The following is a 144,179-nucleotide window of genomic DNA, read 5'->3' on the forward strand; positions in this document are numbered from 1 at the left end:
CATTGCCATGCGCAGCCACGCCGCCGGCAATTCTCCAGCCGTTTATATTGGCAAGGCCGTACGTTTTACGTGGCGCACTGGTCGGAAGATCAGTGCTGCGGCTGCGCCGATTTTTCTCACGTAAAATGCCTCAGATTCTCTGGACATAGCCTGGAAATCAGAGATTCCAGCCCATGGTCTCAGTGCGGGTGGCCATTTTAAGCGGCCGACAGGAGCCGCTGCCGCCATCTTGTGCCAAAAATTTGGGAGGCTGCACAATCGACTGGAGGGAGGGCACAAACGTACGAACAATTTGAACAAAACCATAGTACAGGGGTCAAAGCAATCCAAGAACAGCGACAAGAACTACATCCAAGGAATTGCTCTTCAACTTCTGTCCCACTGAAGTTCCACAGGGTGGAATTTTGAGCCAAGCTTTGGCGGCCAAACAAAAGGCTGATTTACTACTTGGTGCGCTATTCCGAAAACAAATAACCCTGTGTGCCAAGTATATTTTCCCAGCGAAAAGAGGGACGACGATGCTGAATCTGAGGCCGACTAGTCTGAAAGTATTTTGAGGTTACTGACGATGATGAAGGTGAGATGGATGATGAACACTATGAGCTGCTGGTACATCTCTTCTCCAGCTTCACAGCTGAGGTTCCAGAGACAAGGCTCCGGTGGTCTGCAAGTGATGACGAGGTGGTCACGGGGGACGCCTGGACCACACTGGACTCTGTCGAGAGCGGGGGTTTGGAGATGGCGCATGCAGAATTCAAGGCTGCCGATACGACTAATGATCGGCTATTAAGCAACCAAAGATGCAAGAAATCGTACCGACCTTGAAAAAACTGACCTCAGAGATATTTTTAAAAAAAAATTTAGAGTACCCAATTATTTTTTATTTTCCAATTAAGGGGCAATTTAGCATGGCCAATCCACCTAACCTGCACACATTTTGGGTTGTGGGGATGAAACCCACTCAGGCATGGGGAGAATGTGCAAACTCCACACGGACAGTGACCCAGGGCCAGGATTCGAACCCGGGTCCTCAGCGCCGCAGTCCCAGTGCTATCCACTGCGCCACATGCCGCCCTTCCTCGGAAATATGGGTTATCCCGCCGCAGGTTCTGGAAACAGTTCCAATGACGTACTCCAAAGCAGTGAGTGACACCAATGACGAGTGGAAGTACATCGAGGAAGATGCTGAGTGCGATGATGTGGAGGTTGATTTATTAGGCAACTCTGACACTGACTTAGAAGACGACCTAATGTCCATATTATGCAGCTCCATGGGCCATGAGTTTGATCTAGAAAACCCAGGGCTTGGATCAGCTAAGCCAGAAACTATAGTCATCTCCAGCGATGATGAGCAAGTTACTGATGCTCCAGCAAGCCGAGATGAGGTGAGACGGCCAAACATGGTTCCATCCTCTATGCCTGGCACTAGAAACTGAAGTGATCTAGCATGCTGGTGAGACGTCAGAAATGGGTGTGCTCACACCGATCAGAGAGGAGGAGGCACCCAAACCTCTTCAAACACCTCACCACATAACGACAGCCAGCGCCACGCTGCAAACAAAACAACAAAGAGATACACAGGAATACTTCACCTTGTCCAAAAGAAGAAAAGAGTGGGAGAACTATCACATCCTGCCAGCCAACCAGTATCGAAAGCACTTGCAGGTAACAAGAAAGTGAAAGCGACTGGTAACGCAGATATGGAAGGCAGACACAGGGCAAAACATAAGAAAAGCAAGAAACCGGTAAGCAAGCCAGATTCTGCGGAACGGGGCACCGACTTGAAACAGTGATGTCTGCACAGAATACAAATGGACACTTTTTTGTAAAACGTGTTCACTGTACCAGCTACATGCCATGCCTGTGTTAAATGTAATGTGTAATGTTGCCTGTAAAAATAATTTTATATTGATGTTTTGTGAGGAAGGGGGATGTGGTGATATGCCTATGGGCCATATCATAGTTGGATGATGTGAGACATCCCACCAACAGGTGGCGGTACAGACACACCATGCGGTCTCCAGACCAAGTTCATGTGATCTGGGAGCCGGATATAAAGGGAGGCTCATAGTGTTTGGTGAGTTACCTCATAAAGTACATGGGACTAAACACAACAGACACAAAACTCAACAGACACAAAACTCCACTTGAGGCCGAACTGGTGCTCTATACAGTTTTAATATTAATGTCCTTACATTTGTACTCTGCCTCTATTAATAAACCTATGTACTATACACTCTACATGATCACAACCTGCCCTGTCATCTGAAATGATTTTTGCACATTTACACCCAGGTTCCACTCCTCCTGGACTGCTTTTGAATTGTACCCTTCGCTCTTGGTCATTAATATATATATCAGAAAGACCAGGCTTTAACAATTTTAGCATTTTTAATTTTCCAGCTGCTTCAACTCAGTCCCTAACTTTGGAGAAGATTAAACACAGTAGCAATGCTCACGAAGCAATTAACTCACAGCTTTCCTGTGCTGTCACTCTTTGATGTTTTTACCTTTTTCAAACTAGTTCTGTTCCAAATGCTGAGTCTGTCTTCAGGATTGACCAGAGAGAGAGGAAATGCTGTAACAGCTAAATAAGAACTGGAAATACTGGCTACAGAGGAATTCGGGTAGAGACAGACTGGCGTCAGCTCTTGAAATAGCATTTGGGATGGAGGCTTTTGCTAGGAATGCTAGTGTTCCGTGCCATATAGCCCAGCAGGACCAGAATGAATAGTGTTAAACTTCAAAACTGCAGTTTCAAGCGATGGGATTCTCTGTTCCTGAGGCTAAGTGTTGACGCCAGGGCAGGATTCGTGGACTTCCACGATAGCAAAACTGGCGCCGCACCTGGATCAATTCAGCGTATGGAAGGAGGGGCGCCACGTCGAACACAATCGATTCCAATGAGAAATGGTTTAGGATTCACCAGGTCCGTGATTGACACTCGGGAGGCTGACAAGCCACAGCCACATTTACACATTACACTCCCCACACACACCATCCCAGCCAACACGATGGCACTGGTTGTACTGGAGCGCGCCCATCCAGCTGATGGGTCGGCTGGGGCCTGAAGGCACTGAGGGGATGCCCTGGAAGGACACCCATATGACTTATGGCCCTAAGTTTACAGTGGGCAGTCAGCGGCGTGTGCAGCTGCATAGCTGCCTTGCTAAGTAATGGGTTAAGTGTTAAGTAATGGGTTAAGAGACATTCCAATTAGTTGCCTCATTTATGTTAAGTATGTAATAATTGACACTGATATGTAAAGGGCTTCAGGAGGCCTTTGTGTCAGGTGATGTGATGTTTTGTGCAGAGTCTGTTGATGTCAATTAAAGGTGTTTGTGGGAAAGGAGCAGAACCTTTGACTCTTTATACAACAGCAGCTAAACGTATAACACGCGGTAATGGTGCTCCATTTCCATCCACCTGACTCCACAACCCAACTCCACTAGTCCCCCCAGCCCTGGCAGAACCCTCCCGGCCACAGCACAACTCAGCAAACTATGGCGATGTTGGACACTTTCTGTACCACCCCCCCCCCCCCCCCCCCCCCCCCCGCCCGCCCCCCTCTCTCCCTCAACAGCCACGGTGCCTGTTTCACGATTTTTTAAAGCAAAAGTGAACTGTGCCGTCGGGAATTCGTCCCAGTGCAGGTGGCGCATCACGGATACCCCGGGGAATACTGGAACAGGTCCGCTAATGATATGCCAATGACATTTACTATACTTGCGTTCTGGAGAATTGTGATTTGGCGTGAAACTGGTGCCGTGATTTCGGCATCAAAACCAATTCTCCGCTCAATTGCGTTTCCCGATTCTGGCGTCGGCCGATGGAGAATCCCACCCAAGATATTTGGTTAAGTTGCGGGAGCTAGTAGATGTTGAGGGTGGGACAAAGCAGACAAAATTCCACTGTTCTTTATATTGACTTTGTTGAAGAATCCCGGGGAGTAACTATACCACAAGATAAGATGGATGATAATGAGATGTTTCCATGTACATTCCATAAGAGTAAAGAGACAATGCAAAATTATAGTCCCTTTATGAATACAGCTATTCAAAGGTATTTTGAATTGGGCACTGATGGTTGCGATAACTGCCAAGGATTATGAACAGCATCAATAATTGACATTTATATGACTTCTTTAACGTACAATATTAAGATGCTTTACAGGAGAATTATCAAACAAAATTTGACACAGTTACATAAGAAGATATATGAACAGCTGATCAAAAGCTTGGTCAAAGAGTGAGTTTTTATGGATTGTTTAAAAGATGGGAGGTACAGAGGTTTAGGGTGGGAACTGCAGAATATAGGGCCCCGGAAGCTGAAAGCAAGGCCACCAATAGTGGTGCGATTAAAATCTAGTATGCATAAGAGCAGGAGGAGGAAAAAAACACGGAGATCTAAGGTTTGCAGGATTGTCGGAAGCTGCAAAGATCATGAGAGGTGCGCCCTTTGAGAGATTTGAAAACAAAGAATTGGGGCAGCACGGTAGCATGGTGGTTAGCATAAATGCTTCACAGCTCCAGGGTCCCAGGTTCGATTCCCGGCTGGGTCACTGTCTGTGTGGAGTCTGCACGTCCTCCCCGTGTGTGCGTGGGTTTCCTCCGGGTGCTCCGGTTTCTTCCCACAGTCCAAAGATGTGCGGGTTAGGTGGATTGGCCATGCTAAATTGCCCGTAGTGTAAGGTTAATGGGGGGATTGTTGGGTTACGGGTATAGGGTGGATACGTGGGTTTGAGTAGGGTGATCATTGCTCGGCACAACATCGAGGGCCGAAGGGCCTGTTCTGTGCTGTACTGTTCTATGTTCTATAATTTAAAAGTTGACATGCTGCCAGATTGGGAGCTAATGTTGGTTTGCGAACCAAGTGGCGATGGATGAATGGGACTTGATGTGTTCGAATACAGACAACAAAGTTCAATGCCGGCTCTGGGTCACTGTCCGTGTGGATTTAGCACATTCTCCCCGTGTTTGCATGGGTCTCACCCCCACAACCCAAAGATGTGCAGGGTAGGTGGATTGGTCACGCTAAATTGCCCCTTAATTGGAAAACAATAATTGGGTATTCTCAAATTATTTTTATGCCTTCATGTCCAAAAGGTTAGGTGGGGCTATGGGGACAGAGTAGGATGCTCTTTCTACGGGGTGGTGCAGATTCGATAGGCTGAATGGCCTCCTGCACAGTAAATTCAATGGTTCTATGATAATATTAGGTTTTTAATTTTTTAAAACAAATAACGCTTCAGAAAACATTTTCAATGCACTACAGGTACAGGACAGACTAAGAATTATTGCAAATAAAGGAACGAGCATGACAGGATGACTTCAGAACAACAGACCTATCACCCTCAACTACCAGGCACTTTAGACACATCAGGGATATAGCAGGATCAAACCTATGTCCCAGACTAGGCGTGATATGCAAATGGTGCAGTATCTTGAACTGAATCTCCTTCATTCTATTGCAAACCCAAAATGTTATTGGCATCATCCCATATCATGTCTCCTCATCAATATTAATTACCAAGTCGTTTCCCAAATACTGTAAGATACCCAATCTACTAACATAGGATCTAGAACACAAGGCAGCGCAGAACTTGCTAATCACTTGTCTCGGCTCTTCATGAATCAGTATTTCTTTCCACTGGGGAAATAGAGGAGTTAACAGGCAGGGTTATCTTATTCAGGGTAAAGTCTCTGAGTTGCAGATACTTAACAAAGGAGTGTCTTGGAATGTCACATTTCTGGCATAGCTACTGAAAAGATGACAAGGAGACACCACTGGATACATCTCCCAGCCTACAAAGCCTCTATCTCTCCCAACTATTGAATTAGTGGCCCAAAAGACCTGATGGGAAGTCTGGACTGCCTGGATGGGAGAAAGAGCGACGTCAGTTTAGATCTCCCTTCTAGTTGGCAGAGCATCCTCCACGGTCCAAGTGTATTCACAGTAATAGGATTTTTGCATCGAGCAGAACCTGTCCTATTGCTCCCACAAAATAACAAAGGATAAACCAACTGGTCTGCTGCAATATCAAGCGAAATGGAGGCAGGGTCCTTTCTATAATAATCTTTATTAGTGTCACAAGTAGGCTTACATTAACACTGCAATGAAGTTACTGCGAAAGTTACCACACTACCGCACCTGTTCGGGTACACTGAGGGAGAATTCAGAATGTCCAATTCACCTAACAAGCACACCTTTCAGGACTTGTGGGAGGAAACCAGAGCACCCGGAGGTAACCCACACAGACATGGGAAGAATGCGCAGACTCCGCATAGACAGTGACCGGGAATTGAACCCGGGTTACTAGCGTTGTGACGCACCAGTGCTAACCACTGTGCTACCATGCCACCTACCCAATCCTTCATAAATCTAAGGGGAGAGGCCAGTTGATACAGCTTGATATTCAGGACTTACCAAACCCCCCCTTGGAACCTGGGAGCTGTAGTTTGGCAAATTTTAGATAAGATTTTATTCAAAATAAACAAATTAATAATTCCTTTAATCTCCTTTGACTCCAGCTGACAACAAGATTGGCAGCATCTGCAAAGGAAACAGCAATCTAGACAACACATTCATTTTAATCAAGGAAATCCTGCCCAGGCATGAGACTGGTAGGGATGACCAACAGGTCAAATCTGACCGAATACAAGCAATTGTACTTAATTATACAAGCAATTGTACCAGGTACTTAAACTCTAATGGGGATCACCTAAAATTAAAATTTGAATTGAGGACAGACAAGTCCCCATGGTCTGATGCTCTACATCCCAGGGTATTAAAGGATATTGCAGTGGAGATAGTGGATCTATTGGTTATAATATTCCAAAATTCCCTGGACATGGGAAAGATTCCAGTGGATTGGGAAAATGCTATTGTAACGCCCTTATTCAAAAAGGGAGTGAGGCAGAATGTGTGAAATTACCGACCAGTTAGTTTAACATCTGTCGTTGGGAAATTGTTACAATCAATTATTAAGGAAGTAATATCAGGACATTTGGGTAAATCATGTTTGACTAATTTGCTAGAGTTCTTTGAAGATGTAACAACAAAATGGTAGTGGCATTGGAGGCAGTTCAGAGGAGATTCACGTGGTTGATTTCAGAGATGAGGGGTTTGTTGTATGAAGAGAGATAGAACAGTTCAGGCCTATACTCCCGAGAGTTTAGAACAATGAGGGGAGATCAAATTGAGGTATATAAGATGATAAAAGGTATAAATAAAGTAGAAGTGGAGCGGATGTATCCTCTAGTGGGGCATTCTAGAACAAGAGGTCATAGTCTCAGGATAAGTAGATGAGGAGAAACTACTTCTCCCAAAGGGTTGTGAATCTGTGGAATTCGCTATCCCAGAGTACGATGGATGCTGGGACAGTGAGTAAATTTAAGGACTGGAGTTAGACAGATTTTAAATTGGTAATGGGTGGAAGGGTTACGGAGAACAGGCAGGATGGTGGAGTTGAGATCATGATGAGATCAGCCATGATCGTATTGAATGGTGGAGCAGGCTCAAGAGGCTAAATTGCCTACTCCTGCTCCTAGTTCAGATGTTCCGATAAACAACTATTGTGTCTGATTTCACCATCCAGTTCCTGGTCTGTAGCCCTGGAGGTAGCAGCACCTCAAGCACAAATCTGGTGTTCTTTTAAAAATTTTATTTTATATATTTAGAGTATCCAATTCTCTTTTTCCATTTAAGGGGCAATTTAGCGTGGCCAATTCACCTACCCTGCACATCTTTTTGGGTTGTGGGGGTGGGACCCATGCAGACATGGGGAGAATGTGCAAACTCCACATGGACAGTAACCTGGGGCGGGGATTGAACCTGGGTCCTCAGCGCCATGAGGCAGCAGTGCTAACCACTGCGCCACCGTGCCGCCCCAAATCTGGTGTTCTTGATTAATAGGGAATTTCTTGATTAATATGGAGATCCGGAGTTATGGGGAGAAGGCAGGAGAATGGGAATGAGGAACATATCAGCCATGATTGAATGGCAGAGCAGACTCGATGGGCCAAAAGCCTGCTCCTATATATATAATCTAAAATTGGCAAGGGGGGGGGAGGTTTCCCACACAACTCTCCCACCTGCATAGACTCCGATTTTGTAACTTTCATTTTATTTCTGCCAAGGTCCTATGATACAGCACCTGAACCCACCTAATATATTCTTCGCCCAACCCAAATGTCTGCAGCAAGTGCACCCGGTGCACCCAGTGACCCCCCCAGACAACCATCGGTAAAACTCCCTCGCCAATACTTTAGGCGACAATTCCACATCAAAATTCAGAAGTGAAATTGACCTGGAGGTGGCACATTCCTCCAGGTCCTTGCCTGTCTTCAAGATCAGGGAGATATTTGCCTCCCAAAGAGTCGGTGGTAGCAGACTGCCTCAAATGAGTGACAGTACATACTAACCAAAGGCTCGATTAACAGATCCCAACCAAAGGCTCTATTAACAGATTCTTAAACTCCTTGCAAAAGCCATACCAAAAAACGTCTGGCCAGGTGCCTTCCCCAGCTGGAGCTCCATAATGACCATAGCCATTTCATTTTTGGAGATAGGTGCCAAGGACCAAACACTGATCCTCAAAAACCACAGGAAGCATGAGGGAAGAGAAGAAGCACTCCGTGCACGCCACCATATCACCAGATTTACCTGATTTATATCTTCAGCATAGGAATCCCTAAATACCCCGTCAATCTCTCCAGTTTTTATTATCCTCCTACCCCCTGAATTCTGCACAGAGGGGATGGTCCTAAAGTCTGCCTTCTTCTTAATCAAAAATGCCAAGTACTTATTTGGCTTATTCCAAAACTCATGCTATATAGCTGGTTTTCCCAAGGATGAAGCGTGGGCTTCAGTTGAGGAAACAACATTTTCGACGTTCAGAATTCTTTCGTTTCATTGGGCCTCTTATTGGTATTCTGCAGCATGAGCCATGGTGGCACAGTGGTTAGCACTGCTGCCTCACAACACCAGGGACTGAGTTCGATTCCAACCTCAGGTGGCTATCTCTGTGGAAATTGCTCATTCTTCCTTTGCCTGCGTGGATTTCTTCCGGGTGCTCCAGTTTCCTCCCACGATGTCCAAAGACGTGCACGTTAGGTGGATTGGCCATGCTAAATTGCTGCTAAGCGTTGGGTTGCAGGAATAGGGAGGGTATTGGGTCTAGGCAGGGTGGTCTTTTGAAGGGTTTGTGCAGACTCGATGGGCTGAATGGCCTCTTTCTGCACTGGAGGGATTCTATGATGAGCACTCAAGATTTCCGTCAGTAAGCTGAGTCTCTGATCTATTATTCAGGTAATGTTTGCAGTCATTATTTTCAGTACCTCAGTGAGTGCCAGGGTGAGAGTCTGCTCGTGGATCAAATCGCCATATTGAAAAGACGCCTCCACCCCCACCAAATCTGACTGCATCCTTTTATCATCAGATTTCTTCACATTTTTTGCATTTTCTCTTATCCAAAAGTCTTTCAGGGACATACCTCCAAATATTAGCTTTCAGATTAGGCTAGCATGTTCTGGGCAAACAGGATAAAATACAGATTATAAAGTGAGTGATGCCACAGCCTGCGGAAAAGCTGCTATTCCTGCACCCCACAACACGTAATCCCCTGAGGTCAGAATTTTAACATAGTGAGAAATCAAATCTGTGTCCCAGCTCTTCGTGATACTTTGTGCAATTGAATATGCTCTATATACTACCAACACTGCTTGCACTCCTGAAGAGTATATAAGAAGAAGTTTGGTTACCTGATGTATGAACCGTCCCTGACCTGTAGACACCAGCACCACTCTTGGATTCTATTTGTGCTACTATGGTTAATTTTTGTGACTTCTTTTAAGGCACGTTTTTCAGGACGTGGGCTGTTCTGGCAAGTCTGACATTCATTACTTATCCCTGAGTTTCCCTGGGATAGTGGTTATGGCCCTTTTCCTTCAACCACTCCTTTCGATGTTGTGAAAGTGCTCCCACAATGTTATTCTTTAAAGCAGTTTGATTCAATTGAACGTCTTACTCGCATCAGAAGGTGTGACAAAGCCAAGTATATTGATGTGAGACTAGAGTCAGAAATATGCCAGTCTAAGTGAGGATGACAGGTTTCCTTCCCTGAACGGTATGATGAGTGGGTTTTTAAAATCACAATCTAAGACTTTCATGGTTAACTGTACTGATATTAGCATTTTAATTTAGATTTTGCAACCCAAATTGGTGGGATTTGAACTCACATTCACTGAATTATTATCGAGGGATAACTGCTGTGTAATTTGATAATTCCGAGATTTGGCCCAATATTGTTTTAGAATCACGACAAGAAACAGGTCACTCAACCCAGGGCAGCAGGGTAGCATGGTGGTTAGCATAAATGCTTCACAGCTCCAGGGTCCCAGGTTCGATTCCCGGCTGGGTCACTGTCTGTGTGGAGTCTGCACGTCCTCCCCCTGTGTGCGTGGGTTTCCTCCGGGTGCTCCGGTTTCCTCCCACAGTCCAAAGATGTGCGGGTTAGGTGGATTGGCCATGCTAAATTGCCCGTAGTGTCCTAATAAAAGTAAGGTTAAGGGGGGGTTGTTGGGTTACGGGTATAGGGTGGATACGTGAGTTTGAGTAGGGTGATCATGGCTCGGCACAACATTGAGGGCCGAAGGGCCTGTTCTGTGCTGTACTGTTCTATGTTCTAACCCAACTAGAATGTGTTCTGATTGAGCAGTAGTCCTAATATAATGTGCCCACCCTCTTCCCATATTTTATTTCCTGTTCCTTGGACCACAATTCACACATATTGCTTTGCTTTAACAACAACAGTTCACAAGCTTGCAGTCTTCATTTGTATTTGCAATACACTACACCAGGTGGCACCCTCGTGCATCTGCACTGTGTCCCCCTCCCTCTACAACATGGAATCAAAAGCTGCAGAATGTCCTGCTAGTGAGTTTACGAGGTTTTACATGGATTCTCCTTTACATCTTGGCTTTTATGCTCAAAACACCTGAACATAACACCTAGTATTGCGATAGCGTTGTAAAAAAAAACATGATCGCAATACTGGATGTTGTAAAAAAACAGTTATGGCCTTAACTCTGCTCATTATGTTTTGAAGCATCAAGGACACACTCTTACCTATACCGTCACTGATGTGGAAATGTCGGCATTGGACTGGGGTGAGCACAGTAAGAAGTCTTACAACACCAGGTTAAAGTCCAACATAGATCTCATAGAATTTACAGTGCAGAAGGAGGCCATTCGGCCCATCGAGTCTGCACCGGCTCTTGGAAAGAGCACCCTACCCAAGGTCCACACTTCCACCCTATCCCCATAACTCAGTAACCCCACCCAACACTAAGGGCAATTTTGGACACTAAGGGCAATTTAACATGACCAATCCACCTAACCTGCACATCTTTGGACTGTGGGAGGAAACCGGAGCACCCGGAGGAAACCCACACACACACGGGGAGGATGTGCAGACTCCGCACAGACAGTGACCCAAGCTGGAATCGAACCTGGGACCCTAGAGCTGTGAAGCAATTGTGCTATCCACAATGCTACCGTGCTGCAAACCGTGTTTCAAACACTAGCTTTCGGAGCACTGCTCCTTCCTCAGGCGAAACCTCAGGTGATACGTTCACTGGACTGGCACCAGGACTCACACTGCCGTCTCTGCTCTCAAACCTCCCCTGGAAACTTATGCATTTCAGTTTTACCTGCCCATTTTCAAAACGAGTTTTTTGTACTTAATCACGATTTGGGGATTGAACCTGTTCTTTTTTATTTTATTATTATTTATTATTTTAAACCATGCTGATGAAAAACGATCTTAAACGTATTCCTGAAAAATTACAGCAGGCACAATCAAACAGAAGAGAAAAAGAGATAATAATAAACTTTTATTGTCACAAGTATGAAGTTGCTGTGAAAAACCCCGAGTCGCCACATTCCTGCGCCTGTTCAGGTAAGCTGGAATGGGAATTGAACCCGCGACGCTGGCTTTGTTCTGCATTACAAACCAGCTATCTAGCCCACTGAGCTAAACCAGCTCCAGCAAAGGGGTTGACCGGTGAAAGCTCAGGATTAAAGCTGACACCATAAACCAGATGATGGTCCTGGAGATGTGGTTGGTGCAACATTCAAACATTTCATCCTCAGCAGGGGGGGGGGGGGGGGGGGAGACAAGGGGCTGGTTTAGCTCACTGGGCTAAATCGCTGGCTTTTAAAGCAGACCAAGCAGGCCAGCAGCACGGTTTGATTCCCGTACCAGCCTCCCCGGACAGGCGCCGGAATGTGGCGACTAGGGGCTTTTCACAGGAACTTCATTGAAGCCTACTCGTGACAATAAGCGATTTTCATTTCATTTTCATATAATCTGTTCCTGCTCCGGAGCAGAGAGACGCCCAGGGGGAGGGTGGCTGACCCTGGGGGATGGAAGCAGCAGATCGGAGCCGGAGAGATCTCAAGGAGAGAGGAGGCGTCCCATTGACCCAGAGCAATGTGGTTCATGGGAAGGGAAACCCGAGGTCAGGAAAACAGAGAGAGAGAGAGAAAAAAAAGACTGGGACTCTCCGGAGTGACATTGCAGGAAAAAGGAGGAATAGCTCATTACCGAGCCTGTCGTTGTTAGGGTTGATGTGAAGGCTCCTGAGGCTGGATGTACAGAGCGAGAGCAGACGGTCCAGAATGATCACCTTCACCCCCCACCCCCAGCTTTAACTCGGACCGAGATCAATAAAGTCCAAGTATGAGCCGGTTTTGGAACCAGTTGCAGGCTGGCAGTTCCGAAGTGGATTGGTGTGAGGGGAATTACGTGATCCTCTCAAACATTGCCGAATTTTACAACACGGTTTGTATCCATTTTTAGTTTTTAAACTGAAAAAGAAAAACAATAAGGTTGTTATTGTTTTGCCACTGAGGTGAAATAAGGTGCCGATTGTATTCTTAGAAATGTGGCGGATCGATCAGATGTCGCTGTGAACCTTTTACAGCAGAGGCATTGGCTGGAGCAGGAAACTATCTTGCTGGAGTTTCTTGTTTTGTTTTGCTCCAGGCGGATGTTTGTGCCGCACTTTCTGCTGCTTTCTTCAATCCATGTTTGTCTGCCCCAGGCATATTTATGTAACAGGACGGAGTTATAAACTCTTTTACACCTGGGCACCTTAACGACGCCGTTTTGGTGCAAGTCCTTTAAAAGTAAACTTTCATGTTACATTTTTTTGTAGCATGGCCCTCGGCGTGCCCCGACAACCCAAAATAAGGATGGTACTGTTTGCAGGTAGTGTGAGCTGGATGTGGCTATTTGATCGCACAGCTCTCACTAACAACTCTGGTTTTCTCCAACAAAAACTTTCATACTTTTCAATGTCTTCATCTTTTCACAGTTTGCCGCCTTGCGACACGTTTTTTTAAACTTCTCTCTTTTCCAAAGCTTGACTTTAATGAAATTCAAAGTGTTAAGTCAGGCCCTGTGTGTATGTTCAGTCAGTTCCAGCACGTTGGACATGGAAATGATATGTACCCGTGCAGTTTGACCACTGGCAGTATTTCCAGCCTCTGTATTCACAGGGGCTCCTTCTGCTTATGTCCTAAACTACTGTGCGGGGCTGGCTTATGATGCCTGGCTCTACCTTGGTTGGGTATCTGATTTGGTCTTGAGCACAGAGAGACAAGATCTTAAAGTTTGCTGGCGACTCAAAAAGACAAATACCCAGCTGAACCTTTGAAGGTTACTGCAAGGTATCGCAGAAGGGACAGGCAGGTGCAATGTGGATAAGTGTGAGGTAATTACTTTGGGAAGAAGAAAAATTTGGGAGCAAACACTTAATGGGAAGATCCTGAAGAGTGTGGATAAAGGGTGACGTGGGGTTCAGTTTTATAGTTTCATGAAAATGCGGGTGCACTGATAGCAGAAAAAGGCCAAAAGGATTTGAAATTTTATGAAGAGGGGCACTATGGACAAGAGTAAAGAAGTAACAATGAATTTATAGAAATCATTGGTTTTGTGACAGAGTGTGGGTAATTTTTTAAAAAGATGTTTAATATGGAGTCTGGAGAAGGTGGGCTACTATTGGTGACCACTTGGTCCCTAACCCATGACAGGTTTCCACAGCTTGCTGCTGTTATAATAGAGGTTCAGCTTTGTGTTTACCTGCACCACTTTGTGCGTAGATTTTTGGTTTGCAAATGGCCAGTATTATTACATGTTGAGGTTCTATTGGTCCCCAGTGTTGCAAAGAATGGATCTGACCACATTGCTGCAGAATGCTCTGTTCAGTTGGACTGTGTTGTACCATCTGTGCCTTGTGGAAATTTTTGTGCACACAAATACTTTCAACCACAAGTTCATCAGGCAATGTTCCACACTAATGACCTCAAGGCCTTGCAGGTTAAGGATATAGTGGATATGTTGGATGGTTCCCTGTGCAAACTGTCAACATCATTTGGCAGAGTACCTCTACTCCAAAACTGTCAAACAAGCACCATGTCATAGCTGGGGGGTGGTGAAAAGCACCCTCCCTGTCAGATCCTTCATGCACACCTAGAATCTAGGTGCCACTGCATGCTGTCCTCGGGGCAGTTACTATGGGGGACGAGATTGTCGCCCATCTCCTTCTGGAATGTTCCTTTGCAAAGAAGGTCTAGGAAGAGACGCAGTGGTTTTTGTTGGGTTTTATCCTGGCCAATTCCATAACACAGGACTCTGTGCGCTACGGTCAGTCCCCAGCGACGCACACCAAGGTAAACACAGGACCATAACTGAGTGAAAGATGCTTTTTGGTCTGCCTGAAACCTGCTATCTTTCAGTACAAAGAGCTGGCAATGACTGAGTGTAGTAGACTGGCACATTCCAAAGTTTAGGACTACGTGCAAGGGATGCACTAAAAATTAGGGTAGTCACTGCAAAGTTGGAGAAAGGCCTCTAGCCACAGTACACCAAGGGGCTGAAAACTGTGTAAAACCTCTTGGGCTGCATGTACTAGAGAATGCTTGACATTAAATATAAATTGAAAATATAACCCTGTAATTGTAGGTGTATTGAGGCACCTTCGAGTGCCATGCAGTGAACACTTAGACTATTGTGCTTTATGTAATGTCACATTTGAACTCTTACATAATCTACTTCCACAAATTAAAAAAAAATTAAGTATATTTGAATGAAAAATTTAAATTACATTTTTGGACAATTTTTGGACAAAATAAAATTGAGGTTGGCGGACCAATTTTCCAAGGCCTTGCAGTCAGCTGCATTAGGTTTTTTCAGTGATGTTGCACCAGGATTATGCACTGGTTCAGGAATTTGCAATGCCCATGAGTGATGAAAGACAAATTTAGAACTAATGCATGGACATTCTTCATGCAACGTTTGTTTTGCACAAGGAATGGTGTGGCAGTTTGTGAAATTGTGGAAAAACCTTGAGCTACTGTGTTAAGACCAATTGTTTTGTTGTGATGTCAATAATAGCATGTTCATTGTGTTTGTAATATTTACATACCATACCGTTTGTTTAACTTTTATTTTGCAGATCAGCAATGTTTTATTTTTTGTGTTGCCACCTATATGCATGTACTTATTTCGACAATATGCAACATGTTTCAACAGTGGGATATATCTCATTTGGACTCTGCTCGTTGTTGTAGGTAAGTTGTATTTCTCAAATGTGTTTTCAAAGGCATGTAGCTGGATACTTCATGGACCAATTAATGTGTGGAATTGTAGTTTCAGTTTCTGTATTGTTAATTGAAAGATTTTAAGTGGAAGGTGAATTGCTGTGATCAGGCAAAGCTATCTACGAAATAGATATGAACTACATGATTATGTATTTTGCACCTTTCTACTTCAACTTTCTTATTAAAATCACACTGATTTATTTATTGGATGTGGGGATCGTTGGTTGGGCCAGCATTTACTGCCCATCCCTAATTGCCCTAGAACAGAGTGACTTGTGAGGCCATCTCAGAGGGCATTTAACAGTTATATTGTTATGGATCTAGAAACACATGTCAGCCAGACCAGGTAAGGATGGTGAATGAGATGGGTTTTTATGACAAGCGACAATGGTTTCATAGTCATCATTAGGCTTTTAATTCCAGATTTTTAAAAATATGAATTTAGAGTCCCCAATCTCTTTTTTTTCCAATTAAGGGACATTTAGCTTGCCAATTCACCTGCCCTGCACATCTTTGGGTTGTAGGGATGAATGTACAAACTCCACGCGGACAATGACCCGGGGCTGGGACCGAACCCAGGTCCTTGGTGGCATGAGGCAGCAGTGCTAACCACTGCATTACCGTGCCGCCAGCTAATTCCAGATTGTTATTGAATTTACCATCTACCAGGGTGGGATTCAAAGCCGGGTCCCCAGAGCATTAACCTGGGTCTCTGGATTACTAGTCCACTGACAATACCACCATGCCATCATCTTCCCACTTGCATTTTTATGTTAAGGTTTTATCAACAGTTTCATCAAGGATATGATTTTTTTCTATGCATTTTTTTTCTTGATTCCCAGTAGATTTGTTTATGAATACTAAGTTACACCAGTTTGCTGTAAATTGTTCCATCCTTCTCTCGATCAATATTATGGGGCAGGACGGGGAGGCACAGTGTTGCTGCCTCACAACACCGAGGACCCGGGTTCGATCCCGGCACCGGGTCACTGTCCATGTGGAGTTAGCACATTCTCTCCATGTTTGGTGGCTTTCAACCCCACAACCCAAAGATGTGCAGGGTAGGTGAATTGGCCCCTTAATTGGGAAAAAAATATCACGGGGAAGGGAGGAGAGAGACTATTTGGACTTCTCTGAAATTATTACCACCTCTGCATTGGCTCTGTAAATCTATTTAATGAGCATCTGAACCATACAGGAAGATGCCAGGTTTGTACTTGTGTACATTTTGTTTTCAGTTAAGAAAGTGGTACGTGTGTCCCAATTATACACACTGCCTATGGACTCAAGAAAATAAAAATTGGCAAGGGCTCCTGCTCCTAATCTCTATCCAATCACTCTTCAGGGACAGCAACAGTAATGTATACTTATTTTTCCGTATAATAAATATCCTAAGGCATTTTACAAGAATAAAGGGAACACTGCACAGGTGGTGGGGGAAAATTATGTCAGCTACAAAAAGGTGTGCTGGAAGAGTTAGGTTCTGAGAAACATACCCCCGAAATCCTTTGTACAGTTTCTGTCATCAGTCATTCTCTTTGGTACTGACTGCTGAAGTATAGAAAGCACAATGTACCAGATCAGAAGTAAGATTTGCATCAAAATAAAGAAATACAAATACCCATTTATTTTATTCAATGACTAGAGCTGTGTATGCATCTAATATGTAACATGTATGCACAGCCATCCATACGGAATGGATGCGGGTGCACCGTGACAACCAATTTTTGGTAGGGCAGCAATAGGAATTTTGGTGGAGGAGCATTTGTAAAATTGATGTAATTTTTTAATGATCTTTGAAATTTAAAAACATTTTGTAGCACTTCAAGCAAACAAAGACATCTCACTTGCTGACTCATTATTGGTTTGTTTGTCTGTATCATTTAGTTGAACACATAGTTTTGTGAAAGTTGAACTAGCACTTCAAATCCTGTTTACTTTGCAATAATATTGTCTAATAAAAAGAAAATATATCTGTAATTATAATTGTTGCAGAAAAAAATTTGATTTGTGGTATATTAATATAGTGTGATCGTTGATTTGCAGCAGAGTCAATAACACACAGCCTGAGTAACATCTGCTTCCCATTGCATCAGTGCAACTATTAATTGTCTGACATGGTAATGTTGCATTTATGTTTCAGGGCTGGCTCTAAAGACAGCTATGAATTCTGGTAGTGGTTAATAGCATAAACAGAGCACTTCTGGTTCTTGCAACAAACTAGAGATTCACCTAAAAAAAGTGTCTTTTCTTCAAGCAGAGAACTACAGACTGCAAATATAAATAGTCAATTTTAGTGAAACAAACAGTTGCCAGTTGCTATTTTTCTTGGGTGCAAGAAGGTTCAATTGTCACCTTGTCCTGAAAGGCAGATAACATCGCCTTCACATTATGAGGTTGTATGAAATACCCCTCATCAGGCAATTTAATTAGACAGAACACTGTCAGGTTTCAGACAGGTCACCATAAACAACAGCTCATCCATAATCTACTGCCCGCAATGTAACTGGCACCAATCCCTGTTCACCCATCACTCCCGGGTTCACTGACCTCCATTGCCTCCCATGTGCCATGATTTTAATATTCTCTCCTTGTTTTCAAATTCTGCCCCATGGCCTCACCCCTCCCTTTCTCTTTAACCTTCTCTAGCCTTAAAACCCCCTTCAGATCTCTGCACTCAATTAATTCTCGCCTCTTGAGCTTCCCCGATTTGAATCACTCCATCACTGGGGGCTGTGCCATAGAACTGCCGAGAGCTCACGCTCTGGAATTACGTCCCTAAAACTTTCTGCCTCACTTTCCTCCTTTAAAGCACTCTTTAAAACTTACCGCTGACCAAGCATTTGGTCACCTGCCCTAACATCTTATGTGGCTTGGTCTCAAGTGTTCTTTGAAAATGCTGTTGTGGGGCAGTATGGTGGCACAGCGCTGAGGACCTGGGTTCGATTCCCGGCCCTGGGTCACTGTCCAGGTGGAGTTTGCACATTCTACCCGTGTCTGTGTGGGTTTCAGCCCCACAACACAAAGATGTGCAGGTTAGGTGGATTGGCCACACTAAATTGTCCCTTAATTGGAAAAAAAATAATTGGGTACTCTAAATTTATTTAAATTTATTTAAAAAAAAAAGAAAATGCTGTTATGGAGTGCCTTGGGAATCTTACTGCATTAAAGTTGCTATATATGTAATATGTATACAAGTTGGTCTTGTTGGAGTCATGCAATCTTCACTATCTATCCATTCGGGTTTGGTTTGCTTTCATCCAGTAATTAGCTATTAACCACAGATTGTTTTTTTTTATAAATTTAGATTACCCAATTATTTTTTCTATTAAGGGGCAATTTAGAGTGGCCAATCCACCTACTCTGCACATTTTTGGGTTGTGGGGGCGAAACCCACGCAAACACGGGGAGAATGTGCAAACTCCACACGGACAGTGACCCAGAGCCGGGATCGAACCTGGGACCTCAGCGCCGTGAGGCGGTTGTGCTAACCACTAGGCCACCGTGCTGCCCCAACCACAGATTGTTTGATCTACATTTTTGGAATCCTCCCTCCAAACATCTCCTTTTCATTGTGTATTTTGATCCTCATCAAGGTGAACAATGTTAGCTAAGGAATGCTTTGCATTTCTTTTTTTTAAAAGTATTTTTATTCAAAATGCTTTGCATTTCAACCGTCAATTATCAACATCAAACATATAGGATGGGTGAGACACAGATTAAACTTCTTAAACCTCGATAATGACTTCAGAATGACGGTCGCCGAAGGAGTTTGTTAATCATTTATCATTGTGGCCCACTGGTTATGTATAGCACGGGCCTTGCTGGTTACATATAATATGTAAATTAATATTCCCATTGTTTCCACGTACCTCCAGCATTGAAGTCTAACATCTTGGAATTATGATTTAGAGTATATGAGGTACTAGTGGTAAGCCCTCTCCAAAAATCCAGGCTATTCAAAAAAGGACAAATCAGTGAGTAATAAATCTGACTGCAAGAAGAACTAAGCTGCCTGGATTTTGATGGTCTCATTGCTAGTCCACAGGCAGGATTTTTAGGCCCTGTTGGGGTCAGGTAAAAAGGTGGATTGGGTCTCGAAATAGCAGAACCGGTTCCACATGTGAGTTTCCCAATCCCCTTCATTTTGGATGAGGTGGATTTTGGGATGGCAGGACTGCCTGCCTCCATAAACTGGGCAGCTAATTAAGCGCATTAAGCGACTTGTTAAATGAAAGTTAAGAAGGCTGGGTGGGTGGGATTTTCCAGTTGGCTTCCAGTTTCCCGATGCGATGTGGGGGGCAAATCAACTGTCTGAAGACAGGCATCCAGTGCAGGCTGGGGTGCCACTTCTGCAGGCAGGCCCATGGGCTGCCCCTGCCTGCCTGGGTGGGGGTGCTGCCGAAGGTCGCCCTGTAAAGAAATTCCACACCCCTCTCCTCTTCCTCCTCCTCTGTCTGTGGACTGTTTCCCTGCCCCCCCCCCCCCCACCCCTCCCTGAGGAGAGTTGAGGGCGTGGAACAGTCTCAGCACCTGTTGTTTCCCCCGAAAGCGATAATATAGTTCCATATTGTCTGTGTGTGTTCATGGGCTATAGTTTGGACACTTCTGTTCTACTGCACCATTATAGAACATAGAACATACAGTGCAGAAGGAGGCCATTTGGCCCATCGAGTCGGCACCAACCCACTTACGCCTATCCACCCTATCCCGGTAACCTAATAACCCTTCCTAATCATTTTTGGACACTAAGGGCAATTTAACATGATTTATAACATGATTCTTTGAATGTGATTGCCAATTTAGTGCTACTTTGTGTTAAATTTGGTTGCAGTTTTGCAATGTAGACCATGCCCACAAGGAACTCATTGAAACTAACGAAACCGAGGCCAGCTAACTTGGCAGAGCAGTGACATGGGGTTTGATGTGCTATATACTCCAGCAATATATCTGGCCAGCTAACTTGGCCGAGCAGTGACATGGGGTTTGATGTGCTATATACTCCAGCAATATATCTCACAGTGCATTTATCCACAGAGCTATCTTTGGTTTTAGCAGGACGTAAAGGATTAAAATACTATAGTTAAAACTCTATAACTTAAAGGTGGAAGGCAAAAAAAGCATTTAAGCACATACTCTGTAATGCTTTATGACATAAGTGAGCACACAATGATGATGGATTCTCCCAACGCTCCCATTGCAGGAAGACCAGTTGTTCACTCTCTGGTGTTGTCGCCTATGTGATGTTAAACTGAATCTTGATTTTCAGAAGTCATTGCAAATATTGTATATGAAGCAACTGTTGGAGAGGTGGATGAAGACACTGGCTTAGCGATGTGCTTGCTTATCCTAAAGAGAACTGACTCGGTTCTTCTCTAATGTTGAGATTGCTTGATGACAGAGACATCTTCATTTGGAACGCCCCCATGTTGTTTTTTCCCATGCAGTGGGATTCTCAACTCACAGGGTCTGAGATTGGCTTTAGGATATCATAGAATATAGAACATACAGTGCAGAAGGAGGCCATTCGGCCCATCAAGTCTTCACTGACCCATTTAAGCCCTTACTTTCATCCTATCCCCGTAATCCAATAATCCCTCCTAACCTTTTCGGTCACTAAGGGCAATTTATCATGGCCAAGCCACCTAACCTGCACATCTTTGGACTGTGGGAGGAAACCGGAGCACCCGGAGGAAACCCACGCAGACACGCGGAGAACGTGCAGACTCCGCACAGACAGTGATCCAGTGGGGAATCGAACCTGGCGCTCTGAAGCCACAGTGCTATCCACTTGTGCTTCCCTAAAGGATATCTTTGTATCCAAGGTTGGGATGCCCTATGCATCCGAGGGTTGCCATGCTCATGTGATTGTAGAATGCCATCTTTGCTGTGCAAGAATCCTCCATATGATCCACATGGTTGACCCAACGAAGCTGAGTTTTGAGTATGTTCTAGGTACCAGTGTGTGGCATCTTGCAAGAATTTTGGTGTGAGAGATTTTGTTCACCCACATGATGTTGCAGATAGAACTTTAAAACAGAGGAGGTAGAAGTAAATGTATGTGATGCCAGTAGGTTGTCCATGCATCATAGCCATAGAGAAGTGATGTGAAAACCATTGCCTGGTAAATTTTGATTTTTGTTTTGCTTGCTTCATAGCCTGTAGTTGAGCCTGGTAAATGTTGAGCTTGCTTTTTGTCAGACGATGTCTAATTTCTTCCTGCGACATGGTATTGTTGGAGACAGAGGGCATGATTAAATGGCCACACTGTACCCGAATAGCAGCGCACCATGGTGCAACGTGGCTGATAGGAGCCGGGGACCCCCTTCCTGGGATCTAGCCGGCTCGCAAGACCTTTTTAAATAAAATTTAATTCGATTTTTAACATTTTTGCCTCGCAGGTTCTATCGCCATCTCGCGAGACATTGTAATCTCATCGTGGAGGGATCACTCTTTGGCAACTCTGAGACAGCTAGTCTCACTCTAATATGCAGTTTAACAAAGCACCCGAGGTGTTGGGATCTATCACCTTCGCCTTGGAAACATCAGACAAGCGCCGTATAATACTGGTCTCCACAAATGGGGATCAGGTGGAATGGTACTCGTGGGAGTCTCCTAGGGAACAGGGGGTGCTCAAGTGCATGCGCTTTGAGAAATGTGGTACCCTGGCATTGCTGGTGCCACCCAGGCACCCTGACACTGCTAGCCTGGCACCCTGGCAGTGCCACTGGGTGCCAGCCTGGCACTGCTAACTGGCAGGGGCACTGCCAGGTTACTGAGTTGGCACTGCCAAGGTGCCAATCTGGCATTTTTAATCGGGCTGGTGCGCCCTGCTTGGATGTTGAAGGAGGCCCTCATTGTAAGTTGGGGCTGGGGGTGTCAGGGGTCACGCCAGGGGCTCCAGAGATTGGGACGCCATTTATCTCTCACTACACTGAGCAGCTGTGGCGAGCAGAGCTCCTCAGTGCTGAAAACGGTGCTATGTGTGGCCTCGGCCCTGCGTTCCCAAAGGCCCCACATCTAACCAGAGTGATGTTTGATAATGTTGTGTTTCTTGGCACTACGAGCGCCGGGAAACACACAGCTAAATGCGATCGTTATAGGACATTGTTCCCATTTAATTAAATCACGCCCAATGCTCCCAAGATAGCAGAATGTCTGAACTGAGTTGAGGGATTTAATGTTGATTGTGACTTAGAGGTCTTGAACTTTGTGACCAAGGGCAGGTTGGAACAAGATCTCTCCCTTTTTTAGACATTTAAGAACACACACGGCAGAAAATACAATATCTGCACTGAATAGAGGTACATACATTGGAGTGAATATGTGAAAAGTGTCAAATTTTGCACATGGCTCGAGTTTGGTGAATAATAACAGCTGGTTAAGGGCTCAAAGTTTTGCCATAATTTTCCTGTATATTGAATCTCTGCGTTGCTTGAATATGGATTTATTTCTTATCTTTGTTGTGTCTGCTTGTAGAGTTCTGTTTATTTATTTTTTAAATTGCGTAGTTTGGAACCCCGTTTCTATGCTTCATTGAAATCATTATGGATTCTGAGAATATCTAACTATGGATGTAGAGCCATTTAATACAGCTGCAGCTTTTATTGTGCATAGTATTCGATAAGTATTCAATCAGAAGAATAGGGACCAATAAATGTTATTGCTGTGGCAGCAGCCATCTGCTCCCACAGTATGAAGAGACTTAAAAGTAAATGGGTTTTAAATTGCTGTGATTTATTCATCTCAATGGTTCCATATAAGGAGGTTTCTGAAATCTCATGATGAAATTGATTGAATTGAACATTTTATTGGAATAACACGCATGTGCTTTTGCTAAAGTTATCTGTAGGAGGAATTATACCTCACTTATGGTAGCTCATGTCTGCTTCAAGGCTTAATACTTGAGGGATTTTGAACAGAAGATAGGATGATGGCAAGTTTGAGACACTTGCTAAACAATATATTGATGCTCCTTATTCTTTTGAATATTTTTCTGGCTTTTAAATGTTAAAAAAAATGTAATTCATCTGAAAAGTCCTTGAATAAAGTTGATAAGCAAGTATCACTGCCATCACATGGACCAAAAATAGAAAGTGAAAGTGTGCGAAGACCTTGCATTAAAGTGAATATTGTCTCAAGGTGTTTAGTTCTCAGTCCTGAAGCCTATCCCAATGAGGTATCAGCCTCCCCGGACAGGCGCCGAAATGTGGCGACTAGGGGCTTTTCACAGTAACTTAATTGAAGCCTACTCGTGACAATAAGCGATTTTCATTTCATGAGGTTCTGTTTCATCTGGGGCAGAACTTACACGAGGTGAAGACGCACAAGATAGCTTTCTACTGAAGTGGCAGTGAGGCTAGCTGCTGCTGCAGTAACTATTCTCTTTATGAAGTTGTCTTGGATTGATTTATCTGCTTGCGACATACATGTCTCACAAACAGAGACAAATTCATTTTGGATTTGTCACAGTGCGCTTTACTTATCTGATCGGGTGCATGAATGCCTTTGGGTACACTAACCTGATTAGGGTTCCCAGTCCAAGGAACATTTTAGTGTATGATCGCAGTCACCATAGCAGTGTGAAATTTCAAATTCTTTTGCAAATACAACCATCAAAGAACAAATGATCAAATGAATAATTGAAGTGAAAATAAAAGAGAAACAAGAGAAAATATAAGACAGAAATCACGTACAGAGATAAGTAAGTGGCATAAAATGGAAAATCCAGGATAAAAAAGGAGGCTGATTGCAAGAAACAGTAAAGTAAAAGATCATGTGGAGACTGGGGTTGAATTGGATTTTGTTTAAAGGATATAGAAACAGCTGGGGAAATTAGGACATGCTTCATTGTTTTTCTTTTTTTATTAATTTACGGGATGTGGGTGTCGCTGGTTAGGCCAGCATGTATTACCCATCCCTAGTTGTCCTTCAGAAGGTGGTAGTGAGTTGCTTTCTTGAACCGCTGCAGTCCTTGAGGTGTAGGTGCACCCACTGTGCTGTTAGGGAGGGAGTTCCAGGATGTTGCTCCAGCGACATTGAAGGAGCGGCGATATATTTCAAGCCAGGGTGGTGAGTGACTTGGAGGGGAACCTCCGGTGGTGGGGTTCCCAGGTATTTGCTGCTCATGTCCTTCTAGATGGTGGTGGTCATTGGTTTGGAAGGTGCTGTCTAAGGAACCTTGGTGAGTTACTGCAGTGCATCTTGTAGATGGTACACATGGCTGCCACTATTCGCGGTGGTGGTGGGTTTGAATATTTGTGGAAGGGGGAGCAATTAAGTGGGCTGCTTTGTCCCAGAGGGTGTTGAGCTTCTTGGGTGTTGTTGGAGCTGCACTCATCCAGGCAAGTGGAGAGTATTCCATTACACTCCTGACTTGTGCCTTGTAGATGGTAGACAGGCTTTGAGGGGTCAGGAGGTGAGTTATTCGCTATAATATTCCTAGCCTTTGACCTGCCCTGGTAGCCACAGTATTAATATCATAGAATCATAGAACCTACAGTGCAGAAGGAGGTCATTTGCCCACCAAGTCCGCACTGGCCCCCAGAAAGAGCACCCCACCCAAGCCCACACCTTCACCCCATCCCGCAACCCAGCAACACCACCCAACCCCTTGGACACTAAAGGCAATTTAGCATGGCTAATCCACCTACCCTGCACATCTTTGGACCAGTTCAGTTTCAGTTCAGTTTCTGATCAATGGTAACCCTCAGGATGTTGATTGTGGGGGATTCAGTGATGGTAATGCCATTGAATGTCAAAGGACGACAGTTAGATCCTCTCAGGTAGGATGTGATCATTGCCTGGCACTTGTGTGGTGCAAATGTAACTTGTCACTTGTCAGCCCAAGCTTAGATATTGTCCATGTCTTGCTGCATTTGGACATGGACTGCTTCATTTGTGGCAGCATGGTAGCACAAGTGATTAGCACTGTGGCTTCACAGCGCCAGGCAAAAAAGGTTTGATTCCCCGCTGGGTCACTGTCTGTGCGGAGTTTGCACATTCTCCCCGTGTGTGCGTGGGTTTCCTCCGGGTGCTCCGGTTTCCTCCCACAGTCCAAAAATGTGCAGGTTAGGTGGATTGGCCATGATAAATTGCCCTTAGAGTCCAAAAAAAAAGGTTAGGAGGGGTTATTGGGTTACGGGGATAGGGTGGAAGTGAGGGCTTAAGTGGGTCGGTGCAGACTCGATGGGCCGAATGGCCTCCTTCTGCACTGTATGTTCTATGTTGTTCATTATCTGAGGAGTCACGAATGGTGCTGAACATTGCGCAGTCCTCTGCATACATCCCCACTTCTGACCTTGTCATGTTGTATTTAATAAATTGTTAGCTCAAACTCTGATGATGTTGGCAAGTGCAGTATGTGCTTTTAGATTTTCTTTCCTCTCCTCATCCCCTTGTTAAAGGATGGTTCCTCATGTAACAGGTAAGGATGGTTCCTCAGGTAACAGGTAAGGATGGTTCCTCAGGTAACAGGTAAGGATGGTTCCTCAGGTAACTGGTAAAGATGGTTCCTCAGGTAACAGGTAAGGATGGTTCCTCAGGTAACAGTTAAGGATGGTTCCTCAGGTAACAGGTAAGGATGGTTCCTCATGTAACAGGTAAGGATGGTTCCTCAGGTAACAGGTAAGGATGGTTCCTCAGGTAACTGGTAAAGATGGTTCCTCAGGTAACAGTTAAGGATGGTTCCTCATGTAACAGGTAAGGATGGTTCCTCAGGTAACAGGTAAGGATGGTTCTGAAGTTAAAACTCACCACTATTCTTAGAATTCCCCCTATACCAAAAAAAAGGTTGATATTCTAAATGGTGAACAGGGATTCTCACTCCCTGACTCCAGTGCAGGCTTCTGTGAGTGCTATTCAGGTCAAACTATCTTTTCAAGTTATCCCCCGGTATAACCCATACCTTCACCGAAGAATTTTACCTACTTACCCCTTAATAGCATCGATGTCCTGGGTCCTGCGTTATTAAGGAAGTGAAGTAAGCTAATAACCACTTTTTCAGGTTAAGTTATTTTTATTATTATATTTTTTCTTTTAAAAGCTGCAAACACTTTCTTTACAGAAAGGAAAAAAGATCTTGCTTCTGGCTGCTTCAGGCCCACCTTGGCAATCGATCTTCTTAAAATCTGGTCTTCTTGAGTTGTATTCGCTGGTGAACTCGGTTGCTGTGTCCTGTTCTTCCCATGCACCGAGCTGTGAGAGCTGGCTCTGCTAGCTATCTCTAAGCTGACTCTGACTCCTGTTTAAATTCTAGTCTTCCTTAGATGTATAACTGTTTAAACTCGGCTGCTTGCCTTGTCTTTCCCATGACCGAGCTCTCTCTCTCTCTCTCTGAGTTCTCCTCCCCTCCTCTCCTGTTGCTGGTGCTGTCCTTGTCCTCTGTCCTCTGTTTCTGCTCCCTGGGTTTATATTCTCTTTCTGAGAGTTATTAAGTTTTAACGACTTTTGTAAATGGGCTTGTTTCACTTTGATAGTTTAAAAGTATCTTTGATGTAAACATCTTACTACAACTAATTATTCATTTTGGGCATATCGTCTCCTCTCAGATCTGATTAAACAATGCTTTGGTTTCAATAGGTGTTACTTTTAATTCTGTGATTTCAAATCGTTTAATTTTCCAATTGTCCCCAGCTCATAACTTTGCCTTTGATTTTGACTTACATGATGTTTCTCGTAGACAGGTTGTCTCCAATTTTCTTTTAATTGTTTGATGTTCATAGAATTTTACACTTTAAATTTGACACCAAATTTGACTGAGTATCTTCCATCCTTTCCAGCTGTTTACTAAGAGAGTTTATTTCAATTAAGGTGTGAAACTTTGCTTTTAGCGGTATGCTAAAATTTAACTTGGTTATGACTTGAAAGACTTGCCTGTTTTAAACATTCGTCACTTAATGCAATTGAAACTCTCATCCATGCTTTTTCAGATGCTTCCTGAGATAGTTACATTCCATGAAGGTGTGAGCCATTGTTTTAGCTTACCACATGAGACTGGTGTGTTTGATTAGCCTGCTTGTGAGCAAGAATCTGCATTTTACAACCCTGCTCTTTGAAGCTGCTATGAAACTTTTGTGGGATCTTTCCCTGTACCCTCTCAAACCAGATATTGCCAGACTTCCATGTTTCAAATGACACATTTTTCTGTATTTTCAAGAACACCCCGTCTTGACATTTGAAACATAACTATATAATTTGGTTAATTGTCCCCCCATCCAATTGTACTAACATATATCCCCGATCTTTGTCATTTGTATGCATGTGTTGGAATTTCAAATTGTGCACCAAAATCAACACGTAAATGCATCCATATCTCAGACCAGTGTCGATAAGAGTCTTTTCTTTTCCTCAAGTCCAATTACCGTGAACCATAGCCGTTGTTGCTCAGGAAGGTAACAATCGCTTTCCGTGTGTTCCACTACCTCCAAAGCATTTTACTTCCTTGGGATAGCAGCACCGTAGAAGCTTCCTCATGTCCCTTAGAAACAGCACACAACTCAGTCCATCAGTAACCACAAAGGTCTTTTGTCCATCACTGGCTGTTACGTGTCTCATTTTTCCGTCATCCAAAATGCTTTTCCATTGCTGATTGGAATGGTAAATTATGATATCATGTACCACCCACTGATTCCCTTGTTTCATTAATTTAAAAGGTTCAATTGATCCTGCTTGTATTCCTAACTTCCCCATTAATGTCTAACATTGTCGTGAACCATGTATGTCTGCCAACCCCTGGTTTACATGAGAGAATATCTTTCTGACAAATTTCCTTCCAATCCCTTTTTCTGTCATCGTTTCCCTTACAACATGAAAGTGTATATTTTCCATTACAGCATTTGCAAAACCACATCGAACTGTCACTTTTCCAAATAAATTCTCCCTATTGTTAAATACATAGTAAAAAAAAAATTAAGTCTTATCTTAACATATTACTCATTACCTAACCACACAAATAGACTGTGTGCTACAACTTTACATATTTGCAACTGTTATCACAATTTAAATACTAGTAATAAATTACAATATCGAAACATTCCTTCTTGGCTTTGGGACCAATAATTATTACATACTAAATATGGCATATTAACAACATCAATATTATTTGTAATGTTCTATGTAGTTAAATCAAGAAAACACACTAAACTACCCCTCTATTAAAACATTCACACAGTTTAGAAATGCGGATCAAGTTCTTTAATGGCACACCTACCCCCCTTGTCATATATAGCAGTCCCTATCAATTTACATGAATTTTTTTTTTTTTAATAACAATTACAGCTCTTCAATGCAATATTGTTTTGCCGCATTGATAACAATTTTCCCGCCGTGGTATCAAGCTACAAAAATTCTTAAATGATTGTCATTTATCATATTGGGGTTCCTCGTCAGTCGCTACTGTCTGCCGAGACCCTTAATAACTCCACCGTGTAGTACATACCCCATGGAGACCACAGATCATCCATCAGCTAATGTCCAGTTAGAGATGTCTGACCGGAGGTTTCACTGTCCAGTTATAATTTGATATTTTGATTTGTTTCTAACTCGTAACGTTTTCCTCCGGGTTCTGTCATTTAATTCCCTCAAATATGTAGCCAATTGTATCATTAGTTTCCCCCCAATCCTGTCTAAAAGATTCTTCTCTGGAGCGTAGTTCTCTTCCTTCTTGTGAACTGGTTTGTTATTTATTTTTTCCATCTGAAAAATCAAATGAACAGATCAAGGGTGGAGAGGGCCCTATTCTTTAATTTGTACTTTCTATTTTCATTTGGATTATCCCAGAAGTGCCCTCTCCAGGACGTCCGGATTTCTTTTGCCACCATTTCTTTTTGAACTGGTTTATTTTCCTTGTCATTGATGTACATCATACCATTAAGGCCTGTTAAGCCTCCTTCTGTCATTGTCAATTGGTTTTAATATTTTAATTTTTCTGCATCAATTTGTATTAAATCTTTTCCGGCAATCAGATACTAATTTCCTGGTACTGCAATTAATTCTCCAAACTAACTTCTGGTCCAATATCTTTATTCTCTAAAGCTCCTTCTTCAATGTATTTAACATTCTAAACATCATTATCTCTGCTAGTGACTGTTTGTGATCAGCGGGCACTAGGACCCTGCGGAGCCATGCAGTGTCAATTTCAATGCAGCAATTTCAAAGTCTGCAGCAGCACAAACTCTTATCTGTTTATTCTGAGACCAATTTAGTTCTGAACATACTGATTTACTTATCCCATAATACTGATCACATTTCTACCTGCCATTTATAACTTCCAATTTATGTGAAAATCGGCTTTGTAAAACACAACATTTTTTAAAAGTACAAACATTAAAAGAAATTCACAATTCCTTATTAGACATACACACACTCATTCATCCACTCAGATCTTGGATCTTTACTCTGCAGGATTTCACAAATCCTTATTAAACACACACTCACATTTATCCACTGAGATCTTGGACCTCTATTCTGCAGGGTTTTAGTTACTCTTAACAAAAATTGAGACCCCTCCATGCTGATAAGTTTCACTTCTGCAGGAGTTTTTTTGCCTCTGTTAAGCTTTTCTACTCTTGTTTCATTGTTTCAACTCTCTTGACTGTATTCCAGGGCAAGAGAATTACCCTAATTGCCATTTTTTGGATTTTTTTTCTGTTCCTGGTTGTCCCTTTCAGGTGCACTCTGAAATTAAGGATAAGTACCCTTTCTGGGCCCTATCCAAGGCTGACTAAGGCACTATCTTCCTGTTTTAGTTAAGGGTCGATTGGTTATTGGTTTCTGAAGATTCTAAGCGTCCCTATTTTCCAGAAAATGTCCGCACAATCTGCCTTACTCTGAGGATGATTTATTCTTTGGCCTCTTTTACCAGTAACGGATGCAAGATTTTAGTGCTATCACCAAAATGTCTTGCAGACTTTTTCTCAGGGTCAGTATCTTCTAGTCTACTGATTTTCACACCCAACCTGAGCTTCAGTCCCCTCGATCCACAGAATATCCTTACAAAAGCCAATCACACATGACTTTCCAGACTAAACTCGGCAGGTAAAGTCTGACTCACACATAGACTAGAAACTTCTAATATTCTAGCCTTTGTGCCGGTTAGAAACTTCTAATATTCCAACCGTTTCTTGGGAACTAGAAACTTCTAATATTCTAGCCCCTACTCTGCTTAACTAGAAACTTCTAATATTCTAGGCTTACTTTACCTAGAAACTTCTAATATTCTAGCCTCGCTTTACCTAGAAACTTCTAATATTCTAGGCTTACTTTACCTAGAAACTTCTAATATTCTAGGCCTCCACGCTGGGCGCCATGAAGTTAAAACTCACCACTATTCTTAGAATTCCCCCTATACCAAAAAAAGGTTGATATTCTAAATGGTGAACAGGGATTCTCACTCCCTGACTCCAGTGCAGGCTTCTGTGAGTGCTATTCAGGTCAAACTATCTTTTCAAGTTATCCCCCGGTATAACCCATACCTTCACCGAAGAATTTTACCTACTTACCCCTTAATAGCATCGATGTCCTGGGTCCTGCGTTATTAAGGAAGTGAAGTAAGCTAATAACCACTTTTTCAGGTTAAGTTATTTTTATTATTATATTTTTTCTTTTAAAAGCTGCAAACACTTTCTTTACAGAAAGGAAAAAAGATCTTGCTTCTGGCTGCTTCAGGCCCACCTTGGCAATCGATCTTCTTAAAATCTGGTCTTCTTGAGTTGTATTCGCTGGTGAACTCGGTTGCTGTGTCCTGTTCTTCCCATGCACCGAGCTGTGAGAGCTGGCTCTGCTAGCTATCTCTAAGCTGACTCTGACTCCTGTTTAAATTCTAGTCTTCCTTAGATGTATAACTGTTTAAACTCGGCTGCTTGCCTTGTCTTTCCCATGACCGAGCTCTCTCTCTCTCTCTCTGAGTTCTCCTCCCCTCCTCTCCTGTTGCTGGTGCTGTCCTTGTCCTCTGTCCTCTGTTTCTGCTCCCTGGGTTTATATTCTCTTTCTGAGAGTTATTAAGTTTTAACGACTTTTGTAAATGGGCTTGTTTCACTTTGATAGTTTAAAAGTATCTTTGATGTAAACATCTTACTACAACTAATTATTCATTTTGGGCATATCGTCTCCTCTCAGATCTGATTAAACAATGCTTTGGTTTCAATAGGTGTTACTTTTAATTCTGTGATTTCAAATCGTTTAATTTTCCAATTGTCCCCAGCTCATAACTTTGCCTTTGATTTTGACTTACATGATGTTTCTCGTAGACAGGTCGTCTCCAATTTTCTTTTAATTGTTTGATGTTTATAGAATTTTACACTTTAAATTTGACACCAAATTTGACTGAGTATCTTCCATCCTTTCCAGCTGTTTACTAAGAGAGTTTATTTCAATTAAGGTGTGAAACTTTGCTTTTAGCGGTATGCTAAAATTTAACTTGGTTATGACTTGAAAGACTTGCCTGTTTTAAACATTCGTCACTTAATGCAATTGAAACTCTCATCCATGCTTTTTCAGATGCTTCCTGAGATAGTTACATTCCATGAAGGTGTGAGCCATTGTTTTAGCTTACCACATGAGACTGGTGTGTTTGATTAGCCTGCTTGTGAGCAAGAATCTGCATTTTACAACCCTGCTCTTTGAAGCTGCTATGAAACTTTTGTGGGATCTTTCCCTGTACCCTCTCAAACCAGATATTGCCAGACTTCCATGTTTCAAATGACACATTTTTCTGTATTTTCAAGAACACCCCGTCTTGACATTTGAAACATAACTATATAATTTGGTTAATTGTCCCCCCATCCAATTGTACTAACATATATCCCCGATCTTTGTCATTTGTATGCATGTGTTGGAATTTCAAATTGTGCACCAAAATCAACACGTAAATGCATCCATATCTCAGACCAGTGTCGATAAGAGTCTTTTCTTTTCCTCAAGTCCAATTACCGTGAACCATAGCCGTTGTTGCTCAGGAAGGTAACAATCGCTTTCCGTGTGTTCCACTACCTCCAAAGCATTTTACTTCCTTGGGATAGCAGCACCGTAGAAGCTTCCTCATGTCCCTTAGAAACAGCACACAACTCAGTCCATCAGTAACCACAAAGGTCTTTTGTCCATCACTGGCTGTTACGTGTCTCATTTTTCCGTCATCCAAAATGCTTTTCCATTGCTGATTGGAATGGTAAATTATGATATCATGTACCACCCACTGATTCCCTTGTTTCATTAATTTAAAAGGTTCAATTGATCCTGCTTGTATTCCTAACTTCCCCATTAATGTCTAACATTGTCGTGAACCATGTATGTCTGCCAACCCCTGGTTTACATGAGAGAATATCTTTCTGACAAATTTCCTTCCAATCCCTTTTTCTGTCATCGTTTCCCTTACAACATGAAAGTGTATATTTTCCATTACAGCATTTGCAAAACCACATCGAACTGTCACTTTTCCAAATAAATTCTCCCTATTGTTAAATACATAGTAAAAAAAAAAATTAAGTCTTATCTTAACATATTACTCATTACCTAACCACACAAATAGACTGTGTGCTACAACTTTACATATTTGCAACTGTTATCACAATTTAAATACTAGTAATAAATTACAATATCGAAACATTCCTTCTTGGCTTTGGGACCAATAATTATTACATACTAAATATGGCATATTAACAACATCAATATTATTTGTAATGTTCTATGTAGTTAAATCAAGAAAACACACTAAACTACCCCTCTATTAAAACATTCACACAGTTTAGAAATGCGGATCAAGTTCTTTAATGGCACACCTACCCCCCTTGTCATATATAGCAGTCCCTATCAATTTACATGAATTTTTTTTTTTTTAATAACAATTACAGCTCTTCAATGCAATATTGTTTTGCCGCATTGATAACAATTTTCCCGCCGTGGTATCAAGCTACAAAAATTCTTAAATGATTGTCATTTATCATATTGGGGTTCCTCGTCAGTCGCTACTGTCTGCCGAGACCCTTAATAACTCCACCGTGTAGTACATACCCCATGGAGACCACAGATCATCCATCAGCTAATGTCCAGTTAGAGATGTCTGACCGGAGGTTTCACTGTCCAGTTATAATTTGATATTTTGATTTGTTTCTAACTCGTAACGTTTTCCTCCGGGTTCTGTCATTTAATTCCCTCAAATATGTAGCCAATTGTATCATTAGTTTCCCCCCAATCCTGTCTAAAAGATTCTTCTCTGGAGCGTAGTTCTCTTCCTTCTTGTGAACTGGTTTGTTATTTATTTTTTCCATCTGAAAAATCAAATGAACAGATCAAGGGTGGAGAGGGCCCTATTCTTTAATTTGTACTTTCTATTTTCATTTGGATTATCCCAGAAGTGCCCTCTCCAGGACGTCCGGATTTCTTTTGCCACCATTTCTTTTTGAACTGGTTTATTTTCCTTGTCATTGATGTACATCATACCATTAAGGCCTGTTAAGCCTCCTTCTGTCATTGTCAATTGGTTTTAATATTTTAATTTTTCTGCATCAATTTGTATTAAATCTTTTCCGGCAATCAGATACTAATTTCCTGGTACTGCAATTAATTCTCCAAACTAACTTCTGGTCCAATATCTTTATTCTCTAAAGCTCCTTCTTCAATGTATTTAACATTCTAAACATCATTATCTCTGCTAGTGACTGTTTGTGATCAGCGGGCACTAGGACCCTGCGGAGCCATGCAGTGTCAATTTCAATGCAGCAATTTCAAAGTCTGCAGCAGCACAAACTCTTATCTGTTTATTCTGAGACCAATTTAGTTCTGAACATACTGATTTACTTATCCCATAATACTGATCACATTTCTACCTGCCATTTATAACTTCCAATTTATGTGAAAATCGGCTTTGTAAAACACAACATTTTTTAAAAGTACAAACATTAAAAGAAATTCACAATTCCTTATTAGACATACACACACTCATTCATCCACTCAGATCTTGGATCTTTACTCTGCAGGATTTCACAAATCCTTATTAAACACACACTCACATTTATCCACTGAGATCTTGGACCTCTATTCTGCAGGGTTTTAGTTACTCTTAACAAAAATTGAGACCCCTCCATGCTGATAAGTTTCACTTCTGCAGGAGTTTTTTTGCCTCTGTTAAGCTTTTCTACTCTTGTTTCATTGTTTCAACTCTCTTGACTGTATTCCAGGGCAAGAGAATTACCCTAATTGCCATTTTTTGGATTTTTTTTCTGTTCCTGGTTGTCCCTTTCAGGTGCACTCTGAAATTAAGGATAAGTACCCTTTCTGGGCCCTATCCAAGGCTGACTAAGGCACTATCTTCCTGTTTTAGTTAAGGGTCGATTGGTTATTGGTTTCTGAAGATTCTAAGCGTCCCTATTTTCCAGAAAATGTCCGCACAATCTGCCTTACTCTGAGGATGATTTATTCTTTGGCCTCTTTTACCAGTAACGGATGCAAGATTTTAGTGCTATCACCAAAATGTCTTGCAGACTTTTTCTCAGGGTCAGTATCTTCTAGTCTACTGATTTTCACACCCAACCTGAGCTTCAGTCCCCTCGATCCACAGAATATCCTTACAAAAGCCAATCACACATGACTTTCCAGACTAAACTCGGCAGGTAAAGTCTGACTCACACATAGACTAGAAACTTCTAATATTCTAGCCTTTGTGCCGGTTAGAAACTTCTAATATTCCAACCGTTTCTTGGGAACTAGAAACTTCTAATATTCTAGCCCCTACTCTGCTTAACTAGAAACTTCTAATATTCTAGGCTTACTTTACCTAGAAACTTCTAATATTCTAGCCTCGCTTTACCTAGAAACTTCTAATATTCTAGGCTTACTTTACCTAGAAACTTCTAATATTCTAGGCCTCCACGCTGGGCGCCATGAAGTTAAAACTCACCACTATTCTTAGAATTCCCCCTATACCAAAAAAAGGTTGATATTCTAAATGGTGAACAGGGATTCTCACTCCCTGACTCCAGTGCAGGCTTCTGTGAGTGCTATTCAGGTCAAACTATCTTTTCAAGTTATCCCCCGGTATAACCCATACCTTCACCGAAGAATTTTACCTACTTACCCCTTAATAGCATCGATGTCCTGGGTCCTGCGTTATTAAGGAAGTGAAGTAAGCTAATAACCACTTTTTCAGGTTAAGTTATTTTTATTATTATATTTTTTCTTTTAAAAGCTGCAAACACTTTCTTTACAGAAAGGAAAAAAGATCTTGCTTCTGGCTGCTTCAGGCCCACCTTGGCAATCGATCTTCTTAAAATCTGGTCTTCTTGAGTTGTATTCGCTGGTGAACTCGGTTGCTGTGTCCTGTTCTTCCCATGCACCGAGCTGTGAGAGCTGGCTCTGCTAGCTATCTCTAAGCTGACTCTGACTCCTGTTTAAATTCTAGTCTTCCTTAGATGTATAACTGTTTAAACTCGGCTGCTTGCCTTGTCTTTCCCATGACCGAGCTCTCTCTCTCTCTCTCTGAGTTCTCCTCCCCTCCTCTCCTGTTGCTGGTGCTGTCCTTGTCCTCTGTCCTCTGTTTCTGCTCCCTGGGTTTATATTCTCTTTCTGAGAGTTATTAAGTTTTAACGACTTTTGTAAATGGGCTTGTTTCACTTTGATAGTTTAAAAGTATCTTTGATGTAAACATCTTACTACAACTAATTATTCATTTTGGGCATATCGTCTCCTCTCAGATCTGATTAAACAATGCTTTGGTTTCAATAGGTGTTACTTTTAATTCTGTGATTTCAAATCGTTTAATTTTCCAATTGTCCCCAGCTCATAACTTTGCCTTTGATTTTGACTTACATGATGTTTCTCGTAGACAGGTCGTCTCCAATTTTCTTTTAATTGTTTGATGTTTATAGAATTTTACACTTTAAATTTGACACCAAATTTGACTGAGTATCTTCCATCCTTTCCAGCTGTTTACTAAGAGAGTTTATTTCAATTAAGGTGTGAAACTTTGCTTTTAGCGGTATGCTAAAATTTAACTTGGTTATGACTTGAAAGACTTGCCTGTTTTAAACATTCGTCACTTAATGCAATTGAAACTCTCATCCATGCTTTTTCAGATGCTTCCTGAGATAGTTACATTCCATGAAGGTGTGAGCCATTGTTTTAGCTTACCACATGAGACTGGTGTGTTTGATTAGCCTGCTTGTGAGCAAGAATCTGCATTTTACAACCCTGCTCTTTGAAGCTGCTATGAAACTTTTGTGGGATCTTTCCCTGTACCCTCTCAAACCAGATATTGCCAGACTTCCATGTTTCAAATGACACATTTTTCTGTATTTTCAAGAACAGTTCCTCAGGTAACAGGTAAGGATGGTTCTTCAGGTACTAGGTAAGGATGGTTCCTCAGGCACCAGATTAGGATGATTCCTCAGGTACCGATTCTTCTTCTAACGAGCATCCTGGTATCTGGGGTACATCATTGTTTTCTTATGGCGAAAATATCGCAGGTCGTTTCCTCCAGAGACATTACTCCATCATCCTTGTACATGTCCCTAACTGTCTGTGTCCCCTCGTTCTGTCTCCACCTTTTGAAGGTGGCGTCCATTATTGCGGGTGTGAACCTGTGGTTGTTGCCATTTTATCATGAATTTAAGAAGGTCCATTCATCAGATTTTGTTAGCCATTTGAATTTTCGATTAGCTGACCAGGTTTCTGAGAAAGCAACAGCCAGATGTAGCAACTAAGTGCTTTTTAGACTTCTTGCTTACTACCACTGGCTTCCTTCCTCTCTATCAGCTGAGCAGCCTCTCAATCCGGCCAGCTGTCAGATGGGCAAAGGAATAAAAATGTTTTAATTAGATTTTCTTTAAATAGGCTCTCCACCTTCACAGTTTTCCCCGACCCCCACTCAAAACACATTCCCCTGCTCCCCCGCATATATCTTTGCCTTTGTGTCTTAAATACTGACCAACGCTGCTGAACCATTGGATGTTTTTAGCTAGTCTGTTGTAGCATTTTCACTCACACAGATTTAGTTTGAAGTAACCCATTAAGAGTATACTAGATGATAAGGCTTGATTGTTGGGCCACTTGCTTGGTAGGTGCACTATAGTGAAGGACAGGAAGCAGAGGTAAATTGACCGTATTATTCATACCACAATTTATATTGAAATCTTGACATTTTAAATGTCAATTCTATCCTTAGTTCTTTACTTTATACTCTTAGGAGTTCAGTTATGCACTTTACCTGTAGAAGATGGACTCTACTTTTGCTCATTCATATTGGAGGCAAAATATTCCTTTCTCATTTTCTGATCTAAACCTAAAGTACTGCTTTCAGCATTGTCATCAATGTAATGCTATTTAAACAATTATTATATTGCTAATCATAACCTTTTATTAATTTGACATGCCAGTAATTACGGGATGATACCATTATCAATTTGGAGTGTTTCTCTCCCAGCATACTCCTAGTAAATGTCTAAGCGATCGAAAACAAGCTGTACATTCTCTCAGAGGGAGTGAGAGACTGGGGGAGTAGAACCGTGGAGTTATCCAGTTTATACTGCTAATTATTCAAACTTGATGCCCCAAGTTTCTGAACCTGTGAAGTCAATTCCACTGTTTGCAAACATTTGTTTCAATTGTTTAACAAAGTGATTAATCCCAGGCCTAGTTTGAGCTTAATCTGGGATATGCAATCTGTGTCATGTTCTGCTAGGTCTTGAGATCATGCTTCCAGGTTGCGCTAATGCTATAATGCAAATTGTGGGAATGTACAGACTATGACTAAATGGGCATGTACTTTGAAAGTGATTCGAGAGGGTGATGCACAGTGGATGCCAGTTTATATCTTTGAATGCTGCTCTTCCAGTATCATAATTGTCAAATAAAAATGTCTTTACTATTTTTTATGAAGTCATGGAGAGTCCATACCGAGTGTATCAAAGAAACGTAGGTTTATTTACAAGGCTATAATACACAGCTCCTGGTAGTTCCCAACCAAGTCCTAATGGTTGGTGTCGAACTGGCCGACTTTATATACAAATATATTTTGAGCTTCCCCTGCCCCCTTAAAAAGGGAGCTTGTACTCCGCAAAGATCATAGAGATTATAGAATTTACAGTGCAGAAGGAGGCCATTCGGCCCATCGAGTCTGCACCGGCTCTTGGAAAGAGCACCCTACCCAAGCCCACAGCTCCACCCTATCCCCATAACCCAGTAACCCCACCCAACACTAAGGGCAATTTTGGACACTAAGGGCAATTTAGCATGGCCAATCCACCTAACTTGCACATCTTTGGACTGTGGGAGGAAACCGGAGCACCCGGAGGAAACCCACGCAGACACGGGGAGTACATGCAGACTCCACACAGACAGTGACCCAAGCCGGGAATCGAACCTGGGACCCTGGAGCTGTGAAGCAATTGTGCTAACCACTATGCTACCGTGCTGCCCCACTATCATTCCCACCCTGTAAGTCTGTGCGACGGGGTATGACACTATTATTCTCTCAGCATTTTCCCTGGGTGTGTTTAAATAATTAGATGTTACCATCTACATTTTCTCATATACTCTTGGGGGAGAGGAGATGACACAGCGTGAAGCCAGATTAGAAAACAAAACTTGTATTTATATTGCACCTTCCATGACCTCAGAATGCCCTAAAGTCTTTCACAGACAATGAAGTACATCTGAAGTGTATTAACTGTTGTAAGGAAAAATAGTTTTTGTACAGCTTTGGCTCGCAAGCAGCAAGCAGATAAATGGACAATAATCTCTTTTTATACTTCAGATGTACTTCATTTTTTCAAGTCTCCTCTCCCCAGCATACTCCTAGCAAATGTCTAAGCGATCGAAAACAAGTTGTGCATTTTCTCAGAGGGAAGTGAGAGACTGCTTTGTGCTCTGTTTCACACAGACATGGCTCACTCCTGCCTCACTGGACTGCCATACAACCTGACAGCTTCTTGATTAACCGGATGGACCGCATGGTGTCCTTGGGCAAGGCGAAGGATGGAGGGGTTTGCCTCCTCATCAACTCCTCCTGGTGCTCAGATGTGGCCACCCTGGTGAACTACTGCTCCCCGGACCTGGAATACCTGACCGTGAAGTGCCACCCATAATACCTCCTGTGGGAGTTCACTTCTGCCATCATCACAGCGGTCTACTTCCCACCCGAGGCGGAAATTAAGAAGGTATTTGATGAATTGAACAACCTGGAAATGGAATACCCGGAGGCCTTGTTCATCATGACCGAGGACTTCAATCAGGCCAACCTCAAGAGTGTCCTGCCAAAATTCCACCAACACATCTCCTGTCCCACCAGGGGCCCTTGCATCCTTGATCATTGCTTCACAACCATCAAAGGTGTCTACTGATCCATCCCCTGACCGCACTTGAGAAAATCAGACCACAACACGGTTACAGAGATAGGAATAGGCCTGGGCTTAGATGAGGTGTTCTTTCCAAGGCCTGGCGCAGACTCAATCGGCTGAATGGCCTCCCTCTGTGCTCGAAACTCTATGATTCTATAAAAAGGCAGGTTAAAATATTTATGTTTCATCCATAATTTGGCACGCCAACTGAACCATAAAATCCCAACAGTGCAGAAAGAGGCCATTCAATCCATTGAGTCTGCACCGACTCTCCCAAAGAGCACCTTATCTAGGCCCATGCCCCCACCCTATCCCCATAACCCAGTAACCCAACCTCCCCTTTTGGACACAAAGGGGCAATTTATCATGGTCAATCCACCATCCCTGCACATCTTTGGACTGCGGGAGGGAACTGGAGCACCGGGAGGAAACCCACACAGACAAGGGGAGAATGTGCAAACTCTACACAGACACTGACCCAAGGATGGAATCGAACCTGGATCCCTGGCGCCATGGGGCAACAGTGCTAACCATTGTGCAGCAGTCTCGTAATATTGGACTGGAGCGTCAGCCTAGATAAGGAGCTCAACTCCCTGGAGGTTTGAATCCACTGCCTTTGACTCCGAGGCAACAGTGTCTCACTCAACCACGGCAGTCAATATAAAAAAAGTATTAACATCTAAAATAGTTTTTAAAAAAAGTTTTAAGTATCTCCTGGCCTAATTTTTTACTGTTTTTCTTTGTTTTTTTTAGATTCTTTGTTCTTTATTAGATCCTTGGAAAATAGGCGGCAGGTTTAGATAAAGGATCTGGATCGGCGCAGGCTGGGAGGGCCGAAGGGCCTGTTCCTGTGCTGTAATTTTCTTTGTTCTTTGTTCTTCTTGTAATTTTGTGCAACTACAGCAAGTAATTAAGAAAGCTAATAGAATATTATTGTTTGACCACAAAAGTAGTGTGGTTATGCTTCGGTTATGGGACGACATCTGGAGTACTGTGTACAGTTTGGGTCTCCTTATTTAAGATGTCAATGCATCAGAAGCAGGTCAGAAAACATTTACTAGACTAGTACCAGGAATGGCTGGGTTGCTACATAAAGGGAAGTTGGACAGGTTAAGCTTTTATCTGCTGGAGTTTAGAAGAGTATGAGGAAACTCAATTGAAACCTTTAAGATCCTGAGGGATTTTGACAGAATGGATATGGGTAAGATGTTTTTTTATGTGGGAGAATCTAAAACTCGGGGTCACTATTTAAAAATAAAGGGCTGCTCATTTAAGACGGAGATGAGGAAAATGTCTTTCCTGCAGAGGGTCATTAGTGTTTGGAACTCCCTTCCTCAATAATCAGTGGAAGCAAAGTTTTGAATATTTTGTCGGCAGAGGTAGATAGATCGTTGATTAACAAAGGGTGTAGGCAGGGATGTGGAATGGAGGTTACAATCAGATCAGCCATGATCTAATTGAATGGTGGAGCAGGCTCGAGGAGCTGGGTGGCCCACTCCTACTCCTAATTCGTATGTTCCTATGATGGCAGCTTAATTTTATTTCCTGAACTACTGCTGATTTTGAATTCTAGAACAATGGGGGCGATTCTCCCAAATGGAGCCCAAGTGTTCGCGCCGTTGTGAACGCCATCCCGTTTCACGACGGCGTGTAACAGGCACGGGGACAACTGATTCTCGCCCCACAGGGGGCCAGCACACCGCTCCAGCCTCCCTTCCCGGCGCCAAATGGGCGCCGCGCCAACCTGCGCATGCACAGGGGACTTCCTCAGTGCGTTGGCCCCGACTCAACATGGCGTCGGTGTTCAGGGGCCGACCGCGCTAGAAAGTAGGCCCGGGGGGGGGGGGGGGGGGGGGGGGAGAGGCCGGCCCGCTGACTGGTGGGCCCCGATCGCGGAACAGACCCCATCGGAGGCCTCCCCGGGGACAGAGCCACCCTCCCCCTCCCCACGGGCCGCCCTCTGACCATTCGCGCAGAGTTCCCGCCGGCAGCGACCAGGGACGAACGGCACCAGCGGGACTCTGTCGTATCCGCGCGGCCGCCCGGAGAATCGGCGGCCCCGTCAATTCCAGCGGCCCGCGGCCGGGGCCACACCAAATGAGCCGGCGCAAATGGCGGCGATTCTCTGCACCTCAGAGAATGACGCACCAGCGTCGGGGTGTCATGGCGCGTTGGCGCCGATTCTCCGGCCCAGATCGGGGCTCGGAGAATCGCCCCCAGAGTTCTTCCCGTGAACTAATTAATTTTCATTAAAAATAAAAGGAAAAAATTGCAATTACTGGAAATATGAAATAAGGGGTGTGATCGTCTGGCCACACTGCGTCGGAAAAGCAACTCGCCGGGGCGCAGTGTGGCCGGTGAAAGCCGGGAGACCCCACTCCTGGGATCTACCCGGCTCGCAACGCCTCGCGAGATTCAACTGGGCTGCCCGATGTGGTGTTGTGGGATTCATGGGGGGGGGGGGCCGGGCATTTTTCTTTGTGGGCGTTGGAGATCGGGGTGCCATTTAAAAATTGCGTCCAGATCTCTCGCTACAACAGGGGGTTCTGGCAGGCGGAGTTCCACTTTGTAAAAGCGGGCCATGTGCGGCCTTGACCGCGCCTTCCCCATTCAGGCCCCTTATTCAAAGCGAGTGCCGGGAAACACACAGCTAAAAGCACTCACTCGGGAACTTTGTTCTCTTTTGGGAAGATGGCGCCCAAGAGCATGTAAAGCTAATAATATGCAATACAACATTTGAGTAGAAGAAATATAGGTGGATGTTCTATATCGGAGCCTTTGCTTTCACTTCCTTATTTCTCTAGGTTTGCTGCACAGAAAGCCTCACTTGTCTCCGTTTTCCAGTTCTGACAAAGGAAAGGTCATTTTATGAAATTGCACTCCTGGTGAGAAGCCTCACCACCAGAAAATGCTTATTACAAACTTGAGCCCATAATCCCCATGCTTTACTGCTAATTTAAATTTTAAAACTTTAACCCATGTTTACTCTTTTTAGACACTAACGGGTTAAATCTATTGATGTGCTTATTGTCCTTTTAAAAAAATCAACATTGCACTGTACAAGTAGCAAACTACATTCATTTTAAAATGGACATGGATGTTCCTTCCTATCGAGCATGCAATTCTTGAGATCATTTAGTAGGTGAGGAATATTATTCAACAAAAATTTAAAGTCAATTGATGCCACACATGGAGCCTTTAAAAGGGCTGCTTTTAAAATTACGTCATTATAGGAATCCTGGTCAAATTACTTGAAAAGTGTTGCTTTCAGGTTTTGTTATACCTCTGGCCTTATTACGAAGTCACATATGCTGTAGGTGTCTAATCCATTTCCGGTTTATTGATTGCACTTCCACAATACCTCAGTGGAGATGGGGAAACCAAAAGTTTTGTTATGAAATCTGTGCTTCTCGTGCTGTAATTTGGCCATTAAATAAGCCACATTTGCACACCTTTGTTCCACAAAATTAACCAATTATTGATGTCCTAAATATGGATGTGAGATAAGGACTTGTAACCAGATAATCACAAGCCTCCCTAGATTTGCTGTTAAGGCTTGACGTCATCTGGTGCTCTTGATTAAATTGTAACTGTGTAATTCACTCCCAGCTTTTAATTCTATATACGATGATGTGCCCAACAGCATGCCAAAATCAAATAAACATCACTCTCCATTTGTTTCAAAGGACAGTGTGGATGATTTGAATCTCATGTGCTTGTTTGTCTGCAGTCTTTCAAACCATCAACACGGGCCCTTGAATCCAGAGGAGTAGTTTCGAGGAATTGGCTTGACAGTGACTGTTTTTTTTTCAAGAAAAGTAATTGAATGAGATGGAGTTGTTGCTGCAATGCCTGGAGTATACACTTTCCAAGCCAATGATGCACTCCAAGCCAACACATTATTACACCTTGTTACCAGCCAAAATCCTGTCCATTTTCTGCCTTGCAGGTATAGGATCAGTTTACTTTCATGCAACATTGAGCTTCCTTGGTCAGATGTTAGATGAACTAGCAATCCTTTGGGTTCTAATGTGCGCCCTGGCTATGTGGTTCCCAAGACGATATTTGCCACGGATGTTTCAACGAGACAGGTAAGGCTGGACTCACAAGTGTCAAATCACGTATTCCATATCGTCAGCTAAAAGTCTCAAAAATTATTTATTTTATTACGATAAGGATATATTTCTTTAGCAAAAACAAAATACTGGATGCTGGGAGCTTGAAACAAAACCAGAAAATGCTGGAAAACCTCAGTTGGCCTGTCAGCATCTGTAGGGAGAGTTAACACTTCAGGCCCGTGACCTTTCTGTAGTTTGATCACATACACTGCAAGTCAAAATATCAAATGTTGTGTGCAAAATCTATAAATTTTGTTCATAAATGAAATCTTAACTAGCATTGATGTGGAGATGCCGGCCTTGAACTGGGGTGAGCGCAGTAAGAAGTCTTACAACACCTGCAAGCATTTGCAGGCCTTTAAGTCTTCACAGATCGAGAGAGAGGGGTGATCCCAGGTTCAAGAGGTGTGAATTGTCTCAAACCAGGACAGTTGGTAGGATTTTGCAAGGCCAGGCCAGATGGTGGGGGGGGGGTGAATGTAATGTGACCTGAATCCAAGGTCCCTAATTGGCTACTTGAGGGCCTCAATAGCTGGCAGGTTGGGAAGGTCGACCATGGGCCTTCCTGTCCAGGACCTAATTCTACTGGAGGCAGGTCGGCAAATGGGTCCTCGCATTCCACCATTCCAACTAATTATATGCCCTTCCTGCCCACGAGCTCACCATCAGTGTGAGCAGAAGGCTCCACTCACGGTCTCACTCCACAGTCCTCAACCTTCCTTTGTTTCAAATATTTATCCAGTTTCACTTAAAATATGTCGTGCGGAATTCTCCGAGCCGGAGAATGGCGGGGGTTTACGCCAAAATGGCCCGCGATGTTGTTCGGACGCCATTTTCCGAACCTCCGCATCCCCAAAAATCTAGCGATTGCGGCGTGCACCGCACAGCCAGTAAAATCGCAGGAGTTGGCCCAACGAGCGATTCTCTGGACCCCCAACGATGTTGCAACCCGGATGGGCCGAAGTGACAACGGTGTGGTTCTAACCACCTGTACAAAATCGTCAGCCAGACGTGCTGGCTGCCGAGGCGTCCGGAGGAGGTAGTGGTCAACGTGGGGGGGACTTTGGGTTGGCGAAACGGGCACAGCCGTGGCTGCTGCGGGGTGGGTGGGGAGAGGCCTTCCAGCGTACGGGAGAGTGTTGGGGAAGGGAGATAGTCGCGGCAGCTGGGAACCACCCGCCATGGCAGGACGGTGTCAACACGGCCATGCTGATGGGCACCCACTCTGGGCGCTGGCTCAGTGCAGGCCTCTCGGCCGTTTGGATGGGCGGCGGACCCCTCATGGCGGCACCCCACCCAGCCGGCGACACCCAACGGCGGTTAGATCCAGGGCCGCACTCACGGCAGCCCCCAGTGAAGGCATTGCCATTAAACGGTGGCCCTGGCAGGAGGGACGGGCGAAAGGAGTAAGGGCACGAGGGGGAAGGGGTGGGGGGCATGCGTGGCTGGGGTGCGAGCTGCCAACCGAGGACACCATGTAGCCCATGGCACCTGGTTGTGGAGGGGGTATGCGCCATGATGAAACTTTGTCTCCCATCACCCCCTGCAGATCATAATGCTTGGGCATCATCCAGCAATGTTGGCTGCCTTGGAGGGGGCAGCTGCCCTCCATGCAGCCCTGTGGGAGCAGAAGCAGAGGCATCACAGAGAGGAGGTGAGGCTGCAGCAGAGGAGCAGGCCACAGTGGGGCAGGTGGCAGCCGCTCAGGCGGGAGGGCCGCCCGCCCGCCCGACAGGTGCAGAAGGAGGAGGATCAAGGCGAAGGGGAGCCACAGGACGAGGATGCCGATGAGGAGGAGGGGGGTAGGAGGAGGTGGTGCCACTGAGGCGCCTGATGAGGCCCCGTGTGTACCGACGCCGTATGTCCTTCCAGGAACTCTCGGGCCGGGAAACTTCGCCCATATCTGCCACATAATGGTACACCTGGCACCTCGTGGGACTGGGGCGGGATACCCTCTCCCGGTGGCTGTCAAGGTGACGGTCTCCCTCAACTTCTATGCAACGGGATCGTTCCAATCGGCGAGTGGGGACCTGCCCGGCATCTCCAAGCATCGGTGCACCGGTGTATCCGTGCACACCCACCCCCCTCCCCCACACCTCGCCGGCTGCGAGGCTGGTTGCTGGATGACAGGGGTTACCCGTTGTGGTCGTGGCTGATGACGCCTATATGGAGGCCACAGATCGACGTGGAGCAACGCTGCAATGAAGTGACCAGAGGTGTGGTCGAGAGGTGCCTCTGCAGATGATGAGGAGGGGGAGGGGAGAAGGGGGAGGGGTAGGGGGGCAGTGTGCGGGACTTGTCATCTGGACATGACGGGAGGCAGCGCCAGCGAGCATGGGACGGTTTAATTGCTGCACGTTTCACCAACTAATGTGGGGGGTTTGCTGAGCAGGGGCACGGCCACCACAGTACGGTGCCACCTCAGCACCCACCACCCTCACCTCCCACAACACCATTGACACTCACCTGCCCCACTACCGACCAACCTTAGCTCCCATACTACCGCATCACTGCATGCACACCACCCCTCCATTACACACCACCTGCGGCACAATGGGCTGGGCTCACATGGTTGCTAGTGAAAGCGGGTCTGGTCCATGCCATGGGGGATGATGACAGCCGCTGTACAATGAGCTCTGAGTTCCACATCATTAGACAATGTCTGACCCATGGCCATAGTAACACCCTCCACCTGGGTGGTCCCTGCATACGGGCTGGACACTGCATCACAGGGCCCTGTCATTTCACTGGGGACAGTGTGGCGTGGATGTCCGGGGGGGGGGGGGGGGGGCACATCACACCCGTGCCAAATTACTAGGTGTCTAACTTTCTGTCCTTATGGGCCCTATCACCACGTCTCGGTGGTTCCCCAGACGGTACAGCAGAAGTGGAGGTGGACTGCTGAGACTCCTGCCCTGTGACTAGGGCCCCCATTGACGCTCGTTTCCTGGGACGCCCTGTTCTGCCCGCTGCCCACCACATGCACCAGGGACGGTGGGGGGGGGGGGGGGGGGGGGGGGGGGGGGAGTCCGAGGTGTCGCGGTGTTCCAGGCCTACCCCTGCAGGAGTCACCGGTACGGGCCCCAGGACCTCCTCCTCCCTTGGGCTGCCCAATCTCCCTCGGGCTGCCCGATGGCCCCCGGGCTTCTCCATGGGACGGGGGTGCGAGCGGAGCCATCCCCGAGGCATCCCCGACGCTGCCAGGGAGGTCCGCTCTGGTATCGACCAGAATCTGTACGTTAGCAGCCATGGAGCTCAGGGAGTTTAACAGAAAGTTTAATTAGTGACAGTCTTGTAAAGGTAACATACGTTTTATGGCACCTCCAGTGACCCAACCTATTATACGGCTCTACCATGCATGTTTAGGCCTATACACGATGTATAATCGACGTCCCCTATTTTTCAGCCAATTCATGTTGAGGGCTATTACTACCATAAAGAGTTGGCCTCAATATTTCAGCTCAGAAATACATATTTTGACTTACACTCACCTTATAAATTGGCGCATGGGATGAAGCAGGCAATTGGTGCTGCTTTGCCAAGACGATGCAGAGGAGTTTAAAACATACTAAATAACAAAATGGCGACCGCCTTCACAAATTCTGGAGGTTCACATTTCATACTCGGTGTATAAGTTAACGCCTGTTTTTAGAAGAATTTTTCAAAGCTTCAAAGGTCGACACATAAACTGTGATCTATAGGAAAGCCTATGCAACTTTATAGGTTGCCTGAAGCCTGCCGTTGCACACACTGATTGTATACAGCCATGCAGCTCTTCACATTTGAGCAGGTTTACTCCTTGACAGGATTGGTTATGGTTGTGGCTTTGGTTACCAGTGGTTGGGGAGGGGTGTCTTGTTGGGTACAGAGTTGAAGTAGTCTCTGTCTATGGTGGTTGAGCTGGCGTCTAACATTTCAGAGGTTAAGCTCATGATACCTTTGCCTTGTAAATTGTTGCACAAACCAATAATAAAATAATCAAAAAGAGCAAACAATATTATCATTATTATTAAAAAAGTATTACATAGACAAAATCAAGGCAAATTTATTTTTAAAAGTTCAGCTGTTTTGCTGAAGTCATAAATTTTACTTTGACCTTGTGCTGCATGTTCAGTCAACATTCTATATTCAAATTGTTCATTTTAGAACATTCTTATTTTTAAAGAAGATTGTTTTCCATTGCCAGTTGCTTTATTTAGCTGAATGAGTAAATGGGAGCAACATGCCGACAGTAAATGAAATCTCCCATCCCACCCCTCACATGCTCCCATTTCATCAATCCTCCAGGTAACTGATCCCTGACTGCTGCAAATGAGATGGTGGGTCTTCAGTCATGTTTTTTAGCTGCTCGAGGCCGTCTTCCAAGGCCACCTGTTGTCTCCTCAATGGAAGCTGTGGTATCGTGGCCCCTTCACGTGGAAAGCCCTCAAGGTCCATGTGACCAGCTAAGTGCCTATTGCATGGAAATGTGCAAACCCCGACCAATGGAGAAAAGGCACAAGGCCCTGGGACCGGGTTGCTGGGCAGATTGGACCCTGGGGCCAGAGAGTGAAGATAGTGACTGTGCCTGTGCAAAGTTTACCTTAAATTTTAAATTTTTTTTTTAGAGTATCCAATTCATTTTTTCCAATTAAGGGGCAATTTAGCGTGCCCAATCCACCGACTCTGCACATCTTTGGGTTGTGGGGGCAAAAGCCACGCAAACACATGGAGAATGTGCAAACTCCACAGACAGTGACCCAGAGCCGGGATTGAACCTGGGATCTTGGCGCCGTGAGGCAGCAGTACTAAACACTGTGCCACCGTGCTGCCCCCCATTTTCCTTCCTGACCACTGGCAATGATCTGTTCCTGGGATCATGGCTGAACTTCCTCTGTGCCTGTCGACCTGGCTGCGTGCCTTGCAACCATACCACCCACAGCTGGTTCACCTCACCCTCTTGCATGTTTTGAAGCCTGCCCCCCCCCCCCCCCCCCCTTTCCCGTCGCACTCAGTTGCCTGTGCAGTTTTGATCACCTTGTCTCGAGTAATCTTCATTTCAGCCAGGAACTTCTTTTGCACATATGTTGTTAATGCCGTACACTAAATGATCGTGCGGCATGTCACCAATTGTTGTGCCGAACTCACAATGCTCGGCCATTTGGCAGAGTCTGGCAACAAAGGCAGAGATCATCTCTCCTAGGTCCCTGCCAGCCAAATTAAACATGTATTGTTGGTCTGGTTCAGGGTCTGGAGTTGAAATGCTCCCTGGCCAGCTTCACCAACTGGTCGAACAGGGACATCAAATTTCTTATGAGGTTATAGGTCTAGGGCCTACAAACTGTTAACAGAGTAACTTTCTGTTTATCCTCCCCGTTATCTCATTTGCTGTGATGAAGTAACGGAGCTGCTCAATATATTGGCTCCAGTTTTCAGCCCCCTGGTCAAATGGGTCAAACTTCCCAATCGTGGGCAGTTTTTCACTCGCTGTTTTATGATGCAGTTGACGCTTTTTGATTTCTCTGTTTGTTTTGGAGGTTTCTGCCCTCCCCGTCAAATTCTGAACTACTGGTGACCTGCGATCGATCCGGTTTACATTCGTCACTGATGTGGTGTCTCAGGACAATATGGAACAAGGGTTTCTTGGTAACAAGCAAAGGAGGGCAGCACAGTGGCGCAGTGGATAGCACTGCTGCCTCATGGCACCGAGGTCCCAATAAATTGGGCACTCTAAATTTATTAAAAAAAGGAAGGAAAATGGGTCGTCAGCCCAGAAGTCAAGAAGATCGTTACCAATGTGGGGGAGACCACCTTGAAGAAGCTGCAGAGAGTTTATTTGGTTTCAGTACACTGGAAAGAGCGATATCCAGACATGTTACTGGATGGCAGAATGCGCTAATTAAAAAAAAGAAAAGCCATGACTCCAATGAACAAAGTGGGGAGAAATTCAAATGAAAAACCTGAAATGTATAGATTAAACATGGTGACAGTGAGTAAAAAAGCCTCAATTGAGATAGTCCTCACAGTAAATGGAAGACCACTAAAGATGGAGGTTGATACTGGGACCCTGGGCACGGTTGTGGGTGAACAATGTTCAAATATCTTCGGGAAGGAGCTCAATCTCTGAACCTGAGTAGCACAAAGGCCAAGTTGGCAATATATATGGGGAAAACCCTGAAAGATTTGGGGACAACCACAACACCAGTGTCAAATCAGAAACAGGATGCCCAGCTACCTATGATCATTGTCAAGCGACATCGATCAAGTCTCATGGGATGTGATTGGCTGCGCCAATCAAGTTGAACTGGTTGGAAATCTTCAAAATATTGGATAGCGTTTTCCAGGAATTCTGATGTAAATATAAAGACATTTTCAGAATGAGTTGGGTTGAATAAAGGGAGTAAAGGTCAAGATTTACATCAACCCTGATTCCACACCAAAGTTTTTCAGGGAAAGACCTGCCCCTTAAATCTTACACCAAGAAGTGGAAACCGAACTTTAACACCTGGGAGAACTGCGAATTATCAGACCCATGCAGTTTTCTGAATGGGCAGCCCCCATCGTCCCTGTGCTAAAACCAGACCACACAGTTAGAATATGCGGGGACAACAAGCTCACAATAAACCAGGCAGCTCAAATAGACAAATACCAAAATCCACAAATTGAAGACCTCTATGCAAAATTAATGGGGGGCCTCGTGTATATCAAACCCAATCTCAGTCATGCCTATTTGTAGTTAGAATAGGATGAAGATTCCTGAAAGTTTGCGACAATTAACATGCAAAAAGGCCTGTTTTAATACACAAGATTACCCTTTGACATCTCCTTGGCCTGTGCGATATTCTCACGCACAATGGATAATTTGCTCCAGGGTACCCCGACAGTTATGGTCTACCTGGATGGCATTATAGTGACAGGAACATCACGTGAAGAGCACCCAGCAATGCTAGAAGGGGTGCTGAGAAGATTTAAAGATGCGGGAATCCAACTGAAACATGACAAGTGCACTTTTCAAGCTAGTGAGGTCACTTACCTCAGGTTCAAAAGGCCTGCACCCACTCGAAGACAATGTGAGTGTCTTGGTACCTAAGAAAATGACAGAATTAAAGTCCTTCCTGGTGATGGTAAACTACAATGGTCATTTTATCCCCAACCTAGCAACAACATTGGCACCAATACACTTGCACTTAAGAAAATACCAGCTTTGGCATTGGGAGGGAACATGGGAGCTGGCTTTCCAGCATGTCAAGCAGGCCTTATAGTCATCAAGTCTATTGGTTGGTTCACTTTTACCCAGGTCAGCCAATCATCTTAACATGCGATGCCATATCGAATAGGGGTGGTGCTGTCCCATAAAATGGAAGGTGGCTCAGCGAGGGCAACTGCCTTCATTTCCAGATCTCTTTCCCATGCCGAGCAGGCATTTGCACAGAATGAGAAAGAAAGCCTTGCCATAATCTACGGCGTCAAGATCGAGGTGTACAAGATTATGAGGGGCATGGACAGGGTAGGCAGCATGATGGCAGCAGCTGCTCCCCTTAATTGAAGGGTCAGTTACTAGGGGACACAAATTCAGGGTGAGGGGCAGGAGGTTTAGGAGGGATTTGAGGTAAAACCTTTTTTACCCAGAGGATGGTGACGGTCTGAAATGCACTGCCTCAGAGGGTGATAGAGGCGGGTTGCCTCACATCCTTTAACAAGTACCTGGATGAGCACCTGGGACGTCATAACATTCAAGGCTATGGGCCAAGTGCTGGCAAATGGGATTAGGTAGGCAGGTCAGGGTTTTTACATGCATCGGTGCAGATGGGCTGAAGGGCCTCTGCTGCACTGTGTTATTCTGTGATTCTGTCAAGAAATTTCTCCAGAATGTCTCTGAGCAACGCTTCACAATAATAATTAACCAGAAGCCTCTGTTAGGCTTCCTCTGTAAAGACAAACGGATACCTCCCATTGCCTCCACTAGGGTACAATGGTGGACCTTGTTGCTGGTGGCTTCCCATTACACCTTTCAGCATAGGCCAGGCACACACATTTCAAACGCTGCTGTGCTGAGTCGGCTCCCATGTCCAAAGAACCTGGCACCACACCATGCCTCAAGAAATGATCCTGGATCTAAACTTTCTGGACACTTTGGCATCATTATCAGGCCACATAAAAAACTGGACACAAAGCAACCCAGCCCTGTCCAAAGAGAACGCAGCCCAGTATTATCCAAAGTGAAGCGCATGACATGATCTTAACCAGGTGGCACCATGATAAATCTGACCAGTTAAGGCCTTACCCACTTGCAAAGACAAACTCAGTTGTGACGATGGAGTCATACTCTGGGGTTCCGAGTGGTGGTACCATCCCCAGCAAGGGAGCCACTGTTGCAGGAATTGTACAGTGCACATCTGGGCCAAATGAAAATGATAGCAAGAAGCTACATTTGGTGGCCTGGCAGAGATAAGGATATTGAACGCATGCTGCGCCAGTGCAACCCCTGTCAGAGACAGCAGCCGTTGCCACCCACAGCCAACCTCCACCCATGGGAATGGCCTGGTCGTCAATGGACGAGGATACATGTGGACTTTGAATCCTTTCTTGGGCAGAATGTTCCTCATCTTGGTTGACACCCACTCAAAGTGGTTGGAGGTCCAAGAGTGGAGACGACAACCTCGGCGGCCACAAGAGAGGCCCTGCGGCGGATTTCTACTACTCATGGCCTCCCTGAAGTAAAAGCTTCTGAAAATGGCACTGCATTCACTGGAGAAGAGTTTCAGCACTTTGTCTGAACAAATGGCATTTGCCATGTTGGAACAGCCTCACACAGGTTAGCGGAGAGAGCTGTGCCTATGTTCAAAACAGCCATGAAGAAGCAGTCTGGCAGACCTCCATGCCTTAGGTTGGCCACCTTTCTTCTATCTTATAACTGACAGGCGTCACACCGGCGGAATTACTTATGGCCGTTGCCTCCAGACAGTGCGGAAGCATGTTGACGCTGTAGGACCATAACCCCAATTTTGGAATCAGTTTGAGCCAGCAAGTAGCACCAGTGCTCTTGTGGTGCAGTCAGAACAGAGGGAATCTATGGGTTCTGAGGAAGACCGTTGATGACCCAGGAGGGAGCTGGAGAAGGGAATGCCCCTCCTGCAGTGGTCAAATCTCACAGACAATTGGTGTGATTTAACTAATTGGTAACAAGTCCCATAGCAAGCAGGTCTAGCTGCGTGTTTCATGGCGCTCATAGTGCCGAGAAACACAAGGCTATAAGAGGCGACTTGCGTTTGATAAGAGGGCTCAATGGCGAACACCCCATTTTGTGCACTGAGAAGCTCCGCTCGTTGGAATTCCTGCATTTAGTGAGAGGCTCCCAAAGTTACACTTGACCCTCCCAAGTCCCAAAGCATTATGGAAAGGTCACCAATCCCCCAAACACCCACACAGAGCACCCCCGGCCCGATCACACCCATTGACAGGGTGCCAGGGTGGCTCTGTCAGGGTGCCCGGATGGCACCAGCAGTGCCAGGGTGCCACCCTGCCCAAAGGGCATGTTCCTGGGGTCCTCCGATCCCTGGGAGACCCCCATGAGTGCCAATCCGTCTGGTCCCTGTTTGTAGAGGACAGTAATGAACAGCGTTCGCCTGAGGTCTCCAAGGCAAGGGTGATTGATCCCACGCCTTGGGTAACTCAGGAATCTGCATATTAAAACGAGACTACCTGTCTTGCTTTAATATGCAGATTTGGTAAAAAGTGAATTGTGCGGCCTCGGTCGTGTGTTCCCCGTTCAGGCCCCTTATTGAAAGCGAGTCATGTTGAATAGCCATTTGTTTCTCAGCACTGTGAGTGCTGGGAAACATGCGGCTAAAAGCGTTCGCTAGGGGACTTTGTTCCCTTTTGGGAAGATCGTCCCCACAGAATCATAGAGATTTACAGCACAGAAAGAGACCCTTTGGGCCATCGTGTCTATGCTGACCACAGCGCCTATTTATTCTAATCCCATTTTCCAGCACCTGCTCTGTAGCCTTGTATGCAATGGCACCCTCTCAGCACCTACCCCATCAAGCCCCCCTCAGAATATTATGTTTCATTAAGATCACCTCTCATTTTGCTAAACTCCAATAAGTATAGGCACAAACAGCTCAACCTTTCCTCGTAAGACAACCTCTTCATACCAGTAATCAGCCAAATGACCTTCAACTGTCTCCAGGCAAGTATATCCTTGCTTAAGCAAGGTGGTCAATCTGTACACAGTACTCTAGGTGTGGGCACCTGTACACTTATAGGAAGACCCCCTACTTTTATACAATATAAATTATACTCCATCCCCCTTGCAATAGAGGGTAACATTACATGTGCTTTCCTAATTACTTGGTGTACTTGCATGCAAACATTTTGTGATTCAGGTACAAAGACATCCAGATCCCCCTAACAGCAGCATTCTGTAGTCTCTCTCTACGAACATAGGAATTAGGAGCAGAAGTAGGCATTTCAGCCCTTCGGAACTGGGGTTGCCATGCAATTAGATCATGGCTGATCCCTTCCTGGTCTCATAGCCACCTCCCCACCTGTTCCTCATACCCCTTTAACCCATTTTTGTTATCAGAAATATATCTCTCTCCTTGAAACCATTTAATGACTCAGACTCCACTGCACCATGGGGCAGTGAGTTCCACAAATTCACCACCCTCTGCGAGAAGTAGTTCCTCCTCATCTCAGTTCTAAATCTACCACCTCCCAACCTATATCTGTGGCCTCTCATTCTAGATTTCCCTACAAGGGGGAACATTTAGTCCATGTTTACTTTACCGCTTTTAGTATTTTATATACCTCAATCAGATCCCCTCTCATGCTTCGAAACGGCAGTGAGTAAAAGCAAAAATTGTTTAATCTCTCCTCCTACATCAACCCCTTCATCCCTGGAAGCAATCTGGTGAACCTTCTCTGAACTGCCTCCAATACCACCATATCCTTCCTCAAATAAGGAGACCAAAACGGGAAACAATATTCCAGGTATAGGGTGAAATTCTCCGACCCCCAGCAGGGTCGGAGAATCGCCTTGTGCCGCCGAAAATCCCGCCCCCGCCGTGGCAGAGATTCTCCGCCACCCGGGAATTGGCGGGGGCGGGGATCTTGCCACTCCGATCGGCGAGGCCCCTGCGGCGATTCTCCGGCCCGCATGGGCCGAAGTCCCGCCGCTGGGAGGCCTCTCCCGCCGCCGAGGTTTGAACCACCTCTGGTGGCAGCGGGATCGGCGGCGCGACCAGGCCCCCGGGATCCTGGGGCGGGCGTGGGGCGATCGGACTCTGGGGGGTGCCCCCACGGTGGCCAGGCCCACGATCAGGGCCCCCCGCTCAGACTCTGGGCCAGTGCCCTGGGTGCACTCTTTCTCCACCGCTTCCGCCACGGCCTCCGCCATGACGGAAGCGGAAGAGAAACCCACATCGCGCCTGCGCCGGTGGTGACGTCAGCGGCAGCTGGCCGCTGACGTCACCGCCGGCGCAGGCGCTGACTGCAAAAGCCTTTCGGCCAGCCCCACTGCCGGGCAGCGGGCCTGAAAGGCCACTGGCGCCGGTTTTTTGCGCCAGTCTTCTGGTGCCAACCGCTCCGGCGCGGGGCTAGCCCCCAAAGGTGGGGAGAATTCCCCACCTTTGGGGAGGCCTGACCCCGGAGTGGTTGGCGCCACTCCCCTACGCTGGGACCCCCCGTCACGCCAGGTAGGGGAGAATCCCGCCCATAGTTTCACCTTTACTCCATTTAAATAATATTGTGCTTTTGTATTCTTGCTGCCAAAGTGGACAATCTCATATTTTCTCACATTATACTCCATCTGCTAAGTTTTTGTCCACTCACTTAACCTGTGTATATCTCTTTGCAGGCTCATTGTATTCTCCTCAAAACTAGTTTATCTACCTATCTTTAATTGTAGCAACATTTGCAGATGATACTTTAGATCTTTAGGTCTTCATTCAAATCATTAAGATAAATTGTAGCACGGCAGCACAATGGTTAGCACTGTTGCTTCACAGCGCCAAGGTCCCAGGTTCAACTCCCGGTTTGGGTCACTGTCTGTGCGGAGTCTGCACGTTCTCCCTGTGTCTGTGTGGGTTTCCTCCGGGTTCTCCGGTTTCCTCTCACAAGTCCCGAAAGACATGATGTTAGTTAATTTGGACATTCTGAATTCTCCCGCTGTGTACCCGAACAGGTGCCGGAATGTGGCAACTAGGGGCTTTTGACAGTAACTTCATTGCATTGTTAATGTAAGCATACTTGTGATTATTATTATTATAAAAAGAATTGAGGCCCCAGACTGATCCCTGTGGCACTCCCCTAGTTTCCCATCCTGAAAATGATCCATTTTTCCTCACTTTCTGTTTCCAGGTTGATAGTTAATTCTCTATCCATGCTAATATATCATCCCCAACATCATGAGCTCTTATCTTCTGCAGTAACCTCTTACTTCACATTTTATTGAATGCTTTTTGGAAATCTAAATACAGTATGGGCACGATTCAGTGACCCTGTTGTGCCCAGCCCTGACCTGTGCACAATGGATGAATCATGAGCAAGTCCCGAATCGGGCTTGCGCAGCAGGCACCGAGCGGATTGTGAGTCACTTGACTCACTCCGCCTGCCTATTCTTGGCGAGATCCAGATCTGAATATTTAAATGAAATACCCAGAACCGGATTCGTTTGGTGCTCTGGACTCAACCACCATTCCTGCAACACCTCGCCGGGGCCCCATTTAGTACTGGTCCACGCAAACTTGGAACTGGCATAAAGGCACTGGGGAGGGGGTCTCCCAGGCCATTGGAGACCCCTGGGTGGTTGACAACAGGGCTGTTTGGCACCCTGGCTCTCCTCCTGACACCTGGACACCTTGACACTGCCAACCTGGCTCCAATGGAGTGCTACCTGGCTCCCTGGCAGTGCCACCCAGGCACCCTGGCAGGTGGCACTGCCTCGGTGTCTGGGCAGCACTGCCAGGGTATCCTGGTGCCAGGTTAGCACTGCCAAGGTGGGCCTTGCCAAGTAGAAGGGGTGTGAGAGGTGGGGATTCCTGGGGGCCTCCCCAAACAGCACAGGGGGCATGAGAGTGGCGCGGGGGGGGGGGGGGGGGGGGGGGGGGGGGGGGGGGAGGTCGGGGCTTCACAAAATGATGGGCCGATTTCGGCAGCAGGAAACTGCTCTAAATATGGCCTCAGCTGGGGGAAACTCCCCAAGGCCAAAGAAAATGGCAAAGTGCCAAAGTTGTAGAGCGGAGTGTTTCTCAGTACTGTAGCCGCAGCCAAACAGCCTGCGAAACATGCCGTTCAGCAGACTTTAACATCAGTCCACTGAATCACATCCTATATCTACTATTACCCCTCACTCCACCCTGCTTCTTTCATATAACTATAGAATTCCTACATTGCAGAAGGAGGCCATTAGGCCCATCAAGTGTGTGCAACGACCCAGGCGGCACGGTGGTGCAGTGGTTAGCACTTCTGCCTCACGGCACGAGGACACCTGGGTTCGATCCCGGCCCTGGGCCACTGTTCATGTGGAGTTTGCCCATTCTCCCCGTGTCTGCCTGGGTCTCACCCCCTCAACCCAAAAGATACGAAGGGTAGATGGATTGGCCACGCTAAGTTGCCCCTTAATTGGAAAAAAAAGAATTGGGTACTCTAAATTTATCTTTTAAAAAGTCTGCACCGATCATCTGAAAGAGCACCCTGCCCAGATGTACACCCCAGCCCTATTCCCCTTACCTCCACCTAACCTGCACTGACCCTCTGAAAGAGCACCCTGCCCAGACGTACTCCCCAGCCCTATTCCCCTTACCTCCACCTAACCTGCACCGACCCTCTGAAAGAGCACCCTGCCCAGATGTACACCCCAGCCCTATTCCCCTTACCTCCACCTAACCTGTACTGACCCTCTGAAAGAGCACCCTGCCCGGACGTACACCCCATCCCTATTCCCCTTACCTCCACCTAACCTGTACTGACCCTCTGAAAGAGCACCCTGCCCAGACGTACACCCCAGCCCTATTCCCCTTACCTCCACCTAACCTGCACATCCTTGAACACTAAGAGGCAATTTAGCATAACTAAAGCACCTAACCTGCACAACTTTGGAGTATGGAAGTAAACTGGAGCACCTGGAGGAAACCCACGCAGACACAGAGAGAACGTACAAAACTCCACACAGTCAACGGAGGTTGAAATTGAATCCGGGTCCCTGGCACTGTGAGGCAGCAGTGCTAACTACTGTGCTGCATCTTTAAACAACTCTGTATGTTTGTCGGACAAAATTTCCCTTCACAAAACCACATTGATTCAGTGTGATTTTATTCTGATTTTCTAAATGTCCTGCTACTATCTCCTTAAAAATGGCTTCTAGCATTTTCTCAATGACATAACTGGCCCATAGTTTCCTGCTTTCAGTCTCCCTCCTTTCCCGAACAGAAATGTTAGATTGACGGTTTTCCAATCTGCAGGGACCTTTCCAGAATCTAGAGAATTCTGGAAGGTTACAACCAATCCATTCAATCTCTGCATCCACTTCTTTTAAGACCCTAGAATGCAAGCCGTCAAACCCAGGAGATTTGTCAGCTTTTAGCTTTATTGTGGTGTCCGTTGTATATTTACCCAGGAGTTAGACTAGGATGTTTCTGTCTAATATTCCCTCCGGTAAGGAAGTCAGAATCATCCAAAGTCTCTGATTCTAACTCACAGCTGGAGACTTTTTGGAAGGCAGCACGGTAGCACAAGTGGCTAGGCACTGTGGCTTCACAGCGCCAGGGTCCCAGGTTCAATCCCCGCTGGGTCACTGACTGTGCGGAGTCTGAACGTTCTCCCCTTGTCTGCGTGGGTTTCCTCCGGGTGCTCTGGTTTCCTCCCACAGTCCAAAGACGTGCAGGTTAGGTGGATTGGCCATGATAAATTGCCCTTAGTGATCAAAAAGGTTAGGAAGGGTTATTTGGTTACGGGGATAAGGTGGAAGTGAGAGCTTAAGTGGGTCGGTGCAGACTTGATGGGCAGAATGGCCTTCTTCTGCACTGTATGTTCTATGTTCTATGTAACCCATGGAGGCAGTGCATTGGGACTTCTCCAGCATGTTGGGGAGTACTTCCAGTCTCCGAAGATCCGGAGAACGGAAGATTTGGATCAATATATCGAGTAAATGCTATAGTATTCACAAATAATTTGGTAATACTTCAAACTGGTACCAATTGCTAGAATTACTGTAAGAAATAGCCATTCTGCACATGTCATAATTTAAACATATATACACAGCTAATTTCTCCACAGTAATTTGTAATGCACTAAAGTTAAACTAATGCAATGTAAGCTGAACATCCGTAGCCCTCAAGTCAGAATCGCTAACAAAATTATGTTTATTACGTTTACAGCAGTGCAGAGAAAGGATAAATACAATTGTACAAGTCAGTGCTGTTTACAAAATAATAAGAGGGAAGGGGGAAAAGTTACAGGACCAAAATTATCAGCAACAAATACTATAGTACACAACTCCCAGCTGACGAAGGGAAGTCAAGCTGACGTATTTTACTGCAAGGAATGTTCCAAAATGGTAATGACTCCGGAAAACAATTTAAAGTTATTATATTGTTGCTGTTTTAGATAAGCTAAATATCAGATATTCGCTGTTCTTCCTTTCAGATAGTTTATTTAAAAACCTCCAAAAACTTAACAAAGTGTACCTACTGAATGAATTCCAGTTTTTAAAACCAAGCGTGGCGGAATAGTTTACACCTTCTAAATACATAGATTAGTCATTTATAACTATGTACATTCCATGTTAACATCATAGATGTATAGTATTTTACAGCCACATGAGGAGGGGTAAATTTGATTCCCCTGTCGACCACTCATAGCTGACTGTAGCAGGGTGTATTGTGAATTTAGCAAGAATGTGCTTTGCCAATACTGCAAGAGTCCCACTCTGTACGCTTTCAAATTATAAAGAATTAACCAGCCAGGTTTTCTGAATTTCCTTAACATTAAACAGTATTGCTGTCATTGAATCCTGTACCACCAGCACTCTGGCAGCCACATTGTGGCTACAAGAGCAAGACAGAGGCTGGAAAATATGGAGGCGTGTCTAACCTCCTGATTTTCCAGAGGTTTCCTCCATCTACAACTGTCGTTTCCAGGGTCGTGACCCTCGGGTGGGTCGCGGGCGGGTATCGGCAGGGTTGCAGGGCCGTGCGTCACGTCATTCCCGATCGCGGAAAGAAATGCCCAACGGCACAACCAGCTTTCAGAATGCCGCCCATTACGCACGTGCATGCCCCCTCCGCAGTGCGCAGGTCCGGAGCCCAGTGGGCAGAACGCCTCCTCTTGAGATCAGAGCGCTGACCCAGGAGCAGATTTTTTTTTGAAATCACTGGAGTCTTCCTGCCTGGAGTGGGGACAGAGAGCAGGTCAGGCTGACGTCATGTGTTCTGGGTGCGAGAGAGATTCCTCCATTTTGTAGCTGCCAGCAGTGCTGGTGTGATCTCCAGGGCCTCTGGTGAACAACCCACGAAGAAGAAGCTGAAAACAGGAACAAAGCGGCATAAAGATGATTACTTGAGATATGAGTTATTAATTGTGCCACTGCAAATCAGGATTCAAAATTCATGTGTATTAAATGCAGGGAAGCGCCGGTAAACAAACATTTAAACTCGAAAAACTTCAAAGACATTTGAAGACTAAGCATGGTGAGTTTGAGGACAAATCTCTTTATTTTGTTCAACGGATGCAGTGAGATCTTAAATCATCAGCTGCTGTCATTATGAGAAATGTAACATTGAATAACAAAGCAGGTGAGGTCGTGAGGACTAAGCAGGCTCACCTGTCACATTAAAGGTAAGTAAAATGGTGGGTCGTGAAGTTTGGGATGCGTGGGTCCCGAAGGATGGGCAGTTGGTAAAAATGGGTCCCAGGCAAAAAGTTTGAAAAACACTGATCTACAAGACATGAATCAGGAGTGTAATAGAAATCTCTCCACATGCCTGGATGAGTGCGTCTCCAACAATGCTCACGAAACCTGACACCATCCGTTGAGTGATACCACAAACACCACTTTAAGCACTCACTGACTCCACCATCGATGTGCCATAGCTGCATTGTGTACTGTATACACGATGCACCGCGACAACGTGCCGATGTTTCTGTTGACAGTGAAGTTTACCACCTTGGAGGAGAAAGGCATGGGAAGACCAGAGCCATCATGTTTTCCTCCAAGTCAGACATTAAGCTGACTTGTTCCTTATTGCTGCAAGTTCAAAATCCTGAAACCTGCTTCCTAACAGCACTCTCTGCATATCTACACCACATGGACGACAGAAGTTCAAGAAGGCGACTCACTATCACCTTCTCAAGGACAATTCGGATCACACAATAAATACTGGCCTTGCCAGTGGCGTCCACATTCCATGAATGAATTTTTAAAAAGTTAAATATTTTGATGTTTGGGACCTCATCAAATTGGCCACATCACTGGCAGTAATTCATGATGAAGATTGCGTGTACCCTTTAAAACCCTTTATCTAATCTACAAGGTTTAACTGCATCAGATTTGCCCAGCTCGTTCGTCATTATGCTGATATTATCAATCAGTGAACAGATGGCTACGATTTAACATTTACTGCACATTATGATGGGGAAGAGGATTCTGAACCAGTTCCCTTTGCATTTGTACTCATCACAATCTGTTGGCTAAAGTGATAAGATAGCTTACAGAATTTGGTACTCTGCTAATGTATTTTGGAGCTTTTAAGACTTTGAATGCTTATTGTACAATTTTGGAGCATTTGTGTAGTGGGACACGAGAGTTTTGAGTAGTCAAATGGAAGTTCAAGAAGTTAAACTTGCTATTATTTCATTTTCCCCAATTTTACATTCACCCATTTGCTGTACACCTCAATAACATCTATTTTTATTCTGTGACTATCAGCACATTTTCTGTATCATTAGAGATGCTTTTCAGGGGGTTCACACGACTTCCGGTGACGGAGCTGTGCTGAGTTATCACACATCAGGTGGCTCTCCCCGGAACACAGCAAAATAGGCACTTTTTGGGCCGAATTTAACCCCAAAACTCAGACACATTCAGCTCCTCAAGTAAAAAGGCAAAGAAGAAGAGTAGTATGCCAGCTAACAGCAGCTCGGGAGGCCGCAGGGAAGCCAGAAAGGGTGGAAAAGGGGAACAACAGCGAGTGAGCGAGTTGGTGGACCCACGAGCCGAGGGGTCCCCGGCTTCCCCAAGAGAGGGATGGCGGAAAATTCTGGCCAGTGGCTGGGGCGGGATTTACGCTGGCCCCGGGTGATTCTCCGACCCTGCGGGGGGTCGGAGAATTCCGCCCCTGGCAAGGAATGGCTGGGTGGGACAAACCTGCTATGGGACAAAAGCTATGGGGGTACCTATTCTGATAAGAAAGAGGACAGTGTTCTTGGTGACAAAGATGGTTACAGACCAAGGGGGACGTTACACCATGGTCTACGGTGTCCCAGACGATGCACTAGTAGTCCTGGTAAACGTGTACGCGCCCAACTGGGACGAAACGGAGTTTGTAATGAAGACCATGGCGGAAATCCCTTCCATAGATACATACTGGCTGATCATTGGTGGGGAGGGGGTTACACAGGGTCTACATCCACATCGGCCTCTCTGTACTGGAGAAATTGGTTCTTCCAGATTCCAGAATACTCCGCGATCGTAATCTCCGACCACGTTCCGCGTTACATGGGTGTGAGGTTGGAGACGGGCCGTGCCCAACATCCATATGGCAGTTGGACATGACCCTCTTGGCCAACAAGGTCTTCTGCCAGAAAATATCACAGGCCATAGGCGAATACTTTACTAACAACCAGAACGAGGAAATCTCACCTTCCACGTTCTGAGAGGCACTGAAGGCTGTGATTAGGGGAGCGATTATAGCCTACAAGGCACGTAAGGATAGGGAAGAGAGGGCAGCCAGGAAACAACTGATCAACTCCATACTGGAGGTCGACAGACGTACTTTGAAGCCTCGACCATAGAGCTTCTGGCGGAGAGGAAAAAGCTACAAATGGACTTAAACCTGTTATCCACCAGGAAGGCAGTGCACCAACTCTGTCAGGCACGGGGGAACTTAAAAAATATATATTTAGAGTGGCCAATTCATTTTTTCCAATGAAGGGGCAACTTAGCGTGGCCAATTCACCAACCCTGCACCTCTTTGGGTTGTGGGGGCAAAACCCACGCAGACACGGGGAGAATGTGCAAACTCCACACGGACAGTGACCCAGAGCAGGGATCGAACCTGGGACCTCGGCGCCATGAGACAGCAGTGCTAACCACTGTGCACCATGCTGCCCAGGTACGGAGAGAAGGCTAGCCACCTGCTTGCTCACCAGCTGAGAAAGCAGGCAGCCACGAGGGAGATATCCCAGGTAAAGGACAGCAGAGGTGGACAGGTAGCCGAACCAAAAATGTCAATAAAGCATTCAAGGCCTTCTACGGAAACCTTGCACCTGCTTGTGTTCTCTGTAGTTGTCCAATTTTTCCTACACTCCTTATGAGTGTCCATTTTGAAATCGGGACGTGGCCACCCCAGGTGGCTACAGCGGGGACTCGGGGATGACACAGCTCCCCGATGGACTGGACCTGCCAGTCGTGGAGGATGACAGATGGGGGGAGCTGGATGCACCAATAGAACTGGGAGAGGTCATGGAGAGCATCAATTCCGTGCAGGCGGGGAAGGCGGCGGGACCTGACAGGTTCCTGGCAGACTTCTACAAAGGATTTTCACCAGATCTAGCCCGCACCTGTGAGAGATGTTCGCAGACTCGCTCACGAGGGGCACCCAGCCTCCTATGCTAAAACAGTTAACGATATCACTGATACCCAAAAAAGACAAAGACCCAACGGATTGCATTTCATACAGACCAGACCCATTTCGCTGCCCAATGTAGATGCAAAAATACTCACAGAAGTCCTGGCCAAGAGACTGGAGAACTGCGTACTAGAGATCGTCGCTGATGACCAGACAGGTTTTGTTAAGGGTAGACAGAAAACTGCGTACATCAGACGCCTACTGAATATGATATTGACCCCATTCAGGGCAATGTCAGGCTGACACCCAGGTGACACTGCCAGGGTACCCAGGTGGCACCAGTCCTGCCAGGACACCACCCTTCCCAATGGGCTTGCAGCAGGGGGCCTCTGATCCCCTTGGAGACCCCCAAGAGTGCCATTCCATCTGGTCCCCATTTGTGCAGACCAGCGCCACATGGTGCTCGCCCAAGGTCTCTGAGGCAAAGGGATTGAATCCCAAGGCATCAGGCCTCTTGGCAATCTGCACAAGGCATCAGGCCTCTTGGCAATCTGCACATTAGAGTGAGGCTTACTGCCTCGCTCTAATATGCAGTTTTGCAAAAAGGTGATCGCGCCCATCGTGGGTGGGATTCACTTTGCAACGTCTCGCGGGATGGCGTTGAATCTCGCGAGGCATTGTGAGCTGGGTAGATCCCAGGAGCAGGATCTCCCGGCTTTCACCAGCCACGCTGCGCCGCGGCAAGATGCTTTTCCGGTGCAGCGTGGCCAGAGGATCGCGCCCTAATTGTTTTCATTTACAATTAAACTTGCAATTGTTCTAAAATTGGCTCACAATCAATAACTATGGGAAAATGGCATTTTATAGATTATTCTATCTGCTATGAATCATTCTGATGTTTTTTGTTTTACCATTTTAGTTTGGGTGAAAATGATGAGAACATTTTCTTAGAAATTTCCATTTTATCCTGCCAATTTTCCTACCCCTCTGACGACGCTAGCTCGGTAGGGTTCCATAGACACTGATTATCCTCTGGTATCTCAATTAAACAAACAGAGTTTGCTGGGTAGGGACATTAGCCAATTGTCTCTCCAATCCAGCAACCCAGAGGTCAGTTGTCGAATACTAGACTGCTTGGAATTGGCTTCCCAATTTGTACGGGTTATTTGTTCATTTGATAAACTTACTGAGGACACGAGGGAGTCCAGGGGTGCGATTCTCCGCAAAGGCGGCGAGTCGTAAAGGCTGCCGTGAAACTGGCCGTGTTTCACGGCAGCCTCCGCGCCCCCTTCCAGGACCCGATTCTCCCCCCCGGGCGGGGCTAGCAGCGGGGCCCCGTGAAACACGGCATTGCGGGCTTAGCGACTGTCGCTAAGTCCGCGCGCCAAGCGTCACGCTGGCTGACGCGCACGATGACGTCAGCCGCGCATGCACGGGTTGGACGGCTCCAACCCGCGCATGCGCGGATGACGTCAACATGAAGACACATCAAACCTGCGCATGCGCGGGCCGTCATGCCCCTCAGCCGTCCCGCGGACTGATCCTGCGGGGCGGCGGAAGAACAAATATTGCGTGGGTATCGGACCCGCTGCCCACGATCGGTGCCCACCGATCGCAGGCCCATGCCACCCTTGGCACGGCCGTGGTGCGGCCGTGCCAATCGGTGCCATGGTTGTCCGGGACGGGCACTTTGCGGCCGTTTTCACGAACGGTGAGAGCAGGTGTGATTGCGTTCGTGAAACGGCCGTAAAGGCCTGGGAACTCGGCCCATCAGCCTGGGGAGAATCGCTGTTTGCCGTTAAAAAAACGGCGAGCAGCAATTCGTGTTGTGGGGTGGCCGTGGGGGGGGGGGGGGGGGGGGGGTGGAGAATAGCGGGAGGGCATGAAAATGTCGGGAAGGCCCTCCCGCTATTCTCTGACCCGTCGTGGGCAGCGGAGAATCGCGCCCCAGATTTATTTTCATAAATGATTTCACAGGCAGAAATTCTGAACATAATTTTTAAAGATATCCTGAATTGCTGTAATATCTGGTCAAGTTTATCATTTCAAAGGGCAGCACGGTGGCCTAGTGGTTAGCACAGCTGCATCACGGCGCTGAGGTCCCAGGTTAAATCCCGGCTCTGGGTCACTGTCCGTGTGGAATTTGCACATTCTCCCCGTGTCTGCGTGGGTTTCGCCCCCACAACCCAAAAATGTGCAGAGTAGGTGGATTGGCCATGCTAAATTGCCCCCTTAATTGGAAAAAATAATTGGATATTCTAAATTTAAAAAAAAAGTTTGTCATTTGAAGAAGGCCTGTAGGACTTGAATGAGGACAAATATAAACTCAGCGCTGAAAGGTCCCCGCGCCGCACACCGACCTCTCCAGCCCACGCACTGGCCCCCGCAACAGGCCCACGGTCCTCCCGACCCCCGCTCCCGGCTGCCCCGACCGGCCCGCAGACGCCACTGACACTGCCCCCAGCTGCCACGAGGTTCCCACGGGCGCTACCATCTTGGGTCCCGGACGCCACGTGTGGGTCATGGGCGCCGCCATCTTGGGGCCCCGGCTCCACGTGCGGGTCCTGGGCGCCGCCATTTTGGGACCCCGATTCCACGTGCGAGTCCTGGGCGCCGCCATTTTGGGACCCCGATTCCACGTGCGGGTCCTGGGCGCCGCCATCTTGGGCAACACGGAAGGCCCTGCCAGCGATTACTCTGCCACCGATGATGATCTGGAACTCTCGCCACGACTTGCTTCCATCACACTCGACCAGTCGTGACCACGCGCGCTCGCCAAGACTACGACAACGATCCAAGATGAAATGCCTACTGGACTCCGGGAGCACGGAAAGTTTTGTCCACCCCGACACAGTAAGACGCTGCGCGCTCCCCATCCTCCCAGTTAAGCATAAAATCGAATTGGCCTCGGGTTCGCACTCCGTCCAAATCACCGGGTGCTGCATAGCTGACCTCACGGTCCAGGGGAGGGTTTTCAAAAATTTCAAACTCCTCATTCTCCCCCGTCTATGTGCTCCTGCACTCTTGGGCCTGGATTTCCAGTGCAACCTGCAGAGCTTAACCTTCCAATTCGGCGGTCCTATCCCCCTCCTTACTGTCTGCAGCCTCACGTCCCTCAAAGAGGACCCCCCTTCCTTGTTTGCTAATCTCACTCCAGATTGTAAACCTGTCATCACTCGGAGCAGACGATACAGTGCCCAGGACCGGACCTTCATCAGGTCCGAGGTCCAGAGGCTCCTTAAGGAAAGAGTTATCGAGGCCAGCAACAGTCCCTGGCGAGCCCAAGTGCTGGTAGTACGGACTTGGGAGAAAAACCGGATGGTTATCGACTATAGCCAGACCATCAACCGGTTTACGCAGCTGGACACGTACCCTCTCCATATTTCCGACCTGGTTAACAGGATCGCGAAATACAAAGTCTTTTCCACGGTGGACCTTAAGTCCGCCTACCACCAGCTCCCCATCCACGCGAGTGACCGCAAGTACACCGCGTTTGAGGCAGATGGACGCCTCTACCACTTCCTCAGGGTTCCATTCGGTGTCACAAATGGGGTCACCGTCTTCCAACGGGAGATGGACCGAATGGTCGACAAGCACGGGTTACGGGCCACCTTCCTGTATCTCGATAACGTCACCATCTGTGACCACGATCAGCAGGTCAACAACAACATGACATCAACCTTCAAAAATTCCTCCGAACCGCAAAACTCCTTAATTTAACCTACAATAAGGATAAGTGCGTGTTTAGCACCGACCGTCTAGCCATCCTCGGCTACGTAGTGCGTAACGGAGTGATAGGCCCCGATCCCGAAGCATGCGCCCCCTGATGGAACTCCCTCTCCCCAACTCCCTCAAATCCCTCAAACGCTGCCTGGGCTTTTTCTCCTATTACGCCCAGTGGGTCCCCAACTACGCCGACAAAGCCCGCCCCCTCATCCAGTCCACCTCCTTTCCCCTGCCGATGGAGGCCCCCCAGGCCTTTAGCCGCATCAAAGCGGATATCGCTAAGGCCACGATGCGCGCTATCGACGTGTCCCTCCCATTCCAGGTCGAGAGCGACGCGTCTGACGTAGCTCTGGCTGCCACCCTGAACCAAGCGGGCAGACCTGTGGCCTTCTTCTCCCGGACCCTCCACGCTTCCGAAATCCGCCACTCCTCGGTGGAAAAGGAGGCACAGGCCATAGTTGAAGCTGTGCGATATTGGAGGCACTATCTAGCCGGCAGGAGGTTTACCCTCCTCACAGACCAACGGTCAGTAGCCTTCATGTTCGATAATGCACAGAGGGGCAAGGTCAAGAACGACAAGATCTTGCGGTGGCGGATCGAGTTGTCCACGTACAACTACGATATCTTGTATCGTCCTGGGAAGCTCAACGAGCCTTCCGATGCCCTATCCCATGGTAACTGCGCCAGCGCGCAGATTGACTGCCTCTGCTCCCTCCCGTGTGGTCACTGCCATCCAGGGGTCACCCGTTTTTACCATTTTATTAAGACCCGCAGCCTGCCCTACTCCGTTGAGGAAGTCAGGACAGTCACCAGGGACTGCCACGTCTGCGCCGAGTGAACCGCACTTCTACCGCCCCGAACGAGCACATCTGATCAAGGCGTCCCGCCCCTTTAAACGTCTTAGTATAGACTTCAAGGGTCCCCTCCCCTCCAACAACCGTAACACATATTTCTTGAGTGTTATCGACGAGTACTCCCGCTTCCCTTTCGCCATTCCCTGTCCTGACCACAACAACCATCATAAAGGCCCTCCTATCCATCTTCTCCCTGTTCGGTTACCCCGCGTACATCCACAGCGACCGGGGGTCCTCCTTTATGAGTGACGAACTGCGTCAGTTCCTGCTCAGCAGGGGCATAGCCTCTAGCAGGAAGACCAGTTATAACCCCCGGGGTAACGGTCAGGTCGAGCGGGAGAATTGCACCATGTGGAAGACCATCCTGCTGGCCCTACGGTCCAGAGATCTCCCTATCCCCCATTGGCAGGAGGTCATGCCCGACACCCTTCACTCAATCCGGTCTCTCCTCTGTACTACCACTAATCAAACACCTCATGAACGCCTTCTCGTTTTCCACAGGAAGTCGTCCTCAGGATCCCCTCTCCCGACCTGGCTGGCCACCCCTGGGCCCATCTTGCTCTGGAAGCATGTGCGGGTGCACAAGTCCGACCCGTTGATTGAGCGAGTCCAGTTACTCCACGCCAACCCGCAGTATGCGTACGTGGAGTATCCCGGCGGTCGGCAGGATACGGTCTCGCTCCGGGACCTGGCACCCGCTGGCGTGCGGCCTTCTCCCCCTACATCAACACCTCCCCCCAACCCCAATTCCCCCCCAGCTCCCCCCGCGCCCCCACAACCCAGCGCATATACCCCCCCTTCCCCGATTACAGCGTCTCCACCACCGGCCCGGGGTACGGAGACACATCTACGACCGACGCTCCCGGAGGCAAGGACGACCATCGGCCCGACGTTACCGGCTCCACTGCGACAATCCACCAGAACATGACGGGCACCCGACAGGCTGATCGTGACCATCTGATGCAACCATGGGACTTTATTGGACTCTATTGTAATTTTTTTTGCATCCTAATGTAGTATGTAGTATTGTTAATTTTGCCATGAGCCAGTGGGCAGCCCATATCTTCGATTATCTCTACTCATACCACCAGTCCTCGGACCCCCCCCCTCTCTCTCTTCCCCCCACACCCCCGCCTTCTTTCTCCACAAGGGGTGAATGTGGTGATATGAGTGGGAGCACTGCCATTGGTGCAGAGCATTGGTTTGCCATTGGCTCTGGCTGGTCGTGTGCCTCTCGTCTGATTGGCTGGGAATAGTCATGTGACTGCTCACCAATTGGTCGAGAGGCAAGTAGACCCCGCCTCTGAGGCGGGGTATAAGTACCCAGGTTTCCCGGCGGTCGGCCTTTCTCTGTAGTAGACCACTGGGCTAACAACTAGCTGATTAAAGCCACAGTTTGGATCTTCATCATGTCTCACGTCCAATTGATGGTACATCAATATGTGTGTATAATATTTGGTTAACTCATAATAAGCTGTTTACACAACTACTTCTGAGGCCTCTCTTTTATTTTTGGGGCTAATAACACCTGAATAATGGTGAGAGCTACAGGGCAATAAATATATACAGCAGCCTTATGTGACTGGCAAATATTTGTGGTCAGACAGTGAAAACCTAACACTAAAACTGGTCATTTATCAAGAATCTAATGACAAAGATTTTAGAATCATAGAATTTACAGTGCAGAAGGAGGCCATTCGGCCCATTGAGTCTGCACCAGCCCTTGGGAAGAGCACCCTACTTAATCCCATGCCTCCACCCTATCCCCGTAACCCAATAATCCAACCTAACATTTGAAAATGAAATGAAATGAAAATCGCTTATTGTCACGAGTAGGCTTCAATGAAGTTACTGTGAAAAGCCCCTGGTCGCCACATTCCGGCGCCTGTTTGGGGAGGCTGGTACGGGAATTGAACCGTGCTGCTGGCCTGCCCTGGTCTGCTTTAAAAAGCCAGCGATTTAGCCCTGTGCTAAACCAGCCCAAAACCCAGCCAGTTTTGGACACTAAGGGGTAATTTTGTATGGCCAATCCACCTAACCTGTCCGTGTTTGGGATGTGGGAGGAAACCAGAGCACCCGGAGGAAACCCACGCAGACACGGGGAGAACGTGCAGGCTCAGCACAGACAGTGACTCAAGCCGTGAATTGAACCCGTGACCCTGGAGCTGTGAGGCAGCAGTGCTAACCACTGTGCCACCCTAAACATGGTATTGGGTTATAGGGAAACTCTGTGCATCAACTGATTTGGGAGACGAACCCAGCAATAATATCTGATTCTTGTCCTAGGAGCCGATTTAAGGCTGCTGTCGGCATTCTATCAGGTGTTGCCACATGTCTTGCATTTGTGAAACCTGCAATCAATAACATCTCATTGATGACGTTGGGTGTCCCCTGTACCGCTCTGCTTATTGCTGAATTAAAAAGGTAAGCCATTTGCAAACAAACATAACTGTCCTCTAAACAGTAAGCGATACCTTTTACTGAAATTTGTTGAAATGATTGATCTGTAATTATACACTCATCGGCTCTTATGTGTAGGTTTATTCCTTTTCACTGGTAACATCTATTATGTGGTGGCACTTCAGTGTTGTCAAGACATCTCAGAACCCGTTAAGGAACATCATGTATTTATTGATAAGGAGAAATTAAGTACAGGTATTTGCAGCCATAGGCTGGCTTGTAGCAGCTGCCCCCAAGCTGCTCCAGTCTTTACACGCTTACTACCAGGTGTTTTCTACTCAAGAGAGGAATCCACCTTCTGGGTTGATCTCCCGTTCTCGTTTCCCTTTGATCCCTAAAGCCAGGTGACTCTGTTCTGCTGTGCTGTCTTAAAGAGGCAGACACCACAGTCATTACATCCACTACAGCATCACCCCCATAATCATATCTGTGGGGTTGAATGTTTGCCTTGTGGGCAGCAAACTCTTGCCAGGAGTTGAATCTGCTGCTCTGAGGTGAAACAGCCACTGCCTTGGAATTTCCATGGAGGAACATCCTTAAGTAGCATGGAGGCAGATGGAGGGTCTTCCAAACTGCAAGGAACAGCAGGCAAAGGGGAAGTAACTGAGAGGGTGCCTCAAGATGAAGATATCCTCTTACCAACATTGAAAAAAAGTTTAAAATAAAAAATATAATCAGCAGCCAGGGCATCACTGTGGGAGGGGTGGGAAGGAGACTCCCTCACCAGGGCTCTTTGGCTGCACCAGCACTCAGGCTTGGCGGGCTTGTCAGCCTGCTTGGAGTGCTGCCCTTCTACCCCCATCCCAGCCTGCCACAAGGTGCCTGCATCTCAGCAGTCAAACCCCCCCCGCTGCGCCGGCCCCCTGCACCTGGTGCTGCAAGGACCACAGAGCTGCCAGCCACCCATCTAAGCCAAGACTTCCTTCCTTAAGGGGGCAGAAGTCCTGCCCTGAGCCAATTAATGCCCCGCCGAATGTTTAATGAATGTAAGACAACATCGACTCTTTGTGGGGCACAGAATCCTACCGTCTGAAAAAGCTGCCCCTGTTTTCATGTGTCCTTTTCAACTGAAATTATGGTGGTTGTGAAAATATTTAAGGAAACTTCCAGTGGCTAAGTTTATGTTCCAAAAAGTCATCATCCCATGTTCAACTCATGTCCCATGATTGATGTAAAATGGAGTTTCGCTGCCTGTGATCAGCGCTGAGTAGTTGCCTAAAATATGGCCATTTATCGAGTTCTTTGAGAAGGTGACTGAACAGGTAGACGAGGGTAGAGCAGTTGATGTGGTGTATATGGATTTCAGTAAAGCGTTTGATAAGGTTCCCCACGGTCGGCTATTGCAGAAAATACGGAGGCTGGGGATTGAGGGTGATTTAGAGATGTGGATCAGAAATTGGCTAGTTGAAAGAAGACAGAGTGGTAGTTGATGGGAAATGTTCAGAATGGAGTTCAGTTACGAGTGGCGTACCACAAGGATCTGTTCTGGGGCCGTTGCTGTTTGTCATTTTTATAAATGACCTAGAGGAGGGCGCAGAAGGATGGGTGAGTAAATTTGCAGACGACACTAAAGTCGGTGGAGTTGTAGACAGTGCGGAAGGATGTTGCAGGTTACAGAGGGACACAGATAAGCTGCAGAGCTGGGCTGAGAGGTGGCAAATGGAGTTTAATGTGGAGAAGTGTGAGGTGATTCACTTTGGAAAGAATAACAGGAATGCGGAATATTTGGCTAATGGTAAAATTCTTGGTAATGTGGATGAGCAGAGGGATCTCGGTGTCCATGTACATAGATCCCTGAAAGTTGCCACCCAGGTTGATAGGGTTGTGAAGAAGGCCTATGGGGTGTTGGCCTTTATTGGTAGAGGGATTGAGTTCCGGAGCCATGAGGTCATGTTGCAGTTGTACAAAACTCTAGTACGGCCGCATTTGGAGTATTGCGTACAGTTCTGGTCGCCTCATTATAGGAAGGACGTGGAAGCTTTGGAACGGGTGCAGAGGAGATTTACCAGGATGTTGCCTGGTATGGAGGGAAAATCTTATGAGGAAAGGCTGATGGACTTGAGGTTGTTTTCGTTAGAGAGAAGAAGGTTAAGAGGTGACTTAATAGAGGCATACAAAATGATCAGAGGGTTAGATAGGGTGGACAGCGAGAGCCTTCTCCCGCGGATGGAGGTGGCTAGCACGAGGGGACATAGCCTTAAATTGAGGGGTAATAGATATAGGACAGAGGTCAGAGGTGGGTTTTTTACGCAAAGAGTGGTGAGGCTGTGGAATGCCCTACCTGCAACAGTAGTGAACTCGCCAACATTGAGGGCATTTAAAAATTTGTTGGATAAGCATATGGATGATAAGGGCATAGTGTAGGTTAGATGGCCTTTAGTTTTTTTTCCATGTCGGTGCAACATCAAGGGCCAAAGGGCCTGTACTGCGCTGTATCGTTCTATGTTCTATGTTCTATGTTATGTTCTTTATTCCTAATCTCATAGTTGAAAGCATTGCTGTATTAAAATATCAATAAAAAGGTAGGACCTGAGAATATAAATAAATGTAGAGCCCACAAAAGATTAACATTTTGAATAATCTGTCAAGGGATTGGGATTATGCAGAATACAATTGCTTGCCACAATAGAAAAAGTAATTAGGGCAGCACGGTGGCGCAATGGGTTAGCCCTGCTGCTTCATGGCGCTGAGGTCCCAGGTTCGATCCCGGCTCTGGGTCACTGTCCGTGTGGAGTTTGCACATTCTCCCCGTGCCTGCGTGGGTTTCGCCCCCACAGGATAGGTGGATTGGCCACGCTAAATTGCCTCTTAATTGTAAAAAATGAATTGGGTACTCTAAATTTATTAAAAGAAAAAGGAATTGAGATATAACTTGCTTTCATATGATGAGTTCATGACCACCACCACTGGACATCTTTGCAGCCAACAAGGTACTTTGTGAAGTGGAGGGCGCAATTTAACTAAAAAGGAACAAAGTCCCATGGCGAGCGCGTTTAACCAGCAGTGCCGAGAAACACAATGCTATAAAATGGCACTCGCGTTACATACAGGGCCTCAGCGAGGAACGCGCAGCTGAGGCCTCACATAACCGCACATTGTGCACTGAGGAGCTCGGCTCATCGGAACTCTTAAATCTCGATCTCTGGAGTCCCCAAAGCGATCCCCAACCGCTTCCAAGCCACAAATCACCCCCCCCCCCCCCCCCCCCCCCCCCACACACACACAGGACACCGCCAGCCCAATCACCACCGTACAGTAAATGCCAGCTTGGCACCACCACCTGGGCAATTTGGCAGTGCCAGGCTGGCATCCAGGTGGCACTTTCAGGGTGCCCAGGTGGCACCAGTAGTGCCAGGGTGCCACCCTGCCCAAAGGGCGTGCAGCTGGGGGCCTCCAATCCCCTGGGAGACCCCCATGAGTTTTTTTTTTCAAAAAATATACTTTATTCATAAAATTTATCATAAACTTTACAGAACATTTCAAATTGTCTTGACTGTGCATTTCCATCCGAGTTACATTCATTTGTCTTTCTTCAATTCAATTGGGATAACGTTACACACGTATCCTACAATGAGTTACAGTTCTTTCTTAAATATTTACATTGTTTTGCTTCTTTCATATATTGTGGTATTGAAGACCCGGGCCGAGGGGTTTTACACTGTTACCAACCCCTCGGTGTACATTTGTTGGTAAGACCTTACACTGTGGTCTTTCCCCATTGCGCCTTGGCGGCAGCTGCCCCAAGCTTGAGTGCGTCCCTCAGCACGTAGTCCTGGACCTTGGAATGTGCCAGTCTGCAACACTCGGTCGAGGACAGTTCTTTGCACTGGAAGATCAGCAAGTTTCGGGCAGACCAAAGAGCGTCTTTCACTGAGTTGATGACCTTCCAGCAGCAGTTGATATTTGTTTCGGTGCGTGTCCTTGGAAACAGTCCGTAGAGCACAGAGTCCTGTGTTACAGAGCTGCTCGGGATGAACCTTGACAGATACCAGTGCATCTCACTCCAGACCTGCTTTGCAAAGGCACATTCCACAAGGAGGTGTGTGGCTGTCTCATTTCCCCCACATCCATTCCGAGGGCAGCGTGCATTGATGCTGAGCCTTCGGGTGTACATGAAGAATCTGACAGGGAGGGCCCTTCTCACCACCAGCCAAGCTACGTCTTGGTGCTTGTTTGAAAGTTCTGGTGATGAGGCATTCTGCCAGATGGCCCTGACAGTCTGCTCAGGGAACCATCCAACGTCCTCCACAGTTTCCTTTTCTCTGAGGGTCTCGAGGACATTACGTGCTGACCACTGCTTCATTGCTTTGTGGTCAAAGGTGTTTTTCTTCAAAACATTTTCCACGAGGGACAGGTGATACGACACGGTCCAACTACTTGGAGCGTTCCGCGGCAATGAGGCCAGGCCCATCCTTCGCAACACTGGGGACAGGTAGAACCTCAGTATGTAGTGACACTTGGTGTTTGCATACCCGGGGTCTACGCACAGCTTGATGCAGTTGCACACAAAGGTGGCCATCAGGATGAGGGCGGCGTTGGGTACGTTCCTCCCTCCTTTATCTAGAGGCTTGTACATTATGTCTCTTCGGACCCGGTCCATCTTGGATCTCCAAATGAATTTGAAGATGGCCCGGGTGACTGCTGCGGCGTAGGTCCGAGTGATGGGCCAGACCTGCGCCACGTACAGTAACACGAAGAGTACCTCACACCTGATGACCAGTGTTTTGCCCGCAATGGAGAGGGAGCGTTGCTCCCGCCAGCCCAGTTTCTGTTTTGCTTTAGCAATGCGCTCCTCCCAGTTTGTGGTGCATGCCCCAGCCGCTCCGAACCATATCCCCAGCACTTTCAGGTAATCTGACCTGAAGGGGACAAAGGATCGGTCGGCCCAGTTCCCAAAGAACATGGCCTCGCTCTTGCCGCGGTTTACCTTGGCTCCTGAGGCCAGTTCAAACTGGTCGCAGGTGTCCAAGAGCCTGCGTACAGACGCGGGATCCGAGCAGAAGACGGCGACGTCGTCCATGTACAGGGAGGTCTTGACTTGCGTGCCTCCGCTGCCTGGGATCGTCACCCCTCTCATACCCAGATCCTTCCTGATGGACTCGGCAAAAGGTTCTATGCAGCACACAAACAGGGCCGAGGAGAGAGGGCAGCCCTGCCTGACTCCAGATTTGATCTGGAACTTTTCTGATTCCCACCCATTGATTGAGACTGCGCTATAGATGTTTGTGTAGAGCAGTTTGATCCAATTGCGAATTCCCTCCCCAAACCCCATTTTGGAGAGCACATCCATCATGTAGGTGTGCGATATTCTGTCAAAAGCCTTCTCCTGGTCAAGGCTGATGAGGCAGGTGTCCACCCTCCTGTCCTGCACGTAGGCGATCGTATCCCTGAGCAGTGCGAGGCTGTCAGAGATCTTCCTGCCGGGTACAGCACAGGTTTGGTCGGGGTGGATCGCCAACTCCAGAGCATGAGTGCCGTTTCATCTGGTCCCCATTTGGAGATCAGCACTGAACGCCGCTCACCCGAGGTCTCCCAACACCTCCGGGAATCTGCACATTAAAGTAAGACTAAGCTATCTCACTTCAATATGCAGATTTGCTAAAAGGTGAACCCGCCCACAATGGGTGGCATTTACATCGCAGCATCGCACTGGATCTCGCGAGGTTTGCAAGCCGTGTAGACCCCGGGAGCGGAGTCTCCTGGCTTCTATCAGCCATGCTTCACCACGCAAGCTGCTTTTCAGGCGCAGCGTGGCCGTAATATTGTGTCTGTAGTCACTGTTGTAATGTGGCAAATACAACAGTCAATTTGCGTGGAGCAAACCCCCACAAACAGCAATGTACTAATGACCAGCAACCTGTTTTTATGATGTTGATTGAGGGATAAATATTGGCCAGAACACTATGAATAACACCCCTACTCTTCTCCAGAGGGGGTACACAACAACATATTGTATATACTCGAGTAACAGCATATCGAATGTAAAGCTGGCCCTGATTTTCAGCCAAATATTCCTTGATTTTTCATATATCTGGCACATAAATTGACCCCCTGCCTTTTTGCCCCCCAATAAATCAAATCTCCTACTTTCCACCTGTTCGTTCCTGAAGTTAACCTTGTCCTGTTGTAAACCTATTCATTCAAAGGCAGTTGATGAGCACCTCATGTCTGTGCAGAATAATAAACTTTTGGCCGCCTTTGTTTATTTGTTTACAGGATGTGGTCATCGCTGTCTTGGTATAACTGGGGCTGTAGATAGGGGGGCTTTAAACTAAATAGTGTGTGTGTGTGTGTGGGGGGGGGGGGGGGGTTCAGTTGTATGGAAACTTAGAAAATCAAAGTTAAAGGAGAAGATAGGAGTGCAGGTTATTGATGAGGACTTTAAATTAGTTAAAAGAGCCAGAGACTCAGGAGAAGTTAGTAACATTTCCAGAACAAGTAATAGAACAGTGAATACAGAAAGCGGCAGGAACCTAACTTCAGGCACAACAAATAAGAGGACAACACTGGACTAAAGGTGTTGTACCTAAATGCATGCAGTTTACGAAACAAGATAAAGGAACAAGATAAATTGCCAATGTTCTTTGTTGATTATTCTCTTTGTCTACTATGTACGCACTGTGTATGTTCCCTTGGCTGCAGAAAAATACTTTTCACTGTACCTCGATACATGTGACAATAAATCAAATCAAATCAGTCTTCCCTCCTCAGTCACGGCTGGGATTTTCCGGTGCCGCTGAGAGTGAATGGAATTTTGGCTGGAGCGCCAAATTTCCCGTTCTCGCTCGCAAGGTGTCCCGCCAGAGGAGGCGGCGTCAGTAGAGGAGCTGAAAGCTAAGTGGGAGGGGGAACTGGGGGAACAGATCGAAGACGGGACATGGGCTGATGCCCTGGAGAGGGTTAATTCTTCCTCCTCGTGTGCGCGGCTTAGCCTCATCCAATTCAAGGTGCTGCATAGGGCCCACATGACTGGGACGAGGATGAGTAGGTTCTTTGGGGGTGAAGATAGATGTGTCAGGTGCTCGGGAAGTCCAGCGAACCATGCCCATATGTTCTGGGCATGCCCGGCATTGGAGGAGTTCTGGAAGGGGGTGGCGAGGACGGTGTCAAGGGTGGTGTGATCCAGGGTCAAGCCAGGATGGGGACTCGCGATCTTTGGGGTTGGGGTAGAGCCGGGAGTGCAGGAGGCGAAAGAGGCCGGTGTGCTGGCCTTTGCGTCCCTAGTAGCCCGGCGAAGGATTTTGCTACAGTGGAAGGATGCGAGGCCCCCAAGCGTGGAGACCTGGATCAATGACATTGCGGGCTTCATTAAGCTTGAGAAGGTTAAATTCGCCCTGAGAGGATCGGTGCAAGGGTTCTTTAAACGGTGGCAACCTTTCCTCGACTTTCTGGCTCAACGATAGGGTACTGGGACAGTAGCAGCAGCAACCCGGGGGGGTGGGGGGGAACATTGATTATGTTTGCTTATTTTATTTAAATTTGATTTATTTAATTTTAATTTATGGTTAAGTTCTCTTGTTGGGGGGGGGGGGGGGGGGAGTGTGATACATGTGATGTTACGGTATGGGGGGAATTGTGGGTGTTATGGGGCTGTTAGTTGCATATTACTGCTTGTTACTATACTTGTTATATTTTTATATTTTCTGTAAAAAATTCCAATAAAAATTATTTAAAAAAAAAAGAAGTTGTACAAGACATTGGTAAGACCACACATGGAATACTGTGTTCAGTTCTGGTCATCCGACTATAGGAAGGATATTATCAAACTAGAAAGAGTGCAGAAGAGATGAACAGTAACCCAGTTCACTAAATTCCCGTTACCCTAGAAATAATGCAGAGGACTGGGACTTTTTTCCCTGGAGTGTAGTTAGGGGTGATCTTATAGAGGTCTAATAATTAATGAGGAGCATAGGTAAGGTAGATAGTCAGCATCTTTGCCCAAAGGTAGAGGAGCCTAAAACTAGAGGGCATAGGTTTAAGGTGGGAGGGGAGAGATACAAAAGAGACCAGAGGGGAATTTTTTTCACACAGAGGGTGCTGAGCATCTGGAACGGGCTTCCAGAGGCAGTGGGAGAGACGGCTACGATTTTGTCTTTTAAAAAGCAGTTAGACGGTTACATGGACAGAGTGGGTATAGAGGGATATGGGCCAAATGAGGGCAAGTGGGACTAGCTCAGTGATAGAAACTGGACTGCATGGACAATCTGGGCTGAAGGGCCTGTTTCCATGTTGTAAACATCTAAGACTCTATGTGCAGTAGTTTACTTTACCTGTCCAGCTGAGGACTTGGAATTGTTTAATGTCTCCGCTCCCCTCCTGGGGACGAGGATATTGACAGTCATTATCAGTACCACTTCAGGGTAACGGAAATTTAGTGAGCTGGGTTACTCAAGATGTTGTGCTGCTTTCAATGCCCTCCAGGAGCATGAAGGTCCTCCAGGAGCATGACGGTCCTCCAGGAGCATGACGGTCCTCCAGGAGCATGACGGTCCTCCAGGAGCATGACGGTCCTCCAGGAGCATGACGGTCCTCCAGGAGCATGACGGTCCTCCAGGAGCATGACGGTCCTCCAGGAGCATGACGGTCCTCCAGGAGCATGACGGTCCTCCAGGAGCATGACGGTCCTCCAGGAGCATGAAGGTCCTCCAGGAGCATGAAGGTCCACCAGGAGCATGAAGGTCCACCAGGAGCATGACGGTTTGAATGAGAGGAGTTATACATTCTTCTTCCATGGGTTGGTTCCTCCTGAGCACAGAATGTGCAGGAGTGACCATATTTCTATATGACTGCAACAAAAGTATTGGCAAGATATACTGTGACATGAAGTGAAAGAACCAACTGTTGCTTTCTTACCCGGCATGGTAGTACAATGGTAAGATAGAGGTTCATGCCCATGATGCACTACAGACAGTTGTCAATCTCTGGCTGTAGGAGTAGGCCTGGTTAGCTCAGTTGGTTAGTAGAGCGTTGTGTTAATACTGTGTTGGTTGAGGTAGTTTTTGTACTCTTCTCCTTGTCCTAATATATCATGGCATCATTGAGCCATGATTGCAACTGAGCCAATGAAGACTATACATAAAGAGAGTAAGAGAGAGAGAGAGACTGCAGTGGAAAGTGCACAGTGAAGGCAAATAATAATCACTTATTGTCACAAATAGGCTTCAATGAAGTTACTGTGAAAAGCCCCTAGTCGCTACATTCCGGCGCCTGTTCAGGGAGGCTGGTACGGGAATTAAACCCGCGTTGCTGGCATTGTTCTGCATTACAAGCCAGCTGTTTAGCCCACTGTGCTAAACCAGCCCCTGGTTTAAAATAAATCAGTTGTACACAGTTCCCAGGTACATCCTAGCCATGGATTTCAATGAGGCAGCTTCTTTTTCAACCTCTTTAACAAGGAGATTTTAATGTCGGGATCTTACATGTGGCGTGATTACTGATAAAAATTGTTATCCTATAATGTATTTTTAGTTACACAAAAGGGTAATTTTGACTTTATGACAGTGTAAAATTGCAGACCGTTTTATATCTTTCCATATATTCATTTCCATTAACTATTGAACAATGCCAAAATTTTCCACAATATTTACCCTGCCCTTCCATAGCAAAATCTATTCATTTTTTGGAGCACCATAATATTTCAGGGTTAACAGCCAATGCATTGTTAATACAATTTATTAGCTTTTCACACATTGTACCAAAATCATGCAGAAGACATCTTACCGAAGATTGGTGAAATGGCAGAAAGTCATTCCGTGCAGTATGGAGGATAAAAAAATCTTTCCTGCACATCAATAGTGTATGGGCAGCTGATGCCAATTTAACTGGATACTGCAAAATAAGGCCCTTTGCCAGAGTTTTATGAGACATGTTTCCTCACAGACATTCAAAATACTTTTGAACGATCTTGTGATTCAAAGCATCACATCTTAAAAGCGATTTCACCACTTGTTTTTTTCTTGGCACACTGTGTACAAAACAAGTACAGTTGGAGGAAAATGGTTGAACTCGCAATGTTTGCCTCTATTCCCAGAATCTGTTTATCTGCTTCTCTTGTCAGGACTATGTGGGTGTGGTACATTATTATTTTAGAACACCCTGCCACCGAAAACATTCAGATTATGGAGAAACTCTGAAACATGTATGTCTGATTTTTTGTTAGGATTTAGAAAATGGTGTGGGGGGAGTGGGGGAAGGTGGTGTTTAGAAATTTAACTGGCAAGATCAAGTGGGTTGGGATCAAGTCGGAAGTAAAATTTGAAGAAATTTCAATCAGAACCATGTGGAATTTTACAAGTGGCGTTGGGAAACATCAGGAGTGGTTAGCACTGCTGCCTCAGAACTCCAGGGACCCGGGTTCAATTCCTGCCTCGGGTAACTGTTTGCGTGGAGTTTGCACTTTCTCCCTGTGACTGCATCGGTTTTCTCTGGGTGCTCCAGTTTCCTCCCACAGTCCAAAGATGTGCAGGTTAGGTGGATTGTCCATGCTAAATTGTCCCTTAGTGTCCATAAAGTTAGGTCGGGTTACGGGGATAGGGTGGAGGGGTGGGCTTCAGTAGGGTGCTCTTTCCAAGGGCCAGTGCAGACTCGATGGGCCGAATGGCTTCCTTCTGCACTGTAAATTCTGTGATCTGTGAGAGCCGCAACCAGGTTCTAACATGCTAATGAACAGGGGCTCATTTGGCAGCATGCAGAGGTACTTACCCACTGGAGTCGTTATAATCATTAGGACAGACTGGATGGTAATTATCACAGCTGTTAAAATCATCAACACATAGTAACGAGGGGATCTTCAATTGAATTAAACAGGTATTTGAGTTTAATGTCTCCAGGATTTCAAAACTCGGGAAACATAGTGAAAAGGGAGCAAGCTGTAGGTCACTTCGAGGGAATCTCTTAACACCAGACTGTCCAAACTTAATAAAGGCGCTTACAGCCGCTTTGTCAGTTTGCTCTGGCAAATGTTTCATAGAAACCTCTTTGTGGCGCTAACAATTATACTCAAAGCTGAGAGACTAGTACAATAGAGGCTTTATTGCTGTACGATGTTGTCCCTCCATCCGCAACTGTAGACTGAGGGTCTGAGCAGCTCTCATACATATTTATACACAAGCTCCCTGTGGGCGGAGCTAGCCGGCAGGGGCTGACCGGAGGAACCTGTATTACAGGTACAGGCATACATACCCCTACTGCAGTACACATAACTACAGTGGTTATCTCACCACATTCACCCCCTGTAAAAAATGAGTCCGGCGGGGGTGACATGTAACTCTAATACAAAGGATGCTATTTACAAGAGGGTCCAACAAGGAAAATCAAGAGTCCATCCGGTTAGCAGGTTACAGGTTGAGCCGAATCGGTGGTCGGACGTTCCGCTGTGATCGGCGTAGCTGTGGTGGTGACGTCGGCACCGGCGGTGATGGCCCCGATGGTGCAGGTGCTGGCGATGTTGATGCTGGCTGCTGGCGGGATGACTCCGAGAGCAAGCCGAAATCGTCCATGTCCTCCAGGGTGGGCAGGGGGATGAGGGATGGACCTGATGGGGACGAATAGGGGGGCGCTGGGGTTGGCGCAGGAAGGGGTGTGGGCATGGGACAGCAATAAATTGAGGCGCTAACAATTATACTCAAAGCCGAGAGACTAGTACAATAGAGGCTTTATTGCTGTACGATGTTGTCCCTCCATCCGCAACTGTAGACTGAGGGTCTGAGCAGCTCTCATACATATTTATACACAAGCTCCCTGTGGGCGGAGCTAGCCGGCAGGGGCTGACCGGAGGAACCTGTATTACAGGTACAGGCATACATCCCCCTACTGCAGTACACATAACTACAGTGGTTATCTCACCACACTCTTGTCAGTGTAGAGGTTTTTGGAGAAGATTGGAGGCTCATGGATATTTAACACAACATTGGATGAGGAAGACGGTCAGCAGCCATTGCAGCAACAACATTCTTTGGTAGATATAGCAGATGCTCAGGAGGGAAGCTGACAGAGGTCAAAACAGCGGAGAGAAGAGCCACCTATGTGAAGGGGCCTACCTACAGAAGCTCAGCTTCCTTGATCTATGTGAAGGGCAATGATTCTGCAGACTCAGATTGACATGGCAGATGCTTGCAAATACCTGTGGCCTCTTTCGAGAACAGCTGCTCCCTGCTGGCCCTGGTGGCCATGCATTGCCTGCCGCTGTCAAAGTCACTGCCTCCATCAATTTCTTTGTCTCAGGCTCCTTCCAGTGTGCTAACAGAGACATCTCAATGGTCTCTTATCAGCATATAAAGGTGTAAGGCTTTTTTTTAAATTAAGGGGCAAGTTAGCATGGCCAATCCACCTACCCTGCACATCTTTGTGTTGTGGGGGCGAAACCCACATAGACACGGGGTGAATGTACAAACTCCACACAAACAGTGATCCAGGGCCGGGATCGAACCTGGGTCCTCAGACCCTTAGGCAGCAGTGCTAACCATTGCGCCACCGTGCCGTAAAAGTATACGGCTGATGGATTGCATGTCAGAATGTCGTCTTTTATCAACTTTCCCTGACTATAGCCAGCATGAGCAGGCAATCAGATTCATGACTCTGGCTGCCTTTCCACATCTCGGGTGTGCCATTGGTTCACACACGTGTTAAGCCGGCAACCACCACAGCAATCAGGAATTTTTTATCCTTCACGAGGGATTTTATACCATTAGTGGGCAACTATTGTACAACCAGATTCTCTGAGAGTTCTCCTAATGTCTTCATACTCCGGCAGTCCAATATTCCAATACCATTTCATTCCAGGACTCAAACTGATGAGTAGGTTCATAGATCACAAAGGATATCCCCTACAACTTTGCACATGATACCTGCGAGCAATTGCATCAATAGGACTACAGCACTACAACAAGAGACACATGACAGCCAATGTGTCATTGAGCAAGCCATTGGAAAGTTGAAAATGTGCTTCAGATACCTCAACAGTTCTAGAACTTCCCTTCAGTACTCATCAGCCTCCAGAATAACAGTGGTGCATTGTGTCCGATACAACATTGCACAGCAAAGAAGAATTCAGGTTGAAGAGGCAGAATGCACTCTTAAGACGCCTTCCGATGAGGAGAAGATTGAAGAAGAGAAGCAGGTATAATATGAAGATGGATCACTCATTGCCAAACCAGCCATTTTGCTACCAGGGAAGACCTGATAAATCAAAGGCTCAGGGATGGGATCATTGTTATTGATATGGGGATTGACATTACATTTGTTACTGATTATTGTTGGGTGTAAATTTGGGAGAAAATGTGAAAAAGTAGGAGAATAAAAATATTTTTAAAAAAATCAAAGGTTCACTTAATTCTCTGAAGTGGTGAAAGCTGCTGTCACTCTCTTCCCCCCTCCACCACCAAAACTATTCACCCTCCACCGCCACTCTCTCCCCCTCCACCGCCACTCTCTCCCCCCTCCACCGCCACCTCTCTCCCCCTCCACCGCCACTCTCTCCCCCCTCCACCGCCACTCTCTCCCCCTCCACCGCCACTCTCTCCCCCCCTCCACCGCCACTCTCTCCCCCCTCCACCACCAAAACTATTCACCCTCCACCGCCACTCTCTCCCCCCTCCACCGCCACTCTCTCCCTGCTCCACCACCAAAACTATTCACCCTCCACTGCCAACATCAGTCTTTGAATAAAACACTCCTCCAACTATTCATCTACTCACTGCACATCTGCCCAAGGGGACCTTCCATGTACTGACATTTTAGGTTTAACAAGTGAATGGGCAAGTTGACATGTGGGTGGCAGTAACAGGTAAAATTTGTAAGTGGTGCCAATCAATAATGTTTTTGTGGCATTAGTTAAAAGGAAACGTGGAAATATAACGCATTGGGCGCGATTCTCCGCTCCCCACGGCGGGTGGGAGAATCGCGGGAGGGCCCCCCGACAAATTTCATGCCCCCCTGGCGCCCCCCGTGATTCTTCCCCCCCCCCCACTCGGAAGAATCGTCGTTTGCCGTTTTCCACAGCGAACGGCGATTCTCCGACCCGGATGGGCCGAGCAGCCTGCCGTTAGCGGCCGTTTCACGACGGCGGCAAACACACCTGGTCGCTGCCGTCGTGAAACGGTAGTGAGAAGCCCGTTTGGGGCTTGTAGGTGGCCTAGCAAGGAAAGAGCACCACGACTGTGCTCGGGAGGGGACAGGCCCGCGATCGGTGCCCACCGATCGTCGGGCCGGCGTCCAAATCGGACGCACTATTTCCCCTCCGCCGCCCCGCAAGATCAAGCCGCCACGTCTTGCGGGGCGGCTGAGGGGAAAGACAGCCACCGCGCATGCGCGGGTTCGTGCCGTCAGCGTCACGACGTCAGCCGCGCATGCGCGGGTTGGAGCCGGCCAACCTGCGCATGAGCGGCTGACGTCATTAGGCGCACCGGCCGCGTCGTTCTTGGCGCGACGCCCCCGCGGCCGAGAGTTATGGAGCGCCGCTCCTAGCCCCGCTGGCAGGGGAGAATAGGGGGCGAGGAGCGGCCTCCGAGGCCGTCGTGAAACTCGGCCGAGTTCACGACGGCCCTCCCGATTTTTCCCGGGAGCGGAGAATTCCGCCCTTTGTTAGAAACCCAAATGCATACACTTGGTAAAGTACAATTTCTTCAGCTCACTTTCCTAATGCTTCTACATGATACATCCATGTGTAGCTTCAGCAGAGATTAAGGCAAATCCCTGTCCTCACTGCTCAGATGCTTTTGGCACCCCCCTCTAGGTTTTGAAGCCCCTGAGGGCCCCACTACAGACAGGTTAACCTACGCCTGTGCAGAAGCCAACTTGGCCATCGGGAGACTAGGCAGCATTATGGGTACTGGCTGAGGCAGGACAATGGGTGAGCCGTGGGAACTCTCTGAGTGACATTTCCACTTCATTGTCATCTCCACCCGGGCCAGCGCCAAATCATTCCTATCACTGCTACAGATCAGCTTGGTGAGGATCAATGATCTATAGTAAAGCTGTTACGAATGGATATGTCATTTTGTTTAAGGCAGACGATATGGTGGCAACCAAAGTTTTTAAAAATTAATTCATGGGATGTCTCTGGCTGTGTCAGCATTTATTGCTCATCCCTAGCTGCCCTTGAAGTTAGTGGCTTGCGAGGTTATTTCAGAGGGTGTTTAAGAGTCAACCACATTGCTGTGGATCTGGAGTCACATTTGGGCCAGACTAGGACAGGACTGCAGATTTCCTTCCCTAAAGGACATTAGTGAACTGGATAGGATTTTACAGCAATCGACAATGGTTTCATAGTCACCATTTGATGTTTAATTCCAGATATTCTTGGATTCAAATTTCAACATCTGCCGTGTTGGGATTCAAACCTGGGTTTCTCAATCACTACCCTTGGCTCTTGGATTACTCAGAGTGACCAATATGCCCCAGCCTCCCCAAAGTCTACGTGGCTGCAGTCAGGATTCACATGAACTCATCTAAGAGCTGTGCTTGAGGTTTTTGCAATTCCCTGTGCCACCAATCTACAGGAGTTGGGTCCATCCTCTCTCTATGCTGTAGAGTGTGTGCATGGCATGTTTGTCAGTACCTCACCAAGTTGTTGATGTGCCTCTATTGTTCTGTTTTACAGTGACCCCTGTCCAACTGAGTGTAGCTTGGAGAGGATTGTGCCACCTCTCCCACTTCCCGTGGACACAGACTCCCTTCAGCTGTTCCTGCCGCATGTGCCTGCTCAAACTCTCTTGTGAATTATGAATCAGTAGATGAAAATCTAACTCGCTGTCGGTGAACCCACCAACGTGTACACATCTGCATGGCTGTGCTCTCAATGCACCCTCTGAAGGAATGAGGTGCTCTGAGGAATGGTCCTCATACATCTCCAATGACACTTGTGAAGGCCTTAAAAGGCAAGGGAGAGAAATGTGGGGTGGGATTCTCCCATCGTGCGGCTAAGTGCCGACGGCGGCGTAAAAACGTTGAGTGTTTTACCGGGACCCCATTCTCCGGCCTACAGGGGGCTAGCACGGCACTGGAACGGCCCACGCCACTCCAGCTGCCGATCCCAGCCTGATCCCGGCACCGCGGGGTCCGTGCATGTGCAGTTGGGCCAGTGCCAACTAACGCATGCACAGTGGCCTTCTTCCCCGCACCGGCCCCGACGCCAAATGGCGCAGGGATCCAGGAGCCGGTGCGGAGGAAAGGAGAGGCCGGCCCGCCGATCGATGGGCCCCGATTGCGGGCCAGGCCACTACGGAGACCCCGGTGTCAGACCCTCCTCCCTCCCCACTGGCCGCCCCCTGACCCTTCTCTGTCCCGGCAGGGGGTTGTCGGAGAATCCCGCCCAAGAATTAGTCGTAGCAAGGTCACAATCTTGACAATTACCAGAAACAGATACTCATAGTTCAGTTATTGATGAAAAATCAGCATAAGTGAATCAGACAAATTTTAATTTTGTCATCAGCTATTTCAGGCTCCCTGGGTGGGATTCTCTTACGGCTGATGCCGAAATCGGGAAATGCGATTGGGCGGAGAATAGGTTCCGACACCAAAATCGCGGAGGGCGCCGATTTGACATCAAATCGCAATTCTCCGTCACCTTGACCGCGGCATCAATGAGGTCTGGAACGCACATACAATAGGCACCCTTTGCATATCATTAGCGGTTTTGATCTGGTATTCCCCCGATGGGCCGAGTTCCCGACAGCGTGGTTCACGTGTGCTTTTAAAAATTGTGAAACTGTCGTCGTGGCTGCTGAGGGAGAGGGGGTACGGAAAGTGCCCAACATCACCATTGTTTGCTGACAAATGTGCCGCTGATCGGGTGGCTTCTGCCAGGGCTGGGGGGGAGTAGCGGGGAATGGCCATAAGGTGGTCTGTGGGGTCGGAGTGGACGGGCACAGAACACCATTACCACAGCCAGAAAGGCAGCCGCTGACAGCCGATTGTGAACTGAGGGCCATAGGTTACATCGGTGTCCCCCCAAGCCACCCCCCAGGTGCCCTCTGGCCACAGCCCACCTATCATCTGTATGGACACGCTCCATCACAACCAGTGCCATTGTGTTGGCTGGGATGAGTGTGTGTGGGGAGTGTAGTGTGTATATGTCGCTGCTGCTTGTTAACTTCCCGTGTGTCAATCACGGACCTGGCGAGCCCGGGACCGTTGTTCATTGGAATAGATTGTATTCCACGGGGCGCCAGTGCTAGCCCCTCCACAGTTGCTGAATCGGTCCAGATTCATCGGCAGTTTTGCTGTCATGAAAGTCCACGAATTCTGTGCCGGCGTCAACACTTAGTTTCAAAAATGGAGAATCCCGCCACCTGTCTTCATTCCTCTACTTCTCCTTACATTTGTGCTGTCTTGTACAAGAGGTGAAATAAGCAGATCTGTGAGTGAAGGTCAGGTATTGGATGCAATGCATTCGGTGAGTGTGACTATCGGTCGGATGCATCATATAGCATAAGGGGCGGCACGATGGCACATTGATTACAGTGCTTAGCTCTACTGCCTCACAGCGCCAGGGACTCGGGTTCAATTCCGACCGAGGGTGACTGTGTGGTGTTCGCACTTTCTCCACTTGTCTGTGTGGTTTTCCTCCAGATGCTCCGGTTTCCTCCTGCAGTCCAGAGATGTGCAGGTCAGGTGGATTGGCCATGCTAAATTTCCCAAGAGTGTACAGGGATGTATAGTTTAGGTTACAGGGGCAGGTGTGTGGTGGGGTGGGGGGGTTGTGTGGGCCTACGTAGGAGGCTCTTTCAGAGGGTCAATGCAGACTCAATGGACCAAATGACTTTCTTCAGCACTGTATGAATTGTAAGGTTCTAAGGATTGGGAGGCGTGGCAGCAGTGGCGGTGAGGAAGTCTATGGAACGTGAAGGATGGCTGGTGCTGAATCTTAAGCAGGTGTGTGGAGTGAGGTGTTGAGTGCACTCGGCAGGACAAGAGAGTGAGGTGGGGTTGTAGGCGAATCAGTTGACCTGCTCTGTCTTTCCTGACCTGGCCATTAAACTGCTTCCTGTACTACACTGCATCCGGGACTGAGACACAATGCTTCTGCTCACCTCCTCAATCACCTCCAACCTCTTGGGGCAGCAGAATTCTTCTTCTCAATTCTGGGGTGAGATTTGTCCCTCCCACCTGCCATAAAGCTTGGAGGCGTGAGAGCTGGAAGGATAATTTCATGGTTAAACCAAATCAAAATCGGAGAATTCAACCTCTGAATTTTACGTCTGGGTTCTGTAATCTTAATCCATCCCACAACACCCCCACCATTCCTCTTTGCTTTTAGAAACCATTCTATTAATATTGGAGCCTAGATTAAGGGCGGTATTCTCACCCCCCCCCCCCCCCCCCCACGCCGGGTAGGAGAATCGCTGGGGCACCACGCGAATCACGCCCCGCCCCCTGCACGCGATTCTCCCACCCCCCCTGAAACCAGCGTCGCGCAAATCGCGCCGGGCCGCTCGGAGAACCGCCGCAAGCAGCGATTCTTCGGCCCGGATGTCCCGCCGTCCACCCGTGGTCGCTGCCGGCGGGAACTCTGCGGAACGCTCGGGGGGCGGGCTCCTTCACCAGGGGGGTGCCTCCGAAGGGGTCTGGCCCACGATCGGGGCCCATCGATCGGCGGCCGGCCTCCCCCCCCCACCCTGCTCCCCCGGGCATACATTCTGCCGCGGCCGGCCCGAACACCATATTGCGTCGGGGCCGGCAGCCGTAAGAAGTTCCCCGCGCATGTGCAGGATGGCGCGGTCCAACTGCACATGTGCAGGATTGAGCTGCCCCAACTGCGCAGTGGTTAGCATTGCTGCCTCATTGCGCTGACTTCCCCGGTTCAACCCCAGTCCTGGGTCACTGTCCGTGTGGAGTTTGCACATTCTCCCCGTGTCTGTGTGGGTTTCGCCCCCACAGCCCAAAGATGTGCAGGACAGGTGGATTGACCACGCTAAATTGCCCCTTAATTGGAAAAACTGAATTGGGTACTCTAAATTTAAAAAATAATACTTAGCAGATTTCAGATTTACATTTATTGTCACGTGTACCGAGGTACAGTGAAAAGTATTGTTCTGCATAAAGCCCAGGCAGATCGCTCCATACATGAACCATATAGACATACAATAAATACACAATGTAAATGCATCGACATCGGGTGAAGCAGGGAAGAAGCTGTTTTTGAAGGACATATCAACATCGTGCAGTCATTTCCTCCATCTTTGTTAGGGAAGCAATCGCAGGCTGCTGAGGCACGATTGGGTTGAGCTATAGACAAGGTGGAAGAAGTCATAGTAATTTTCAGTTTCAGAAACAGAGACTTTGCACATTCATTGCCATACAAGTTGTGCTGCAGGATATGTGCTGTATCACATGGAGGTGGAACTTGAGGATTCCGAGTTTTTACCACACTGCCACATGAAATCCACAGGGAGAGAAGTTATCCTGAACCAGTGTTGCACAATTCCTGGAAACTAAATATCGAGAAGCATCGATGGCAGGAGTCCAAATTTCAGGAGTGGATGGTCGATCATATGGGAAAATCTTCGGCTTGATGCCGATTTTTGTCCAGCTACGTTTCCATGAGGCGCCTGCCTTATGATGTTTTCTTATTTTAAATGCAGTATATAATTGTAAGTTGTTGAAATTTACAAAAACAGTTTAGAATACCCAATTAAGGAGCAATTTAGCATGGCCAGTCCACCTACCCTACACATCTTTTTGTGTTGTGGGAGTGAGACTCACACAGACACAGGGAGAATGTGCAAATTTCACACAGACACTCCACACGGACAATGACCCAGGGCCGGGATCAAATCCGGGTCCTTGACGTCGTGAGGCCACCGTGCTAACCACTGCACCACTGTGCTGCCCCCTCAAGTTGTTGAAAATTAAAATGTTTTAGTTCAATTTTGATCCTGAACCTGAAATATTCCAATATGGTCTCCAAAAATATAACCCTAGATTACCTTTAACCTAGATTACCTTTATTTTTACTGATGACTTTAGAAGTCCAGGATTAAATGCAAGGGGGAAGCCTTGTCTATCAGTAGCACTGCAAATCTTGCTTTGCTATATGTGGTGAATGTGATTCACACTATATATAGTTGACAATATCGCTCCATGTATATATGTTAGTTATCTACCCATTGTAAGTGCAGTTGCACTATCCGACCACCAGGGGGAGTCGCTCTGGGAGTACGCGAGAGTTTGTATTGGGCTCCTCCCTTGGCTCCGCCCAGGACTCCTGCCCCTGGGACCGATGTATAAAGATCAGTGCCTTAGAGCCAGCCTGCCAGTTCGCCTGAAGTTCAATGACGAATAGGCTGGCTCTATTGTAAGTGTATTAAAGCCTCTGTTCAGATCCAACTACACGTGTTCGCTGATTTGATGGTTCCATCAGTATATATAAACACAACCAATTTATCACCCTTCGTTGATCCTGCCTTTAATAAAAATAGTTTTCGGTCAAAACGAGAAGCAAATATGTAATATGTAATCCCATCTAATACCTCTAATCTCACACACTGCTTCTCAGCGGTACAGGGCAGCAGTCTTCACAGGATTTAGTTCAGGTACTGGTGTGAATAGGAGAGGGAATTGGGATCAAATTTATTATGTTTGAATCTGCGTATCCCCAACCAGTCAGTTTATTCATATTTGTAAAGTTTTGTAGGAGTTTTAACTGGCACTGAGTTACCTCTTCAAGAGGAAACTGCAGGAATGTAAAGGTCACTTCCCTTAGCCACAATAATAGGGCTCAGGATGTCCTGCACAGAATCAGCCTAGTATCTTATCGGACTTTAGACACAGAAATTAATCCTTAATGTGTAAAAGACAACGGATAAGTCTGTGATGATTGGACTGCAATTGATGCAATTGGTATTCAGTAATTAAAATAGCTGCGTTTCTATATCCCAGTTCTGCAGGGTCAGGAATGTAATTTGTGAAGCTGAAGTGAGAAATGAGAACGGCTTGTTTTAGGATTTTTACAGGCAGCCTGTAGGACTATCCAAGCTGGAGGAGTTACTTACAGGGAATAGAGAGTTTCAAGCCATGTTTGAAACAGTATGGTGTCCAATAGAGAACAGTTGCTGTTTAAAAATATTGGAAATATGCTGCACATATGCAGTTGGTATGCACTACCTTTGCTTTTGAGTATAGTATATTGTGTTTTTAAACTCAAGCTAAATTTAGCCAGTCATCATTTATCAGTCAAAGTAGATAGGCACTAAACAAGCAAAATTTAGCCAATCATCATTTATCAGTCAAAGTAGATAGGCACTAAACAAGCAAATCATTGTGGTGAGATGGTTTTAAAGAACCATAGAATGGCCGCGGTCTGATTGGTAATGATCTTGGTTTGCTCATACCACATGCTGTTCAGGCATAGTTGAGTTGACTCCTGAGGTAAATGTGGAGGGTGATGTACTGTTTAATTCTAGACATTGGTGGTCCATTAATACGGTTGTAGTGAAGACCGGGAGATGTGGGATACATCCCGTCTAGAAGCTGAGGAGAAGCTGGGGCAAAGGACATTCCGGCCTTTGGTGACTTTGTGAATCACTGACAATGCATGTTCCAGCAGGCAGCAGGTTCTGCTGGCTTAGGAATTTACTGGCAGATTAGACACTGGATGGGACCGCCATGATTTTATATTAGTGTTGAGATCCTAATTTCATCACAGGACCAACTATGTGCATAAGTTAATAAGGGGTGCGATTCTCTGGAAAAAATGTGAAGTGTGGTAGAGAGCGGGAATTGTTACGAGCTTCCTGGCGCCCGGCTCAGCGAGGCCGACAACGCAATTCAACGTTAATGAGGCCTCACGGCTTCTCGCCGCAAATGAAAACTCGCCAGTTGATTCGCCGGGATTGTGCTTGCCAGCCCCAGGTAACAAGGTCGAGCAGCACTTAAGCTGCACTTGCTCAGCCGACCCAGCCAACTGGCAACAATGGCACCGAGGAGACCAGCCCCAAGATTCGGGGACCCTGACCTGAGGAGTCTTCGAGACGCAGTGGGGGTCAGGAGGGATGTCCTGTTCCCCCCCGAGGGATGAGGTGGTGGCAGCTGGCAGCTCAGGGCGGGCGGCACCTTCTTCAGCTTCCCAGGAGACCACCTTGGAGGAGACGGCTATAGCTGAGGGTCTCGGCAGAATGCCTGACTCATTGGAGGATGTGACTCAGTACCAAGCTGACCTTGATGAGGTTCTGCGGGACATTTCCCACTCAGGTGGGAATGGCCGAGGCGCTGCGGAGCTTGTTCCAGTCGCAGGTGGGCATTGCCGAGGTGCTACAGAGCATGTCCCAGTCGCTGAAGAGCATCGCCAAGAGCGTCCACACGATGGTGCAGCCCATGGGGAACCGCCAGGGTTGGCAGAGCCAGATGATGCAGGGGCACCCGGGGTTTGAATCAGCTGCCCCTCCGTCCCAAGGTGAACCCCAGGGCCCTATGGGCACCGAGCAGGAGGAGGGGGCCAACCCGGACCCGTCCCAGGTAGCGGCGACGGTGGCCACCAGCTCCACCGAACTCCATTCCCTTTGATGAGGCCGCCTCTCAAAGTCAGAACACGGGACGGGGCGGCACATCTGTACATGTGCCGTCCACAAGTGATCCTGGGCTCTCCGGCCAGAGAGCCCCCACGGGATGCCCGCCAGGGGCACCATAAGCAGCTGACTGCCTCCACATCTGATGTGCATCCTGGGGAGACATCTAGACGTAGTGATAGAGCTAGGAAATTAAAGCATGTGAGAACACCAGGTAGGGAGGAGTTGGTGGGGGGGGGGGGGGGGGGGGGGCGGTGCGATAGGGATGGGGTGTAGGTGAGCGTGGGAGGGGGGGTTTGGGGTTGTTGGGGGGGGGGGCGGCATCGTCGAGAGAGTGGGGACTTGTACTCCACATTAAACACCATTGTGCACAACCATTATGATGCCTGTCACTTTCTTTCACAATGCGGGCTGACCTACGATCTCTTGGCCTATCTCTCCAGGCAACCCCCCCCCATCCCTGTGGGATCCACACACCCTCCGGCCGTGGATAAGTTCCTGGAGCCTTGTCCATTCCCCTGGGTGTTTGAATATTGGCTGCTGCGTGTGTGGTGTTGCCTTCCGCAGTGTTCAGGCACAGTGTCCAGGCATCAAGGTGTGATTGAGATGCTAGGCAATGACTCCCATATGCTACACTGCCCACCCACCCACGGCAATCCACTTAGGATGTGTGAAATTTTTTAAAATTTAGAGTACCCAATTAATTTTTTCCAATTAAGGGGCAATTTAACATGGACAATCCACCTACCCTGCATATCTTTGGGATGTGGGGGCGAAACCTATGCAAACACGGGAGAATGTGCAAACTCCACACGGACAGGGATCCAGAGCCGGGATCGAATCTGGGACCTCGGCGCCGTGAAGCAGCGGTGCTAACCATTGCACCACCGTGCTGCCCTATGTGAAGTGCTCACTTAACCTTGATTGCCAATTCCCTATTAGTGATAGCCTTCAGACACATGGCCAGAGGCCTCTGCTGCTGGCAGATGTTGGGGCATACGGGCAGGGACAAGTGTTGCCTCTGGAACTTGTAAACACGATCCAGGGATTGGCATAGGTGGTGCCCGTGAGCGCATGCCCCCCCGGTTGCACCCCCCCAGTGCTTCCCCCAAACTCTCTTATGATGGCCCACTCCTGCAGAGGGTCCCCCACCCCCTGCCGAGAACTGCTGTGGAAAGTCCAGCACGCCCGGGCTCTTTGCCTGTGAGCAAAGATGGCTACTCACCTCCTCGGCTTCTCACAGAAGCCCTTCTGCCAGGTTCACGTTTTTCAAAAGGACAACTAATTGGTGCCAGCGTGACCACTTGCTGGGGAGGCCAATGAATCACGGGAGGACATTGGGTATGGGGTGGCTGTCGCTAATTGTATGGAAATAGGGCTTAAGTGGTGATAATTGGTTTCTCGCCGCGCTATGGCGAGATTCTGATTTTGCCGATGGGAGCGGGCCGGTTACATCGCAAACTGCTTGCCGCTTGGTTTGGTTCTCGTTTTTGGTCTCTCCTATTCACCAGCCTTGTTTTGCTTGAGCAAGAGCATAATGACGTCGGAAAATGGCGCCCAAGGTCTTTTCTTCTGAGCTTTGTTGACACTATCAGACACTCAAATTAATTTACAATTGAGGCTTATTTTATTGAATCTTACCCTAAAACATTAATTTATTTCCCCATATTTAAATGAAATTACAAACTATTGTCGCTGCTGTTCATGTAAATGCCACTTGTAACATTCTACAATTTTGAGCAACAGGATATATTTTCATCTCCTTCTTAAAGGATAAGGAATAGAAGAACAATTTGCAATTTTCAGAATATAATTTGAAAGAATGGGAGTATGTGTCCCATTTGATGAACCCATGAAAGCAGTCCAGGAAATGCTGTGGTATGATGGTTCTCCAAAATGAAGAAGAGTAAATTAGTCAACATTTCCCACGCCATCTAGTGGCTAATTCAAGATCAGCATTGGCAGAAGCTTTCAGGAGACCAAAGGGCTGGATTCTCCCAAAATGGAACTATGTCCCAACGGCGGCGTAAAAACGCTGGCATTGCACTCCCCAGTTTCCTGCAAAAAATAAAGAGCGATTGATTTACCTGCAGTGGGCTAGCAGGGACCCGGGGAGCTTCACGCAGCTTTGGCTGCTTATATGGGCCCCTGCACATCCGCATGGCGGCGGCTTCCAGCAGCCACACTGAGTGCCGGGGCAGACTCGGAACGCGGACCAACACCAACAAACTAGGGCCCTCCGATCGACTGCGCTCCAGAGGATCCTTCCAGCCCAATGGCTGCCCCGACCTCCCATAAGGCCCTTCCCGGGGCCCGATCCCCCCCCCCCCCCCCCCGACTCCCACCAGGGCGGCCGCGGACTGAGTCCGCAGCTGCCATGCGAGAGTCCCGACCGGCCATAGCATGTTAGTTCCACGTCGTTGGGAACTCGGCCGGTCGGGAGCGCAGAATCGCTGGGCGGGCCTCTGGCAATGGCCCCAGCCGCGCGGAGTAATTCCCGAAAACGCCGATTCTCGGGTGCCGGAGAATCGCTGGACCTGCGATTTCAGCGTGGAGCTGCGGAGAATCCAGCCCATGTTCTGGGTTAATACCTGGTACAGAGGAAATTAACACAAGGGAGAGAGAAACAGGTCAGAGGAAATGTGCAGCTATTTGCAAATGTCCAAAGTATAAATGTCACTATAATATTTTGTTAAATTATCATTCTTCGAAATCCACCCACCCAGGGGTGAGGTTATAACATGTGAGGGGAGGTGGTTTTGAGTGTGAGCAGTAAGTTCCCACAAAGTGACGTTGGGTCAGGATCCCAATATCATTCAGCTCTTTTCACGTTCCACCCAGATGGTTTGAAGCTGAGTGGAGACCCCACCGCACCCTTTGCAGCTTTTAAATAATTAATGAAAATATTCAAATAGGATTTGGATATTGTTTATTGTCACACGTACCGAGGTGCACTGAAAAGTATTTTTCTGCGACCAGCTCAACAGATCATTAAGTACATGAAAAGAAAAGGAAATAAAAGAAAATACAGGGTACACAATGTAACTACATAACACCGGCATCGGGTGAAGCATACAGGGGTGTAGTGTTGATGAGATCAGTCCATAAGAGGGTCATTTAGGAGTCTGGTAACAGCGGGGAAGAAGCTGTTTTAGAGTCTGTTTGTGCGGGTTCTCAGACTTCTGTATCTCCTGCCCGATGGGAGAAGTTGGAAGAGTGAGTAAACTGGTGGGAGGGGTCTTTGATTATGCCGCCCTCTTTCCCCAGGCAGCGGGAGGTGTAGATGGAATCAATGGATGGGAGGCAGGTTCGTGTGATGGAATGGGCTGTGTTCACAACTGTCTGAAGTTTCTTGTGGTCTTGGGCTGAGCAGTTGCCATACCAGGCTGTGATGCAGCCAGATAGGATGCTTTCTATAGTGCATCTGTAAAAGTTGGTAAGAGTTAATGTGGACATGCTGAATTTCCTTCGTTTCCTGAGGAAGTATAGGCGCTGTTGTGCTTTCTTGGTGGTAGCGTTGATGTGGGTGGGCCAGGACAGATTTTTGGAGATGTGTACCCCTAGGAATTTGAAACTGCTAACCATCTCCACCTCGGCCCCATTGATACTGACAGGGGTGTGTGCAGTACTTTGCTTCCTGAAGTCAATGACCAGCTCTTTAGTTTTGCTGGCATTGAGGGATAGATTGTTGCACCATTCCACTAGGTTCTCTATCTCCCTCCTGTATTCTGACTCATCGTTATTCGAGATCCGGCCCACTATGGTCATATCATCAGCAAACTACTAGATGGAGTTGGAACCAAATTTTGCCACACAGTCCTGTGTGTACAGGGAGTATAGTAGGGGGCTAAGTGTACAGCCTTGCGGGGCCCTGTTATTGAGGACTATTGTGGAGGAGGTGTTGTTTATTTTTACTGATTGTTTGTGTGTGTCAGAAAGTCGAGGAACCAGTTGCAGAGTGAGGAGCCAAGTCCTAGGTTTTGATCAATATGTTCTGTTTTAACCAAGAATTCTACCATCAACAGCTAGCAGATCTGTTTCCCAAGTCATCAGCAACTTACCAGGGTCACAGAGCAGCACTGTAGTGCAGTGGTTAGCATTGCTGCCTCACGGCGCTGAGGTCCCAGGTTTGATCCCAGCTCTGGGTTACTGTCTGTGTGGAGTTTGCACATTCTCCCCGTGTTTGCATGGGTTTCGCCCCCACAACCTAAAAGATGATCAAGGGAGGTGGATTGACCATGCTAAATTGCCTCTTAATTGGTAAAAATTAATTGGGTACTCTAAATTTATTTTTAAAAAACTTACCAGGGTCACTGGGATGTGTGCAGTGGGGGATGTTTTGTCAATGAAACTGACAGGCTGGGAAGCCTTTCATCACTGAAACTGAAGGGCTGCAGCCATGGCCATGTGAGAGGCTAGTTCTCACTGCACTCCTTCTCAGAGAATGGTTTTTCAGTGCCTGACAGGTGATCACCAACTTCTTGCAGGTCACTCACCTTGTCTTGCACTTCCCTCACCTCCAGCTGCACTTTGCTGCTGTCCGTCTTTAGAAAAGCATGGAAACAGCTTATGAAGCTCTTGCAGCAACACCAACAACAATAGTAGGAGCAGCACCAGCACCATCTGCCTTCTCCTCAGCCACATGCGTCTTCACAGGGCAGAGGGGTTGGATGTAGAACTCTAACTCCACAGAGGCAAGGCCCCCAACATAAGGGTCTGCAGGCATAGGATCAGCACCGGTGATCACCCATGCCTGAGGAGGCTTATTTTCACAGCAGGCCATTACTGACACCTGCAGTCGCCTGGAACTGCACCTCCTTCCTTATTGGCCAAGTAGACATGCTTTGCTGATGGCCGTCAAGGTGCCTGCCATTGAAGGGCCAACCTAATAGAGCGGCACCTCTCCATAAAGCTGTGTGCTCTCTTCTACAATGAGAGAAAGCAGAGAATTGAATGGCAGTGATGACTTGTGTGGATGGCAGGGAAGGACAACATATGGTGACTGTGAGGCTTAGGTGCGAGGAGTTAATAGGAGAGTGCGTGAGAGTGCCGGCTGCTCAGATGAGGATGGGAGGTGCCTGAAGAGCGAGGAATTAGTGGAGCTGCGGGTGTGTTGTCCTGATGAATGCTGTGCAAGGAAATGCCGTGAAGGTCAGAATGTGCGACTTGGCACCTGGAAGTGTTATATCACTCACTTTAACTCCCCTCCTCAGCTCCTGGGTCCTCTTGGTGCACGAGCTCCAGGTTGGAGGAGCCAACCTCAGCTGACTTCCTCAGCCACGTCTATCCATACCTGCTTGGTTGGAGAGGTTCCCCTCTTCCTTCTTGTCCTTGGGCAAGCCCACCTCATTACAGCCCCTCAGATCCTGCAGGAGGATCTCCAGGTAAGAGTGAATGATCCAAAGTACAGCCTTCCCAGGTCTATTCTCCATTCCTGCCTTTATTAAAACCTCAAAAATCCACGTCCTGTTGACTTATTTTAACCCATGCCATGGTCCCATCCCGCAAGTTAAAATCCTTCCCTTTGACAGATTCAGTGCCATCCCTTCAGCGCTCCTGGATTGACCAGGGAATCCGTTGCTAACACTGTGGCTATGAGAAAGGACCTCAGCAAAACCTGCTGAAAATTGTCACCAGGTTCCTGACCCACGACAGCTCCCGCTGTTATAGTCAGTTAAAAATTCTGCCTATGGTTCTGCAATAAGCACATCACCTTAAACTTTACATCAGTTATTTAATTTGTATTTCCTGCTGTTTCAGGTGTGAAAATGTTCGTGTGTACAAATTGGGTCTCTTAGCAGGGTTTTGGTGGGCACTCGCCCTATTGTGCTGGATTAGTGATAACCTTTTCTGTGAACTTTGGTCTGCATTCAACTTTCCATACCTGCATTGTGCCTGGTGAGTTACACGCTAACAAAATTATGATTTGTTGTTATGATAATTATTCTGCCTTATTAATTTGATCTTCATGTTGTAAAATTGGATAATTATCCATGAAATGCTGGACTGAACAAACAGATGCCTAACCCCTGGGTATCTGCACAACAAATCCCTGATTCTCCCTGAACTTCGAACTCCTTGACCCCCCCCCCCCCCCTCCCCCCGACTGTACCCCTAAATCCCACCCTGGTCCTCGTCCTTCCAGGCCCCCTGATCTCCCTAACCCCAACTCCCGCGACTCCCTGACTCCCTCCAAGTTCCACTGACCCCCCCCACCCCAAGTCCCCTGACTCCCTCTGATTTCCCCCCCCCCCCCCCAACCCCTATGTACCATTTCTGAAGAGGCCTGGTTCGAAAGGTCAGACCAGAAATGCGGAGCACCGCCATTGGATAAGCAAATAGGAGCAGAGTGGCAATCTGACGGGTGATTGCTGCCCCTGAGTAGATCTGACCCAGTGTTCTGTTGATGTTATCTCAACTCTGAGCAGCGTCATGCCATGCAAACTCGGTTATTGCTAATTTAACAGTCATGTGAAGCATCTGTTAATGTAACTGATAGAAACAACAAGTGGAAGTGAGATTATCTTTCAGAAAATTGGTGGCATAAATTCATATTATACTCTTATGTTTAGTCAAGCCAATAATAAAAGTGACAGTCATGTGAAAAATGCTTCACAAGTTAATAGACTGTTGGGTTGTGCGGGAATGGTAGGATATCGAGTGTCGCATGAAAAATGTTGTCCAGTCGCTATAAAAATCTGATTGCTTTCTTATTATTTTTTTTTTCTTCTGTTTTTATTTCAGGCACATCTTGATCTGCCTGGCTGCTTATCTGGGCTGTGTCTGTTTTGCTTATTTTGATGCTGTCTCAGAAATCCCTGAACAGGGCCCGGTTATTAAGTTCTGGCCTAGCGAGAAGTGGGCCTTCATTGGGGTTCCATACGTTTCTCTCCTTTTTGCAGAAAATAAGTCTCAGCTAAAAGTTACCTAAGAGGAAAGTGGCCGATCTGGCAGCACATTATTGTCAGTATAAGCTTTGGAAAACTTTATTCCATGAGGGCTAGGGTGCCTCCCAAGTTGTGTATTTTGCACCTTAGGTCAAATTTATCTTCCTGCTTATACACTCCCTCAGGGGACCATGCTTTCAACGGATTGAAACAGACCGTCGAGGAGAGGATGATAAGTTGTTTTTGCATCCAAATGGAAATTATGGCAGGATTACAGTTTTTTTTAAAGGAAAAGGGCGTTTCAGAAAATACTGTGAACAAACTACTTGTAAGTTCAGTAGATTTTTGTAATTATTCTATCAGCACAGCCGTGGAAAGTTTATTTCTTAAAAAAACATTTTGAAGGAAAATCTGTGCATGTCTTGAAAACTGGAGGGAAAATCACATCTCAAACGGGTTATTTTTGGGCTAGGTCAAGCTTGCTGTGAGAGTTTGGGCGGGATTCTCCTGCTGTGTTTGCCTGGCGACCGGAGAATCCCTCCTGAGGTAAATGGAGTATTCCATTCTACGCGGTTCGCCTGTGCCGTTCTTGCGGTGGACGGGAGAATCCAGCCCTTAATTCATGTGATGGAAGACATTTTTTAAAAGATTTAGTGTAACCAATTATCTTTTTTCCAATTAAGGGGCAGTTAACGTGGCCAATACAACTACCGTGCACATCTTTGGGTTTTGGGGGTGAAACCCACGCAGACATGGGGAGAATGTGCAAATTCCACACGGACAGTGACCCAGGGCCGGATTCGAACCTGGGACCTCAGCGCCCTAGGCAGCAGTACTAACCACTGCGCCAGCGTCTTCCCTCTGTGATGGGAAGACAGAATCACAGAATTTACAGTGCAGAAGGAGGCCATTCGGCCCATCGAGTCTCACCAGCTCTTGGAAAGAGCACCCTACCCAAGCCCACCTTATTCCCATAACTCAGTAACCCCACCCAACACTAAGGGCAATTTTTGGACACAAAGGGCAATTTAGCATGGCCAATCCACCTAACCTGCACATCTTTGGACTGTGGGAGGAAACCGGAGCACCCGGAGGAAACCCACGCACACACGGGGAGAACGTGCAGACTCCGCACAGACAGTGACCCAAGCCGCAAATCGAACCTGGAACCCTGACATATAAACCAATTTGTTGCCATATACTTTAAGAAATCATGTTTTGATGAAACCGTAAGGTTTTAAAAGAGGAAAATTATTCCAGTATCACATTATTTGACTGTACAATGAGAGTTTTTGAAGTTTCTATCAGATTTATTTACTATTAATCATTTAAAGTCGTGTCATTTTAGTGGCAGTAGTTCTGTAATATGATATTCTAAGTTGAAGCACAGGAATTTTCTGAGTTCATTCTATTCCACTGGTGTAACCTCACTGAGAATGTGGTAGAAACCACACTGACACATCCAGCCACCTAATACACTGATATTCTGAGTAGACCTTTACCTGGCTTGGGAAAACTGAGAGGGGAACGTTTGTTTGCATGGACTATGCATTAATTTCCCAGGGCTAGGCAGGAAGATATCCATGCTAGCCGCACAGGCACTAGCTGTCTGCTCCTGAGAGCGTTACACACTGTAGTCGGCATAACTGCGCCATATGAACAAAGTTCCCCACATAGTAGTTTCTCTTGTCCATTTTCTATACGTCCCTCTCCTGCTTGTGACATTTTACTACGTTAAAGACACTACATAAATGCAAGTTATTGCTGGTGATGGAAACATATCAACAATGGGTGTAGTGCCCTCCCTAGCTCATTTAGGTTGCCATTATAAACGTGTGAAGTTGTGCTGTGCATGCGTTATGACAATGGCAGGGAGAAAACCGCTGCTGAATTTGGCCCTCTAATAATATGTGTCTCTCTGGTGCTACCCTTGACAACATTGGTTTGGAAAGAAAAGATTTGCATTTATCAAGCACCTTTAATAACTTCAGGATATCCTAACGTGCAATAAAGCCAATCAAATTATTATTGGAGCTCAGGCATCAGGGTCGAGTTATGGAATGATACAATGGTTATTCTACCTATCGTGCTAGCTCTTTGAATTTGTCCCAATCCCCTCATCTTTCCCTTTGGCCCTGAAAATTTGTTTTCTTGATAAATTTCTGCAATTCTCACTACCTTTTCAGTCAGTGCATTCCAGATTCTAACTTCCACTGCATTTAACTATTTCTCCCCTTGTTTCCTGTTGAAAAGTAGGAAATGCAGCAGCCAATTTTCACACAAACGGCAGAGATAGTGACCAAATAAACTGTTCTGGACAAAGAGTCATTTAGACTCAAAATGGTAGTTCCATTATCCCTCCATAGATGCTGTCACCATCTGCTGAAATTGTCGAGCATTTTCTGTTTTAGTTTCAGATTCCAGCATCCGCAGTAGTTTGCTTCAAAACTGTTTTGGATGTTGGTTGGGGGATAAATATTTCCAGAACACAGGCGAGGATGCCCTTGCTCCTCTTTAAATAGGTTGCAAGTGCATGGGATTGTTTGCATCCATCTTGGACAAGGCTTTGATTTAACATCTTGTGCCATCACTGACAGCACAGTCTTACTTCATTACTGCATGGATGTATCAGCCAAGACAAAGTGCTCAAGTCTCTGGAACAGGTCGTGAACTCAAAATCTTCAGACTTATAGGTGAGAGTGCGACCACTGAACCTGTTGTATTCAGCTCCTCCAGTCGCAATGCTCCAAAAAATCCATGGCACCCTTTGCAATTACTTATCTGATACCTAGATATGGACCAATCTGAACTTCCTCTATTTAAAGATCAGCAAAATGTCAGCCATCCTTATCAGCTAACACTTCTGGGAGAATTTTTACCTGAAAAAATGTTAGGGTTTGGGTCAGATGGACCTGAATCCTGACCCATATCTTCCTCTAACCTGTCCATTCCGTTGGGGTGGTGGGTGTGTAACCAACCTGCTCCAAGGAGTTGAGTTTGCATTTTAGGGGGCAGCACGGTGGCCTAGTGGTTAGCACAACCGCCTCACGGCGCTGAGGTCCCAGGTTCGATCCCGGCTCTGGGTCACTGTCCGTGTGGAGTTTGCACGTTCTCCCCGTGTCTGCGTGGGTTTCACCCCCACAACCCAAAAATGTGCAGAGTAGGTGGATTGGCCACGCTAAATTGCCCCTTAATTGGAAAAAATAATTGGCTAATCTAAATTTATAAAAAAAAAAAGAGTTTGCATTTTAGATGTTATAAGCTTAATTATTATTCAAGATTTGAAATTTCATTCTAGACACCTAGCTTGGACTATTGGTTGGAGGAGGTAAGTGCCTTGTTACCTGCCTGCTGAATCCAGCATACCTTTTACAGGCACTCGCTAGATCTCTTTCAGCTGATTTGCAATAAAAGCCAATGTGATGTGAGAAAATATGTTTTCACACAATGAGTGGTTCAGGTCTGGAATGCATTTCTTAGATGTGGTGGAGGCCGGTTCAATCAAAGCATTCAAGAGGGCATTAGATGATCACTTGAATAGAAACAATGTGCAGGGGTAGAAGGAAAAGGCAGGGGAATGGCACTCTGCTGTAACGCTCGTTTGGAAAGCCAGTGCAGAGACGATGGGCCAAATGGCCTCCTTCTGCTCTGTAACAATCCTGTGACCTGCCTGAGCAGCCCCCGGTGACTGGGCACCCACCACCCACCGATCTTTCCTTGAACTTCCCCACAAGGCTTACTATTCTACATTTCAGCCGATGCCCTTCCCCATAAACCCTTTGACCTTCCCACCCCCATGAGGCCCATGAGGATTTGACTGCCTCTTCATGGAATTCTGGGATCAGCTATCCTGTCCCCTCATCCAACTTTCCTTTCACATCCAATTTGTTACCATGCCGACTTTCTTAACAGCTCCAAAACATTTAGCTTCCAGCTCTCTTCCCCTGCTGCTGAAACTCTAATCAACACCATTGCTGACTTGAGGTTTGCTTTATCCAACATTCACAAAGCCCTTTAGACGCCAGAACTAATCAAGATGCTCATCCACAGCCACAATATCATTTCCATTTTCCATTTGTTTTCCGTGTTTTTAATCGTTATCCTCACCTTCAAGTCTTTTCATACCATCAGCAATGGCCTCTAGCTTCACATTTACTCTTCTTCGCTGTTAGTGGTGCTTCTTTTAGCCGCAATGGTCCTTGCATTCTGGAACTGTCTTTCACTATAACTTTGTCTTGTCTCCCTCTTGTCAGCTTTCAGGAGATTCTTAATGATCCACATCATTAACCAGGTCTCCAGCACTCTCAAGTCTTAACCTTTCCCCTTTCGCTCGATGTGCACCACACTGTAAATCTCTCTGAGGTATCTCTCTGTGTGGGAGGACCCTGGAAAAGATGTAAGTTACTGTCTTATGGAAAGTGGGTTTGGTTTTAATATGGATACTTTCCTCCATCCAACAATTACTTGCAAAACTATTATTTTCCAGTTAACTATTACAGTGGTGATAAATGTGCAATTTTATGTTGCTACATTGAATGGCATGTTATTAATTTGTCTGTGTGGAACTTTGTGTGTGTATATTAATTAATGGTGTTTTAAAGATAAATAAATCATTTTCCATTATGCTACACAATCCATTTTTTTGAGAGGGCAGGTTCTAAATTTTGACATTAAACCAACAATACTGAAAATCAATACAAAGACACTCAGAAATGCTGTTGTCAGATACTAATGTATGAATCTCTAAACCATTTGTCTGAAGTTATTATTTTAAAAATAAATTTAAATTCCCCAATTCTGTTTTTTCCAATTAAGGGGCAATTTAGCGTGGCCAATCCATCTACCCTGCATATCTTTGGGTTGTGGTGGGTGAAAGCCATGCAAACACGGGCAGAATGTGAAAATTCCACACGGACAGTGACCTGGGGCCAGGATCGAACCTGGGACCTCGATGCCGTGAGGCAGCAGTGCTAACCACTGCACCACCGTGCCGCCATTAAAATTATTTTCTTACCGACATTAGTGGACACGTTACTCTATTTCAAAATAGGTTTTAGGAAGAAGGAAACATAATTAGGCCATTTTTTGTTCTCTCTCACTTCTCTTACACTTCTTCTGTCCTTGTCTCTTTCTCGTTCCTTTTCAAAATTTCTCCCATTCTCTTCTTGCTGCTCCTATTTATTTTTTTATTATCTCTCTTAATTTTTCTTTCTTCCTTTCCCTCGTTCCCCATCCCTAATTTTCTCTCTTTAGTTTGCTCTGATTTTTGTTTCAGTTTTTCATTCCCTCTAACTCTTTCCTTTCTCTTTTCACTGTGCTATTTCTTCTCTTCTCTCCCGTTTCTCTCATTCCGTTGCCTTTCAGCTCCTCTTGCTCACACAGTTACTGGCAGCAGTAGGGGTTAGCCTCATAATCTAGAGTTTTCAATGGGGGTTTGCAAGGCCAAGACCAGGCTCAGTGGCAACACTCCCAACTCCTCAGGTTAGATCGTCACGGTAGCATGGTGGTTAGCATCAATGCTTCACAGCTCCAGGGTCCCAGGTTCGATTCCCGGCTGGGTCACTGTCTGTGTGGAGTCTGCACGTCCTCCCCGTGTGTGCGTGGGTTTCCTCCGGGTGCTCCGGTTTCCTCCCACAGTCCAAAGATGTGCAGGTTAGGTGGATTGGCCATGATAAATTGCCCGTAGTGTAAGGTTAATGGGGGGATTGTTGGGTTACGGGTATACGGGTTACGTGGGTTTAAGTGGGGTGATCATTGCTCGGCACAACATCGAGGGCTGAAGGGCCTGTTCTGTGCTGTACTGTTCTATGTTCTATGTCACCAGTCAGCTCTCCCCCTTCAAAGGGGAAAGCAGCCTATGGTCATCTGGGACTATGGTGACTTTATTTTACAGGGAAGTACTGAACTGTACTCTTGTCAGTGGTGATCTTAAACCGAGGTGGAGGTAAAAGATCTGATGACATTCTTCAAAGAGCAGGGAATTTCTCCTCGTGTTTTGCTCAAAAAAAAATCAGCCCTCAATTAGCACAATTAAAAAAACAGAAAATGCTGGAAATGCTCAGACTTTCGACGAAGGATCAATGACCTGAAATGTTAACTCATTTTTTTTCTTTCCATAGTTGTTGCCGGAACTGCAGAGTATTTCCAGTATTTTCTGTTTCTTGTTGCAGGTTTCCAGAATCCACAATACTTTGCTCTTGTACAATTAAAAAACAGATGATCTTATTCTTGCTTGTCCCGCCTTGCTCTGCATAGACTCGCGATTTACAAGCAGTGATTGTACTTCCAGTTCCAGAATACAAAATGCTTTGGAACATCTTGAGAATGAGAAAGGTGCCATACAGATGCAAGTTTGTTCTTGCTAAAACTCAATGGAAATGGGACAACAGTGAAGAGCGGAAGGGAAAAACATTCCTGAAATGTAAAGTTTGAGGTACATTAAGGGATTAGGAAGGGCCTGACAAATAGGAGAAAGTCAGTGTGAAATGTATGCATTTCAAAGAGATTCAATTAACGTGATGAAATTTCACGGTGGACAAATGGCAGAAATATAAATGTCCTTACTAAAGGGCATTATTTACAGGTTTGAAATCATATTGCATTATGTCCTTTGGCAAGTATTGTGACAAAGAATTCTTGTGAGGCTGTCAGCATTTGCAGGGCTTCCACCCCACCCCATACTTGCCATGTCATGTGATATGTTTAAGGGAAATATATCTCACAGAACAGCACTAAAACTTTTTACTTTTTAGTCATCACAAATTGACAATGCAACGACCTAGTATTATATATGATATAAGAACTTTATTATTTCCAAAGAATTAATATTTTCCCCCAATTTGTATTCAAAATGTACAATTATTACCATGCTGTATAACGTAATAGATTGTAGAAATGGAGGGTGGGATCGAACGGCCACGTGGCGCCTGAAATGCACATGCCGCCGCGCAACAAGGCCGATAGAAGCCAGGAGAACTCGCTCCTGGGATCTATCTGCCTTGCAACGTTGCGTTGTGAATCCTGCCCATTGTGGATGGGATCACATTTTGGCAAATCTGCATATTAGAGCGAGACAGCTAATCTCACTTTAGTGTGCAGTTTCCCGAGGTACCGGAGACATTGCGATGTCTCGACGGAACGCCATTGGTGGGGGTCATTTAAATATGCAGATCTGGATCTCACCCAGAGAGGACGAGATCCAGATCACGCTGAGCATTTGTTAGTAGGCTGTTGAGCTACTATGATAACATCATTTCATAAATAAAATTCTTGTATTTAAAATGTGAATCCTCCTCCAGGTAGTTAACATTATTAGTTATGTTTTGAACATTTTTCTTTTCAGAAATCAGTATTTATGGAGTATATGTTTCAAATAATAATTTAATGATGAATTAGAAGCTGCTTTAGGGTTTATAACTACTTAGCCAATTTTGAATAGAAATAAACAATGAGACTTGTATTAATCGTAATTTTTAACCTGTATGCTGCAATCTATTTGGACTTATTTGTGTCCACATATTTTTGAATGTTTATATAAAAAATGATTGGAATAAAATGCTTAATAATGAATAAAATCCTGGTTAACTTAATAACCTGTAGCGTATTTTCCAAGACATGTTTGTGTTATTTTTAGTTCCTTAAAATTGCTATACTACCCGAAGGGATAGTGTTGTGAGCTCTGAATTTGCAAACTTGTCCCACAGTTTTCAGGTTCATCTGTTTTATTTTCCAAAGATATTTTATTGTCTCTTCCCATACTAGATTTTACCATGATCCATGACATACCTCAGTGACGTGACCCCACTTTGTTGCTACCTGCAGGGAGTTACATTTGGTGGGGGGGGGGGGGGGGTAATTCCCCACCTCTGACCAGTAGTTTGTCAGGCTTGGATTGAGATTTTCTGCTGTCAGACAGCTTCCCTCAGTGACATGTCTGAGATTAGGTAATTGCAACAAACAGCTTACTTTGTATCATAAAGTGTTGGGATGGCATTCAAACGCCAAACATACTGCACCATCGCCCCTGTTTTCATTAAAACGAAAAAAGCAGAATCGGCAGACTGGCGTCGGGGCGTCTTCACATGATTCGCGCCTGGCCCGGCAATTCTCTGGCCCAGCCTGGGCTGAGTGAATCCCGTCCAATGTATTTTCTTATAATGGCAGACCAAAAAATGATGGATTGGAGTGTGTTGTTCTTCATTGTGAACGCATAGCTGCTGCTGTATTTCATATTGGGTTATTTCAGATCTCTTTAATCTTTTTCAAGAATATAATGATAGATTAATATGGAAATTGCATTTATATAGTTAGAAAAAAATCTGAGGCCCTAATTAAGGGCTTGTACTTTGTAAATGTACTTTGTCAACTTTTTAAATGTTTCTGTTACTGACTAAAAGTTATAAATTTCTATCCAAAATAATGAATAAAAATTTTTATAATGTGAAACAGTTTCCGGTTGTTTACTAATGATTTGTTTTGCTTCTTTAGCACTCAAAGTTTATGCAACAGGTTTCAAATAGAGTAAGATTAAAAATATATAGCATTGTAATTGTCATTCTCCTAACAAAATAATTGGATGGTTGCCCCTATATTTGTGCCTCCATTTGGAAATGTCCTTTCCTGAATTTTCTTGGGTTTCCCCTCATGTCACCAGTTCATCTATTCTCTGCCACTGCTACAAGAAAGCTAAGAGCATCCTGTTGTGATAAGGCAAACATATTTCCCCACTTCCCTCTGAAAAAATGATCTTTGTTTGTTTAGTAGCTTCTCTCTTTCCCGGTCTTGGAACGGATTCGTAACCTTACCTCATAATGTTCATCGCACTGCGGTATAAGAAACAAAAAGGCGATTAGCTTCAGTCACCAGATAATGGGACTGGCAATAGCATTAATGCTGGTCATCGGTTGAAACCTAATAAGATCTGAAAAAAAATTACAATATTAATATAAAAGCAAAATACGGCAGATGCTGAAAATCTGAAATAAGAACGGAAAATGCTGGGAAAACTCGGCAGGTCTGGCAGTATCTGTGGAGAAAGAGAGTTAAGGTTTCTAGTCCGTATACTCTGCTTCGGGATATAATTATAAGCTACTCTCCCACCCAACCGCCCCTCTCCCCAAAAAATTATTTGTGCCCAGGGGAAGCTGGTAAAATGTCATGTTATTCCTGTTTCATTACAGAGCAAACAATGATTCTGGGCAGTATTTTATCAACAGGGACCATTCCCAATAGCAACACCAGAAGGGTGCTCAACTTGCGTTCTCCTGCTCTTTTTCCGTTTCCCGTGCAATTAGAATGAAAATGTATCCCAGGGAGCAGACAGAAATGGGAGAGGGCCTAACACAAGGCCACAAGAAAGAGAGCCCTCAAAGGCAGGCTGACAACAGGATAGGGAGAGGAGAGAAGAAGAGGGAAGAGGCCAAACGACGAAGAAGGGCGGGGTGAGTTGTGGGGGGGGGGGGGGGGGAGGAGGGAGACCTGACTGCCCACATGTAAACACCAGACAATTACCCATGGTAAAGTAAAGGGCCAAGGAAAGGACCCTCAAATAGTGAAAGAAGGGGAGGGGCGACACTGGAAAAGAACAGCTTGTAAATCGTAACCGTTGCATCTATCTTTAATGAGTGTACTGTGTATAACATGTAAAAATATTAAAAATATATTTTTAAATAAGAATGAAAATGTAGAGGACTTCCGGTGGCGGCTATGAAGGAGTAAGTCGCACATTTGGTGGCTCCCGTTCTGGTCAGACTTTTGGTCCTTTCCCCCATTTTTCTACCGGACTTGAATTGTAAAACGTACGTTAGTGGCAATTGTGTACTGAATTCCCACTTTGGTGCTTGGAGAGAAGGATTAGAAGTGTTCGTAAGGGCAGAAACAAAAAGATAGAGAAGGCTTGGGCTGTAGCTGCAAGGGAAGACAGCATGGCAGAGGTTTGGACCTCTGGCTTGCCGACCCAGCAGTCTATGGAGCAAGTCATTCAGGAAGGCTTTAGTATTCTTGGACCCGATAAAAGAGTCTATTGAGCGGTTGGAGCATAGATCGGACGGCCAGAAGGTGGAGAAGGCGCTGGCTGAGCAGGAGGAACAGAAGACTGCGGTGGAGTTGGAGGTGGGGATGCTGAGGGACCAGCAGAAGAAGCTCCTGGAGAAGGTGGAGGACCTAGAGAATAGGTCCCGCCGGCAGAACCTAAGAATCGTTGGGCTCCCGGTGGGGTCCGAAGGAATGGATGCTGGGGCATACATCACAGACATGTTTGTGAAGCTGCTGGGGGTTAGGGCATTCTCCCGGCCCTTGGAGGTGGATAGGGCTCGCAGAGCACTTTCGAGGAAGCTGTGAATGGGAGAACCCCCCCCCCCCCCCCCCCCCCCCGAGGGCAATGGTGGTGAGATTCCACAGGTTCTCGGATAAGGAGTGCATTCTGCAGTGGGCCAAGCAGACACGGAGCTGAAAGTGGGACAATAGCATCCGGCGGGTTTACCAGGACCTGAGTGTAGAGGTGGCCAGGAGGAGAATAGGCTTCAACCAGATCAGGTCGATCCTTTTTCAGAAAAAGGTGAAGTTTGGACTGTTATACCCAGCCCGTCTCTGGGTCACGCATGAGGATCAGCACTTCTACTTCGAGTCGCCTGAGGACGCGTTGGACTTAGCGAAAAAGAAAGGGCTGGTGATGGATTGAGAACTTTGGAACTTGGCGGCAAAGTTCATGTTTTTGTTTTTTCTTTACAATTTAAGGTTGGTCACCAGGGCTCACCTGACAGTGGCCCGGATGAGCAGATCCTTTGGGGTGGAGGACAGGTGTGCAAAATGTGCACACCATGTGCAAACCATGTCCACATGTTTTGGACATGCCCAATGCTTAGGGGATTTTGGCAGGGGTTTGTGGACGTCATGTCCACGGTGTTAAAACAAGGGTGGCGCTGAGTCCAGAGATGGCGATTTTCGGGGTGTCAGAAGATCCGGGAATCCAGGAGGAGAAAGAGGCAGACGTTATGCCTTTGCTTCCCTGGTAGCCCGGAGACGGATACTATTGGCATGGAGGGACTCAAAGCCCCTGAAGTCAGAGACCTGGCTATCGGACATGGCGAGCTTTCTCTGTTAGGAGACAATCAAGTTCGCCTTGAGAGGGTCACTGTTAGGGTTCGCCCGGAGGTGGCAACCTTTCGTTGACTTCTTTGCGGAAAATTGTCAGCAGATGGGGGGGGGGGGGGGAAGTAATTTAGATTAGAGTAGGGGGTTAATAAGGGTGGGGCCTGTACGAAAGGTAAATGGCTTTTGCTCTTTGTTGTTGGTACTGTATCAAAAATACCTCAATAAAATGCTTATTTAAAAAAAAGAATGAAAATGTAAAGGGACGGGTGATTTTGCATCAGGAAATGCTTTCCTGTGGTGAAAGCCACTGTCAGCCGACAATGCTGCAGCAATGGGTGAGCTAGAAAAGAGACTCCTGGATAACAGGGAGGCCTCCGCATCACAGCTTTCCTGTCCAACTCCATTGCCATTAACTTTAGGCTTATTGAGAGCAAAAAGGAGGCTCAGGTTTTTCTTTCCAAATTCAAATTCCACTTGTAATTATTTGACATTATATTGGTTTAATTTTATTCATGTGCGCAGCATTGTAATTTAATGAGACTAGACTAGTTAGAGAGCTAAATGTACTGCCACTCCTCATGGTTTTTTTAAAATATAATTTTTATTGGAATTTTTTACAGAAAATATAAAACATAACAAACAATGAAATGCAACAAAATAACCCATAAAAACTGTGACACCCCCAGACCGTATCAACGCATGTATCACATCCCCCCACCCCCCCAACCCCAATGAACAACAAAAGAACTTAAAAATATATTAAAATTAAATAAACAAACATAGTCATTGTCCGCCCCCCCCTTTCCCTCCCCCTCCCCCCCCCCCCCCGGGTTGCTGCTGCTACTGTCCCAGTACCCTATCGTTGAGCCAGAAAGTCGAGAAAAGGTTGCCACCGCCTAAAGAATCCTTGTACCGACCCTCTCAGGGCGAATTTGACCTTCTCTAGCTTAATGAAACCCGCCATGTCATTGATCCAGGTCTCCACGCTTGGGGGCCTCGCATCCTTCCATTGTAGCAAGATCTTTCGCTGGGCTACTAGGGACGCAAAGGCCAGCACACCGGCCTCTTTCGCCTCCTGCACTCCCGGCTCCACCCCAACCCCAAAAATCGCGAGTCCCCATCCTGGCCTGACCCTGGATCCCACCACCCTCGACACCGTCCTCGCCACCCCCTTCCAGAACTCCTCCAGTGCCGGGCATCCACTCCTCATGGTTGACACGCATTGATGGTTGCAGGAAGTTGCCGATATTTCTTTATGTTGAAAGAAACAGTGATGTGTTTTTATGTTCATTCTTTATTCAATGTTAATCTTAGTATCCAGTGTTGCACTTGCTGCTCTGTGGCATATGGCTGAACTTGGGGGTGGCACGGTATCACAGTGGTTAGCACTATTGCTTCACAGCACCAGGGACCGGTTTTGTTTCCCGGCTTGGGTCACTGTCTGCAGAGTCTGCACGTTCTCCCTATGTCTGTGTGGGTTTCCTCCGGGTGCTCGGGTTTCCTCCCACAAGTCCCGAAAGACGTGCTGTCAGGTGAATTGGATATTCTGAATTCTCCCTCAGTGCACCCAAACAGGCGCTGGAGTGTGGTGACTCGGGGATTTTCACAGTAACTTCATTGCAGTGTTAATGTAAGCGTAGTTGTGACACTAATAAAGGTTATTCTTTTTATTATTGTGTGATCAGTTGGCATTCCCTCCTATGCTTTGCAAAGGACATTGTCCGACATCATTCTCAGTGAAATGTTGGAGGTGAAATGTAAGGATCCTGTCATCTAACAGCCGCAGAGCTCAACAAGGATAAACATTGACCCTCAGAAACAACTGGTGCACAACATCTTTGAACAAACATGAACCGGATACGAGGAGAGTTTTGTGCACCGCTAACTTTATCTTGAAGTTAGGCCGTCGTCAATAACATTTTATGCTAGTGAATATTCATGGCATACAAGTATTACAAGTGTGAACCTGTCACAGGCTGGCCTGACATGGCATAAACACACCACTCTCTTTACCTCTGTAGTATCTCAACCCACCATCGGTAAATCAAAATTTGGCAGCTTGCATTCAGCCACCCTGCAAGCCACATTTCCCATTTTTGCAAGTTCCATAAACCTCCCATCCCTCCCAAAATTAGGTTCTTACCTCACGATGCATAAACCAGATCAATTCAGGTAATATCTTGCATTGGGTTCCTCCAACATGGAACAGAAACCCAACCCTGTATACATTTAGAAGTCTTATCCTTATTAGAACATAGAACATTCAGTGCAGAAGGAGGCCATTAGACCCATCGAGTCTAGAACATAGAGAAATACAGCACAGAACAGGCCCTTCGCCCCACGATGTTGTGCCGAACTTTTGTCCTCGGTTAATCATAGATTATCATAGAATTTTGGACACTAAGAGCAATTTATCATGGCCAATCCACCCAACCTGCACATCTTTGGACTGTGGGAGGAAACCGGAGCAACCGGAGGAAAGCCACGCACACACGGCGAGGATGTGCAGACTCCACACAGACAGTGACCCAAGCCGGAATCGAACCTGGAACCCTGGAGCTGTGAAGCAATTGTGCTATCCACAATGCTACTGTGCTGCCCTTAAGAACAAATTAATCTACACTCCATTATTCTACCCTAATCCATGTACCTATCCAATAGCCGCTTGAAGGTCCCCAACGTTTCCGACTCATCTACTTCCACAGGCAGTGCATTCCATGCCCCCACTGCTCTCTGGGTAAACAACCTACCTCTGACATCCCCCCTATATCTTCCACCATTTATCTTAAATTTATGTCCCCTTGTAATGGTTTGTTCCACCCGGGGAAAAAGTCTCTGACTGTCTACTCTATCTATTCCCTTGATCATCTTATAAACCTCTATCAAGTCGCCCCTCATCCTTCTCCGTTCTAATGAGAAAAGGCCTAGCACCCTCAACCTTTCCTTGTAAGACCTACTCTCCATTCCAGGCAACATCCTGATAAATCTCCTTTGCACCTTTTCCAAAGTCTCTACATCCTTCCTAAAATGAGGTGACCAGAACTGCACACAGTACTCCAAATGTGGCCTTACCAAGGTTTTGTACAGCTGCATCATCACCTCACGGCTCTTAAATTCAATCCCTCTGCTAATGAACGCTAGCACACCATAGGCCTTCTTCACAGCTCTACCACTTGAGTGGCAACTTTCAAAGATCTATGAACATAGACCCCAAGATCTCTCTGCTCCTCCACATTGCCAAGAACCCTACCGTTAACCCTGTATTCCGCATTCAGATTTGTCCTTCCAAAATGGACAACCTCACACTTGTCAGGGTTAAACTCCATCTGCCACTTCTCAGCCCAGCTCTGCATTCTATCTATGTCTCTTTGAAGCCGACAACAGCCCTCCAGAACAGACAGTTCTTAATTTTACTGGTTCTTAACTTTGAACAAGACTTTTCTGCTCAACAAAGCCAATTAAGATTGGGGTGGCATGGTGGAACAGTGGTTAGCACTGCTGCCCCACAGCTCCAGGGCCCTGGGTTCAATTCCGGCCTCGGGTGACTGTCTGTGTGGAGTCTGCACTTTCTCCCCATGTCTGCATGGGTTTCCTCCGGTTTCCTCCTACAGTCCAAAGTTTTGCAGGTTAGGTGGATTGGCCATGCTAAATTGCCCTTCGAGTCCAAAATGGTTAGGTGCGGTTACGGAGATAAGGTGGAGGTAAGGGCTTAAGTAGGGGACTCTTTCCAAAGGCCGGTGCAGACTCGATGGGCCGAATGGCCTCTGTCTGCACTGTAAATTTTATGATTCTAAGATGGTTGACCCTCCGAAAATTATCCCCAGATGTCTCCAGAATGAAAGAATTCTGTTTCCGGAATGTCGCATCTCATTATGCCTAAAGAGCTTCTAACAGCTCATTTCGGACAGTACAGACCAAACGAGCTACAGGAATACCATTTACATTTGATAAACTAACCTTGTTAGCCGAGTCCATGGGTCTGTTGTGACAATGGCGTCACAAACGCCAAGCACAAAATGGCATCCCTTTCAATCCAGAATGGCTGATACATTATCAACCTTGAAAAGAAAACCAAATTCTGGGCAAATAAATATCATTTGTTGAAGGGAGGTCACATGACCCAATGCCTTTTGAGCAGTATAGTATTACCTTTCTCAATTATGCAGCTAGTCCGCAGTTTAACATACCCCTGGCAGGCTATTGAGAAGCCTGAGATCTGCCTGAATTAGACCATCAGACCATCTAACCTGACTCTGCTAGAAGATGTACAATCGCCCAAAGAACCAATGCAATCTCTGTGTGCCTACCTCATCTTGAAACATCAACACCACCTGAAAAAGTGAATCTTACATTTCTAGGCTCCAGCCAGCCGACCATCGAATGCCTATGTGAAAGACTTCCTCATTGAACACTGACATAGGGGCTCTGGAATGCACATCAACCAATATTTCGTTTTCCTGCAATCTTTATGCTGTAAACATCCTTTTCTCTATCCCTCCTTTTCTGTGTGAACGCAGAGTGGGAAGTTGCAAACATTCCTTTCCGCAGCTTTGAATGCGTAAAAAATAAACTAACCTTCTGAGTTAATCCTAACTCGAGGTTTTTTTGTCTTTATTCGTTCATGGTTTTATGGGCCAGGATTTAGAAAACTCAAAAGTATATCATGGATTTCACCTGACCTACAACTGTTTATACATTTTGATTACGATGAGCACCAGGGCCTGTCTTTCAGGTGTTATTCAACAGAGGCCTTAGCACTTTTAATCAAAAACAAGCTTTATTCTACGAATTGAGTTAACATTTTTATAAACACACACAGTAAGCATTTATATCAACTACAAACATAAATACCCCACACAGCTACAGTAATCTATGTATCACCCTTAATAAATGTCCCACTTCAACTGTTCCAATTTAATAACAAGATCCCATAAACCCTTTTCAAATGTGTGGCCCAGCATACAGCACTCAAGACCTTGCATAGATTCTCTTCTTTTCTTTCCAAAACAGCAGGTTTGAATTCCTTCCAGAAAGCTATTATTTCTTTTCTAGTTATCAAGCCGTCTGAAAACAGCTTTTAAAATGAGAATAGAGAGACAGGACAAAACTTCTCTGTCTGAATCCAGCAGCCAAATGTGAAAACAAAAGCAAACTCTCAGCCACAAACAAGCCCCAAACCAGAGTGAAAGTAAAACTCAGAGCCACAGCCCAGCCCCACCCACACAATGACATCACTGAAGCCCAGTGATAAGACAAAATATTTCTTTCCCAAAGGACATTAGTGAACCAGATGTGTGTTTTTAACGACAATTGACAATGGCTTCATGGTCATCATTTGACTTTTAATTCCAGATTTTTTTATTGACTTCAAATTTTACCATCTGCCATGGTGAGATTGGAACCCGGGTCCCCAGAGCATTACTCTGGGTCTCTGGATTGCTAGCCAATGACAATAGCACTACGCCACTGCCTTACCGTGAGATTATCAGTAAAATTGGTTCACACAAAAGCGGAAGAATTGAGAAAATACACCAAACCACTTCTAAAAAACTTAAGACATAAAACACCCTGGGCAGGATTCTCTGCACCCCGACGCCGAAATCACGTCCGGCGACGGGACGGAGAATCCAATTTCACGCATGAAATGATGCCAGTCCCCCGATTCTGCCCCCCCCCCCCCCCCCCCCCCCCCCCCGCCCAGCACCTATCTGTGGCCATTGCTGGAGGCCCGCTCTGCCATTCTCCACCCCCAACCGGTCAAAGTCCCGAAGCGTGGCAGTAATGTGGTCCAGCTGGTCGGGATACTTGCGTGGTGGCTGCGGACTCAGTCCGCGGCAGCCCTGGTTGGGGGCGGGCCGATTGGAGGGCAGGGGGTGCCTTATAAGAATGTTTGTGCTGCCGGACAGGGACAGGCGCACGACCGATCGGGGGTTTATTTTTCGGGTCGAGTTCCGTGATCCGAGTCCGCCACGAATCACAGTGCGGCCGCTGGAGCTGCCGCCGCGCGCATGTGCAGCCTCCGACCCGGAAGTGCGGGGGCCCATATCTGCAGCAAAAGCTGCAGCCGGGTCCCTGCTGGCCCCCTGCAGGGCTTGGAATTTGTGGTCCTTTCATGCCAGTTTTTCTGGAGTGAAACCACCATTTTGATGCTGGATTGGGAACATAGTCTGAATAACGGAGAATCCAGCCCCCTCTGTTTATGGACAAGTGATAAGAGGAAAAGAGTGCTATTTGAACTGACCGCCCCCCCCCCCCCCCCCCCCCCCCCCCCCCCCTCCCCCCCTGTCCAGAACACTTTCATCCATCTGCAGTCATTTGTGTAAATTTTCATCGGCTGTTGGCTGCATGAAGAAATTACTCCAGTCCAGTGCTTAACACAGAGGTCAAGACTGCTGTCCAATGAAATGACATTGTGGTGTTGAGCTTTGTGTATGGTTTAATGTTCCGACTGCTTATTCTACTTATACATCCTGCCTTTCGTTAATTTAAGAAAGGAGGGGATGATCAGTTGTGGTTCAGATGGTAGCGAACCCTGCTCCTAAACAAAAGGCTCTGGATTTGAGTCCCACTCCAGGACTTGTTGGCCACGGGAGAACTCATCCATTTGTGCCAAATTGGTGCCAAACCATAGCCTAGATAAATGGGGAAGGATGGCAGCAAGAAGGGCATGTGGCTCTAAAACACCCACCAAATTCTAAAATACTGATTGATATGAACAGAGGGAGAAGGGTGATCGGCCAGATTGTGGCAACCCCATGAGGAAGCGAGAGAGAAGCAAGGAGGGGTCTGTATCAGAAGAGCAGTTACAGTACCACTGTGTGATTCGGAGGGGAATGGTGGGACGGAGGTTCCAATTAGTTTGTTGTTGAATGGCAGCAGTGCCATTAGAGGGTAGCAAGTTTAACTGGTGCAAATTAGCCACAGGGGATGAATAATCTGTGAAGATAAAATGGAGGGTAACATAGTTAAATCAAAAGGAGAGGAGAAAAAGTGTATTGAATACTAAACTTTTTAGATATTTAATAAAGAGTTGTGTTTGCATTCAGAAACTGATTCAAAATTATTTTGGTCCTCTTGTCTTTCATTGGCTTCTGGGTTCATAGACCAGGGCCCTCCAGAATCTCATTTCTGCAGAGATGGAGTGAAAGTTGACAGACAGTGACAGTGAAGGACATGTCAATCAAGCCTCACCCAACATCCATTTTCCAGTACGTGCTATCAATCTCATCCTAAACAATCATGTTTTTGGAATATGTGGGTGATTTCTTGTTTGAAGAGTGCAAAGTGTGCCCCTTTAAATTTTTGCCACAACATTGATTGATGCGTGGCCTCCACGGAAACTTTCGTCTTTACTGGCCGGCCGTGCAGTTCAAGGGGAACACTCATGTCATTGTACAACAACCAGCACTGCCAATGGTGTCTGATTTTCGCCCGCGAGGCTTTCCGCTGCTGCTTTGGCTGGGACCAGGTAATCAGAAGGTTCCCAGTACTTGTGCAGGTTTGTGCTCCACCACATGATACCTTTATCTCTCGGTTATTTCAAGTCACTCAAATGGCCTTGTGACAGACTTTAGTGATGATCACCGGCCTGGGGCAAACACACCAGCTATGTCTGTTGTGCGCGAAGTTGACAACGATCATGTCAGGAATAATCTGACCTACTTAACCTGTAGGAGAGAGTGAATAGCGAACCGCTCCTGTTTCGAAATGTCCCGAGGGAAGGAGGTGTATTTCTGCTCTGTCCACTTCACCAGTGGATGAAGTGAAGGGAATTAATATTCCTTCCATACCTTCAGGTTCTTTGAATAGCACTGAAACCGATGCTGACATTCATAGAATGATTGAATCCTTAAAGTGCAGAAGGAGGCCATTCGGCCCATCGAGTCCGCACCGGCCCTCTGAAAGAGCACCCACCTAGGCTCATTTCCCCGACCTATCCCGCTAACTAAGGGGCCATTTAGCATGGCCAATCTACCTAACCTGCGCATCTTTGGACTGTGGGAGGAAACCGGAGCACCTGGAGAAAACCCACATAGGCACGGGGAGATTGTACAAACTCCACATAGACAGTTATCTAAGGTCTAAATGGAACCCGGGTCCCTGGTGCTGCGAGGCAGCAGTGCTAACCACTGTGCCACCATGCCGCCCAAAGCTATACATATTATAATCAATATATATTAAAAAAAAATTTAGAGTACCCAATTATTTTTTCCCAATTAAGGGGCAATTTAGGGTGGCCAATCCACTTATCTTTCACATCTTTTGGGTTGTGGGGGCGAAACCCACGCAAACACGGGGAGAATGTGCAAACTCCACACGGGCAGTGACCAAGGGCCGGGATTCGAACCCGGGTCCTCAGCGCCGCAGGCAACAATGCTAACCACTGTGCCACCGTGCTGCCACTTATAATCAATATTTTAATGGGGCTGGCCAACTTTCTGGTAAAGGTTTCTGAAGTCCTGTGTAAAACATGCAATAAAAGGTAATCAAGAAAAGACTCGAATAAAAGAGAACTTGCATTTATATATCGCCTTTCTCTGCATGAGCCTCTGTAACCAAAGAATTGCTTTTGTATGCACTGTTGTAATTCAGGCAAATGTGACAGCCAATTTGCAGCCAGCAACGCCCCACAAACACCAATGAAATAAATGGTTGTCTGGTAATCCAGGGAATTTGTTTCAGTGATGTTATTTGGTTCTTTGAATAATACCATGCAATTGTTTTAAGTTCACTTAGGGGGGCTTCAACAACTCACCAGAAAACCAGCACCATTGATATAGCAGCAATCTGTTGGTACTCCGCTAAGGCCTTTGCCTAGTTGAACCCTGGCGGCATAATTTAGGCTGACATTTCAGTGCAGTAATGAGGGAGTGTTGCACTGTTGGAGGAGCATTCCTTTGGATGAGATGCTAAATCAAGGCAAGGCCCACTCTGTCCTCTCAAATAGACATAAAGGATCCTATGATCCTATTCAATGAAGTGGAGAGGAGTTCTGTTGATGCCTTGGTCAATATCTATCCCTCAACCAACATCACTACAATGTACCATTTGGTCATTTGGAGTTCTTGGAGAGAACGGTGTGGGTTGATGAAGGGAGTGCGGTTGATGCTGGGAATCTGGACTTTCAAAAGGCATTTGAGAAAGTTATACCGAATAGACTTGTTGGAAAAGTTGCAGCCCATGAGATTAAGGGATAGCAGCTGCTTGGGTACATATTTGGCTCAGAGGCTAAAGCAGACAGTTGTGGTGAAGGGTTGTTTTTCAGATGAGAGGGAAGGAGACAGTGCTACCCTCCAAAGCTTTGGTATTAGGACCCTTTTCTTCTGGTTTAAACTAATGTCTCAGTAATGGATGTAGAAAACACAATTTCCAAATCAGCAGATGAAACTGGAATCAATAGTAAGCAGCGAGAATAATAAACTTCAAGGGTAAATTAAAAAGAACACAAATGCTGGAAATACTCAGCAGGTCAGAGAGAAACAACAATTTAAAAAAAATGTTTTTTGTTAACGTTTTTATATTTAGACACTGTATATTCGGTAAAGATAAATGCGTTGGTTACAATATACAAGTCACTTTCCCCTGTACCGATCCCCCCCCCCCCCCCCCCCCCCCCCCCCCCCCCCTCGGTTTGGTGGTTCAGGGTTTCCTTGGCCACTTACTTTACAATGGGCAGTTATCGGTTATTTACATGTGAGCAGTGTCCTCTCCTTACCTTCCCCTCTGTTGTTGTTTGGCCTCCCCCTCTTCTGTCCTCCCCCTGTCCTGATTTTGGCATTTCTTTGGAAGTTCCATTTCTTGTGGCTTTGTTCTAGGCCCTCTGGCCTCTGTATTGGCCGATTTCCAGCCTCCCTTCCTTTATCTCTGGCCTTTCCCCGCCCCCTTCCCTCCCCTGTCTGTACCCTGTGGTCCCATTTGGTCTCGCATGTGTTTCCCCCGCTCTATTGGTTGTTGGCTTCGAACAGGTCCGGGAACAAGTTGGTGAATGGCTCCCACGTTTTGTGGAAGCCGTCCCCTGACCCTCGGATGGTGAACGTGATCTTTTCCAGACAGAGAAACTCCGATAGATCTGCCAGCCAGTCTGCAGCTGTAAGTGGTGCTGCCAATCGCCAGCCGAGCAGGATTCTCCGCCGGGCGATTAGGGAAGCAAAGGCAGGGCATCGGCCCTCTTCCCCATATGAAGTTCTGGCTGGTTCGATACTCCAAAGACTGCCATTCGCGGGCACGGCTCCAACCTCACCTCCACAACCTTGGACATCGCCTCGAAGAATTCTGTCCATAACCCAACAAGGCTGGGGCATGCCCAGAACATGTGGGAATGATTGGCCAGGCTTCCCTGGCACCGTTCATATTTGTCCTCCACCTCCGGGAAGAACCTGCTCATTCGGGTTCTTATCAGGTGTGCTCTGTGCACCACTTTCTGCTGCATAAGGCTTGCACAGGAAGAGGTGGAGTTGGCCCTGCACAGTGCTTCGCTCCAGAGTCCCCACCCTATTTCAGTCCCTAGCCCTTCCTCCCATCTTTTCCGTGTTTCGTCCAATGGGAAGTTTCTAAATGTCGCCCGTACAGGTCCCCACAATTTCCCCAACCCCAGACTATCCACATCTAGTAACTCCTCTAGAATTCAGTTTCTCGGGATTCGTGGGGATGTTGTTGTTCCCTCGCAGAGAAAGTTTTGGACCTGTAGATGTTGGAGTTCATTTCCGTTTGGTGATTCCATGTCTCTCCGTCAGTTCCTCTAAGGTCACTAGTCTGTCCTCAGTGTAGAAGTCTCTTACCGTCAGTGTCCCCCCTCCATCCTGTCTCCACCTCTTACTGGCATCGAGCATGGCTGGTGTGACCTCTGGTTGCAGATGTGGGCCACGACGGACAGATCGGTCAGACCGAAATGCTGCCTCATCTGGTTCCATGTTCTCAGGGTCGCTACCACCACTGGGCTTGTTGGGTGTTTTGTTGGCTATGATGGGAGTGCTGCCATGGCGAGGGCCGGAGGGTCGTTCCTGGACTCCTCTATCCTCACCCGTTCCGTGTCTGGCTCCTTCACCCATCTCCTCACTCTCTCAGCCATGGCCGACCAGTGGTAGTATTGCAGGTTCGGAAGGGCCGGGTCGCCCATGTTTCTTGGTGCACGACGTCGGCAACATGAGTGAAGGTGTCCAAGGCGTTGCACTGTCAGTAATGGCCATGGCTGAGGGTCTCGGCAGAATGTCCGTCTCGTTGGGGCAGGTCACCCAGTACCAGGCTGACCTTGATGAGGTTCTGCGAGACATGTCCCGCTCTCAGATTGGCATGGCTAAGGCACTGCAGAGCATGTCCCAGTCACTGAGGAGCATCGTCAAGGGCGTTGACACAATGGTGCCACCAGGGTTGGCAGAGTCAGATGATGCAGGGGCAGCCGGTACTCGAACCATCTGCCCCTCGGTCCCAAAGTGAACCCCAGAGCCCTAAGGGCACTGACTGGGAGGAAGGGTCGCTGGGTGCCAACCTGGACCCATCCCATGGAGTGGCGACGGTGGCATAAGTTCCATTTTCCTGATGAGGCCGTGACTTGCAGCCAGCACACGGGACAGAGCGACACATGCATGTGCCGTCGACAAATGCACCGGGGCCTCTGGCCACAGCGCCCCCAGAGGATGCTTGCCAGGGAAACGAAGGCCAAGGAACGTGGTAAACAGCTGGCAGCATATACTTCAGATGTGCATCCTGGGGACACACCTAGGCGTAGCAGTAGAGCCAGGAGGCCAATCACATCGAAGATCATTGAGGGCACTGGGGGATGGGGCACGGGATGGAGGCGGTAGATGGGGTTGAGGAGAGGTGGAGGGGGTGTGGTGGGGGTGGGGAGGGGGAGGCACCTTCGGGAGAGTGGAGAATTGTAAAACACAATAAATACCCTTGTGCACAACTAGTATGATGCCTCTGTCACTTTATTCCGCAATGTGGGCTAACCTCCACCCTTGTCCCATCTCTCCAGGTATCACCCCTTCCTACTGGCACACCATGTGCAGGTGATGGGTGTGAGCGAGCACTCAGCAGACAGGCAGGGGTCAGACTATTGTATAGATTGAGGAGAACTGGTGCTCAGCTCTCTGCGGGTTATCACCACCACCCCCTCCCCCTCCCACCCCCCACCCTCGACAGTGACCCGCTGACGGTGCCGACACAGTCCCAGCACCCTGGAGTGATGTGACACATACCCTGGGAGGGTGGGAAATGGGAGTGGGGGTGACGGACAAGGCCACATGCTCCGTGAAGCAGGCGAGTATGAGGGGTTCCCTGGCCCTCCGAACTTGCCGGATCTTCGTCGCAGCCGCCTGTCCTGTAGTCTCCGGCTGGTCTTCCTGGCCTCGTCCTCCAGGCCTGTTTCCACCTCATCATCCTCAACCTCGTCTTCGGGGGTGGCCACATGTTCCTCATCACCAGCCTCCAGCTCGTTGCCCTGCTGTTGTGCGAGGTTGTGGAGGGCATGGCAGACCACCACAAAGCGGGTGACCCACTGGGCGGTGTACTGCAGGTCACCACTGGAGTGGTCGAGGTATCGGAACCGCATCTCGAGGAGTCCGATGCACCGCTCAATCACAGCCCGGATGGCCACATGGATCTCCACTTCGGTCTCTGGCATTCCCACTGGTGTCTTCAGCCAGGTCCTCAGTGGGTACCCCTTATCCCCCAGCTGCCCATCCTGCTTCCTCGAAGACCGACTGCCCCAGGATGTAGCTGCCATGGATTATCTTCACCTGGTGGTTGCACATGAGCTGTATGTAACAGAACCCCTTTCTGTTAACGGAGGGTATTCCCAGATGGCCCGGTGAACACAGGGCAACATACGTGGCATCTATTACCCCCTGGACATGGGAATCCTGGTGATGGCGGAGAATCCTGCTGCCTGGGCATCTTGCTGGGCTTGGCCTATGCCAAAGATGATGTAGTTTTCTGCCCGGGCATACAGGGCACCCATGACCTGTCGGAAGCACCTATGGGCTGTGGCCTGTGAGATACCACACAGGCCCCCACTAAGCCCTGGAATGATCCTGAGGTGTAAATGTTCAGCTCTACGGTGACCTTGATGGCCACTGGGAGCGGGTGCCCTCCTCCTCATGTGGTGTCCAATCGCAAGGACATGGCACAGGTGCCGAACCATGTCCTTGTCGAGGCGGAGCCTCCTCAGGCACACGCTGTCCGTCATCTGTTCGAATGACCAGTGACGCCTGTACACCTTGGACCATTCCAGGCCTCCCGCTTTGGGTCCCTCCCTGGCCTGATGGGCAGCCTCAGGATGTGGGGCATCATCTGCAGACGCCACTGCTGCCGCTGTCAGGCTGCCCGGAATACCAGCAACACCACTAGGGTAAGTTCTGGGTCCAATATCCCTGCCGTGGTGTTCAATATCTGTAAGGAATTGGGAGAAGGTGTTAGACTGACAAACAGTGGTGGCTCCCACCCTGGGACCCTCCATTCCCCCCATTGATTTCCCCCACTTCCCACCACTCGGAACGCCAAGCCCATGCACTCCCGGCTACAGCGGCCCCCTACTCACTGGACCCCAGACCCTGTACCCTGGACACCCGCTCATAACATCGCCTGGACCAGGCGCTGGTCCCCTCCCCCTGGAACTCACCCACCCTCTGGCTGGAGGTATGTCCCATTCCCTGGGTGTTCGGACGTTGGCTGCTGTGTATGTGGTGTTGCCCCCTGCATTGTTCACGCAGTGTCCATACATCGAGGTGTGATTAGGGTGCCAGGCAATGACTCCCACATGCTACATGATCCCCCACATACAGGAATCCACTTGGCTTGTGTGAAGTGCTCACTTCACCACAATTGCCACATGTCCATTAGCAATAGCCTTCAGCTGCACAGCCAGAGGCCTCGGCTGTCGGTGTGGTCGGTGGAGCAGACGGGCAGGGACAAATGTTGTCTTCGGAACGGGTTCACTCGATCCAGGAGTTGGTATGGTGGTGCCGCGAGTGGCTGCCCCCCTGGTTGCCCATCCCAGCTGGGGCCCTCTCCCCCCTCCTGCTCGCCGAGGGTCACCCATCCCCTGCCGAGCAATGGGGTGGCAAGCCCAACACCCCCAGGCTCTTTGCCTATGAGTAAAGATGGCTGCTCACCTCCTCGGCTCCCCACGGAGGTCCTTCCGCCAGGTTCACGTTTTCATTCAAAGGAGCACTGATCGGCATCAGCATGACCTCTTGTTGGTGAGGACGATGAATGACGGAAGACCGTTGGACACATGGTGGCTCCCGTTAGTTGTATGGAAATAGGGCTTAAGTGGTGGTAATTGGTTTCTCGTCTCGCTACGCCGAGATCCCGATTTCACCTAAGGGAGCGGGCTGGTTGCATCGCAAACTATTTGCCACCTGGCGTGGTTTCCTTTCTTGCCTCTCCCACTATTTATCGCTTTGCTTCATTTGAACGAGAACATAACAAGGCCAGAGAATCACACCGTTTGTCTCCCCTTGTGATTCCTTTTTTGTATTTGATTTGCTATAATACAGGAAACCTCAGGCAATTTGTGATGTTAACTCTTGTAATTATCTCCTCAACATTGTGATGTGAATCCTTAAGTGAAAGTACAAATATGCTAAACCAATCGCCAGGGAAAAGAGGAAATATGACTCATAGGTGAAGAGAGAAGACAGCAGCAGTGAAAATCTGCTTAAAATCACAATTTGCCAACTCTATGGGATAAATTAAACTGGATTTTGCATGATTACATTCTGTGGAGCAATAGGGGGCACTGAGTCCACACATTAAGCAAATCCAGGCAGGTAAGTGCAACTGATGAAGTGCTGTCCAAGTAAATGCAGATGATAAAGACAGCCCCATGTGGATGTAAAACAGAAAACAGGCTCGAGATTGATTAACCAATACTGGTTATTACGTGATGATTAAATTAATAAGCTGTTTCAAACTTAAAATGCTTCTTGTATAAACACTATTTGTTCCATGCTGATCAGTATACATTCCTGAAATAAGTGTCAAAATGTTGAATGCTTCTTTTGCAACATGCCAATGGGCAGAATTTTATCAGCCACTTAGAGGCTGCTTTGGAGGTGCGAGGATGTGGAATTTTGGAAAGTTGCATGGGCTCGATTCTCTGTAACCGGATGCCAAAACCGGGATCGGCGATCGGGTGGAGAATGGCCTCCGACGCTGGAATCGAGGCAGGCGCTGGTTTGACACTGGTCTGCAATGCTCCGCCCCCTCCAAACTGGCGTCACCGGGCCACGCGCCGTTGCAACGCCATTGGCGTGTCATCAGCTAGTCCACCCACGATGCTCCACCCCCAATGGGCCAATTTCTGATGGCGCGTGCCACGTGTGGTCCCTGCGGTCAAGAACTAGGCGTGCCGGCTGCAGCCAGTGTCCAGCGCCGCCACTCTCGTCCAGGATCTGTGCCGCTGGCTGGGGGGCTTCTGCTAGGGCTGCGGGGAGTGGTGGGGTGGGCAGTGGGGTTGCGGTTGGCGGGTTAGGGTTCCAACATGGCCGGCATCATGTTTTCCGGCACAACCGGTACAGGCCATCAGCCTTGTGCATGTGCAGTCTGGGACCTGCTGATTTCACGCCCGTTTTCTGCATGATCCATGGGCGCTTCATGCGGCGCCGTGCTAGCCCCCCACTGGTACTAAAATCGGTGAGGGGTTCGTGCCAATTTTCCATCGTGAAACTCCCGCAGATTCTCCGTTCATGCCGGCACTTAGCCTCAGGAATGGAGAATTCCGCCCCATGTATTTTCAACTGCTGGGCATGTTTCCACCTTTGAGCTATCTTCTTGGAAATGGGGTCTGACCAGCACCAGCTCCCTGCCCCAATGGTAGCTAAATAAGATCAATCCAGTGCTGAAGTGAGAAAAAATTGATTATGTCACTGGCATCTTCCCAGCAGTGGAGAGGTCCCCACTTAGGCCGAAGCCTGATTGTCGCATGGACTCAACTCTCGGCTGAGGCCAGTGGTCAACTAGGCCAATACCATGGCCGATTTTAACTCCCTTGAAACCCGCCCACTTACACAGGTCCACATGTGTCTTTCTGGCTATCCTGACTGAAGCATGGTTGCATAGATAACATGATTGGCAGCTACATATTGCCAGCTAGAACACACTTAGGCAGGAAAAGGAAGGAAGGAGGTGAGGAGACGTAATGTACAAGTTAAAGATAACATAGTCGTGCAGAAAAAATATGCAACGTGCTGTAAGATGCATACGGGGCTGAAGTTTCTAGGTAGGAGGCATATTACTTATTACCCTGAGAAGAAAATTCAAACACCAGCTAACCAACATTAAACAAGGCTGCCCTATAGCAATGAGGTGAGAGTGAACTTCCACCCCTCTAGTGCCGTTGGCCAATCAAAATTTAGTATTGGGTGTGACTGGAATGGCAAGCAGGCTCACGGATGAAGACATCCTTGGCCTCCAGACCTAGCTAACTCCCGGGTTTAGGATGGGGAATGGAGGGTCTGGGATGGGGGCAGGCTTTGGAGGCCAGGCAAGGAAAAACAAAATGAGAGTATCATCTTGGGGAAGAGGAAGTGTCCACAGGGCACTCACCCAAGGATGTACCCACAATCCCTCCATCTTCCTTCCCGTCTTGTAAGCAGTTGCTTAAAAAAACGGCCTGTTCACCCCTGCTTGTGCCAGCTGTATTATGGCATGGGCAACGTATTACTCAGTCAATTGGCTTAGTAACAGGTTCAACTGATGATTAATTGATTATTTAAAAATGGTGGGCAGGCTGCCGATTTCAGCATCTGCCCACCTACCTCAAATTTCTAGAAAAATAGAAAGTAGAGAGTAGGAGCAAATGGTTGTTACTCAGACTGGAGAATGCTGAATTCCACAAGGAAGATTACTGAGATCACTATTATTCCAAGTTTACTTAATGATCTGAACTTTGTACCTAAGCAAAATATTGCAGAATCTAGAAATCGGAAATAAAAACAGAAAACGCTGGAAACATTCAGCAGATTTGGCGACATCTACAGAGATGGAAAACCATCCCCCAGAAACATAAGAGGGAGTTTTCCGAGAGAAGGCCGGAAGGTGGTTGAGTGAGTCTGAAAGGTTACATGCAGCATTTCCTTGACAGCACAGTTGTGTGATTCCTCAAAGTGGGAGGAGGCTGTTTTCTGGTGGGTGTAGAGTTCAAGGTCAGCACATGTAGCTGACTAAAGGGATCCTCTAATAATTTTGATGTAACTGGCTGTCAAAGATGCTCGCTTGTATTCTCCACCCTGTGGTGAAGGCTGCATTGCAGCAGGTGTGTTCTCGACTCATGGGTCTCATAACATCGAATCCCCGCAAGGTGTGGAGCAGCCATTCACTCTGTACCATTTGCCATTGGCTGCAGTCAGAGGCAGGGAGGGGGGGAGGGAGGTGGATGTCTCCAAGGGGCATGGCTGACGGAGGGAGCTAACTCTCAACTCCAAACCTCCACCTTCCTGAGTAAATGGTCATGGCTGACAAGGGACTATATTAAACACATGTATGTTGCCGATGCAATGGTCTCTCTATAGAGTTTCGAAAGTTGTGGAGCCAAACGGAAAAGTCTCCGTGTGAGGCTTTTTGCACATGGCTCTCATCACCCTGATTAAAGTACAATTGGCTGGATTCTCCGCAGCCCCGTGCCGCAATCGCGTTTGGCACAGGGGCAGGGAATCTCTGGACCCCGGAGAATCGTTCGTCCGTGAATCACACCGCGCGGCTGGGAGGTCATTGCCAGAGGTCCTCCCAGCGATACTCTGCTCCCGACCAGCCAATTTCCCGACGACATGGTTCTAACCACGTAAGGCCGGTCGGGACTCGCGCATGGCAGTGGCGGACTCAGTCCCCCCCCCCCCCCCGCCTAGTTGGGGGTGGGGGGTGGCCTTATAGGCGGCCGGGGCAGCGATCGGGCCGGTCTGATGCAGGGACGCGGGGCCGATCGGGGGGACCTTGTTCTTCGTGATGGTCTGCGGTCCGAGTCCATCATGGTGCTCGGTCCGAGTCCGCCATGGTGCTCGGCATGGCCGATGGAGGCTGCCGCCATGTGCACGTGCGGACTCGGAACAGGAAGTGCGAGGGCCTGTATCAGCAGCCAAAGCTGCGTGAAGCTCCCCGGGTCCCTGCTAGCCCCCTGCAGGTAAATCAATCGCTCTTTATTTTTTGCAGGAAACTGGGGAGTGAAATGCCAGCGTTTTTACGCCGACGTGGGGACGTCACCCCATATTTGGAGAATCCAGCCCAATGTCTCCATATGGCTTCATGTGTGAATGGGAGGAACACACATCTCTGGACCGTTAGGATATCCTTTACCTGGAAGGGGTAGGTGGGGGTACCATGTCTAGACAGAGGCCCAGTGAATGGCTTAGTACTTGCTTGCTGTCTTTGAGATGGAGGTGGCGGTGCTCTTTGGAAATGAGCAAAAATCAATGCCCTTGTATATCTTGGGATGTGGTTGCTCACCTGCTTCTCTTGTACAAGCTGTGGCTGCAAGGACTTTGGATAACTGCAGAGTTCCTGGCCGGGTGCCATTTGAATATAGTACCAGGATCTTCAATGTCATCAGGTAACAGTGGGGCAGCGATGTTGTGCCTGCTCCACCACATAATTTACTCAGCTACTCACTGATGCATAATTAATGAGCTGAAAAGTGGAAGATCACCTGTGTTCACCCGCCCCGCTGCCCAGTGGGAACCGCACCAACTTTCTCGCCCGCAACTGCGCCTCCATGATGGAAAATTAAGCCCCCTGTGAAGACCAATGTTAATTTCTTCAAGTAGTTCCAGGTGAGAGTAAATTGTCCAACTTTTCCCTCTTAATCTTTCAAACTTTCCCTCATTAAATGGAAACTAAGATACAGCCCCACCCGCATTTCACACCATGAAGGATGAAGTTACTATTTTCTCTGCTTGAAATTCAGACCTGACTGAGTATTACCTCCTGCTGGCTTCCTCAATCCGGTGAGATGCAGTCTTCACCAAAGCAAAGCCTCTGTCCATTTCCACACTGAACTGCTGGCTTCTGTCAGCACACACACACACAGTTAAAGGTTCTACCCATCTCTATGGCAATGTGACACACACGGTCTGTACCTCGAAGAAATGAAATTCTGGGAAACCACATGAATAATTTGTATTTCTAACAAACAGGTCAATGCTTCACAGATTTACTGGCACCTTTACAAAGCTAAAGCAAGCTCCCTGCTGATTATGACCTTACCCTACTGGCAGTTGACCTCTTACGTTAATATGGCCCCAACTTTTCATGTGTAATAAACTCTAAACGTGTTTGAACTGCATTACTTTGGGGTTGCTCATCAGTTTCTTTACCGGATGCTTCCCAGTTTTCTACCGTTAAAACTTTATTCCAAAAACTAAAAGTTATATTTTAAAACAAATGAATTACGAACTAGATATTTGCAACAGTCTTTAAAGATTCTTCGGCAGAAACTGGATGGCACTCTCTCCCTGCGTCTATTTGGTTGCCTCATTGCTGTGTCATCAGTTTTAGCTCTTTTAATCCTTGCATTGCGACAGACATTACATGAACTATTTACAACGTAGCAGAAGGGAATAATAGCAAAAATATCCAAACATTTAATGGGTAACATTCCAAGAACAGAGGGCAGCACGGTGGCGCAGTGGTTAGCTTTGCTGCCTCACCACCAAGGACCCGGGTTCGATCCCGGCTCTGGGTCACTGTCCGTGTGGAGTTTACACATTCACCCCGTGTTTGCTTGGGTTTCACCCCCACAACCCAAAAGATGTGCGCGTAGGTGGATTGACCACGCTAAATTGCCCCTTAATTGGACAAAATGAATTGGGTACTCTAAATTTATAAACAAAAAATATTCCAAGAACATGATAGGTCCTGGTGCTTTAAAAAAAAATATTTTCAACCTCCTCCTTTTTCACATTTTCCCCCCAAGTTTGCACCCACCAACAATAAACAATAAGCAGTAACGAATACAATATCAATCCCCATATCAACAACAACAATCCCATCCTCCCACCAAACCCCAAACAGCAGCCCGCATGCTAACATAAACAAATAACAAAAAGGAATCAGGAATCACCCATCGTCACCATTAACACATACAGTACCCTTCCCCCCAACCCCCCTTAATGTTCGATGTTATTCAATTCTCGACAGTGCATAATGAATAACGCTCATGAATTTTAGAACCCCTCCATCCTTCCCCTCAGTTCAAACTTAACCTTCTCAAGAGTCAAGAATTCCAACAGATCCCCCCGCCACGCCAGGGCATAGGGTGGAGAGGCTGCTCTCCAACCCATCAGGATCCGCTTTCGCGCGATCAACGAGGCGAAGGCTACAACATCTGCCTCCGCATCCGTTTCCAACCCTGGTTGGACCAACACCCAGAATATGGCCACCCGGGGACCCGGGTCCAGTTTCATGTGACCACTTTAGAGATTACCCTAAACACCTCCTTCCAGCAATCCTCCAGCTTTGGACAGGACCAAAACATGTGAACGTGGTTTGCGGGGCCTCCCCCACAACGTTCACACACATCTTCTACACCCTCAAAGAGCCGGCTCATCCTCGTCTTTGTGAGGTGTGTTCTATGAAATGAAATGAAAATCACATATTGTCACAAGTAGGCTTCAAATGAAGTTACTATGAAAAGCCCTTAGTCACCACATTCCGGCGCCTGTTCGGGGAGACTGGTACGGGAATTGAACCGTGCTGCTGGCCTGCTTTAAAAGCCAGCGATTTAGCCCAATGTGCTTCTATATACCACCTTCAGCTGTATCAGCCCCAACCTCGCACACGAGGTGGAGGCATTCACCCTCCGGAGCACCTCACACCAGAACGCCTCCTCCATACCCTCTCCCAACTCTCCCTCCCACTTTGTTTTGATCCCTTCGGTCCTGATGCTTTTGAAAAAGGAAAGCGTCTAAGGAACTGCTGTGTCGCCACAAAATCTACAACAGTGACAGAGCCAGAGTAGATTGGTCGTACTAAAAACACAATAATGAGAAAAATCCTCACCTCAGAAATCACACTCTGAAGCACGGAATGAAATATAAGAGTTTTAAAACCCCTCATCGATTTTTCAAGGCATGTATTAGATGACTTCAGGAGCAGTCATGATGCTCACAATAATTAACTTCAAATGTTTCACAGGCAAAGCTGTTTTTTGCTGGTATCCCAGAGCCTTTTCATTGATTTTAATGGGAGTTGCTGTGTTGAAAAAGCCTGAAGCTGATCCTGAGCCACCCAGCCTGGAAAGAAAATCATTATCAGCTCAGTGTGGTTTTTGTGAATTGGCTGCCCATAGTTTGGTCTCCCAGGTCCATCCTACTGTTAAAATCACTCTAGCATGCAACATCAATTTGAGAATGTTGTCCTCCCCAGTTAGAGGGCAAGTCAAAGAGGATCCATGTGTTACATTTTTAAATCCAATTTGAAAAGGCTCTTACTGAGGTGCATGATTGAAAAATTGAGCCTTTGACTGTATACACCTGGTACACGACGCATTTTGTGCGGTCCACACTTAAGTGAGCAAAGAGATGGCACTGCAGTTGTGTGCAAAATATGACCAATTAAGACACCTCATCAGTATAAAATGGGTGTATGACAGGGAAAATATTTTGGACAACTTTGGATTGTCACTTCAGACGTCGCTGTTCAATAAAGCTGCTGGCTAACCACAGGTGAGGCTATGGTAGCACCATTTTAACGACATGCACTTTTTTTTTTAGAAAAGTCCTCAAACAGAAAACACTCACACAAGACAGGTAAATGCAGTACTCGTATGTATATTTATTTAAGAAACGTGTACAACCATTCAGTACCAAGTAAAGAATTCATGACAACCATTGCACATCATCAAAGAGGAAATAGGGCATAATGTCACCTATTGCATGACAACCTGTAGCCATGGTCACCTGCCCTCATTGCTCGTTCTGTGGCCGTTAAGGTGACCTCAATACTCAAATTTCATGACACTGGTTCACTTCAGCAGCTGCTGGTGATCTGTGTAATATCAGCAATTGTCCATTGACTGGGGCCCCTAACATGGAAGCAAACAAGTACATCTCCTTTGGTGTCGACACAGGAAGTTATGAGAGAGGCCCATCCAACTTCATAGAGTCACTGCTTTCCCCAAGGCCCAGGGTACAACTGACAACACCCGCATTTCTTTGCCAGTTCTCACAGAAAACATCCTCAAATATCTCAGCAGGCTCTCAATTGTGTGTGAGGACATGCGGGAATTCAGCAAGTCAACACCAGACAGGTAGAAAATTACCATCCAGCATCAGAATTCAGCCCCACTTAATCTCTTCAGGACTCCTATGCTCTCATAAATAATGACCTCACTAAGAATTTTTCAAACACAAACAAGCACTACAAACAAAGCTCGTGCCACTACTAAATTGGTTAAGTAAATCATCCTGTGTTTTTGCTGCGTGGACAGATTGGGAGGATTTCTACGATATGCTACAGATAATGTGTCACCAATTGTTTTAGTTTTTGGTACTCTTCACAAGTATGTCATTCGAATTGATCTGGTCTTTGACATTGCTAGTGAGGAGACACTAGCCATTTGAGCCAGAGTAACACGAGAGCGTCATTATAGCCTTCACGCAGAGGTCTCCTCGGTGTCTTCTGCAAGGAGCTGCTGATCAGTGAAGTCTTCTCTTCAGTTTAATCCATTCTACATTTAACACGAGAGCTTGGCCTTCTCCCATATTTTCAAATAAAAGAATATTCAATCATCCCATTATCAATCCTACATTCTGCCATTGCATTAGCCCTCCAGTCCTACTGAGGGTGACAATAATTATTATCACATGAATGATGATGTGTAGAGTAAAGAGGTAACGCCAGAAGCATATATGGCCAGTTTAGCGCTCTTGGTTAGACAACTTGCTCATGACGCAAAGCAGAGCCAGCAGCACAAGTTCAATTCCTGAACCAGCTGAGGTTAATCATGAAGGCCTTGCCTTCTCAACCATGCCCCTCGCTCGAGGTGTGGTGATCCTCAGGTTAAACCATCACCATTCAGCTCACCCATCAAAGGGGTATAGCCACCTGGGGTGGCTATGTCCCGATTCCAAAATGGATGCCCGCAAAGAGTGCAAGGAAAATTGGACAGCAATAGGGAAAACAAGCAGGTGCAAGGATTCCTGTGTATTAAGATTTGCAGAACCCAGACAGAACTGAAACCAATAGCCATTAGCATAGTAATGAGCTATCTCCGGAGACAAAAAGGAAACATTGAAACAATCGAGACTAGGACAGACTCCCCGGCGCCAGTGGGAGCTAAAACAAAGGCAGGCCAACGGCCACATAGGGCCCGCCCAATGATCAGGGAACATCTCCGGTATTGGAGAAAATCAATAGGAACGATTAGGACATGGTCCAATTAATTGGGACCAAGTCCGGGGTCCGCCCAGAAGGGCGCGAAACCCCTGGGGACTATAAAACAGAGTCCCCCAAGTTCAGTTCACTCTCTTGGCTCTTGGCTCTCTCTCGGCCTTGGCTCTCAGCGAGGAGAGACCTGCCTAGCAGCTGCACCAACCAAGTAAGTCTAAGGTCAACGCACGCTACGAGATAGGCACTCCTAGCTACTATTCCGTACCAGTTCGAAGCCAGCAGTATCAGAACCGGACAACGGCCATTGTTCCTCTGACCTGGTGGGCCACTCGAAGCTAAGTATAGGCTTTAGTAATAGTTGTAGTTTAGCGAGTAGAGTTTATGCATAAGTAATAATTGACTGTGTGTGTAAATAAATGTGTATTGATTTCAGACTTACTAACTGGTGTATTGAGTCATTGATCAGCACTTGGCTTTGAACCCTGTGGTGGTATCAGAAAGATACCTGGCGACTCTTGAGCAAAGGTAATTAAAACAGAGCATATTAAGGGAAGGCATAACGAGCAACAGGGGAAAGCAGCATAAGGCCATCAGCGACTTTACCAGTACCTTTACATGATGATCGTGTGTCGGATTCTCTGTTTGGGAGACTAAGTGTTAATGCTGGCACTGAATCGGTGGACTTCTACAACAGCAAAATTGGCGGCGCTCTCGGACCGATTCTGGAACTTTTAATGGGCAACACGACCGATTCCAATGAAAAACTGTGCGGTTTTGCTGGGTTCGGGATTGCCACTTGAGAGGCTGATAAGCTGCAGCCACATATTAGCACTCCACTCCCCACACACACTCATCCCAGACAACAAGGTGACAGCACAGAGAGTTACAGCCCAGTTTGCGGATGTGGAGCTGGAGACCCGTGGAGGAGAGGTGGACCATCCTGTACCATGGGGTGAGAAGGAGGCCACCGCCTGCCAGCGGCATGGGGTCTGGGTGCATGCGACAGGCACTGTGGGCCCCACCGCCAGGACTGCCACCACTGCACAACCTCCTCAGGGCGGCGAGGGTAAATGGGAAGCACTGTGCCGCTGGCACCAACCCCCATTCCACACATCCATAGGGAGACCAGACCCGACCCAGCAGCAGTGCGTGTGCTCCCCACTCTGCACCGCCTGCCAGCACCCATACCGGTCATCATGGCCGGTGCCCTGGTCATGAAAGCCACCAGCTACCCACCCCTGTGCTGCATGAAGTCTGACTGGACTAACATCGTGTGCTTTCTGTCTACCCCCACCAGGAGAACCAGGCACCACCGCCGGGAGAGAGAAAAGACCAGAGGGGGACCACCGGATCTGTGGCACCTCACCGCAGCAGAGCAGTGAGCGCTGGACCTGGTTGGTGGGCCCCGAGAAATGGCAGTCGCCAAGGCGGAGGTTGGCATCGGGTGAGCAAGTGAGACCCCGCTGAGTTGCAGTTTCCCATGATACATGTGTCACCACCCCCACCCCAAGACCACCACACCCCCCTCCACCCCCCCCCCCCCCCCCACATTCTCCCTCCACCAGCCTCCCACCCAGCACTAAAGGGAGCCCTGACAAGTTCTGCCAGGCCTGGCTGTTGCGTGCTAGGCGCTGGGGAAATCCAGATGAGCCGCACAGATCATTTCAATATGCTGATCTGGATCATGCCCAATGAGGGCGTGATCTAGATCGCAACATATCACGGGATTCTATTGAATCTTGCGAGATGTTTAGAACACCCGGAATCTCATGTGAGACTTTGCGTGAGGTTCAGCGGCCTAGTCCCGACACCAGGTTGGGCACGACAAGGCCGCTGAACCGCGGCCAGACATTTTACAGACAAAAGAAAATTTAGCGTTAATGAATGCAATTGCAAATATAACTCAGGAAGTAGAATCAGGGGCGGAATTCTCCGACCCCCCGCAGGGTCGGGGAAACACCCGGGGCCGACGTAAATCCCGCCCCGGCCGTGGCCGGAATTCTCCGCCACCCGGGAATCGGCGGGAGCGGGAATCGCGCCCTGCCGATCGGCAGGCCCCCCGCGGCGATTCTCCGGCCCGCGATGGGCCTAAGTCCCGCCGCTGTCAGGCCTCTCCTGCCGACATGGTTTAAACCACATCTGTGCCGGCGGGAGCTGGCGGTGCGAGCGGGCCCCTGGGGGGGGCACGGGGCGATCGGACCCCGGGGGGTGCCCCTACGGTGGCCTGGCCCGCGATCAGGGCCCACCGATCAGCAGGTGGGCCTGTGCCGTGGGGGCACTCTTTTTCTTCCGCCGCTGCCATGGCCTCCACCATGGCGGAGGCAGAAGAGACCCCCTCCACCGCGCATGCGCCGGAGCGTCAGCGGCCGCTGACATCACCACCGGCGCATGCGCGGACTCACGCCGACCGGCGAAGGCCTTTCGGCCAGCCCTGACGCCGGGCGGCATGGCGTAAAAGTCAGTCGGCAGAGCGGGAGCGACTCTGACGCGGGCCTAGCCCCTAAAGGTGCGGAGAATTCCGCACCTTTAGGGAGGCCTGACGCCGGAGTGGTTGGCACAACTCCGCTACGCCGGGACCCCCCGCCCCACCGGGTAGGGGAGAATTTCGCCCCAGGTGTTTGTGGGGAAGCACAGGTCCCGTGAAGAAGGTTGAGCGAGACCATTCAGTTTCTAGGTCATTAAACAGAAGGCGTGCCAAAGCCTAAACCTCCCTAAATAGGGAAGGGAGCTCTAACCACCATTTTAAAATGTCTGTGGTCTGGTGGTTGGTGTGCACAAACCACTCAAACCAGAAGAATGCCCATCCAGGGAGGCAGAGTGCCACAATTGTGGAAAAATAGGCATCTTCAAAACTGTTTGCCACTCGGAAATGCTGGTATGCTGTAAAAAGGGGACTTTTTTATATAACAGAGCCACGTACAAAAGTTGAAGAAGTACAATGTTCCTGAGGGAAGCAAACGATACTGAAAACAAATATTGCAGTATTAAACTCAGAGTAGATGAACATCCTAGAGAGCTTTAGGCACAGGAGCAAGGGTTTCTGTTTTATCAGATGATTATATTTAAACCATCATCTATCAAACTACAAGGCCCTTGTGGGACAGATTTAAAAGTCAAAGACCTGCGCATGGCAAAACTGAAATATTAAGACTGAGAAATCCTCAAACCTCTCTTTGCCATTCAAAATCAAGAGTGCTCTCTACTAAACAGAAACACATGCTTGGGTAGCACGGTGGCGCAGTGGGTTAGCCCTGCAGCCTCACGGCGCTGAGGTCCCAGGTTCGATCCCGACTCTGGGTCACTGTCCATGTGGAGTTTGCACATTCTCCCTGTGTTTGCATGAGTTTCGCCCTCACAACCCAAAGATGTGCAAGGTAGGTGGATTGGCCACGCTAAATTGCCCCTTAATTGGAAAAATTGAACTGGGTACTCTAAATCTATATATTAAAAAAAGGCATGCTTAAAGCTGAACTTAATTTAAAAGCGGATGAAGTTGCTGATGAGGACAAAGGAATACATTTCAATATGAATTTCCAAAGTTGTTTCTAGGGCTAGGGAAGCTAAAGACCTAACACCCTATCGCCCTCCTCACTGATGGGAAACAATTTCCTTCTTTACACTGAGGAAAGTCCCTCGCCCACTTTTGGACAAAGTCAAGAGTGAAATTGAAAAGATGCAGCATCAAGGGATTACTCCACCAATCACCATGCGGCCTACAAAATGCTGTTCAGGAATGGTCATGGTCCCAAATCCAAATGGCTCTATAATATTCAGTGTGGATTTAACTCAACTAAACAAATCAGTGGAATGCGAGGTCCATCCAATGGCCTCATTGAATAAGAGCATGGCCAAACTAGTAAAGTGTACTTTATTTACCAAATTGGATTTTGGCAGTTACTTTGGACAAAAACTCCAGATTGCTGACCACATTTATAAATGTTTTTTTTATTGAGTTTTCATATTTTATATATGACAATTTACAAGTTATTAGAGAGAGAGAAAAAAAAGGAAAACACAAAAATTTAACATGAATATTTACAGGTAAGCATCTTCATAACAATAATTGTGGCCGCCCCCTTTAGCCAGCATACATATTTTACATTCCCCAATATGGCCGAGGCACATGTTTATAGGCATTTATTTATAGTTTGGTTTTGGGCCTTGGCTTGCCATCAAACCCCCATACCGAGCCCGTAGCCCCCCCCCCCCCCCCCCCGGCTACCTTCCCCCGATTCCCATCCATTTTCCCCTGGTTCTTGGCCACCCGACTATTCTTCCTCATGTACGTTGGCCACAAACAGGTCCCGGAACAGTTGCATGAATGGCTCCCACGTTCTGTGGAAGCCGTCGTCCGACCCTCGGATGGCGAATTTGATTTTCTCCATTTGGAGAGATTCCGAGAGGTCGGACAGCCAGTCTGCAGCTCTGGGTGGTGCTGCTGACCGCCAGCCAAACAGGATTCTACGGCGGGCAATCAGGGAGGCAAAGGCAAGGGCGTCCGCCCTCCTCCCCAGGAATAGATCTGGCTGGTCTGAAACCCCGAAGACCGCCACTATCGGGCATGGCTCCACCCTCACCCCCACCACTTTGGACATAGCCTCGAAGAAGGCTGTCCAGTACTCCACAAGTCTGGGGCAAGACCAGAACATGTGGGCGTGGTTGGCCGGGCCTCTTTGGCACCGCTCACATTTGTCCTCCACCTCCGGGAAGAACCTACTCATACGGTTTCTCGTTAAGTGGGCTCTATGTACCACTTTTAGTTGCGTCAGGCTGAGCCTTGCGCACGTGGAGGTGGAGTTGACCCTATGCAGTGCTTCGCTCCAGAGTCCCCACCCTATCCCCATCCCCAGGTCGTCCTCCCATTTCCTTCTTGTTGCGTCCAGTACGGTGTCGTCCCTATCTACCAGTCGGTCATACATGTCACTACAGTTCCCTTTCTCTAGGATACTTGCGTCCAGTAGGTCTTCCAGTAGTGTCTGTCGTGGCGGTTGTGGGTACATCCTTGTCTCCTTTCGTAGGAAGTTTTTGAGCTGCAGGTACCGTAGCTCGTTCCCCCCAGCTAGCTGAAATTTCTCTGTCAGTTCGTCCAGTGTTGCGATCCTGTCGTCCGTGTATAGGTCCCTGACTGTCAGTGTCCCCCCGTCCTGCCTCCACCTTTTGAAGGTGGCGTCAGTCAGTGCTGGTTTGAACCTATGGTTGTTGCAGATGGGAGCCTTGTCCGACATTTTTTACAGGCCAAATTGCTGCCGCAATTGGTTCCAGGATTGGAGGGTGGCTGTCACCACTGGGCTGGTGGAGTGTTTTTTGGGTGGGGATGGGAGTGCTGCCGTGGCGAGGGCCCGGAGGGAGGTTCCCATGCAGGAGGCCTCCTCCGCACGCACCCACTCGGCTTCTGGCTCCTGGATCCATCCCCTTACTCGCTCGGCTGTTGCCGCCCAGTGGTAGAATTGTAGATTCGGGAGGGCTAGCCCCCCCCTGGATTTTGTTTTTTGTATGACCTTCTTTGGGATCCTAGCATTTTTACCCCCCCATACGAACGCCATGATATGTTTGTCCAGCGCTTTGAAAAAGGCCTTGGGGATGTAGATCGGAATGGATCTAAACAGGAAAAGGAACCTGGGCAGTACGTTCATTTTGATCGTCTGGACTCTCCCCGCGAGGGAGAGCGGGAGTGTGTTCCATCTTTGCAGGTCCTTTTTAACTTCCTCCGTCAAGCTGGTGAGGTTCCATTTGTGGATCCCTTTCCAGTCATGGGCTATTTGGATCCCCAGGTAGCGGAATTTATTTCGGGCTTGTTTGAACGGCAGCCCCTTTAGTGCTGCCCCCCCCCCCCCCCCCCCTTGCGGGTGTACTGGGAAGATCTCACTTTTGCTCATGTTGAGTTTGTAGCCCGAGAAGGCTCCAAACTCTTTCAGGAGCGCTATGATTCCGTCCATGCTGCTTTGTGGGTCCGAGATATAGAGGAGCAGATCATCCGCATAGAGTGAGACTCTGTGCTCTCTACCTCCCCTTCGGATCCCCCTCCAATTTGTTGCTGCCCTGAGCACGATTGCTAGCGGTTCGATTGCTAGTGCGAACAGCAGCGGGGACAGTGGGCATCCTTGTCTGGTGCACCTGTGCAGCTGGAAGTATTGGGAGTTGGTATTGTTGGTCCGTACACTCGCCATGGGAGCGTTGTATAGGAGTTTTACCCACGCGGTGAACCCTGTTCCAAGCCCGAACCGCTCCAGTACCTCTATGAGGTATTTCCATTCGACTCTGTCGAAGGCCTTTTCTGCGTCCAGGGAGACGATCACCTCTTGTGTTCTCTCCCCGGAGGGGGTCATTATCACGTTCAGCAGGCGCCTGATGTTCGCGGTAAGCTGTCTACCTTTGACGAAGCCCGTCTGGTCCTCTGTGACCACCTCAGGTACACAGTCTTCTAGCCTTTTGGCTAGGATTTTGGCCAGTATTTTGGCGTCTGCGTTCAGCAGAGATATGGGTCTGTATGACCCACATTCCGTTGGGTCTTTGTCTTTCTTAGGTATCAGCGAGATTGAGGCCTGTGCTAACGTGGGTGGCAGTGTGCCCCTAGCTAGTGAGTCTGTGAACATCTCCCGCAGGTGCGGGGCCAGCGCTGTCGCGAATTTTTTGTAGAAGTCCGCCGGGAATCCGTCCGGTCCCGGCGCCTTCCCCGTCTGCATGGAGCTAATGCTCTCCATGATCTCTCCCAGTGATAGTGGTGCTTCCAGATCCCGTTTTCTGCCCTCTCCCACGACTGGTATGTCCAGTCCATCAAGAAACTGGCTCATCCCAGCCTTCCCCGTTGGGGGCTCCGAGGTGTACAGCTCTGACCACATTTATGATAAGAAGTCTTACAACACCAGGTTAAAGTCCAACAGGTTTGTTTCAAACACTAGCTTTCGGAGTACTGCTCCTTCCTCAGGTGAAGTAAGGTGCTGTAAGACCTCTTAGTGTGCTCACCCCAGTCCAACGACAGCATCTCCACATCATATTTATGATGCCATTCGGTTGTTATTCTTTCAATAGATTGCCCGTTGAAATAGCGACTGCTCCAGAGACTTTCCAGAGCGTACTGTAGAAGGCACAAAAGGGTAATATAGCATATGGATGACATTCTTATATATGGCTCCATGAGAGAAGGTCATGATCACAGAGTTAGAACAGCCCTGAGATGCAGGCCTGACATTAAATGAAAAAAGTGAGTTTACGAAACCTATGGTCAAGTTTCTAGGTGATATGGTGCAAACCACTGGAATCCCAGCAGATCCACACAAAAAAAAACAGGTAACCAGAGAATGTAAACAACCCAGGAACATAGCTGAGCTTCAAAAATTCCTTTGGATGGTTAAATAAGTTGGCAAGCTCTTGCCAAAATTAGCAGAGGTCACTGAGCCCTTGAAACAACTGTTCAGACAGGGTCAACAGGGGTCCTGGAATGTGGACAAGCAAAATGTTTTAAAAAGGATTAAACAACTTTTAATGACTTCTGAAATCTTGACACATTACAACCCAGAATTATTGACCATATTAGCAGCAGATGCATTGTCTACAGGTCTGGCAGCAGTTTTATTTGATGTTCAAAGAGATGGAAAGTGTGGACCAGCCTACTAGGCCTCTATGTCACTAACAGAAACAGAACAAAGATACACCCTGAAAGAAGCATTGGTAGCAACTTGGATGTAAAACACATTTCAGTCTATGTTATGGGATAACAGGCCACTCTACACAAACCGAAAGGGGTACCACTCAATGAATGTTCAGCTGGTTTGTGTGCATGATTCCTTCGTCCTGGCACACTCAACGATTCCTGACATGTTCCCCACCGGCTTCTGGGTTGGCTTCTGGGTGACAGGGATTACTTGCTGCGGTCGTGGCTGATGACACCTATTGGAGGTCACAGACCGACGTGGAGAACCTCCACAACGATGCCCACGCAGCGACCAGGAGTGTGATCAAGCGGTGCTTCAGCCTCCTGACGATGTGTTTCAGGTACTTCGACCGTTCTGGATGGACCCTCCAGTACGAGGCTGAGAGGGTCGCCCGCATGGTGTCGGCCGGCTACATCCTTCACAACATCGTGCAGCAGAGGGGCGATGTGCTGGAGGACGATGAGGAGGAAGGGCAGGCCTCGTCTGACGGGGAGGATGTGGGGGAGGGTGAGGATGGGCAGGACATGGGGCCCGGGCAGGTACAGGAGGCCGCACAATATCTGCGCAAAGGCAAACCCGCATGGGACGCTCTGGTTGCTCCAGGGTCACCGACTTGTGGGGGTGGGGGGTGTGGCCAGGGGCACGGACACCACATCCCAACCCCACACCCCCTCACGTCTCACCCCTCCAACACCCCCGCCTTGATACATACCGCAGCACTATGGGTTTGGGGCCCTGGGTTGGCAGCAACAGCGCGCCGCTGTGATGTCCAGGTTCTGGCACATGGCTGCCTGTGAGGTGGTAACCCTGTCCTGGGCCTCGACCAGCGCCAGCATAGAATGCCCCAGGCCTTGGACATGCCAATCCTCCCAATGTCTCCACTGCAGATGCCACCCGTGCGGTGTTGGCCTGGGTGGCACGCATGGTCGACACCACCTCCTGCTGATGCACACGGTTGGATTCCTCCAACTGCACCTGCAGATGCTGGATTCTCACCGACAACCCCTCATGTCGTCCCTGGCTTTGCGATTGCATCTCCACTATCGATGGGACTGTCCATTCCAGAAGCTCGAGACCCGTCTGGACAGCAGCTAGTCCCTGAAGTCGTCCTGCCCTCTGACTATCCACTGCCTTGGGAGTTCCTACCTCCACCTGCTGTCCCGGATCAGCTGTGTGGTGCGCAACAGATAGTGTCCCAGGACCCTCTTCACTAAAGTGCCCAACCGAGGTGAGTGTCTCCAGGATGGTGGAGGGTGATGGAGACAGCTGTGCCGGTAAATCCATGTCTTCCTCAGACTTGAGCTCCGGGGTCCCCTGAGTCACGGGTCGAGAGTTGCCGTCCGAGCTGCTCTTGTCGTCATTGCTCGGCTCATGGGGGGTGCTCATGGTGAGGATGGTGTGGGGGTGGTGAGGATGTTTTGGGGGTGTTTGTGAAGGTGAGGGTGGTGTTGTAGTGAGGGTGAGGGTGGTGTGGGGGTGAGGATGGTCTGGGGGTGAGGGTGGGGGTGATGGTGAGGATGGTGTGGGGGTGACGGTGGGGGTGATGCTGAGGATGGTGTAGGGGTGAGGGTGTTGGTGGTGTGGGGTGAGGGTGGGGATGATGTGGGGTGACGGTGGGTTGAGGATGGTGTGGGGGGTGAGGGTGGTGTGGGGTGAGGGTGGTGGTTGGGGTGATAGTGAGGATGGTGTGGGGGTGAGGGTGAGGGTGATGTGGGGGTGAGGGTGGGGGTGTCGGTGAGGATGGTGTGGGGTGCTGGTGGGGGTGAAGGTGGGGGTGATGTGGGGTGAGGATGGTGTGGGGGTGAA

At 47.4% G+C, this 144,179-nt stretch overlaps 1 protein-coding gene across 1 annotated transcript; it reads left to right on the top strand.

Moving 5' to 3' along the window:
- Positions 1-12,462: 12,462 nt before the first annotated feature.
- acer2 (alkaline ceramidase 2) lies at positions 12,463-100,896 on the top strand. The gene is made up of 6 exons (XM_038804608.1): positions 12,463-12,844; positions 15,522-15,636; positions 43,942-44,083; positions 70,746-70,883; positions 99,182-99,319; positions 100,166-100,896. Exons 1-6 carry the CDS (start codon positions 12,743-12,745, stop codon positions 100,350-100,352), a joined length of 822 nt encoding a protein of 273 aa, XP_038660536.1. The 5' UTR covers positions 12,463-12,742; the 3' UTR covers positions 100,353-100,896.
- The last annotated feature ends 43,283 nt before the right edge of the window (positions 100,897-144,179 follow it).

The sequence above is a fragment of the Scyliorhinus canicula genome, chromosome 8 (assembly GCF_902713615.1).
Source record: "Scyliorhinus canicula chromosome 8, sScyCan1.1, whole genome shotgun sequence".
Taxonomy (NCBI): Eukaryota; Metazoa; Chordata; class Chondrichthyes; order Carcharhiniformes; family Scyliorhinidae; genus Scyliorhinus; species Scyliorhinus canicula.

Excerpts from the sequence above, each read along its gene's own strand:
- acer2 (XM_038804608.1), top strand. The coding sequence starts at position 12,743 with ATGAGCCGGTTTTGGAACCAGTTGCAGGCTGGCAGTTCCGAAGTGGAT. Across the intron at positions 15,637-43,941 it reads GACTCTGCTCGTTGTTGTAG|GTATAGGATCAGTTTACTTT; the intron begins GTAAGTTGTATT and ends TCTGCCTTGCAG. Across the intron at positions 70,884-99,181 it reads CTTATTGCTGAATTAAAAAG|GTGTGAAAATGTTCGTGTGT; the intron begins GTAAGCCATTTG and ends CTGCTGTTTCAG.